Source organism: Chrysoperla carnea, chromosome X, assembly GCF_905475395.1.
Source record: "Chrysoperla carnea chromosome X, inChrCarn1.1, whole genome shotgun sequence".
NCBI lineage: Eukaryota > Metazoa > Arthropoda > Insecta > Neuroptera > Chrysopidae > Chrysoperla > Chrysoperla carnea.
In genome coordinates, this window is record NC_058342.1 from 37,459,586 (window position 1) to 37,580,473 (window position 120,888).

A 120,888-nucleotide genomic window follows, 5' to 3' on the forward strand; every position below is an offset into this window, starting at 1 on the left:
GTGATTGTGCAACACCCTAAAAATACACTAAGTACCGCCCCTGGATTATATGGATTTATGTAGACATACCAGGTACAAGCTATTACTACGAATCCATAATTAAGGCAATGGAAAATCTTAGAAAATTTTATTATAGATAGTTAAAAAATAATCATTTTACATTTGAGTGATTTTGAATTGTGAGTGCTCTGAGTGCCAATGCCAGTGTCAGTGCTTAGTGCTTAGTGCTGAGCGCCAGTGCCAGTGATGAGTTAGGTCTGGTCAGTGGTCAGTGGTCAGTAGTCAGTAGTCAATAGACGTGATCGTGGCCATGGTCGTAGTCTTACGTCTTAATCGTCATTGTGGTCTCATTAATATACAACACAATGCATTATTAAATACAGTCTACAATTATAAAAGATCAGTCAGTCTACACTTAAGAGTCTTGTTGAGTCTACTTAGTTGAGGACTTACAGACAACTACATTGAGTTGAGTACCATTATAATCAAACAATAGTACTAATACAGTACAGTACAGTACAGTACAGATAAGTCTTATCAGTTAAAGATCAGACTGAGTTAAGTTCAGTTTAATAAAATAAATAAATAAATAAATGCTTTTTTATTATTTTTAAAAATGATTCTATTTGATAATAAAATGATATAAGTATATTATATTAATTATATTTAATAATCTTGTTTAGATAATAATCATTTTAATATTATAATAATTAAATTAAATATTAAATTATAAATAATAAATAATAAATTTAAAAACATTTAAATATTTTTTATTTATTATCAAGATTTAGATTTGATTTTAAACAAATTCAAAACAATATTGTTCACACAAATTCAATCCAATTACATACATATTTACATACAAAGATACAGAAACAGATACAGTTGTGAGTAGATATTTTATATTTTTACATAAATCAATTTACAATATAGCTAGGCTATTGGTTAGAATTAGGAAGTAATCCGATTATAATTTACTTATCACTTATCACTTATACATCAAACAATTATTAAAATATATACTGAAAAGTTATCAAAACGTTCTATCAGTCCTATTTATCATATTGAACGTGCCTTTAAAGTACAGCGTGTGCCATGTGGTATGTAGGGTTTAGTGAATCACTACTCACTTATATCTTCACAAAATTCACATCCATTTTGCTGGTTTTGCATATGGGTAATTAAATAAAAAAACGATCACTTTGATCTTATAAAGAATGTTGGAAATAATTTTTGGGCAATTCGAAATAATTCTAGCCCGTAATTAAATTATATAAAAATATTACCAGCCGAATCGGAAATAAGAAAAAATTTGTTACATTATTCGCAATTTTTTGGCAAACACTATAATACGAATTATGTTCTATTACACATACTAAATAAAAATCACTTTTGCGAAATTTCAAACTACGTGGAACAAGACCTTGAAAGGGTGGCCTTGTCAACATATAATCCGTTATTTATGGGTCTCATAACCACAGACGAATTTTAGAATTATTTCAATTTTAATTACCTTTTATTCGAATATTTGAGCAACTCCGTATTTCGAATAAACAAATTTTGCGTGTTGTTTTCAGAAAAATTAGTTATCGTTTACAATCTTGAGCGCGAGAGTTTGTTCATGAAACTCAAGTCTACGACTTGGGTTGTGCAACCCCTTTAAAATAATCCCAAGAAATGACAGAGATAAAAATTTATTAAATTCAAAATTTCTTCGCTAATTACGAATACGAGGTCTAAAGTGGTTGCAATCCCATCAAAATCGTGTAACTTAAAGAGGTGGTTTAAATGGGATTACAACCACTTTTAGTTACCTTTTGACCTCGTGTTTATGATTAGCGACTCGGAAAACCTCCGAGAGACGATTCCCGAGTGGTTTTAATGGTGTTGCAACCATCTTCAGTTGCTGTTTGACTTCGGATTCATGAGTAATAGCCTCGAAAATCCCCGAGAGACTATTCTCGAGGTGAAATTTAGAATTTTTTTAATCACTGTTACTATTTGGAGTGCTTTAGGGTTGGCAAAACTACCCTACTTTTCTCATTGACAAAATTACCCTTCTTTTCTCAAGGTCTAAGGAACACGTACACTTTTCCACATTTTCCGGCTTATTAAGTGTACCATTCCGGAAAGGATAGAAAAGCTGCTGATTGTGAAGTGTTTGTGTTTACTTATCTTGTTTGTAGTATAACAGTGACGGTTGCTGATCAAAGTACATAATAAAACACGTAATAGTTGGATGTCTAAATTACACAACAATCTACTTTCTAGATCTAACTAGAGGTACTGTTGAGTTGGGCTTTGTAAACTTTGTACCTAAGTTGTTTACAATATTAGAATGGAGTGAAGTAAACATATAAATAATAAACAAATCAAAATAAAAATAAAAAATAGATAATAAATACCTATAACAACTTACTATGTATAACTAGCGATAGTTATGAATGATATGATAATTAAATAGGATGGATGGTATATAGGAACTGAATATAAATACTTATGCAAATTTAAATGCATCATCAAATAATTTATTTACAATTTAATATCTATCTATATATCTACTAGACGAAGAAATGAAGGGATCAATTTGGAAAAATTTGAGCAGTAAGGCGGATTAGAATGCGATTCATTAGAGCGTCAGGACAGAATTGGTTTTAGAGGTACCTTTTGCCAATGGCAAAAGGTTCCCCGTCGAATCCTGGAGTTTTCGGGAAAAATTTTATAATCGGTCCAAAGTCGTTAATTAAATCCATTGGATTTTTTATTTATTTCATTTCTGTTATCTTGTTTACCTCTGAGACCAATTCTGTCTCGATATTCGTGTTCAGCGATCTCAAAAACCCCTGGGTAACAAGTTTGAAATCATTTCCATTAATATTATCACTATCATCACTACATAGTATAAAACAAAGTCGCTTTTTCTGTCCCTATGTCCTTTTGTACGCTTAAATCTTTGAAACTACGCAACGGATTTTGATGCGGTTTTTTTTAATAGATAGAGTGATTCAAGAGGAAGGTTTTTATGTATAATACATCCATATTATAGTAGAGTAAGGGGTTGAAATAGGGGTTGAAAGGAATATGCTTCAAAAAATAAAAAAGTTGTGCATCGATTAAGCTCAAATATTGAAACGATATACAACCAACTTCAAAGATCTATTGTTTTTATCTACTTTTAACCTTCGGAGGGTAGAAAGGTGTAGCGAGAAAGTGGGAAGGAATTATCGAATATTTACAAATATACCTAAGTGGGGTATCAAATAAAAGAGCATGGCGTGTACATTACAAAACTGTTATCCCACGCAAGGAAATGTGGAGGGAGGGGTGTAAGTGGGGATGTTGCCCAGCAAAGCGGGTAGTTCACAGCTAGTTTCTTATAAATCAGACTAGGTCTCAAAATTTCCTGACACTCTAACAAATCGAATGCCGAAAACCGAATTCAAATCCGACTTACTGCTAAAATTTTTCCAACTTTGATCCATTTTTGGTGTTTTGTTTCTTCGTCTATACATAGACACATACATAGACTTAGATCATTAATTAATTAAAATTACAATTACAAGCACAAGATATTAAAACAACTATTAACACCACAAACAACTATCTATTCTATTTTATACCAAATTAATATGCAAGATATCATTGGCATTGCGAACTTATTGCAAGTCATGCACAATGCATGATCAAAGACTAGTCAGCTCATATCATTTCACCTCACATTATCAATATTATTGAACCAACATCGATATTTAAAATATTATTGAGTCAATATCGATCATGGTCGGATTGGTCAATATATTGATCGTCTCACCAATAATATCAATTGTTCCAAAAGAAATTTGCTCAGTTTTTAAGAAAAATTAATCACCAATTTGATCAGAAATTTTACGCCCAATAACTTTGAACTGAGCGTTCTCTCGAGCGTTGAGACTGGCGATAAATGAAGAAAAGACTGATTTTAACTGAAATTTGTTGTTGTTCTTTAGTACATATAATTCTGCAATAGCGTAAAAGAATCCGTCGTATAAGCCCATTGAAAACAAATCATACGTTTGTGCAAGTAAGAAGAGTTCTTACGGACGTTCTTATGTATAAAACAAAGAGGGATTGTATATGTGTATACATGAACCCAACCGGTCAGACTCACTTGAAATTTACACATACAATACCAATCACATCTAGTAACACATAAGCATAACACACAGTACACAACCCCTCTTTGTTTTATACATAAGAATGTCCATAAAAACTCTTCCTACTTCATATATTTTATATGGCTAATGAGATAGCTTACAATCGGTATATCTACATATTTATACATACATGATTTTTGACAATTTAATTACAACAATTTTTTCTTTTTATAAAAATGAGTACATTTTCCAACCTTAATTTAGCTATAACTTAAAACCTAGTCATTTTCATGACTCGTTGCAATGGGAACTTTTGTTCAGAATGATTTAAACTACCAATTCTCAAAATTTGAAAATGTTTGAACGAAATGCAGAATACATCTAATTATATACAATTAAATGCGAATATTCGTTTCTTCACTAGTACTTTTAACTGACTGGTACAAGTGCTGGCACATGTTTGATGTTTGTTATATAATCTAATGAGTATGTATGATGTAATAAGTATAGTCTAGGTGCGTAGTATTACACGTATACATTTAATATTATGTATATTTAATACTATGTTGCATGGCATGTATTTTGATGCTGATACTACAATTAAATTAAATTAATTGAATTAATCATTATCTACACTTACATATTAACATTAGCTACCTATAGTTACCTATATTACAATGACATATACATGCATATTTCAATAATAAATAAATCAATTATTAATTATGCATTTATTAATTTTACAAACAAACTATAAGAAAAAAATTTTAATCACTAAAATATAAATCATCGACTCGTGTTCAGATGCAATGTTCATTTTTTATTTTCAAGTTTTCTATGTTTCATAGGATTTCTATTAGAACTGTGCAAAATTAGACGAAAATTATGAGTAAAATTTTTCTGTGAATTTTACTGCTAAGAGTGAATAGAGTTCAATCAAACCAAAGTGGCACCGAGCAAGAGAGAGTGTATGATGTATATGTATGTGCACTCGTATCTATACTCTCTCTTGTTCAGTGCCACTTAGTTTTGATAGAACTCTATCTTTCTTTGCTTACATGCCGTCAAAAAACAATCGATTGTGTAAATACTTTTACGTATCGTCAGGAGTAGACTAGTTGTTGTACCTGGTATGTGGGACTCGAAAATCTCCATACCGACTAAAAACTTCCTCTGCAATGATTCCTCCCAAGTATCGGGGGGAACGATATGTACTAGTTCAACAGATCAACTTTAGATAGATAAAAATAATGAATGCACTACAGAGGAATGTAATTAAAGTATATTATTAATATTATTATTATTATTATAGTTTAGTTATTAAATTACATAATTATTGAATTCGTCATAATTATAAATATTTTCACAATTTTCCATAGGAAAGCTTAAATAAAAATAAAAATAAAAATAATGTATAATGTATAATGTAATTAACATAATAAATAAACAACACACAATTAAATAATATTATTATACTTACTTAGTATTAGTATTTGTGATGTTATGTAATCTTTTATTATTTTTATAACCTTTAATATTTGATTTGATTTATAATTATTATTAGTTAACTATGTATAAGTATTTTTTAATTATAAAAAAAATGTATTTTTTAAATAAATACATACCTGCAGTAAATCAAATCAGTAATCTAATATCTATCACTATCAGCATCAATTAGCTTACTAAATACTAAATACTCTAAATACTCTAAATACCAAATACCTATCAATACTCAGTACTCAGTAATTCAGTATGTAAATAATCAGATTCACTTACCTATTAGTGATGGGACGAATGTTCAATTTTCTACATTCGCGAATGCGAATGTTAACTTTCAAATGAAGCGTTCACGAATTCTAATGTGATCACTTAATTAATCCTTGTTTATTATTTCCTCAGCAAGTTTTTTTCTGTCCATACTTTATCTTCCTTATTCCTTAATCAAATTCAATGATCCTTTATCATGTTGGCTTCTTACGAAGAATATACTCACGGGCAAAAATTGTACCGCTTAGGAAAAAACAGTGCGAGTGCGAATGTTAAAAAATACACGAATATTCGTTCCATCACTAATCAAAACTACTCAGAACTTACTCAGATTCAGATTCCTGTTAGTTTAGTAACTACGTACCTAGTACCTACTTAGGTATTACCTAATTATTTTTCTATTTTTTATTAGCTATTTTATTGCCAACATCATTCATTTTATTGTTTAACTATTTAAAACAATTACACTACCACTCATAGTCAAAGGTGGATTTACGCTTTGGCTCGTGAGGCCTAGGCGCAATAAAGTTTTTCGTCGACTGTGAGATTTAATTGGGGCCTATGGTGGAATCGAACCTAAATCCGCCACTGCGGATATATTAAATAATTAGGGCTTAGGTAATATTGTTGTAAATTGATTCGCTCTATCACAATCACCTGAATCATCATATCAATAAAGATTTAATAAGTAATTTTCTTGTTTGTTTATTTACAGATCAGTAATCAAAGACAATAGACTGTACAGTTCCTACACGTCATTTATCAGTAATCAGTAATCAGTATCATTGATCTGCAGTGATTGGTCAGAGACAGAGTCAGTATCATATACAACATACAACTACAAATACAGCTGTATCAGCATCAGCATTAACATTAGCATCAGTATCAGCATCATGCATAAAGCGATTAGCATTTGGAAGACAAGTTTATTTAGAATTGTAAGTATCTATGCTACACCTATTTAAAATACATATTTATTACAAAATATGTATATATGTGTGAATGTGTTATGTGTACACGCTGACTGTGTTAGCCACTATAATAGGTAACCTAGTAAACCCAACATAACTCAACCAAATATTATAGTTCAAAAGATACCTATTATTTATCTCTAGCCAATTCTTTGGGGATCTTGGGGCGTCACATATTGTTGTATCAATATCTCATTTTTCACAAAGAGACTTTCGCTTTTTCTATTGCCTTGTCACAGAACTTGTCTCTATTTTCGGCTAGTTCAGTCGCTAATGATTCAAGATCAAATCTATTTTATCAGACAAATGAAAAAGGAGATAATTTATGTAACCACACGTCGTAGATGCCATTAGGAAGTGCTAAGAAGCACAGGTCGAGTCAGTCCTACCAGTATAAAACGGTAGTGACGTGTTTACATCCGTTGAGGCTGTGAGTCAATCGGTTTCTATGGAAATATGCGTTATAATATAGCGAAAGCCAGTTAAGAGACCAACCATTTATCATTATTTATATTATTTTATCATTTCTCCATGTGATGGTGTTACGAAAGTGAAATAATTTAAAAAAAAAAATAATAATAAAATAATTTTTCGAAATAATGCAATCCCTCAATTTTGAAGAATATATAAATTTAGGTAATTAAATGAGAGATATTAGTTAGTTATTTACAATAATACAATACAATACAATAAAATACAATAAATAATACAATTATTTATTGTATTTTAAACTAAATTAATTTATTATTCAATTTAAAGTGTTATGTTATGTTACAATGAACTTAACAATTCATATGATACACTTACTAACTTACTTACACTAATATTTTAGTTATTTATTCAAGTCATGTGATACTACTGATGCTAATACTAATATGATCGTGTTAATGCTAATAGACGAATCATTTTAGACGAAAAAAGTGCAAACTGAAGAATTTTTTTGTACCTCAACCTATGGGGCCAATTTTTTTTTTAAATGTTCAGGAAGATCAGAACATCTAACTTGTTGTCGAAAGTTTGGCTATTGTTATGGACCAAATAAGCTAATTATTAGAATCCATTTCTGAGGTGGTTTTTGAAAATTTTAAAACTTTGAAAATATTCAAGAAAATAAGTAAGAAACGAATACACTTGGTTTTCGGGGTCGCTGATCACGATTCCGAAGTAAGAATGTGAATATACTCCTCCCTTCTGAGATTATTCGTCCTCTTCCCTGGACCAACATAGCAATATTATGTAAATATTCAACAAAAGGAATCCAAAAATATATATTCGGGGGTTTTTGGGGCCGCTGATCACGATTCTGAAGTTGGAATTTCGATATACCTCCGAGTTTAGTTTTTTGGCCCATTTTATTGAGGTACAAAAAATTCTCTTTGAAATGCTAAAATGATTCGTCTATAACGCTAATGATTCTGATCATCATAACGCTAATATGCTATCAAACATTAACATGTGAGTAACGTTATGTTTGCACTTTGTACTTACTTACCTACGTAACGTATATGAGTCATAGTTAAAGTGATAGTAATCGTCACAGCATCTCACAGTCACAGTCACAGTCACAGTCACAGTCACAGTCAGAGTCACACACTTTGTTTCAATTAGATCAGTTTAAAACCATTCATTTATTCATTCATTCATTATATTAACAATATACCTAATATAATATAATTTAATATAATGTAAATATGACATATAAACAACACATTATATTTATCCATTTTGGTAAAATATTAGTACAGTTAAAGATGTTACAAATCAAGGAAAATGAAAGAAACCGTTCGCATGTTGCAAAATAGGTGTCTTTTACTGTACTAAAAGAATATATCGTCTTCAACTTCAAAAAAAATTCCCAAAAATTCATTTTGGATTTTAATAATTACAAGCTTAAAATGAACGAAGTAAAACGACATTGATTTTAACACAAATTCGTAACGCCTAAAAATATTGAATAGCACGAACAAAATTTTGATATTATTACGTGTTCATAATATCACTTAATTAGTCCATTTCCGGTTGTTTGTTTGTAAACACGACAACTCAAAAATGGAAAGAAATATCAAGCTGAAATTTTTATAGCTTTAGAAATAAAAATTGAAATTTTTATATGATCACGACGTAAAAAGTGAATTTGAGTTCGTAAATGACCAACATAGGTCAATTGGGTTTTGGGTCCGTAGGAAAAAAAAGTTTAAATGTAAAAAATATTAAACTTATACCGGATGAGAAAAGAATGATTGTAGGTATATCACTATACATTATCTATGTAATGTACATGTTACGTAGTTAGCTAATATTTAATGCTACTTAATATACCTACCTACCTACCTACCTACTATAGATACCTATATTATTATTATTTAACAATTATTAATTGTATTAGTTAAGTTCAGTTCAGCTTAGAAAAGTTAAACTTGGCAATAAAAAGTAAAAACAAACAATTGAATGAGTTTATTGTTGAAATACCATGTATAGAAAGTTTTGAACCTCAGTGCTTGTATTATTTTTTTTTATAAATTAGAAGAGTTTACACAAGACCTCTAATTGAAGCTAATTGCAAATTTTCAACTCTCTGTCTTTTATAAACAGTGCCCTCACGGATAAACAGTGATGTTTACGAAAAAATATTTCAAACAAAAGTTGTTTATTTTTTTATAAGGAAAATTTTTTATATTTAAACTTTTGTTCTATCTGTAACGGTTTACAAGATGAGTCCTACGGTCCAAGACCCAATTGATCTATATTGCTCATTTACAAACTTAGCCTCACTTTTTAAGTCCTCAGCACGTTATTAAAATTTCAGCTTGATTTCTTTTTAAGTTATCGTATTCACAGACAAACGGACAGACAGACAACCATAAAATAATGGACTAATTAGATGATTTTATGAACACCTATAACAAAATTTTACTGGTAGCATCAATATTTTTCAGCTCTTATTACAAACTTGGGACTAAACTTAATATACCTTGATATGTATTACATTTATACAGGGTATAATAACAAAATTGCATTCATATTAAATAAATATACGTACTTAATACTTATAAGAATGAATATGTATTTATTTATGTATGTAACTATTTATAATTAATTACAATAATTACATTTAAATTTCAATGGCATGGTCACTAGTTACCATTCACTAGTCACCAGTCTACAATATTCAACATTTACATTTATTTTTTAACTTTAACTTATAAACTGCACTCACTGTGCTGACGGGGACGGCTGAAAGGTAAAGGCTAAGCCACTAAAGGCTGAATGATCCTATGTAGAAATCCCACTCTGTATAGAAAGTGTTGAATGTCAGTGCTTGCACGATTATACCATGGAAATATGAAATACACCGGTATCAAGGTATATTAAGTCTAGTCAGAAGTTTGTAACGCTTAGAAATACTGATGCTACCAACAAAATTATGGTATAGTTGATCATAAAATCACCTAAAACATCCATTTCCGGCTATCCGTTTGTTCATCTGTAATCACGATAACTCAAAAACGAAAAGAGAGCGTAAATTAAAAAAAAGTGAGAAGAAAGATACTTTCATTACTTTGTGTGTAAGAGTGACTATCTTTCTTTACTTACATAACGTAAAAAAATAAATGATTGCGTAATCAACACTGTGCACTGTCTAAACATGGTATTTCAACAATTAACTCAGTCAATTGTTTTTTTTCATTTGTTTTTAAGAAATTAGAAAAGTTTAAAAAACCAACACAATTATGGCAGCCTTGTAAGTTGCAACCTGCAGCACCTGTACTATTAATGAATGGTAGTCCTTTCACTGGCTGGAAGTAAATTGCGCATTTTTTTAAAATTAACATTGGCGACGAAAGGACCTCCTTAATTATAAAATAATATTAAGTCAGTCACAGTCACAGTCACAGTCAGAGTAATACAGTAGTATAAGATTGTTGTTATTTTTGTTGATCATAATAAATTATAGAAATAGATATTTTTATTTAAATAAGGTTGACTCAAGGTAACTCTGATTCTACTTAACTTAACTTTACTTTAACTTTCCTAGATTTAAAATATCGTTATAAGCGCGCGTGGACTTTTAATTAGGATGATCAACTTAATCTAACTAATTAATAAACAATAATTTTAATATCAATACTTGATAGAGACGCTAGACTTGATAGCTACAACCACTGGCCACTGGCCACTGGCTAGAACACTAAAATTATCCTTTTCTGTTCTGAATAAAATTGAAAACTAAATTATAAAATGAACATCAAATCGAACTTTCATTTAAAATGGGTGAGAAATTATTAGTAGGTCTAGGTATTATATAACTTATGGTGGTGGTGATGGGTAACATAGTTTTATTCACGTTTTATTCAGAGCAACTTTATTAATTTTTAAATAATTAGACAACTTGTAAGACATTCATGTATTATGCTTGTGTTAACTACTTTAAAAATCTCTCCTTTGTTATAATCACAAAACTACGATTATAAATAGAATTGAAATTTCCCGCCATGACCATAGACATAAAAGGATCTTTATATGTCAATATTCATATACCCAGAGAATATATCGATAAAAGTCATACCATATGTAGTGTAATCTATCAATAAAAATAAAAACTAAAACTTATATGCATTTCTATGACTATAGACTAGTACAAGTAATAAAGTATAGACAATAGACTAGGAGTAAAGTATAGACTTTACAGTAGCATGACGATTAATAAATAATTTGATTTTATTTTGGAAATTTGATTTTTTTTAGATATTAGCATGTTTTGGAACACATACAACCAGTTTGATGGTGGGGCTGTGTCAAGGCTACAGTGCGATCTTGATTCCTCAACTAATGGTCGATTCAAATATGATTATTGACAGTGAATCAGGAAGTTGGATTGGTAAATAAATAGCTAACTAATTAAAACACTCATATACGTAGATAATAACTAATATTGTATTTATATATTTTATAGCATCGTTAGGAGTAATTTCAAATCCAATTGGAGCAATCGTTGCTGGATTTTTAAGTGAATGGTGTGGTCGAAAACGTACTGTTCAAATGTCATCGATACCATATTTTATGGGCTGGTTAATAATATCACAATCTATGGATAATTATTCATTGGGAATTGGGCGATTTATCACTGGACTGGGAGTCGGTAAGTTTATTTTTAAAATTAAAATTTTATCGCTTATTGATTGAAAACTAAAACCTGATGCGCAATACAAAGTACGCAACGACCGAGGACTAGACCTTGTCCAGATAGGTGCCTTTTTTCCTGTTTCACATCCTTGTTATATGCGTACGTGTAACAAATATTGTCCATACAAAGCATTTTAACAATTAACTCAGTCAATTGTTTATTTCCAATTGTTAATTTTGTTTTGTGTACCATAGGTATGATCACAACAACATTCACATATATCGCTGAAATCACACCAGCCAGTCAACGTGGAGTATTATCAGCATTTGGACCGGTAGTGACATCTTTTGGAGTGCTCTTAATCTATGTAATGGGATATTTTTTCCATTGGCAATTAGTGGCAGTCGTTTGTGTAGTTATATCAACATTTGTCATTGTTATTATGCAAATTATCCCAGAAAGTCCACCATGGTTGATTGGCAAAGAGCGTTTCATTGAAGCATTCAACGCTCTTAAATGGCTAAACATGAACAACATGACTGCAGCGGAAAAAGACTTTACAGCGTTGTTACTAAATTGTAAATTTGAGAATAATGTAAATAAACTTCATGTCTTAGAACAAATACGAAATGAAACTATTGATAAGAACGGTTCTGGCACGTATTGTCCAAATTGTGTGTTGGACGATTTAAAAATTTACCCAAATTTAGATCCACAATTATTTATACAAAATGAAAAGAATCAAAATCACGAGTCAGACAACACAAAACAAAAATGTATCAATAATAGTAAATCAGCAACAGTGACACCAGAACATATTCAATCCAAGATCGCTACAATTCTATCACCAAGAACTTATAAGCCATTTGTGATTCTGATAATGTTCTTCCTGTTTCAAGAGTTGAGTGGCATTTACATAATTCTATTCTATTCGGTGAACTTCCTGGACTCAGTTGGTATCAATTTGAACGATTACATCGGCACTATCATTGTAGGGTCATTAAGGTTCGTTGCAAGCATTATAGGTGCAATGCTTATACAGAAGTATGCACGAAAAACTTTAGCAACGATCTCTGGAGGTGGAATGTGCGTGTTTTTAATAATATGTGGCAGCTATTTAAAATATAACGAGTATATGAACAAAGATTGTGATGCAAATGCAACAGACTCAAACGCAAACTTAAGCTCAGTGTGTGAGACACTTTATAGTGAACACTTCATCTTCAAATGGATACCTTTGATATCAATTCTGAGCGCTGTCATGTTCAGTATGTTTGGCTTCTTACAATTACCATACGTCATGAACTCAGAACTGTTCCCGCTGCAAGTACGTGGCATCATGTCCGGTTTTGTACTCAGTATTGCAAACATATTTATATTCATCAGCATAAAAGTGTATCCAAATATGTTGGAGTATTTAAGTGTGTCATCCATTTTGTTTTTGTTTGGGTGTACCTCGTTGATGGGCGCAATCTATTGTTATTTATTTTTACCAGAAACTAACAATAAAAGTTTAAGTGAAATAGAGGCTAGTTTTACAGAATCTTCATCCTCATGTAATACTAATAATAGTAATCTAAGTAAAAAATCAACTATATCAAAATTAGTAAATAGTAACAATAGTAATAATGATAGTAGTTTTAATTCTGTTGATGAATCAGTATCAGTACCAATAGAAGCAGAAGAAGATGAGTCTAAGTCGTATGTGAACCAAAGTTACACACATGACGAAGATCAACATGTATGAAACTAACTGATCATTGATAATCAATGATCATGTTCTGATTATGGTTGTGAGCTATACTCAACGGAAATATAGTTTTGGCACTTCATTTATCTTAAATACAAAAACATGGATTATCATATATGTGGTGCCGCTAGTACTAGCACTTTTTTAGTGAGCGGTCAGTAAATGAATTGAGCAATCTGCACTCATTTATACTTACACTTATCTAAATACTAAATAGGTAAACCAGACCTATACTAATACTTACTGTACATTTGTTTTTTTTTTTGTTTTTTTTTTATCTCAGTGTAGTCAGTGTGGGACGGTCCTAACAATAAAGTATAAAAGGACTAGGCTAGTGTATATAAGACTATTGTTTTTATTACTATTACTATATTAGGCTAGACTAGTCTAGACTGGACCAGACTGGACTAGTTTAGACTAGACTAGGCTAGGCTATAACCTTACTAGACTAGTGTTTGATTGATTTTGATGTATACTCGATGCAGATCATTTCGTGCCTTATTCACATTTGTTCTTGTAAATGGTAACAGATAGGAAATCACTTTAAATTAGAAAGTTATTTGTTTTTTTATAAAATAATAAGTACGTTCTAGCACAATAGTCCTGATAAAAAAAGTCTGATTGAATTCCGATTCAAATATCCAATTCATTCCGATTGAATTATCCAATTCAATCCAAAAGAACCCATTCATGAATTGCAACCAATAGGAAATTTTCGATTAGTTCTATCTAAAGGATAATTAAAATTGACTTTAAACATGCTAAATAATTCGTATTTAAAAAAAAAAAGTTCCTTTTTCAACTATTTTATAAGGAACAACTTTCTTATTTAAAGGTCTTATCTGCAATTACAAGAACAAGTACACAATTACTATTTAGGTAACGTTGTATCATCAAATCAATTAAATTGAATTTAAAATTGTGATGTGATTGAATCAAATTGTTTTGTTTTTTAAGTTAATTGAAATTTAAGTCCATTCATTTAGATTTTACGTCTAGTTTTAGACCATTAAGTATATAGACTTAACATCGCCTATCTTTTCGTACAGTGACAGGTGTGCCAACATCTGACGTAATTGCTTGGGTCAGCTAGGAACGTTTATGAAAAATATACATTGAATATAGGGATATTTATCAAAATTGACATTGAATAATGATTTCACTGAACTTTTTCGCATTTTGGCTTAAAAAAATACTTATCACGTATCACTTTACATTTTTTCTTATTCTACAATGACAAATATGACAACAACACTTTGTTTTGACATTTCCACACCGTTGCCATGATGGATTTGACCCAAGTAATTACCTCAAATGTTGGCATAGGTACTTTAAATCGTTTGACGCTCAGTCCATGTACTAAATGGTCTAAGATGAATGGACAGTAGAACTGACAGTTGATGTTGATGTGAGAAGGGTGAAGGCTCCTAAATGAAATAAAAGAATCAATTTGATATCATTAAGTAATGCAGTATGTGATATTTGATACATAATTATAATTATATTAATTACGATGTAATGTAATCATTAATATATAATTCATTAAGTACCTCCCTAATTGTAAGCTATATTAGTTTAAAAGATTTATTTGAATTTAATTTTTAAGTGAAATAAGACCCTGTTTTTGGATATTCGGCCAAGTCTCAATGTGTACTAGGGCTTACAATTGGACTTTCAACCAGTAAGTTAATCGTCCTTCTACACTTGGCTAAGACTTGGCAACCAACGGTGACGCAGGCTTGCCATTTCATTCTCTTCGTCGACGTGGAAAAGTGTTAGTCTTATACTTTCACCATTGATTGATTATTTATTTTTGAAATTCTTTAGTTATATAATTGATACTCAGTGATCAAAATCAATGATTAAAAATAATAATCATAACATTCCATGACATGACATGACATGACATCATAATAAAAATGACCACAAAGTTTAAGCAAAATGTATTTTTGATTATAAGCCGGTATTTAAGTGTGCTTAATAACTAGCTATCTAAACTTGTATTAAGGTATGATTCTTATGAGACTGGCGCGTATTTGACTGTTTCTTCTGAAGCGTCAGTTTTGTTCGAATTGTATTATAAAGATGTAATTTCATGATCTCAGCAGCGTAAAAAATCAAATCGTAAAAAACTAAATATTGTTTAGTTTTGTACGATTTGACGCTATACTGAACGCTTTTTTCATCCAGATGGCAGCACGGCCTAAGTTGGCAACGTGAACTAATTTGAAGCTCAAACTCAGAGTGAAGCGTCATCATGAAAATACACCTTGTCGTTCAAACCAAAGTGGTACCGAACAAAAAAGAATACTAAAAGTTACACTCTCTCTTGTTCGGTGCCACTTTGATTTGAAGCACCTTTACTGAATAATGAATAATTTAGTTAGTTATTAAGTGAGTCTCAGTAGTGTTAAGTAATATAAGTAAGTGAGCAACAGAACAGTATTAAAATATGAATTAAATATGTATTGATTTTTGACAGTTACAGTATTGGTTGATTTTAATTGGAACACACTCCTGGACTCCGTTCCAGGTGGGTTACAACTTACAGTTGTCTTTAATCCAATAAATTTTGATATTCAATTCATGTAGATTTTTTTTTTATTCTCATTGTAATTGTGTCTTTACATCCAACATTTTTCGCTTGAAGCATTTTTATCGATAAAAGTTATTTATCGAGTCTCAAGCATATGTTATTCCCATTCAATTAAAATCAACAGCAACAGACTAACTGTATATGATTATAGATTATAGATGCAGATATACAAGCACCTATCTATATCTAATTGATTTGAATTAAATTTTATTTATTTACCATGTAATTAATTAATTAAATTAATAGTTAGGTAGTTAAGTATTATAATTATTTTATTTTGATCAATAATATTAATTATTGAATGGCTCTTTGATTGATTGATTGATTGATACTAATAAGTATCAATCTTATTTAATGTATTATATAAAACAATGAATTAAAATGTACATTGTTTTGAATTGAACAAAATTAATTAATTATATAATTAATTAATATAACTATGTAATTATTCTATTGCAATCAAATAAATGAATTTGTACCTGACTAGTGACTACTTTTTTATATCTTGTTCATATCCTATATCATATACTTTCAAAGGTTCATATACCTACCTACCTACCTACTTACCTATCTACCTATCACTAGATTTTAGTGCAAAAGTGTACATTTCAGTACACTCCCAAATTGTACGCTTCAAGTGTAACTGTGTAAATAGGGCAACCGGGGCAGTGCTCCAGGGCCTCTGATGCAAGGCCCTGGAGCACCCTGTATAATAATGAAGCACTCACTAGCTAGAACTGGTGATGGTGAACTGTACAGGAGGAACAGGTACAGGTGAAGGTAAATAAAGACTTCCAAAGGTAGATAGCATGCATAGCATGATTGTTTGTTGATTTTAAAGTAGATTTTATTAATAAAAATAATAAAGCATCATCATCATTTAGTGTTTGTTTGATGTTCTTTTATTACAATTACATCATGTATATATGTATGTACGTATACAAGGTGTTTTATTTGAAGTTGACATATGCTTGAAACTCAACAAATAAGTTTTATCAACAAAAATGTTTCAAATAAAAAATGTTGGGTATATAGATGCACATCTTACGCCGATATTCAACTTGACCTAGATTCAAGCTCAATGAAAAGCTCACTCTAATTCTATAACTGGTACTAGATAAATTAGTAATTTTCATAAATGAAACAAACAAAAAATAATTCATAAAAACCCAAACTTTTATTATACTCTCTTTCTAAATTCTTTCGTACTATAAATTTTTTTAAACGAAAATTTAAATCCTTTTTTAAGAAATTAAAAAAAAAATTGTATAACTCTTGTCACATCAAGGAGGGGGAGGTATCAAAAATACAACCATCTGTGAGGAAAAGAGGGAGTGTTAAAAATCGTAAAATTAATATGACGTAATTTATGGATTGCCCTTGAGATGTGTGCTTTTGAAACTAACATTTTTCGTTTGAAGCATTTTCCTCGATTAAACTAATTTTTCGAGTTTCACATCTATGCCAACTTAAAAACCAAACAGCCTGTATATTTTTGAATGTATCATAATAATAATTATAATTGTTATGTAATGTAAAATATTGTACAATTAATTTTGACATAAGTTTTTTATTTTACACTTTTGACATAAATTTAATTTACATTTTTGTATATGGTCAAATCAAAGTAAATTATTAGTAATAAACAAATTAATTAATAAAAAAATAATAAATAATAATAAATGAACTGTAACTGATATTGATTCTGATACTGATACTGACTGCTCATAGATAAGATAAGATTAGATTTGATCAATCTCATTTAATTTAAGTTATTAAATATATTAATTGTGTTGTTTAAACAATAAATAATAAATATGTAGATGTTGATGTGACAGCGACAGCGACAGTGACAGGTCGATCATCTTTACATTTTATGTTGTAAATATTATTGTATGATTTATTTATTTATCTAAATTTGTACATTTTATTTTAATTAATTATTATTAAACGTAATGTCATGCGCATTGGATGGATAATGATAATAATTCAGATCAGATCAGATCAGATCAGATGTTGTTTGTTTTTCATATTTGTTTTATAATTATTATTACACAATTTAAATTTAGATTCATTGATTTTGTTTTTTTAAATTTTAATTAAATTTTCATTGATTTTATTTTAATATTGATTTATTTAACTTTGGTCCATTTGATTTGAATCAATCAAAGAATGATGTCCTCCACTTTGATGTGAATCTTTTTGAATTGATTCAAATATTGGTTGTAATTCAATAGTTGCTTTTATTTGTCCTACAAATTCTGTTAAATATGGATTCTTTTCTGTAAACAAATTCAATTCAATTCAATTAATATCAAATCTTGAATAGTAATATTAATTATTATTAGTTACATGATTCATTTATTGATTGAATCAGTTGATTCAATCAAGTTAAAAGACCTATCAAATACAATTAAACTTGGCTAAGTGTAACCTGCATTAGTGAGAAACCTCCATAACTAAAACTCATGCTGAGGTCCCAACACTTTATATCTGAGATACTGTATAAGGAGAATTTCAAGGAGGGAGGTTTGATTAACTTACACAGTAACGATAAAAACTCTCAAAATCTTTTCGAATTGCGGATAAGAGCGCGGATCGGGGCACAGCTAGTAATAAATAAATATTGTATTGTAAAAATAAAAAATAAATTTACCTGCATCTGGTATTGCATATAAAGCAGCTACAGCTCTTAAAGCTGATCGTTTTAATTCATCTTGCTTTTCATATTCTTGTTTAACAGAATTAGCTTTCACTTTAAGAGTACAAGTAGCTCTTAATGGTTCCACTAGTCTTTCAAGTCCTTTTTAAACAAAAATAATTATTAATAAAAGTTAATAGATAAAAATGATTTAGTTTTGACTTACTTTGTAATACAGTATTTGGACATAAAGTTGCTAAACGTGCTACCATTAAATATGTCAACATTTTAATGTCGTAGTGATCTTTAAGACCACTTTCCACATGATTCAAGAACTCAAAGATGTCCAAGCGATCTAGACAGGTGTCTAACAAAGTGTACATGCATTCGAAGGCTGCTTTTCTTATATCTAGTCCATCATCAACTGTATGTTTGAATGGACCCATTTCAAGTTCACGAATCAGTTCTTTCTATAAAATTAATAAAACAGAACACATTATTTATTAATTATTAACCCGTCAGCACTTGTCTCTATCCAGTAAGTTATCCAATCTTCAAGAAATGTGTGTGATAAAACATACATAATGTGTTATTTTGTCATAATCGACAGCCGGGTGTAAAGTCTAAGTGTTCCTGCCGTGACAAGTAATATTGATATTGAAAGCTTACCTTGACTATGGTCTCTTGATATAATTGAGGTAATAAATATTCTAATAAATCGCGTACTAAAGATGGTTTATTGTGCGCAGCTGAATTGAACGCGACCAATGCAACTCTGCGTACATTCAGATCAGGATCTTGAAGTGTGGTCAAGAATTGTCTCATTGATTGCCTCAACAATGGATCAATTGTCTGCGGCTGATCGGATATTGTGAACTTGACAGCCGTGACGACTGTTGTACGCATCAATGGTGATTGTGACGATAAGGCATCTTGTAGTCGGGGTAATAAGTCTTGTGGATTGATTAAGGTTAATTTGCCTAAACATTCAGCAACAACGTTTCGTGTGCCTTCTTCGCTGCATTCACAGTGCTTGAACAGTTGTGCCCAGATCGCTGGTATGAAGTGCATCAACGATTGAACTCCACTGGGAGTTGCTGACATGCAGGTGATGACCTCTTTCAACGAATGTAATAATAAATATTGTCTTTTGGGTTTTGTTTCAATTTCCCCTAAAATAAATGGTATATACAAAGGTAAGTTTCCTACAGCCACACTTCCAAGTGCGTAGCTAGCAGCAGATTTAATTTCTTCAGATGGTGGTGAAAATGAATGCAATATCACTGGTTTTAAATTCGATACTGAACTTAGATCGCTGCAACAAATCAAATTTATTAAATTTTATCTACTGTTACGGTCCCTTTAAATAATTTTGAATAGATTTTATGTACTTACATGTGTCGACCGATTTCTCCAACAACAAATAATGCAAAAATATGATGAGCATCGGTGCGTGTCTCTTGCAAGTCCTTTAAGAACTGTTCGACGACAAGTAAGGCTTCTTGAGGATCAGATATCACAACAGCTGCCACACACTTGGCCAATGAATGGAAGGCTTGTTTATGCAACACTGGCACATTTACGTTGACGTTCACATTCTTGTTGCTTTGACTTGAGTTTGAGTTGTTGTTCGAACCACCTGTGTTGCTAACAGATGTCGCTTGTTGCACTAACAAAACAAGTAGATCGGTGCGTGACAGTTTTGGTAATCTAGCACGAACAAGCACTTGAAAGAACTCGAGCATTGCTTGAAGGGCAACGCCTTGCAACAAAGGTGACTTGACCAACGTGATGACTTCAGGCAGAATGAGATCGGTTTGATCGACCAACGTGAGCGGTTGTAATTCGGAGATAGATGTTAACAATGTGAGAGTTAGTTGAGCGATATGCAAATCGGATTCGTTGATCAGTGGTGGCATTTCAACAACCACTTTTTGTAATAATTCTGGTGATAAGGCAGAACTGTAGTTACGTATTAGAGTGTCCAATAGTGTTAATGATGCTAGTTTTAACGATCGTTGATTTTTACGGAGGAAAGATCCAAGTATAGGAACAGCATCATCCTACAAATAAAGATAAAGTTATAGATATTCAAATGATATTACAAATCACTTTTATTGGAAATTTTTCTTCAGAGAGTGTCTAGAAACCCTCAGAAACAATCACACAAAATATTTTTTACATTTAAACTTTTTTTCTATCTCGAATATTGCTAGAATACTAGAATATGCGGCGCCACAATGGTACCCTATAATTGTTGGTTTGTGATCACTCTGTATATTATGTACAGTCTGTATATATACAACATGGAATGCAAGGTGCTAAAATAACACAAAGAGAATTATAATGGATTCATATTTACCAAAATTGAACGTAAGTCTATCTTTAAGGGTGAAGCTGCCACTTTGTTGAGTGCTTTGACGGTGGTCAAACGTGTGATTTCATTCTTCAAACGATCCAAGAATATTGGTAAACAGATGCACAACTCACGTTGTAAATAATCACCCAAATTACACAATATTTGTCCCATACAAGCAATCGCACGTTCTTTCACTTCTTGATCGATGTCTTGAGCACGTAGTCGGATCAACGTGTGTTTGTAAATGTCGTCCGTGTAGATTGTAAAGTCGAATGCAATTGGTGTTTCCAGTGGACGTATTACTTTCACCAACTCACGTAGCACATTCAATGCCTCGGCTGTTATTTTATAAAAACTATCGCCTACAGCAGCTACAATTGGTGGCATCAATACCCCCATGTGTGGATGGAACACAGCTGGTGAATGTGTTGTTATCAAACAGTGTACAAAGTTTAATGTGTCTATTTTCATGTTGCTACTTGAATTCTTATCACTAAAATCAAATCAATTCACTTCATCTTAACCTCAATTCCATTCAAAATCATTTATGTAATACAGTCAAACCTGAGTAAGAGAGAACTGGCTAGAGACTAGTAATATTAAGTTGACTTACCCTAATGAATAAATGATTCCTGGTATTAAAGCTTCAATATGATTGGTTAAAGCTCCAGGTAGAACAGTAACAAGTTCTTTCAATAATGAGAAACAATCTTGTCTAGTTTTGATGCTCTTGTCACGCATCAACTTGTGCACAGCCTTCACAATGTCTGGTATTTGTTTCTGTAACATAGTGATTGGTGATTGGTTCATCTGTTGAACATGATCTGATGGAACTTGTGCTGTTCCTGTTACAGGTACTGCTACTGTGTCTCTGCTAGGCAATGATTTTGTTTGACGTAATAATGCGATGTACGCATGAAATATATCAGATTTAACATTTTCTTCACGTTCTGAAAAAAAAAAATCAATTGTATAAATATTATCAAAGATAATAAATGAGAACTCTAGGATATTTCGAAATAAATTTCAATTTTTATCCGTGCATCGGATCAAAAAGTGAAAGGACTTTTAGCCTTAGAATTTTATTTTCTACCTGATGATTTATATCAAGGACGTCCATTACTCTTGTAACACCCTGTTTGAGTATTGAGTTAGTCAGAGTTAGAGTTAGCCACCTACCTTTAAATCTTGATATTAAAGCTGGAGACACATATTTATAGAAGTGGACCATGAGTTCATGGCGTGTAATGATGATTGCTTCCAAACACTTAGCAGCAGATCTTCTCACCTTCCAGCTCATGTCATCATCATCACTGTACTCGTCGTTGTCATCGTCATTGTCACCATTATCGTCTTCAGTCTCCATCATGCCAGCACCCCCTGCATTAGTCATGATACAATCATCTTGACCGTCAACAGCAACACGTTTAATCACCAAATCGTCTTTGTCGTCCTCATCTGAATCGTAGTTGTAATTAGGATCATATGTCATGTAATTTAAACAAAGATCAGTTATCTGCAAATCAAATACAAACAAATTACAATGCTTTAAGACACATTTTCCGGAGAAAAAAACACATATGCCGTCGTCCGACTTTCAAAATTCAAGCGATTCACATCTACGATAATTGAGATCCCCAATATATGGACCTAGAGTAAAGGAATTGATTTTTCTTGGTCAATATGGGACGGTTTTTTAATTAGAACTCTTCGTCATGCTGAAAGATGCCCAGAATTCGAAAGGTTACATTAGGGCTTATATCAGTATCTTCTCAAATAGTCAGGCCATCCTTCGGGCCCTTGAGACGTCAAGATTCCAATTGGAGATAGTCTATGAATGTTTCGAGGAGCTGAATCGCCTGAATGAAGCAACGGACTCGCTGGTACAAGTACGAGCGGGATCGTCACAAACGCCGGTTTCCTCCGAGCCTGCCATTCCTGCCTGATGAGAAAGTTATTTAATTTTTTTGAACTTACAGTGGGTATGTATGGAGTCATCTCTTTTGGACAACGATGTACAAAGGCTTCAAAGGCTTGTAAACAGTATTCACGCAGTTCTTCATCATCTTCTTGGCTGTATGCAACAACAACCGGTACAATACGTACCATGTAGTCACCAAAACGATGTCCAGCATGACGACTAATAATTATGATAAACATAAATATTAATTATATTTTAATTAAATTATTTATAATTTATAATCTTACCATATTGCTGCCATACATTGAATATATGTACGATTTGTTGATTGAATCGCTGCTGAAGATGCTGTGTTTGAAGCAGATGACAACGACTCCAAAAGATAGTTGATGATCTTACTGTACATTTGAGGACTGCAAGATAGGACAAAGTAACCCAATGCAACAATGGTACGTTTACGTACCGCTTGTCTGGACGAACATAGTTGTGGCAACAAAGAATTTAATATTTGTTGTTGAAATGCAATAATCAATGATCCAAAACGTGATAAGAGATCAGCTAAAATATCAAGAGCTTCTAGTTGAACCGAAACATCTTCCTGTTTCTCGATGGCGGTACTCAAACGACCAGTGATTCGTCTACACACGTTCGCAACAAGATTATGATTGTTGGAAGGCAACTCACAAATCACCGTTTTCAATCCAATACTAGAAATATCACGCAATTGTTCCTTGTCTGACACCATATTCGTACACAAAGTATCAACGATTGTTTCCACTTGGAACTCCTTCACTTTATTGACGAGTGGACCCAAACATTTCACAGCTAAATTTTGTACTTCACCATTTTTGTCTTCTAATAATTTGAGAACCATTCGAACAACTTTACGTTCGGATTCATCATCAAGTTTGATTGAATCCTTTTGTAATTCATTCATTAAATCATTCGTAGCCATAAATCGGAAATCTTTATCTGTTGAACACATCTAAAACACAAACACAAACACAAATAAAACACAATTAATTAATTAATTAAATTTTAAATTGAATTACCTTCTCCAATAAATTGGAAATCTGGTATGAAACATTCGCCATGATTAAAGTTGTTGATAGTTTTGAGCTGTTGTTAAGGATTTATATTTGATCAAGTTGTTAATGACAAACAACACAAAACTCACTAAACAAATTAAATAAAATTATTAATTAATTAACAAATAATAATAATTAAGTATTTAAATAAATGATTGTAATGAATGTCAATGTATTTTGTATCAAATTTCAATATATTCAGTTTCAGAAGAATTCAGTTCACTGTTCAGCATCAGATCAGCATTCAATTCTTCAATTCAGAATTCAGTTGTTGATTTGATCAAACTACCATTCATTCTTCTTTCTTATTTAATCTTGTTTGAATCATTCAATATTCTGTAAAATAATTAAAATTAACAATTATATTAAAATAATAAACATATTAATTGATATGTAGTATTAAATTAATATTAAATATATTTAATTTGATAGCTATACCGGTAAAATAAAGTAATAAGCAACACTTACATTCACATTCATTGCATTGCATATCATTCATATCGTATTAGTATTATTTATTATTTGATTCACTGCTATGTTCACATCACTCATCAGTGATCACTGCTCACTACACTGTACAGTACCTGTGTCTGTGTCTCCTCATAGTACGGGCGTCAACAACAAATTGCATTGATCACTTCCTCTCGAGCGATAATTTTTTTGAAAATGCTTCAAAGAGTTGTATCATTAAGCCTGCGTAGTGATAGTCAGTTGCGATTCCTATCCAGGTAGAAAAAAATCATTTTCTCCTGATTGAGAATTTATCAAATTATATGCTAACTCAATATCTTGAAGAAAAAGAGTCAACTGAGAATATATATAGAAATTTCTTCTTCTCAATAGAAAATTTATCATATGTTATTGTAAAAACTAAAAATGTCAGCAGGCTGTATCTCGGTGGGAAGATTGTTGATGCCCTGAAAAATGTAACGCAGGAGCGATAGATGCTCCCGTCTAACTCCTCCGTTATAACTTGCAAAGCATCAACTGGCGATCTTTCCATCGAGATACAGCCAGATGACATATATATTTATCCATAGTTGCTTATAAGCTATCATTACTAAATTTTTAGTTCAGAGGAAATTATTGAAAGCTGACTCCTGGACTATCAGACCTGTACCACATACTTATCAAATACATACTTCTCACTCTCTATTTTTGACTTTATCTCTGCTCTGTATGTGTAAGCCGCGATCTCTTGTCTTCGTCTTCTATACTAAACTAAATAAGCTCTGTTCTGTCTAAAAGTCTACAAATAATATTCATTCGTATGAAACTAGCTACACTATGATTATCATGATTTATCTCGAATTGTATACATAGCTTTCTATTCTATTTTACTACTAATCTAAAGGTTTGTTTACACTATAAAAGAATCAGAAAACATAATAGCGTAAACACGTAAATTTAAACAAGTAGATACTTGAACGAAATCGTACTAGCTAAAAAAATAACACAAAAAATGAAAAGTTTGACCCAAAATCAGTAGGTTTCAAAAAAAATCCATTCAGATCGGAAAAACTTTGGGTGTATTATGAAAAAATCGAACTTTATGACGCCATTGACATCCAAAGAACTAAATTTTGTTCTATCACATCCAAATTTTAACCAATTTTAATAAACCAAGTATGAAACTAAACAAAATAAATCCTTATGTAAATCTTTATTATTAGATTCCGAAAGAACTAAAAGGAAGCAATTTATAGATAGCAAAAACGTTAGGAAAAACTACCAATTTACTGAGATACTAGAAACAGAAGTTTTGTACTTTTAATTAAAAATATTTAATTAAATAATAATTTAATAATTGAAGCAATTGTGGAATCTGAAGGAGCCTTTAGAGAATAATTTTTTGAAAAATGATCACGCTATCTTTATTATTTTACAATAATACAAAAAGTATTTTGAATATTGCTAAATTTAAAATACTTTTACTTGAATCTAATAGATGGCTGATCAGAAAAATTGCTGTTTACATTTTATTCGGTAGATGAGTTGTTGGTTGTGTACGTCAAATAAATAAAAGAATATGGTTATGTTTGATTTAACTAAATAAATTATTTGTAATGAAATTAATAATAATAAATAAAAATAATGGAATCAAATGAAGTAAACAGTATTAATAATAATAATAGTGGAGCTGCTGGTACTCAAATAAGTGAATCAAAAGTGGTGGACAATGAATTGAATGCAAAACATAATACAGAAATATGGAATTCAGTGAATTCAATTGCACCATTAGATGATCAATTTATCCAATCTTTACAACAGATTGAACAATACAATAAAAATGTACGTAATATTGTACTATTACTGTGACTATCGCAAGTCACCAAGTGGTGCTGGGACCGTCAACGTTCTTGATTATTGATTATTATATATAATTAATAATAAATTAATTAATTGTTTGTTTTTAGTTAATAATTGATAATAAATTAATAAGCAATGATACTAAAACATCAAAATCATTAATAAAAACTAGCACTAGTTCTAGCAAGACGACATCTGTCAATCAATTTATAAAGTTGCATGAACAACTTGGAGTTGACTGCGTTGAAAATGATTTTGAAGAGAATGAAATTGTGTTGAGACGATATTGTTTACACATGCAAACATATGCAGATAGATATTTTAAATTAAGTGAACAGGTAAGTCACATGTCACACCTGTCCTGTCATCCTTACATTAAATTTAGTTTAGCAAATCAAGCATTTGACCCTGGTCAATCTCGTTAGCATTTGGATTTTGTTTTTCTTGATCGCGATAATTACTACTATTCTCCTTTGCCACTTCATTGAAACAGTCCCAAAAAGTGTCATGAGCTTCAGGTTTGAGCAGGTGAGGAAGGTGGAGATAATCTGTTACTGCCAGAAGAAGATTTGTCATTAGAGGTTTTTTATATAATCTTTCATGATTTTCTGTCCGGCTTTTTCAGTTTCAAGAACTTCTAAATAGTCCGACTTGAACCACGAAGACAAGTGAAATAAAGTGGTACTATTGGGCCGAATATTCGATAGCCGGATATCTAGCGCTTCGGCCTTGTATCTGAATTATGATTTTCTTAAATATTGATTTGAATTATTTGTTTTGTTTTTAGATAACAAGAACAGTGAATGAATTAACATTGTTATTGAATCGATATGTGCGAGTAAGTGAATCAACGCACGTGTTGGACGTGCACTCACGTCAACTAGTCTCCATTCAACAGCAACTTAAACAAATCAATACGATATTAACAAAAGAATTAAATTATTATTTAACATCACGTTTAGTATTACAACGTATTAACTTTAACAACAATAATAACGCTGGTCAACAACAACATCAACATCAACATGGTTCATTTAGTTCAATTAACAATTTGGTTGGAACTCAACAGTTTTATCAAATATTAGATCAAATTGATGATGGTATTCAATATACGTCTAGTCATGTAAGTTACTTACTTTAGTCATGTAATTCTATCTACGACACGACTACATTATTTTAAGGTATTTCGGATGCTACGGGGAGGGAGGGATCAATACAATGTTTAAATAAAAATAACTTATCTTTTTTAATTAACATTTATTATGAAAATTTTAATTATGTTCCGGAAGAACTAACAAAAAATGGCAACAACTAACAAAGGTATTAGAATCCGAAATACCTTTCAAATATATAAATAAATAAATAATTATATAATAAAATTTAGTTTGAATTTTTTTAGCCATTACATAAACAATCAGAATTATATTGCAATCAATACAAGTATTCATTGTCTGTTGTTATAACATTAATAAAAACTTATATAACAAATGTATTGGAACAAGCAACAAACGAAGCGATAACAAGTAGTACAAATACAAATACAAGTACTAGTACAAGTACTGAACAACAACAACAACAATTAAAATTGAGTACAACAACAGATACAGAATTAGATCCAGCTATCTCATATTATTATGGTAAATTCCAAGCAGTTTCTTATAAAATTCAACCAATTATACAACAAATAGAAGCAAGATGTCACAAGAATAAAGAGTAAGTCGAGCGAATTTATCATTATCACTATCAAAAACAAGTTAAGGGGGTCATATACGAGCTAAATGTTTATCTATCTCTATTCTTTTTAAAAATCTTTTCAACCAATTATGTATTAAAGATATTTTCCACATCAAATAAAGTGAAAAAACTAAAACCCCGACGATCTTATTAGTATGAAAACAAGAAAATACATTCATCTGAAATTGTTATGATAAGTAAAATCGTCATTACAGTCAGGGGACCTCTTTTCTGTCCTGTAGAAAACTGTTTACTCTTAAAGGTCCCCCCACTGTAATGACGATTTTACAGACTCAACAAGTAGGATCATCAGAGATTCACATGTTATGAAGATGATAAGTGAATCGACAGTGTCCTGTTAAAAGTGGGAGCACTGTTCTCAACTGTGCTCTAGTATACGTTGACCCCCTTAATAAAGTAATAAATAATTGAAGTAATAAATGAATAAATTAATTAATTTTAGGTATGAACATTTATTAAATGAAATCCAACAAATCTACGTGGATAAACGTTACGAACTGATGAACGACAGCATTGGCAACTCAATCAAAACGTTGGCTTCCAAGAATCAATCGGATCGTTCTTTATTGTTTAGAACTGCTTGTTCTTTGTTCATGTTGTTGTGTCAAGATGAACATCAATTGTATTACGTGTTCTTTAGTACAGGAGCTACACCAAACAACACGTCTGCTTCCACTGCTAAACTACAACAATATCTAGCATCAATATGTGAACACTTGTACGACACTTTACGTCCATGCATTGTTCACATTGAACATATTGAAATATTATGTGAACTCTGTTCAATCTTAAAATATGATGTTTTATTTAACATTGAACACAATAATATAGGTGAGTCGTACTACCACTCCAGTCTATATGCACATATAAGTCTATGAATGTGCTTAAACACATATACAAGGACAAGTCATAGACTTATATGTTGTTAATTCACACAATTATATTAATAAATTATTAAACAATTATCGGCTAAGTGGCCGAGTTAGTAAAGGTACCATCGCCTTTACTTGTTCAGCTACTTAGACGTAACTTTGATCAGAACCATTTGCTAACTTGATATTTGACGTTACGTTACAGATAAAGATCGTGAAGCGTTGCAAGCTTTTAATACAGTTGTACAAGAATTACTACGTGACATACAAGAGCGTTTAGTGTTTAGATCACACATTTACTTTAGATGTGACATCTTACAATATCAACCTAGTGCTGGAGACCTGGCGTATCCGGAGAAGCTACAAATGATGATGAACATTGTAAGTCAACAGAACGAGTCATTACAGTCCGAATACAAACACAGAGACAGAGACAGACAGCAGAATACAAACACATCATCGACGTTACGTCGTACTGAGTCATCACAAAGTGTCGTCTCATCGGTCAATCAAAGTGCGAGTGTGAGTGTGAGCGCAGTGTCATCACATCAACCTAAACCCATCACGATCACTGACCTGCAAGGCATGTGGTATCCAACCATCAGACGATGTTTACAATGTTTGTCGAGATTGTATCGATGTGTGGACGTTCAAACATTCCAAGGATTGTCTCAAGAAGCCATCTCGTTCTGTGTTATTAGTATTAATAATGCTGGAACGTTAATAACACAGCGTAAAGTAAATCACTTTCTTTAATTTACTATACAGGGTGTTCCGTGACTCGATGGACATAGCTTAAGAGCGTATTCTTTGGAAAGTTTTAAGTCGAAAGTGTTTTATATACTTCTGTTCAAAAGTCAATAGTTAAGGAGTTATGTCTATCGAATCACGAGACACTCTGTATAATTGAATTGATTTTTTTAAATAATAACTGTTGATATACAATTGAATTGAATTTCGTTTTAGAGTCCTCTAGATGGTGATCTATTTCAAATAAAACATTTACTCATATTACGTGAACAAATAGCAGCATTCCAAGTGGATTTCACTGCCCGTGAAACTACACTAGACTTTACCAAAGTGAAAGAAGCAGCTGCTGACTTGATGCATCGTAAAAACTTGTTTAAAATGGATTCAAACAATGCCATTCTTAAGTTCTTGCTAGAAGGTACACCTCAAGTGAAAGAACATTTGCTGGACTCCAAAAAGGATGCAGACCTTCAATTGAAGAAGACATGTCAACATTTAATTATGCACGTTACCAATTTGTTAATTGATCCACTGCAACAATTAAATCAAAAAGTAATTGTTACAATTGTTATTCAAAAATTAACTTTAACTAATTCAATTTGTTTTATTTTATTTTAGATTCAGGATTATCGAAAAGTTTGTGGTCAAGAATTTAATTTACAAAAATTTCGTGCTGAAAAATGGACTGAACCAGAAAATTTAGCAAGTATTGTGAACAACGTGAAACGTATTATAAAAACACGTATTACACCCATACAGAATTCAATGACGCTGTACATTCACAACCGTGAAACTGAATCCATACTATTTCGTCCAATAAAGGTAATTATTTATATTTTAAATTGATCATGAGATCGTTTAAATGGTCGAGTGCTGACGGGGTAAATAAATAATTGAATAATGTGTTCTTTGTTTTAGAATAATATAATTGGTGCATTTGTTCAATTAGAACAATTATTATCAGAATGTTTATATGAATGGAATGAATTGTTAACAATCAGTTGTCCTACAGCTGATCAAGTTTCATTAATGTTGTCATCAGTCACTCTTTTAAACTCCCAACAACAACAGCAACAACAACAACAACATTCTATTAATATTGTTGATAACTCTACCAACACTACTAATGTTAACAATAAATAAACAATTTAATTATTAATAATATTGTAATTTATTTTATTAATTATTTTATATATATATATATTATATTGTTACAAATATATAAACTTTGGTGTTTGTTTATTTATTTACACTTGTTCTTGTCTTTAACCAAATAAAATAGGGTGTCCTAGAAGTAACGGACGCGCGCCCTTGTTGCATCAGATAGAAATAGAAAAGTCCACTTCCATTTTTGATCCGATGCACTGACACTCAATCTACACATTCATACATTTGCATACGTACGTATACGTACCACACAGACTTGCGTTTTACTCTGGGAGTTTCTTATTATCCCCCCCCCCCATGTCTTCTTGACACTTTAGAGCGCTTCTGATTGGTTGCCTATTTTAATTAATAGTTAATTATCCGTGCATCTGATCAAAAATGGAAGAAAACTTCGTCTTACAATTTAATTTTCTTCTTGATGCAACAAGGGCGTCTGTTACTCCTAGGCACCCTGTATATAAATTTATAAATAAAATGTTAAATAAAATATGTACAGCCATACATATCACACAGCCCTTAGGCTCCATCCACAAACCACGTGACCGTGTCAATAGGGGCAGGGGCGAAATTAGTTCAAAACCCAACATCGAACAAAACCCGTCAGGAGAGGGTGGCAATTTGACTTTATTATTTTCTTGATTAGAAAATTAGATTTCTTTGAGTTGAATTTGAACCAGCGACATATTGATTGCTATTGATTTTAGTTCTTAAGTCCACCGCTATAAGTTTATTTCAAATTCACTGTAAGTTAGTAACAACAATCTTTATGAAGTTGACACAATCACATATAGACTAGACATGACACCTATGTGTTCGTAAGTAGTTCGTAATCGTTGTTCGTTGTAGCGTAGTTTTGGCCATACATATTTATAAAATTAATAATATTAATAATAATATCACAGTTGACAGTAGTAAGTTAACAAACAGTAACAGATCTGTAGTGAGCGCAGTGACAGTGACATTTATCTATCTGATAATTAATAAATTAATTTAATAAAATATTATTTTTAATATTATGGTTGTTAACAATATTAATAAGTTCATGATCATGATCAGTATCATCTAACGCAGGTACTTGATCCTTGTATTCGTAAGTAGTCCATAAGTACATGTCCAATGTGTGTTCCGTGCATTGTGCAATGAATCGTATGAATGGTCTAATATCACCTTCGTTAGCCAATTCTAATGTTTCATAATATTTGTGTCTGCAATTAAATAATTTATTGGTGCTTTGATCTATTCCAGAATTGATTTGTTGTATTATTGTTATTGTAACCTACCTATGTTGTTTTGGTATGATGACTGGTGGGAAGCCTGCTTGCATCAAGATCATGTTCATAAGTAACCTACTTGTACGACCATTACCATCCACAAATGGATGAATATAAACCAATTTATAATGGGCTATAGCAGCATATCTAAATCAATCAATTTAATTCAAATACTAATTAATTAAATATATCATTTAATTTATATTATTTTACTATTGGGTGATTCCATGAAAAAGTGTACCATCAATAGAATAATAATAATAACAAAAAAGGATGTTACTGCAAGTGGATGTCTAACACCTAGACCAAGAGTCCTCTGTGCCCTCCTTGAGAACGACCTGTTACCCAAAGACGAGACGTCTTCGAGTTAGAGGCGCACATCGATCCTGGAATCACCCACAACCTACTCAGTTCCGTACTGACCTTATTGGATGTAATTCTAGTGCTGATTCTGAATTTAACCATTCAATAAACTGATTCATAAGTATTGTGAGTTGATCAGGTCCAGGAGGTATATGGTTGCCTACATACACTTGTGTCCGTCTGAAGCGTCCCCCTTCAACGATGTCCACTGCACCCATCACTCTTTTATGTAATTCTAGAATGTCTTCTAACGTGATTCGTCCAATACGATTCACCAGTGTTGAATTTAAATATTTCATTGCTAGATCCATTCCAATAATTTCATTGTGTTCGTCAATACTGTGCCCTGATATGGCCATTCTAGTTTCTAGTACAGATCGTGTTTCTGCTAATGTCATCGTATTACCTTCAATAGCAACCTAAACATAATTAGTATGTTAGTAGCAGTACCAAACTAACCATTAGGAGTCCATAACTAGAACACTAAAATCGAACACAACTTCAAGAAGACGCCAGCCTTGATCTGAGTTTCTGGCGTTCCAGCTTGTCTTTTCATTTGCTGACTTCGGAAGATGGTGATTTTTAGTGTTCCAGTCATACCGTACCGTATGAAATATATTTAAAACATAAGCTTCTTTCTTGGTGCGGCGCAGGGCTGAATTTGAGTCTGGTATAGTTGACAACATGTCACGTTTCTTGTCAATTTCAATTAAAGTTGTTCCATCGATGTCTTCGACAATGGTAGCTGTACGTTGTCGATTTTGTAATGCTTTTTGATGATCTGGTGCGTACGTTAATGCCTTTAGTTTCAAATAAAATTCATAAAAACATTACAGATTATAATCAACTTTCATTATGTGACAGGAAAGTGACAGGAAGACAACTTAAGAGATAGGAAGATGAGTTGAAGGACATAGCGGGCCCTTATTGGAGAAGGGTTGCCAGTGATATAACACAATGGAAAATGTTAGAGGAGACCTTTGCCAAAAGGCACACTGAATTTATAAATTTCCTCTAAAAGAGGAAAACAAACACTTCAAAGCAGACGGAAGTTCAAGATAGACGGCTTATTGATTGATTGATTGAATAATTAGTATAATTACCTTAAAATATAATTGATCTGCTAAAACAATATCATTAATACCTTCCATAAATTCACCATAATAATTAAGAATGTCCGGATGTTGGGGTGCTAATGCGACCGCATGTTTAAATAACTTGAGTGCTTTATCCATCTTGCCAATACGTTTCATTTCTAAAGCTATATTCAATGAGCTCAAAGCTTCAGCTTCTTCAAATTGATTTTGAACTTTTCCATGACCATTAGTATCATCAGATGTTTGTTTAAATGTTGCCGCTAATACAGCTGTAGCTGTAGGTGTAGGTGCAGCTGTAGCTGATTGTTTAATTTGTAATTGTTGATATTTAACATGATTGTAATAATTATAATTAAATGAATTTAATATTGTATTGATTGTTATCAATAAATATGATGAATTATAATAATAATTATTGTTAATTATTAAATAAATTAAATCATTAATAATAGTACCATTTAAATGTAATTGTAGTGATGGACTTGTATGTAAAATCACACTTATCGCGGTTATTATTAATATTATTATTATTAATATAATTAATGTAAATAATAATGTATATCGCATTCTAATTTATTAATTATAATTTAATTTAATTAGGAATCAACTTAATTCAATTTAATTCACTATAAATACATAACTTTTCATTATTTAGTTTTTATATGGGCTATGTTTTTTATCATTTTAATATTTATTGATATTTATAACCAAATCAAAATCATTATCAATGATGTGGATGCAAACTATTTGATTTTGATTTCAATCATCATCTGTTTTATGAATTCTACATCCTGATCCTACATTCCTACATCATATCAAAAACAAAATCAACATCATATGTTTTGTACAACAAGTCGAGCTGTCACTTTTAAGCATTGACATTACTGCTACATAGACTGAGTGTCAAACGATTTTAAGCATGCCAACATCTGAGATAATTTGAGATAGTTTTAATATATTGTAGATTCGTAAGACAAAATGTAAAGTGATATAAAGTCAAAAAGCGAAAAAGTTCAGTGGAATCACGATATTTTATGTAAAACATTTTGTGATATGAAAATTTGACGCTCAATGTATGTTTTTTTTTTATAAATATCCCTATATTCGATGTATATTTTTTGATAAATGTTAGGAATATTATACATAGAGAACGTGAGGGGTATGCTAGCCTGTAAATGGATGCGATATGATAAATGAGAGAGAAGACTGTCAGTGAGTTCCCCTGTGTCCTTGTCATAATCATTTGTACATATATACTTATTATATGCATTAGTAAGTACATATAAGTATAAGTATTAGATAAGGACACAGGGGAACTTACTGATAGTCTTCTCTCTCATTTATCATATCGCATCCACTTACAGGCTAGTGTTCTCTATCTTCACATCTCTATGGTTTTAGGTCACGTGATATACAAATTAAAAATTACGACTTTTAATTTTAATAAAATAAAATAATAACGCGCTTTTATGACTCAAAATCAGAATATTTAAGTATATTTTTTTCATTTTTCACTACAGAAAGTACTCTATTGGAGTAAAGTGAAGTGAACTTTGGAGTGATGTGATTAGTTAGTGTATATGAATATTGTTGTGTTGGTAGTAATAAAAGTATGAATGTTGTTACTATACTCAGATCAAATAGAATAAAATCAAATATTATCAATCACATTCATAAAATAAAATCATAGGACACAGCTACAGCTCATTATATTTATAAAATTTATTCATTATCAGAATTGTATAAAATATAATGAATTTATTTTGAGTTAGATTAGACTCTTAAATAAATAAACAATAAATAAAATAATATTAAAATTGATAAGTGAGTGAGTGAGTGAGTGATACATAAATAGTATATGCTTACATACATACATACACACTTACATACGTACATGGTAGACAGTGATGATATATAGTACGTTAGTTAACTTTATTTTATAAATGTGTTTAAAATAAATTGTATAAATAATTAATTAAATACAAGTGTTTTTTTAATACCAAAGTTGTGTGTTCTTTTAATTATAAATCAATTGTGAACTTTTAACTTGAACTAAACTTAAAATATTTAAATTTAATATCTACCTAAATAAAGATCATGATAATATGGATGATATGGAAGTTGAAGTTTGTTAAAAGTTAACAAACGTTACGTTACGTTACGTTACCTTACGTTTACCTTACGTTTTGATTAACATGTTTAATTAGTACTTAAATTAATTAAATATCTTTTAATAAAGTTCATTAATTATCATCATAATAATAGTATTTTATTGTATTACTTAAAATTTAAAATGGCATTTTTAAGTCAATCATCTGTTGTAAGTATTTTACAATATAAATGTGAATATCTACTTAAATACAGATCAAAATCGTTTATAATGATTCATCGGTTATAACGACCAATTTTTATGGTCTAATTAGCAATCAATATTTATTTTGCATCTTATAGGCCAAACTGATTCATAGCGTCTTGAGGTCTTAGATGTTGATGCCGGTTTGTTTGCCACGAAAGTTTAAAATGGTTAACAGTTGTTACCCAGTTGTTATTTTTCGTTTTGTAAGAAACAATATTGCAATTTTCTATCTGCAAATGAGACTGATATGCCCATTTTATAGAATAGCGAGTAATTATAGATAGATTAAATGTACTCTCTACTAAAATTAATTCTTCTTTGAGAAAAAATGATAAGCCGGTTGCATTAAAAAGTCAGGTTAGGCGTTTTGGTCTATTCGGTCTATAAATGATTGCAATGGAATATTAATTATTTTGTCACTAAGTGTTCATTTGCTAGTTATAGCACTAAAATCGCATCTTTCTTCATAAACTACAGCACCAAAAGGTTGGATTTTGGCGCTCCCTTTAACCTTTCAGCTTATCTTTTGACTGGTGGGCTAGTATTTTGCGGTTCGTTCGCGGTATATTATTAGTTAGCGATTTTGACTGTATTTGTAATTAAATTAAATGATAATTAGTGGATTCAATATGATTTATTATTGATTACAGATAAGATTATATAAAAGTGTTATTGATGAGACAATAGCATCAAGTCGTGAAGCATTCTTAGATGAAGGTGTCGACGAGCAAGTTTTAATTGAATTGAAAACGTTGTGGGAAAGCAAAGTGACGAGTAACAAGGCTGTCCAAATAACGCCACCAGAACAAAGCAGTGGAGCGAACGTAGATCAAATGCATCAAGGCAGTGGAGCCAACAGTTCAACTGGTGGACCATCTGCTGGAGCATCCACTTCAACAAATAGAAAAAGTCGTATGTTTTTAATAAACACAAAAGCTATAGTTACAGTACAACTACAGCTACAACTTATCTAATCATATAAAACAAAATGCCAATCACGATTACGATCAGGCTCTTTATCGACCACGATAAAGACCAGGTATTCTAATCATTCATGCGGCTGCGCCTCATTCAGGAAGCTGTTACACACTCACTTATCTTTCCTGAATGCCATAAAATAAATAATTATGGGAGTTAGCGTGAAAGTACTTTAGTTGACAGTTAATATGTCAAACATTGGACACATTTCCCATCATGCATCGCAGGATTAGAATACCTCCTTTTATATAACTTTACACTACACTACACTACATATATTAAACAATTATAATTTACGTATTTATTAATTCATTTTTATTTATTAATTAATTACAGAACCTATTAAAAGAAATACAGGAGAACAACAGCAACAACAACCGATTACACAATCAGTGGCACCCAACAATGTTTATCAACAAGCTACTTTACAGCAACAACATCAACAACAACAACAAGCTGGTACATCCCAACAAGTATGTATTTATGTTAATACTAGCTTCATACCCGAGGGCTTTAATAATAATAAAACAAAAGAAGGATACCGCAAGTGGGTGTCTCTTGAGGACGATCTGTCACCTGGGAAGGAGGCGCTGTTAAATTCGGAAGAAGTTAAAGGATTCTGTCGAGGTCAGGTGCTACACAGAAAGCCCACAGCTTCTCCGTCGGGATCTCTCCCAGGATAAATGAATCTAAGATTTCGAACCTGAACATTCTGTAGGGATAGGGAATCTCAAATAAACTTATATACAGGGTGTCTCGTAATTCGATGAGCATAGCTTAAGAGCGTGTTCTTTGGAAAATTTTAAGTCGAAAGTGTCTTATACTTTTGGTCAAAACCCAATAGTATAGGAGTTATGGCCACTATTGAATTTAATCAATAAAGTAAAAACATGATTGAGTAACCTAATTATTAAAAAAGAATAAAAAAAATTATGTACTTAATAAAAATACAAATAATTAATGATTGAATCTATTTATCATTTAGAATGTCACTACAAATGGAAGTAGCGTTCTTCTAGCTAGTGGTGGGGCTGCCAATAAAACTGTTGTTACAAATACTAATTCAAACAACACGACAAATACTCAACAAACTACACAGCAACAGCAACAGATGGCACCACAACAGCAGCAGCAACAACAACAACAAACATTACCACAACAAACAATGTTCTCGTCAATGTTGGATCCCACCAAAGTAGTACCAATACAAATCACGTTACCTCCACAGACTGGCATGCAAGAGACAACAGGTCGTGTACTCACTATTCAAGTGCCAGCTACAGCTTTAATAGGTAAGTCTTAAGTCTATACAGATAGATGATTTCAAGCAAATTCCTAGCTGTAAAAACTGTTTTTCTACGATCCGTAGTGATAGACGTGTTCAAAGGCGTCGACGCTCTCCCTAGTAACGAGTTTCGACGATATATTACATATTCTCTTAAAACTCCATGAGACGACGTGTATACTGCTCGCCCTGAGCACCAGGTACCTCGGGGCCATTTTCGTTGTGATATTCGATTTCAGTGGTTCCAAAATCCCCGTGTAACAAAATTAGATTCATTTCCATTGATATTTAGTTTCCAGTTCTTCATTTCTGCCTCATTACTTTTTTTCTCAAAGATTGTAGTGTTCATACTGTTCAAAAAATCGACATTTGATCCGTTTTTAGCTTAATTTCTTTATCTAATTAAATATGTTCAAAAACTTGAGAAAATTAAATATAAGGTTTGTTATTTTGCAGGTAATCAATTACAGCAAGTGTTAACTGGTCCAGTAATATCAGCAACGATGAGACTACCACAACAACAGGCGTCAAACTTGTTACAGCAACATGTGAATGCGGCTTTACAAGGACAAAATTCACCATTGTTAGCTAAAGCTATACCTCAAGTCGATGGCAGTTTAAGTATTGTAGATGATCCAGATCCAGAACTGAATATTGAATTCCCTGATATATTTGCATTAGCACGAGCTTTAAATATGTGCAACGATTTAAAACAAAAACAACGCAAACAACAAATTAAACGGAAACGAAAAATACTTTCAAAACAAATGAATGAGTTAAAGGAATCACAAGAAGAAGATGGCACCAACATCGACACTAGTTCACCAAATATAAATACAAACGTATTAGCACCACCATCACCAGCACCACTCATTCAATTAGACGGACAAAACTTTGAACATGGCTTGTTGGAGGACTCATCTGAAGATGAAGACGATGTATCTGATGATGTGTCTGAAGACGAGGAACTGGACGAAGACAAGGAAGACGAAGACGTAGATATTGACGGTGGTGGTATGGAGGAAGAACCATTGAACTCTGAAGATGATGTGTCTGAGGAAGACCCCACCGACTTGTTTGATACAGAGAATGTAGTTGTATGTCAATATGATAAGGTGAGTAATCAAATCAACTCGTGTGTTTTTTGCTAGAACTTTTTTTTTATTTGATGCATAGTTTTTTGTAATTTGTAAAAAGCTGATTACTACTCCCCAAAAAAGGGAGGTTAGCTATGCCCCTGCAAGGTCGACTAAGTTTTTACAATCTAATAAATAAAATTTCAAAGATGCATTAATTTTTTCCTTTTAGATGTCTAATATCATACATTTTTAATTATTTAGATAAACCGAAGTCGTAATAAATGGAAATTCTATTTAAAAGATGGCATCATGAATTTAGATGGCAAAGACTTCATATTTCAGAAGATCACTGGTGACGCAGAATGGTAATAGAGCATACATAGTGTGTTGTAGTGCGGTGCGGTGCGCAGGTTGATTGGTTGATTGGTTGGTTGCTAATACTTAACCATTTTTAATTCTAATTAATTTATGTGTGTGAAATTATATGATTTTATTTTGATTTTGAAGAATGGAGCTAGAATTAGAATTATAATTAAAATTAAATTGATTGATTCAAAACAGAATAGAATGAATCAAATCAGTGGATGATAAATGAATCAAATTTTGTTAAAATGATCGATTGATTGATGATTATTGTATTTTTATTAATAAAAAAAAAAAAATTAAAACATTGTAATATAATAATTTAATATAATGAATCAGTGACGATAAATGAAACAAACAAACAAACACATACATAAAAATTATATTAAATGAATGGATTGATTATTATTGATTGTATTGTTATTAATTAAAGAACATAAAATAATAAATATCTAATAAAACACAACACACTTTATGTATGTATTGATTGTATAACATTATTTATAATTATTATTATTACATAACATTTTTATAACAACATTACATTTTATTCATTAGTGTAGGTGTTGAGTGGATTTCCTATGCATTTACAGATCCTACCGAACAACGAGTGTATGTAGTTCGACGTATTTTGATCCGCTGAAGCTGAATTTTCAATTTGCTCATCGCTCAGAGTGGGAGAAAATTTGTTATAAACAAATTTATTGTTTATACGGCTATAGCTCCTAAACTGTTAACAATTTTAGTAAAAAATTGTATCCTACATGATAAAGCAAATATTTCTGTTTTGTATTCGTCTTGATACGACCAATACAACCGGAGATATGGTTAATTGGAAACAAAAATGATCTTGCATAACATCAGCGTGAAGCGCTTGGTTTGAAACGTCCGTAGATTGGTCAATAAATAATATTTTGGTACTTTAAGGTATTCATTTTAAAAATATGAGTCTACATTTTAATGTTATGTCCATAAAAATACGTTTTATGCAATAGCAACGAAATTGTTTTACAAAATTTTCAATAGTTAAGGAACTATGGCCGTGTAAACAATTAATTTCAAATTTATAAAATTCGGATTCAGCCAGTCAAAATACGTCGAAATCCACTCCTAATTCAATAGGACCTGTGAATCCATACGAAAACCACTCAGCACCTTCACTAACATTGTTCCATACATAACATATTATATAATATAATACAATACAATACAAATACAAATACAATACACTTTAATTTATAATATAAGGTGATTTATTGATTTAATTATTATTTATAAGATGATCAGAATAAGATCCACAGCAGCAAAGGACTGACTGACGATTTTAATAAAAATTAATCAATTGTTTTCTATTGAAACAGATTAAAAAAAATTAAAATGTAAATATTAAAAATTAAATAAAGAAATAATATTATTTTTATAAAATTACTTAGCTAGGGCTAGGGCCTGACACAGTGACTGTGGGTAACATGTTCAATGTTCACTAAGGACATCGAGTTTACCAAAGTTATGGAATCACCCATAATTAGTTTATCATCCAAAATTATGGGATACAAACAAAATCATTTATTGATTATAAATAAAGTAATTACTGTTAATTCCTTGATATATAATAGTGATGGGACGAATATTCTCGTATTTTTGTAACATTTTTTTGTAAACATTATGGTTTATCCGTGAAGGTGCAAGTTAAGAAAAAATTTTGGTGTCCATTTTTTCTAAAAACTATTAAAGATAGCCAGTTTTCAGGTGTCTTCAACTAGTGGTCTTGTGAAACATTCTCGAAAAACGATAAAACCATTCTAGAATTATTGGAAAACATTCTTGTATTGGTTTTATAAACTTTTTAAATTTGTTTATACAGGTCAGTTCAACAATTAACTCAGTCAATTGTTTGTTTTATTATAAAATACAAGACAACCTTCTCCCTGCAAGCTACCATTGATTATGATTTGTTATTCCAATAAATATTTACATAAATATTGTATTGTATTTGTTATTAAATTATTATTGTGATTATTATTGTAATTATGACTTATGATTGTCATTGTCATTGTCATTGTCATTGTCAACTAAATAAATAAACTAAATAAACATATTATTATTCTTTTTATTTAATATTACCTCCACCTACCTCCAATATTCTTTGTCAATATTCTATACTTACGTTCATTAAAAAATTCTTAAAAATAAGATGCTACAGTTTTAAATAAAGAAATTTGTTAGAAAAATTGGTCATCAAATTTTCTCGGTGAGTTTATTTACGTGCAAGCCAATTACTTAAGTAAGCAGGCAAATAATTTCTGACAACAAATTTCTATTTTCATATTTTCGGAGCGATTATCTGAAATTAGAAATTTCTGATTTTCGGAGTGAAAACTGAAATAAGAAATTTGTTACGAAATTTTTGTAATAAATACTCACCAAAAAATTTGTTGACTGATAACAAATTTCTAATTTCAGATTTTCGGGGTGTTCTTACCGCAGGTCATACTCACCAATTTCAGACCACTAACTTTCTGATAAGAAATTTCTAATTTTTGATTTTCGGGGTGAAATTTTTTATATTACCTATCAGGAACTACTCATAGACAAAAAGAAAATATTATGCACGTAGAGTCATCTATCGGTGAATATAACAAACCAATGCATGTTATATATAACATAGAGATTTCAGTGTCGGTAAAACAGTTGCGCCCAATTTAAACAAATATTAATATAACTACTTGCCAATAGATGGCAGTTAGAGTTACATTTTTAGAATAGATCAGGATAAGGTAATTAAAATAAATGTAAATATAACATATTATGATTATTAATTAGAATGGTTTATTTAAAAGATTACATTTATGTAATTAATATTAATTAATACGATATGAATTATTAAATTAAATATTTAATAATAATAATAAGATGTAGTGAGTGTAGCTGTAGCTGTAGCTGAGCTGTAGCTTAGGCACTTATAAAATTTATTAATTATAGATAGATAGATAGATAGATAGATGTAGGTTTATTGTGTAAAATAAGCTACTATCACATGTAATGTAATTATTAAACAAACGATCAATTAAAATAAAATAAATTAACAATAAATAAATAAATAAATAAATAAATAAAAGCTTAAAACAAATGATTTTATCAAATCATTATTATTATTATTATTATTATTCATGTAAAAATATTAAATTTAGTTCAAATTAAATATATTAATATAATTAATAAGATGGTAAAAAGTTGAGGATGCTGTTATCATTTAATTGTTGTTGTTGTTGTAAAAATATTATATAATTATTTAATTTGATTATATAATAATAATAATAATAATAAATTATATACAAATAAATAAATAAATAAATAAATAAATTAGTTGTTCCATACTTATAGGTAAAATAAATAAGTAAGTAAGTAGGTAGGTAGGTAGGTAATTATAAACAAAAATAAATCAATCAGTATTGATCAGTATTGATCAGTAGTTAATATTGAATCAAAATCACTTATGTTTGATGTTTTAATTAATAAAATAATAATAATTAATAATTTTTATTACACATCATAATGAGAGTAATGTTTTGTTTGTAATTACATTTGATTTATTGATGTACCTACTTAGTATACCAAGTACTGTTATCTGTTATCTGTTATCTGTTATCTGTTATCTGTCATCTGATAGTTTGCAGGTTATGTAAAGTAGGTATGTATAAAAACATTAGATAAATTAAATTATACATAGGTAGGTAATTAATTATAAATAATTAATTACTCTTACTCTGATTGTGTACAAACATTAACAGAGAATGTTGCAAATGATTCACCCTTTTTGCCAATAGCTTTCACTTGATATTGTCCGATATCACTAACTTCGCATGCATTTATTTGGAAGTTTACTTTGTTGCCATCAACATTAAATGTATATTTCGCACTGGACGTTGAAATAGGTTTGCCATCTTTCAACCAATCAATTTTCAATACCTCGTCAGTTGTTTCTGCTGTGAATTGTGCACTTTCACCCACAAACACTGTCGTTGATGTTGGGAATGTTTTATATACAGGAGCTTTTGGTTGTTCACCCGGTACAATAACATTTAATGTACACGAACTGAAACTTTCACCGGCATCATTGAATGCTTCGCATGTGTATGTGCCTGAATCCTCTGGGAATATTTCCGCTATTTGTAATTTATAAATGTTCGCTTCTGACGAATATTGGAAGTCTTTACTTGGTTTGATTTCTTTGTTGTTGTGGAGCCAGACGACATCGAATTGATCAGCACCAATGATTCGACATGACAAGGTAACTGGTTCACCATCGTTCACATGTCGTGAATCTAAATGACTCACAATTCTAGGTGCTTGGTTGTTTGATGGTCCTGTTTGTTTTTTAACAGTTTTACCCCCACTACTAGAGTTGGTCATAGCTAAATCAATTGAAATAAAAAATCAGTTAATAAATAACTTTACTTAACTTTACTAAACAACTAAAATTTAAGTAAGGGAAAGTGTTACAAAATGATCCCTCGTTCTTTTAACTTGAGCCCTCTAAACTTGAACTTTGTTAGGCGGATCATTTGAGCACACCTTCCCCTAATTGATCTGACTAAGTGAGGTCAGGTGAGTTGACTTACGTTTAACTGTTAATTTACATGTTGTTTCTACAGTTCCTATTGAGTTGGTTGCCTTACATACATAAAGACCTTCATCTTCTGGGAATACTTCATTTATTATTAATGAACATAAACCATTCTTATTTTTAATTTCCATGATATCAGATGAACTTAAAGCCTTCAAATTAATAATAAATAAATAAATAAATAAAAATGATTAAAATATATTAATATTATTGATTGATTGATTGATTGATTTTTACTTACTTTATCATTCTTAGACCAAGATATTTGTGGTTCTGGATCACCTTCAACGGTACATCGTAAAGTTAATGGTTCTCCATCATTTATTGTTAAGTCAGATAATGCTTTTGTGAACTTTGGTTTACACATAAGAGAATCATCTGGTGGTACTGTAAATGTAACAAACAAACAATTCATTAATTATAGTGTAACATAATCATAGAGGTAACATAAGATAGAGGCGTAATAGCATATGAAACGTATTAAGTCTATGGTTTTAACCTAACCTCTAAGTTATCTGTATGGAGGGTAAAGATAAGGAGGACTGTCTCTGTAAATAAAAAGTGTCCACGGAAAATAGAAAATAAGGATGGCGCTGCTGCAGCAAGAGTGTAAGTTTTAAAAGAAGTGCTCAAAGTAATTAGAGTAAAATAAAGATCTAAATTTCCATTCTAGCCACTTGATTTACTGCTATTTAGGGACACTTTTTGAGTCAAACTCCTGCACTCCATAATTACGTGTTAGTGTTACTGTTACTACTACTTACATATTAATTCTTTTGTTGCACTACGAGATCTGTTCGGACTGCCAGTTGAATCAAGTCTTGAGCCATACTTCTTCATGGAACGTGTTGAATCTGATGAATCAGATGTTGATAAACTTGATATTTTCTTATTTGACGATGAACTCTGTAACTGATTTAATTCAATTCAATTTAATTCAATTGGTAGGTAGGTAAGGTGTGTAGTTAATTGTATTTTATTCTGCTATTTGTCTGTCTGTCTGTTTATAACTGTAGGTAGGTAGGTAGATACTTACTCGATGTGAAGATGAATGATTATTAACTGTAGATGATTGATGATTGGTTGTTGAGGAATGTTGTTCACTTCTGCTGCTTGTTGAGTTGTTGACGTTGGTGGATCTTTTGATTGTAACTGTTTTTGGTATGTTCTTTAATGGTTGTTCAATATATTTACGATCACCAGAATGTAATATTTTGTGTGCCATTTGTTCGTGTTCTTTGGTGCCCCCACTACCTTCTACAATGACCACAGCTGATGTCTCATCAGTGCCATGTTTGTTGGTTGCAATACAAGAGTATTTGCCAGAGTCTTCTGGTTTACAGTCAACAATTTCCATTGTAATGACACCGTCTGATGAAGACATTGAATATTCGTATTTGCTAAGTTCGCGCCGATCTTTGTACCATTTAACTGTTGGGAACGGCTTGCCACTCAAACAACATAATAATTTACATGTGTCGCGTTCTTGCATTACACGAGGACGCAACAGGAATGTGAAACTAGGAGCTGATTCTTGTTCCTCTTGCCAGAATGTATATGGCAATGGTTCCCGTCGACGTATTTGTTCTTTCTCTGGTTTGTATTCTTGTACGACCTTCGGCAATGGTTGTACATTTAAGAATACAACTTCTTCACGGAATCCATAATGGTTCTCGGCTCGAATGATGTATTCGCCTCTATCTTCTAATTTGACTCGATTTATAATAAAGTAATAATCGTCACCCGCGTAACGTTTCATAAATTTAACACTTTGCCGTAATTCTTGGTTATTGTGGATCCAAGTGACTGTAGGCGTGGCCAGTGCAATCACGCGACAGTACAATTTAACACTTTGACCTTCATATGCAAATGCACTTTGAGGTTTAATGACAAAACGAGGTGCCGCTTGTCTACGATCAAATGATGTTTCGTGCATTTTATATTTCTCGATAAGTAGTTTCCTAAGTGATGAGTATTCAGATAAGCGACCAATAGGCAACACATAATTCTCCCAATGATCATATTTAGCACGAATCTTATCGCGGAAGTTGGTGTATCGTGATGCGGCTATTGGTTTCGTCTTATCTTTGTGGTCTCCAGTGAGCCATGCATGTAGCAAACATTCATGTGCTGTCATACGTTTTCTAAAAACACACATCAGAATAGAATTATAAAGAATCAAGATTCAAGATTCAAGATACATCAAGACTTATACTTATACTTACTCTTTGTTCTTGACAAGTAATCTACGAATGAAGTCCTTTGCTTCAGCTGATACATTTGCAAATGCTTCAGTATCGAAGTCCCAATCACAGGCTTTGACATTTTTGAGTGTTTCAATATCATTATCGCCAGCAAATGGTGATAAACCGCTCAGCCTATTGTTGTATATAGAAAGACTATAATAATTATGGAATCATTGGACAATTATTGTTCACACGTTAAACCAAAAAAACCAAAATAAAATATATTTAAGTTGTAATTCTATGAAAAGTTGTTTAGTCAAGTTTAGTCAAGTTTAGAATGATTCATGAATTAGTAAGTAGGATTTCGTAAGTAGGTAGGCAATGTTAATGTTAATGTTAAGTGACCCTAAATTAGGATCCAAAGTCTGAAATTAGGTGCTTTGTAACTTACACCACAACTCAATTCTCAAAGTTGCGTTGCTAGCTAGCAACGTAATGAAAATAATCATGAAATAATGAATGTTAAAGAAACACAATTAGGTGCTTACAAAGTGTTAGACGACCAGGATCGTAAAATTGCTTAGTTAATAAATGAAAGACTGGAATTTCACAAAATAACGGGTCCAAAAATTAGGTCTCTCTAAAACTACAACGAATGGTTAATCAGGTATAAACTAAGCGTGGTAATTAACTAAGGCAGTAGGCAGGTAAGTAGGCTAATTGTAAAAATGTAGCATTAAGAATGGCTTTAATGATCTTAGCTATAACTTACAAAACAAATGCAAGAACACCCAACGCCCACATATCTGTGTAAAAACCAACTGGTTCGCGTTCAACAATTTCTGGTGCTGCAAATTCAGCTGTGCCAGTTGAAATTTTAACAACTTCGTTTGGATCCAATTTAGTTGCTAATCCAAAATCAATTAACTTAATGTTGGTGTTGTTGCGTGTTTGGCACATAATATTTTCAGGTTTGATATCTGTAAATATAATAATAAGACATGTAGATAGAGTTCGTTCAAACCAAAGTGGCACCGAACAAGAGAGAGCACTTTGGCACTTTGGTTTTAACTTTTACTTTAATACTTTACCTAAATGTATAATATTTTTCTCATGCATGTGTTTGATTCCTTCACATATTTGTCTCATGTAATTAATGACTTCAGCTTCTGACATTGTGTAGCCTTCAGCAGTGATACGTTCAAAAAGTTCACCACCTGATAAGAACTCAAAGATAAGGACCATTTCGTCATCATCTTCGAATGCGTCATGTAAATTGATGAGTTTTTGATGATGTAATTGATTCATTATATCAATTTCTTTTCGAATTAATTCTTTTTCCATTGCATGTGATACTGGAATGAATTTAGCAGCAAATATGTTGCCAGTTTTGCGTTCACGACATCGATGAACGACCCCAAATGCTCCAGTTCCAATTTCTTCAAGTATGTCATAATCATCGTACACACTTCTATTTGAGATTTCGACTGGTTGAGGCACGTATTTGGAATATATGTCAAATACATATTGATCGTAGTCATGGATTGGTCCATCAGCTTTTCCGCGGATCTTTTTACCATTTTCATCAACTTCGTATTGTCGTTTCTTGCGTTCGATTTTCTTGCCAGTATCTTTGGTTGAAATTAATGTAGTTGTCTCAGAAGAATCTGAGCGTCCATATACATTCTCAGCATATATTCTAAACTCGTATTGGTGACCTGGGGCTAAACCAGACACTGCCATTGTTGTGAATCTAGTATTACCAACACGAATCCAACTGGACATTGGATGTTCACGTTTTTCAACAACATAATTCGTAATGTTGCTGCCACCATCCCACAATGGTGATTTCCAGCTGAGTGCTAACGAATCTGTGCCAATGTTATCAACAGCTGGGAATCGTGGAGGATCTGGACGATCGCTGATTTGAATTTTAATAATTGCTGAATCTTGACCAAGATTATTTTCGGCTGTCAATCGATATGGTCCACTGTCTAATTTGCTACCATCACGTATAGTTAGGATGGCGTGTCGTTCTTTCACTTCTACATGGTAATGACCTCCGGATTCAATCGTTTCACCTTCACGTACCCAAGTCATCTTTGGTTTTGGATGACCAGTGAATGGTATTTTAATTACAACATTCACACCTTTGTCGAAGAAGGCTGTGTCTCTAAATCTTGGTGGTACATTTAATTTAGGTGCGGCTGTAAAAATAGAATTCATCAATTTAGATCATCAAGTAGTTATAGTTAAAGGTATAATATAGCTTATAGCAGATCCGTGCGCAGGACCTTAAGTTATCCAAGGAAGGGGTTTGAACTTTTGTTTTAGATACTTACTCATAATATGTAGTTCAGCTCGAGTTGATTTAATTCCACCTTTGTTCACAGCCCTACAAACATACTCATCAGCGTCTTCACCATAGACATCGTTAATAATGAGATTATAAACATCTCCTTCCGCATAAATACGATACCGGGAACCGCTTGTAATTTCTCTAGCTCCTTTGTACCAAGTGATTGTTGGTTTTGGAATGCCAGTAATCGTACATTGGAATTGTGCATTGTGATTTTGAATACAATTTGCATCCTTTAATGGTTTCACTATTTCTGGTGGTTTAGCTGTCAATGGATCAACAATCTTCACAGATGTGGACGCTGTTGATGCTGGTGAAAGTCCTGCAGCATTTTGGGCAACTACTCTAAATTCATATTGACGGCCTTCAATAAGATTTGAGGCGTTTATTTGAGGTGCAATACATAAAGAAATATTATTGACTCGTTGCCATGCTTCTGTACCGACTTCACGTTTGTCGATCCAATATCCTTGAATTCGTGAACCACCATCTGATTCTGGTTTGTCCCATTGTAAATTAACGAAATCACCACCGACTTCTGTAACTTTTGGTACTCCAGGTGCTGATGGAGGATCGAATGGTGCTTTTGCTTTGATGGGATTAGCACCTTCAAGTGGTGGTCCCATTCCATTATCGTTGACAGCAGATACTCTGAATAAGTACTCTTGTCCTTCTGTCAGTCCTTGAATAACGCATGTCAATTCTCTGTTTTGACTCAATATGGTTATCCAGTGAGTTAAGCTTGTGTCTTTACGTTCGACCACATAGTGAGTGACACGTGATCCACCATCATATGCAGGTGGTTTCCATCTCAGTACACAACTGTGTTTAGTGATGTCTGATGTCTCTAATGGTCCAGTTGGTTTTCCTGGTAATCCAGTAATGTTTATTGTAAAGTTACCACTTGCACTTCCAGAATCGTTTTTCACTGTTAAATTGTAAGTTCCAGCATCTTCTTTGGTCAATTCTTTGATGAATATTATTAAATATTCATCAAATATCGTGTATTTAATATGTTGTGATTCGGAAATCTTATGTCCATCTTTTGTAAGACTAACTTCCATAGGTTGATCACCAGAATAGAATATTTTGATTTTGGTGTTGTCACCTTCTGGTAAGTTCAAATCACCAGGTATTCTATCAATTCTAGGTGGAGTTCCAATCTTCAAACGAGCAGTGCTATGTACGTTGCCCAATGAATTGAATGCTTCACATGTATAACTTCCTTCATCTGATTCCCGAAGTTCACTAATATGCAACCAGAATGTTCCTGCTCGTTGTTCAGCACGATATCGTCCTGAGCCCACAAGTATTTCTCGACCATTTTTAAGCCAACGTGCTGAAGGTTCTGGCTTACCAGTCGCTTCGCATTCGAACGAGAATGATTTACCGAATGGACAAATTTGATTTGTGAGTGGTCGTATCCATTCTGGTTTCGTACCTCCAAGTACTTCGCATATTTTAACTGGTGTTGTGCAAGAACTTGGCTCACTACGTCCCGCAGCGTTAACCGCAAATATACGGAATTCATAGTCACCGTTTTCAGCTAAGTTAAGTGCTGTGAAATTGGTATCTAATACATTATAATCATTACATTTGACCCACATAGCACCTCCCATTTCACGTTTTTCAATGATGTAGCCTGTAATTCTAGAGCCACCATCGTTTGCTGATGGTTCCCATGTAAGATCCACGTAGTTCTTTCCAATTTTAACAACTTTTGGTGAGCTTGGTGGTGATGGCACATTAAATTTGCCCTTTGGCTTGAATTTAGATGAGCTTGATGATGGTTTACTGAATCCAGCTGCATTCTTAGCTCGTACTCTAAACTCGTATTCATGTCCATTCACTAAGTTGTATACTTGATAAGTATTGTCTTTGATCAAGTAATCATTAGCTGTTCGCCAATTAACATCTTCAACAACATCACGTATTTCCAACTTATATCCTTGAATACGAGATCCACCATCACTTCTTGGTCGATCCCATATAAGTGTTGTGATTGTTGAATCCCAATCAGATACTCGTGGTGGACCTGGTGGATCTGGTACTGTGAATGGAAATTTGGCTGTGATTGGCTCCAAAGCTTCTAATGGTTCACTCACACCATATTGATTTTCAGCACGTACTCTAAAGTTGTATGTTTTATTGGGTTCAAGACCCATAACATCATAATGACAGTTTCGTACAAAACTGCTAACTTTACTCCAAATCTAAAAATGTGAATCATGTATTATTATTAATTATTACCGCACTAATTAGTATTTTTAGTTCTAAATAATAAAAATGAAGTAAAAACAAACACGCTTGATTTTGTAAACTGAAATGCTGAAAAATAAAATGTAATTTTATTATTGGTACTAAATATAATATGAATTATAGAGAAGGTTGACACAATTGAGGCTTCTAGACTAGAATACCCCCTTAATAATATTCCAATCGAGTTTAATTGATTTTGTCCAATCCAGTACCTGACCTGAGAAGTGTTCAGGGTTCAAGGTTCAGTGTTAAGACCTAAATGAACTTATAAATGTAAATCAACTTTACCCCGGTAGAATCGTATTTTTCAACAACATAGTTGGTTATTGGAGAACCGCCATCATCTTGAGGTGGTTTCCATGACAACGAACATGTATCTGGTGTAATATCACTGATGTCCAATGGACCAACTGGTGCAGATGGTCTGTCCACCACAGTGACTCTGCACGATGCTTGATCGGATCCAACACTGTTGTGTAAATATATGGTGTATGTTCCAAGATCAGATCGCTTAGCGGACTTGTTATAGAATTTGGAAGTGATATCTGTTGTTTCCATTTTAATACGATTATCATTGAATACTTCGTCGCCATTAACGGTCCATGTTGCTTTTGGACGTGGTATTGCATGGAAGGGTACTGTTATTGTGAACTCTTCGCCAGCAATTACAGTCATGTCTCGAATACTTAAGTCAGACGTGATTTGAGGAGCACATGGTGGTGCACGACATATTATTGTATCTGATGATGAACTGAATGGTCCTTGGCCAGCTGCATTTACAGCAGCTACCCGGAATTCGTATTCATGGTTCTCAATTAATGCAGGTACCCTAAAACAATCACAGAAAGATTATCAAACATTTCCGTTTTATTATTTTATCGTATCGTATCGTATCGTACTTGAATGTGAGGTCCGGGATATGTGCGTGACTTGCTTTTGTCCATTTATCCTCTGAAATTAATCGTTTTTCGATTACATAACCAGTAATTGGCGAACCACCATCGTGACGTGGTTTTTGCCATGTAATTGTAATACTATCTTCAGAGGAATCAATTCCACGTGGTGCTCCAGGTGCGCCTGGTGGATCTGAAAAAAAATAAGTAATAACAAATAAAACAAGTAATAACATACAATGCTTAGAATGAGAGATGTATTATTGTTCATACCAAATGGATGTCTAGCACGAATTGGCTCAGAAGTGGTTGCTGGTTCACCCACACCATATTTGTTTTCAGCCATCACTCTGAATTCATAATCTTTACCAATTGATAAGTTACGTACACGTATAAATGAATTCGTTACGTAGCTACTAACTTTGGTCCAAGTTTGTGTGCGAGCTTCGCGTCGTTCAATAATGTAATTGGTTACATCAGAGCCACCATTGTCTTTGGGTGGCGACCAGTATAATGTCAAAGCATCACCAGCGAATTCATCGGCACGTAAGTTCTCAGGTTTGCCAGGTTTGTCAAGTACACGTACATTCAATGTAGCAGTATCGAAACCGGATGGATTTTTCAATTGCAAACGATATTGACCAGTATCACTACGTTTTGAGTTTTTCACAACAATGCTAGCTGAGTCATCAGTCAATTGTTGGAAGATACGTGAATCGTTTTCTAAGATGAGATCGTTTGCAAACCAACTAGCACTTGGTTTAGGGAAGCCAACGTATGGTACATGGATACTGAAGTCTTCACCAGCACGCACTGTAATATCGCGTACTCCACTCAAATCCATATGCGGCTTGTTTGGTTTCTCTTCAATTAGTACGTTGCCACTGGAACGACTTGGTTCTGAAGGACCAACATCGTTCACTGCAATCACACGGAATTGGTATTCTTCGCCAGTCTTTAGATTTGGTACAACATGTTGTGTGGTGGGTATTGGTGTGCTGTTCACATCTGACCAATCTTTATCATTCTTGGCCTTCTTCTGAATAATGTAACCTTTGAGTTTGGCACCGCCATCACTTCGTGGTGGTCTCCATGACAAGGATACACTATCTTTCGTTACACGATCTGGACGTGGTGGTTCTGGAGCATCTGGACGTACTAGAATACAAAATAAAAATAAATATAAAATAACAGCTACTAAACTAATAAAGATACTACGCCTATGTTCGTATTCTTTAGTTTTAGTTCTACTTATTATTGATTTCGTTTACTTACATCTTTGAGTTTCAGCAGTAATTGGTTCTGTTGGTTTACTAGGAGCACCAGGTCCAGCCTCATTAACAGCAATTACTCGGAATTCGTAGCGTGAACCTTCATGTAAATCTTGAATACAATATTGGGTATTTGGTGTTGGATAATTATTGACCTTCAACCATTCACCGCCACGTTCACGTTTCTCAACATAATATCCAGTGACTGGTTTGCCGCCAGTTTGAGTAGGTGGCTTCCAACAAATGTTACAACTAGATGGACTGTATGACATTATTTCTGGGGTAGCTGGTGCACCCGGAGGATCAAATGGACTCTTAGCAATAACTGGTTTACCTTCTAGCGGTTCTGAAACACCATAAATATTTTCAGCCCGCACTCGGAATTGATACTTTTTGCCTTCGGTTAAATTCTTTGCTGTGAATGATGGTTTTGGACAGAAACCAGGTAATTGTCGCCAGTTATCTGTTCCAGGTTCCAACATTTCAACAATATAACCCATGATTTCACCACCGCCATCGTCTGTTGGTGGATTCCATGATAATGATATGCTATCTTGGTTAATTGATGAATAGGATAATGGACCTTTTGGTATTCCTGGTTTATCAACAACAATTACATTCAAATCGGCTGAATCAGTACCATATGCATTCTTAGCGGTGATTGTATATTTGCCAGAATCGTTACGAGTTGAAGCATCTACTAATAGTTTAGTGTGGTCTGATGTTGTGTCACTTGATACACGATTTGTTGGAACCAATTTATGACCATCCTTTTGCCATTCAATTGTTGGAATTGGAGCTCCACTTAGTGGAATGTTAATATTAATAGGTTCTCCAGCGCGTACTTTAATTGTACGCCCAACAAGTCCATCCAACCATAACTTTGGTTTTTCCTTCATTGGTTTAGCGGTGAACGTGTTCGAGGTATCACTTGGACTACCGGCACCTGCTGCATTCACAGCAGACACACGATATTCATATTGATGTCCATCTTGAACTCGTTCATCTGTGTACTCGTTGTTACGGACCGGATCTTTATTAATTTTGATCCATCGACCTGTAGCTTTATCACGTCGTTCAATATCATAGCCAATAATTGGTGATCCACCATTACTGATTGGTGGCGACCATCTAATCTTAATATGATCTTTGTCACTGTCAACTAACTCAGGTTTACCAGGCTTGCCAGGAACATCATATTGATTCTTAGCAACAACTGGTTTGTCAGTGTTCAATGGATCTGATCTTCCTTGTAAATTCTCGGCCATAACTCGGAATTCATATTTGGTTCCTTCCAACAATCTGGGTACAACGGCATGGTTATATTTTGGATTAACATATGCGACAGCTGGAACCCAACCACCTCCATGTGACAAATCCCGTTTTTCAATAACATAGCCAGTGATTTCACTACCACCGTTATCTTTGGGTGGTTTCCATGAAAGTGTAACACTTTGTGCAGTAATTTCTTCATATGTCAAAGGTCCATCTGGAGGTCCCGGTCGGTCAAGCACAGTCACCTTAAACGAACCTTCATCGATACCAGAACTATTTCGTAGCAATATGTGATATGTTCCACTATCGGAACGTTTTGCGTTCACTGTATGTACAATTGTATGATAGCCAATGGATGTGACTGTAGTTCGAGCATCTGTCGATAATGGTTGACTATTAACGGTCCAAATAACTTCTGGTGCTGGTTCACCAATAAAGTTAATGTCCACATGGAAGATAAGACCAGCTTTAATTTGAATATCATTAAGTGGTGATTTAATTTTGGGCGCAAGATATCTAGCTTTAGCTGTAACAACATCAGATGGTTGTGATGGTTCACTTTGTCCAGCTGAATTTGTTGCAATCACACGGAATTCATAATCTTGACCTTCTGTTAAATCAGGTACTGTCGCTGTTGTTTTCTTGGCTGGCACATGTACAGCATTCACCCAATATGGACTGCCTTTCTCTTTCTTTTGAATTATATATCCAGTGATTGGAGCGCCACCATCGTGCGCTGGTGGTTTCCATTCCAAGTCAACGTGATCTTTGTCCCAATCAGTAACAGCTGGCTTACCAGGTGCATCGGGCTCATCGAACTCATTCTTAGCAATAATACTCTTGGGTGCTTCCAATGGGTCAGATTCACCAATTGCGTTCACAGCTCTTACACGGAATAAATATTCTTTACGATGAATCAAGCGGGTTACTTGATACGAAGTTGATGCGCTCATTCCAGCATCAGACCAAGTACCGCGAGATAAGTCCATTTTTTCGATCACATAATGTAAAATGGGAGAGCCACCATCGTCTAATGGAAGTCGCCAAGCTAGCATACAACTGTCCTTGGTAATACTTCCAATATCCAATGGGGGTTGTGGTTTTGATGGACGATCCAATACAGTTACATTTGCAGAAGCCGAGCATACACCTAAGTTATTTTTCAAGGTCAATGTATAACGACCCGTATCAGCGCGAACTGAAAATGGTATATCTAAAATCACTTGATTTTGGAAATATTCCAAATTAACACGTGAACTTGGTTCCAATTTCTTTCCATTGACTTCCCAAATGATCTCTGGTTTAGGCGATGCTTCTACGGGTATAGTATAATTAATTCTGTTACCAACACGTACTGTGATGTCATGTAATATTGACTTATCAAATGTGGGTGCGCAGAATCTTGGTTTACATATAATTGGCTCAGTAGGATCACTAGGTTCACCTAATCCGCCTTTATTCACTGGTATCACTCTGAATTCATATTCTTGTCCTTCTTGTAAGTCGGGTACAGTTGCTGCAGTTTTACCCGCTGGCACTTCTAAAGCCTTTTCCCACGTGCCATGTTTTGGCCGTTTTTCAATAATATATCCTGTTATTGGAGATCCACCATCCTTCTTTGGTGGAGTCCATGCTAGATCGACGTGATCTTTATCCCAATCAGTAACTGTTGGTGTTCCTGGTTTATCAGGTTTACCAAATGGATCTTTAGCAGTTACTGGTGATATTGACGCTAATGGAGCTGATTCACCTTGTCTGTTGACTGCACGTACTCGGAAGTTATAATCATGACCTTCAATTAAATGATCGACTCGAATATTTGTTGAAGCACTTTCACCGACTGGTACCCATCGTAAGTTTTCTGTGTCCATTTTCTCAATCGTGTAATGTGTGATTTCAGAACCACCATCATCTCTAGGTGGACGCCAGTACAGAGTTAAAGAGCTCTTGGTAACGTTCTCAGGTTTAAGTGGACCTTCTGGTGGCGACGGTACATCTAATACAGTAACATTAACTGTTGCAACATCTTTACCATTGATATTTTTAGCAGTTAATGTATATTTTCCAGAATCGGAACGTAGAGCATTTATGACGCGTAGTCGAGTGTTGTATGGCTCATCAACAATCTTGACTCGTTCGTTAGCAAGAACATCGTCGTCTTTCAATGACCATGTCTTTGTTGGTGGTGGTTCACCAATAACTGGTACATTGAATTCAAATGTTTGGCCAGCACGAACTTTAATGTCAATTAGTTTATTTCTATCAATTTGTGGTGCTAAGTTCTTAGAACGTGCCAAATGTGGTTTTGTTGCTTCACTTGGTTTACCAGGTCCAGCTTTATTTACAGCACGTACACGGAACTCGTATGTGTTACCTTTAATAAGATCAGGAACTTTACCACGAGTACCATCACCTTCAGTTTCCGCACATTTTTCCCAATTTGGATTAAGTTTGTCTCGTTTTTCAATAACGTATCCAGTGATTGGTGATCCACCATCTTGTTCAGGTGGCGTCCATTTAAGTTCAACGAAATCTGCATCGTAATCAGTGATCTCGGGTGTACCTGGCTCACTAGGTTCATCAAACGGATTCTTAGCTTCAATAGCTTGAGTTGTTGTCAAAGGTTCAGATATTCCTTGTTTATTTTGAGCACGAACTCTGAATTTGTATTTATGTCCTGGCGTTAAGCCGTCGATTGGAAGTTCAGTTTGTGGTCCATCCGTTTCACCTGCTTTCACCCATCGACCAGTTGCTTCGTCCATACGTTCAACAATATATTTATCAACTGGATTACCGCCATCATCAGCTGGTGGTTTCCAACTTAATGTGGCTCCATTGGCATGTACATCAGATACTTTAAGTGGACCACTTGGTGGACTTGGCTTATCAAGTACAGTCACTTGAACATCTGCGGTGTCTTTTCCATTAATATTTTCAGCAGTTATCGTGTATTTACCGGATTCAGCACGAGTGGCCATTCGAATATTCAATTTAGTGTTGTAATCGGTATTTATAATTTTGGTACGATCAACCGATTTAAGTTCTTTAGTTTTGAATAACCATTTAGTGATTGGCACTGGTTCACCACTAACATTAATATCATAAGAGATATTTTGTCCGGCTTTAATTTTAATTTCAATAAGATTAGTACGATCAATTTTGGGTGCCAAGTTACGTGGCTTAGCAATAATCGTTGGTGTTTCATTACTAGGTTCACCAGGTCCAGCCTTATTGACCGCACGTACTCTGAATTCGTATGGTTGTCCTTCAATCAAATCTGGTACAGTTGCTTTAGTTTGACTAGCTGGTACCTCTAAAGCTTTTTCCCATTGACCATACTTGTCCTTCTTTTCAACAATGTATCCAGTAATTGGAGCACCACCATCATCTGTTGGTGGTTTCCATTCAAGATCAACATGGTCTTTATCCCAATCAGTTGCCTTCAAATCACCAGGTTTACCAGGTTCATCAAATGGATTTTTGGCAATAATTTCTTTATCAGCCACAAGTGGTTCAGATTCCCCTTCAGCATTTACTGCAGCTACTCGGAATTTATAAGCTTTGCCTGGTGTTAAACCTGTAATTTCTGCACTTGGTTCTGTTGACCTAGCACATGGAACCCAGCAACCGGTTTCTGGGTCCATTTTATCGATTTGATAATATTCGATTGGAGTACCACCATCATCGAGTGGTCGTTTCCATTTAAGTTTACAACCGTTTTTATGTACATCTGAGACTTGTAATGGTCCTTGAGGTTTATCAGGTTTATCAGTAACTGTTACATTAACAGTGACTGTATCCTTTCCAGATGAATTTGTCGCTGTTATTGTGTATTCTCCACTATCGTTACGTGTAACTGGACGTACAGTTAATTTAGTATTGTGTTCAGAATTGTTGATTTGTACAGCTTTAGATGGCCTTAATGACATGCCTCCAACAAACCACTCAATGGTAGGAGCTGGTTCACCAATAACATTCGCATCATACTTGAGTGTTGCACCAGCAGATAATGTAATATCATGAAGGTTTCGTCTATCGATACGTGGAGCCACTGGAACAAAAAACCAAAATTATAAACAAATCCACTTTACCTTAAAAAACCTTTGCATTCATTATAAAATATTATGTACTTACAGAAACGTGGTTTAGCAACAAATACTTTGCTGGCTTCAGATGGCTCTGATTGTCCAGCTTTGTTCACAGCAATAACACGGAATTGATATTCATTTCCTTCAATCAAACCATGAACGGCTCCAGTTGGTGTTGGAGTTGTCAATTCAATTGCTTTTTCCCACAATGGACTATATTTATCCTTCTTTTCAATAATGTAGCCTGTAATTGGTGAGCCACCATCGGAAACTGGTTCTTTCCAAACTAATTCACAATGACTGGCTGACCAATCGGATGGTTCTGGTGTACCAGGTGTTGCAGGTACAGTGAATGCATCCTTTGCAATAATTGAGCCAAATGTTTCCAATGGTTCTGATTCACCTTCTTTGTTGACAGCTTTCACACGGAACTTATATTCGTGACCTGGGATTAAATCATTCACTTCCATTTTGGTAGCTGGTCCAGATGTTTTACCAACTGGTATCCATGCACCAGTAGCTGGATCGAATTTCTCAACAACATATGCTTCAATGGGTTCACCACCATCATCTTTTGGTTTCTTCCATTTTAAGGTACAGCCTTCTTTGTGGATGTCTGATACTTCTAATGGACCTTCTGGTGGAGTTGGTTTAGCTAAAAAAAAGTTAATAAAGTAGGTAAGTAATGTAATTAATTAGTTCTAAAAGTTATGTAACAAACATAAGTAAGTATCTAATACATAATACATAATAATTAATACTTACAAACAACAGTTATTTCAACTTCCGCCGTATCAGTACCATATTGATTTTGTGCAGTTATCTTATAAATACCAGTATCTTTACGCTCTGGTTTATTATTGATAAATTTGGTATTGTATGGAACATTTTCAATACGCTTGTCTCGTGTTTCCAATATCGATTTGTTATCTTGATTCCAAGTAACAGTTGGAGCTGGTTCACCACTAACTTTAACATCAAGTAATATTGGTTCACCTTCATGAACCGTTATATTACGTAAGTTACGTCGATCAATCTTTGGTGCCACTACAAGAAACAATAATCAATTAGTTTTTAATTGAAGTAATACTAAACTCGTTCAAATCAATGAACTTTCACTTACATTTCTTTGGCTTAGCAATAATTCCTTTACTGGCTTCACTAGGTTCACCAGGACCAGCTGCATTTACAGCACGAACTCTGAATTGATACTTCTGACCCTCATCCAGATTTCCAGCTGTACCTTTGCAGTCGGGACCCGCTTCACCAGCTTTTACCCACTTATCCGAACCGTCTTCTTTCTTTTCAATAATGTAACCAGTGATTGGAGATCCACCATCCTTAATAGGTGGAGTCCATCTGAGGTCAACATGATCTTTATCCCAATCAGTTGCTTCAGGAGTACCAGGTGCGCCAGGTTCATCTAAACATTAAAATAATGATTGCATTAATTTAATATCAAATAAACATGCCACGTTCGTATTATTTTAATTATCTTACCGAATGGATTCTTCGCAACAATTGATTGTTCTGCTTCAAGAGGTTCTGATTCACCTTCTGCATTGACAGCAGAAACACGGAATTTATATTCCTGGCCAGGTACCAAATTTTCAACATCTAATTTGGGCTCTTTACTTTTACCAGCAGTGACCCAACGTCCAGTTTCAGTATCCATTTTTTCAACTAAATAATGATCAATTGGAGAACCACCATCATCCAGGGGCTCTTTCCAACGAAGACTACAGCCTTCTTTATGCACATCACTAATCTTCAATGGGCCTTCAGGTTTGGCAGGTTTGTCCAATATCAATATTTGAATACTAACTTCATCTTTACCAGAACCGTTTTCAGCTTTAATAGTTAATGTTCCACTTTGAGCTCGTGTTGCGCCACTAACAATGAATTTAGTTCGATAGTCTTCGACTTCAACTGTGTATTCATTGCCAGTTTCAATTCGAGCTTTATTTAAGAACCATGTTTTAGTTGGTGGTGGTTCACCACTTACTTTCACATCAAGCCTTATATGTTGGCCTGCTTTTAATGTTAGATCTTTTAAGGTGCTACGATCAATTTTAGGTGCCGCATAACGATCCTTCAACAACAACATGTCTGTTGGTTGAGATGGTTTGCTTTGTCCACCAATATTCACAGCACGAACACGGAATTGATATTTTTGACCTTCAATTAAATCAGCAATTTTGGCTTCACATTTATTGCCAGGTACTTCAACAGCCTTTTGCCACTTTGATCCATACTGATCTTTCTTTTCAATAATATATGCTGTTATTGGAGCACCACCATCATTCTTTGGTTTGTCCCATTTTAGATCAACATGGCTTCGATCCCAGTCTTTAAGTTGCACATTTTCTGGTGCATCAGGAGCATCATAAGGATTCTTAGCAGTTGTTGGTATTTCAGTCTCAAGTGGTTCAGATTCACCTTCATTATTGACAGCTTTCACACGGAATTGATAATCTTTACCTTCATTCAATCCGGTGACATCTGCTTCAGGTGTTTTTGTTGTGCAAACCGGTACCCAACGTCCAGTTTCTGTGTCCATACGTTCAACAACGTATCCAGTGACTGGTTCACCACCATCTTCTTCTGGAGGCTCCCATTTCAATTTACATCCTTCCGCTGTCACATCAGACACCTTTAATGGACCTTTAGGTTTGGATGGTTTACTCAAAACATTCAATTCAACATCAACTGTGTCCGTTCCTGAGTCGTTTTTCGCTGTCACAGTGTATGTAGCCGTATCGCTTCGTTTCACCTTTTGTAATATAAATGTTGTTTTGTGCTCTTCATTATCAATTTTGAGTCTGTCATGCGTTTTGAGTACACGATCCTTGATAGACCATGTTATTGTTGGAGCTGGTTCACCTTCAACATCTGCTTCAATACGCCACATTTGACCAGTTCGAAGAACTGTCTTCTTCAAATTCTTTCGATCAATTTTGGGAGCCACTGAAAGTTAAAAAATAATAACATTACTAAAAGACAGACCACAGGCAGATACCTGATGTACCTACTTGATGTAGGTATGCTTAGATTTGTTCTTTAATATTAATTTAATAGTTATTTTAAAAATAGATACTTACAAAATCTTGGCTTGGCAATTACAGATTTTGAAACATCACTAGGCTCACTAGGTCCAGCCTTATTTACAGCCACAATTCTGAACTCATACTCATGTCCAGGTGTCACATCTGTTACTTTGGCAACGGTTCTATCACCAGGTACAGTTGTCGTATCAACCCATTGACGACCAGACTTGTCACGCATTTGTACAATATATTTTTCAATTGGAGCACCTCCATCACTAGATGGTTTTGTCCATTCCAAATCCACAAAATCTTTATCCCAGTTGCGTAGTTCTGGACGACCTGGTTTACCAGGCTCGTCAAATGGATTTTTGGCAATTATTGGTTTTTCTGTTTCTAGTTCTTCAGATTCACCTTCTTTATTTACAGCTTTAACACGGAACTTGTATGATTTACCTTCTTGTAATCCAGAGATGTTAGCCTCTGGTTCGGAACTACGTCCGCATGGTAACCATTGTCCAGTATGTGGATCCAACTTTTCAATTTCATAATATTCAATTGGAGCACCTCCATCATCTTCTGGTTTTTGCCATTTAAGATGGCATCCATTCTTTTTAATATCTGATACTTCCAATGGACCCTTTGGTTTCGAAGGTTTACCAAGGACAGTGATATCCATTTCTGCAGTATCTTCACCAACCTCATTTTTAGCAATAATTGTATATTTGCCACTCTGTGCACGTTTCGCACGCAAGACAAATAATTTTGTATTGTAATCAATATTGTCGATACGACATTGATCATCCGATACAATTTCTTTGCCCTTGTATAGCCATGTTACAGTTGGTGCTGGTTCACCAATAATATTTATATCCAAAGAAATCGATAATCCAGCTTTAATTGACATGTCTTGTACATTTGTACGATCAATATACGGTTTCAAATAGCGTGCTTTGGCCGTGTGCCATTTAGTTTGTTCTGAAGGCTCTGATGGGCCAGCTTTATTCACAGCACGTACTCTAAATTGATATTGATTACCTTCTTCAAGTTTTGGTACGACACCAGTACAAATGTTCCCTTCAACTTCAGCAGCCTTCACAAAGTTGCCTGTAAATTTGTCCATGACTTCCAGAATATAGCCTGTGATTGGTGCCCCACCATCTCGAATTGGTGGGTCCCATTTCAACTTAACCATATTTTCATTCCAATCAATGATATCTGGTAAACCAGGTGGTGCTGGTGGGTCGTATGGATTCTTGGCTAATATTGAAGTATCTGTCTCTAATGGTTCAGATTCACCTTCTTCGTTCACAGCTTTTACTCTGAAGTTGTATTTATGACCAGGTTCTAAACCTGTAATTTCTTGTTCAGTTTTTTCGGCATCAACAAAGCCAGCAGGTACCCATTTACCCGTGGTTACGTCTTGTTTTTCAACAACGTAACTTGTTATTGGTAAGCCACCATCATCTTTTGGTTTCTTCCATTTTAGTTTACAACCTTCTTTATGGACATCCACAGCTTCCAATGGGCCTTCAGGTTTGCCAGGTTTGTCTAAGATGATCACTTCGACTGTAGCTTCATCCACTCCAGATGAGTTTTCAGCTTTGAGCGTGTATGTGCCAGTAAATGATCGTTCAGTATTTGATAAAATCATGCGTGTGTTGTATTCCTCATTTTCAATTTTAACATTTGCACTTGTTTCTAGAACTTTTCCAGCAAAACTCCATGTAGTTGTCGGTGCTGGTTCACCTTTAACATCCACATCGAATTTAACATTTTGTCCTGCTCTAACTTTAATAGTTTGTAGTTTTTCTCTGTTAATCGTTGGTTTTAAGTATCGTGCTTTAGCAATATGTGGATTTGTAGCATCAGATGGTTCCGATTCACCAGCTTTATTGACAGCTCTTACCCGGAATTGATATGTGCTACCTTCTTTAAGACCAGGAACAACTGCCTCGCAAGCAGGCGTATCAGTGGTAAGTATTTCACTCCAAGTTGACTGGAACTTCTCTTTCTTTTCAATGATGTATCCAGTTATTGGAGCACCACCATTTGATTGTGGTTTCTCCCATTTCAAATTGACACGATCCACATCCCAATCCACAATTTCTGGTGTTCCAGGTTTTGAAGCGACATCAAATGGATTCTTAGCTGTAATTGCTCCATCTGATTCTAAAGGCTCAGATTCACCTTCATCATTGATCGCTTTTACACGGAATTGATATTCATGACCTTCTTGAAGTCCTTTTACATCCATTTCAGGTTCAGTGGTGCGTCCAACAGGTACCCAACGACCAGTAGCTAGATCCAGTTTTTCAACAGCATAACCAGTAATTGGTTTGCCACCATCATCTTCTGGTTTTTCCCATTTAAGTTTCGCTCCATTTTTGGTAACGTCAGATACCTTTAATGGTCCTTTAGGTTTGGATGGTGATGATAGAACTGTAATTTCCACATCAGCTTCATCCTTTCCGTGCTTGTTCTCAGCAACAATTTTCCATACACCAGTATTTTTACGCAATGAATCCACAATGTTCAATTTAGTGTTATACTCAACATTAATGATCTCAATATTTGCTTCAGTAGTGATTTCCTTTTCTCCTTGGAACCATGTGACAATTGGAGCAGGTTCCCCTTTAATATCAATGTCGTATTTGATTGGTTTTCCAGCCCGGACTACGATTGGTTTCAAGTTTGTACGATCGATTCTTGGTTTTACTGAAAATTAAAAATAAAGAATATTATTTATCTGGTAATTACTTAATAATTAATTGGATAATTTTTAATTGATGGACTACTTACAAGCTTTGTGTTTAATAATTTGCATCTTTGATGAGTCAGATGGTTGTGAAGGTCCAGCTTTATTAACTGCAATAACACGGAATTGATATTCTGCTCTTTCTTTCAAATCTTCAACTTTAGCAGTAAGAGAATCGCCGGGAACTTCACAAGCTTTTTCCCATTCGGGCTTGTAACGATCTTTCTTTTCAATGATATATTTTTCAATTGGTGCACCTCCATCGTGTTCAGGAGCAGCCCATTTCAAATCAACACTCTTGTTATCGTAATCAACAATTTCTGGTGTTCCAGGTTTCAATGGTTCATCGTAAGGATTCTTGGCAATAATAGCACGTGATGTTTCCAATGGTTCAGAATCACCTTCATCGTTAACGGCTGTTACACGGAATTTGTATTCTGAGCCTGGATTTAATCCAGTTACATCTATTTCTGGCAATGGTTTGTCGCCAGGTACACGGCCAACGCGTACCCATTTACCAGTTGCTGTGTCCATTTTTTCAACTTCATATTCACGAATTGGAGAGCCACCATCATCTTCTGGTTTGCTCCAACTCAACTTACAGCCTTGAGCTGTGACCTTAGTGACTTCCAATGGTCCTTTGGGTGCACTAGGACGACCAAGTACTGTTAATTCAACAGTTTCTGAATCTTTACCATTGACGTTTTCAACAATCAATGTGTATCGACCAGTGTCTTGTCGCTTGGCATTGCTAATTGTGAAGTCTGTGTGATAATCAACATTCTCAATTTTGATGTTTTCAGTGTTGGCGAGTGTGATATTATCTTTCCAGATCCATGTCACTTCTGGAGCTGGTTCACCAATGATGTCAACAGCCCATTTATGACTTCGTCCAGCTTTAATAGTTATACTCTTGAAAGTTTCTCGTACAATACGTGGCTTCACTGAAATAAAATTAAATCAAATCAATAAAGTAATATGTACATGCATCACTGTGACTGTCACTGTATCACTATATCATCAGTTACTTACAGTTCTTGTGTTTACAAAGATGGTTATCAGTTGGCTCTGACGGCTCACTGGCACCAGCCTTGTTATGTGCACGTACACGAAATTGGTAGACTTTTTTCTCTTTCAAATCAAGAACTTTACATTCGCAATCGGCATTTTCAGTTTTAGCAACTTCTTCCCAATCAGGTGTGAATTTGTCTTTCATTTCAATGGTGTAATGTGTTATTGGACGTCCACCATCACTTTCTGGTTTTGCCCATGTCAAAGTAACACTTTGGTTGTCGTAATCAGCAATCACAGGTTTACCTGGTTTTCCTGGCTCATCTATAAAACAAAAATATGCATTAAGTAACATTCAAATATTAAAATGAATTAAGTATTTAGATTTTTACGCACCATATGGATTTTTAGCCAAGATTGCTTCATCAGTTTCAAGTGGTTCAGATTCGCCTTCTTTATTGACTGCTTTCACACGGAATTTGTATTTCTTCTTTGGTGTTAATCCTTTGAATGTAAAGTTATCTTCATCAGGTCCAACTTCTCCTGCTGGAATCCATCGACCTGTATCTAAATCTAATTTTTCTAGAACATAGCCAGTAATATCGGAGCCACCGTTATCCTTAGGTTTATCCCATTTCACTTTAACATGGTCAGCACGAACTTCTTCGATTTTCAATGGACCACCTGGAGCTGTTGGTTTATCAAGCACAACAACTTCAGCTACACGTTCACAAGTTCCAGAACTGTTTGTGAGAACTAGTTTATATTTTCCACTATCAGCACGCACAGTCCTTCGAATTGTAATAACAGTGTTACGTTCATATTTATCGAGTGTAATTCTTTGTTCCGTATCTTCAACAATTTTCGTATCGTTTTGAAGCCAGGTGACTTCTGGTTCTGGTTCACCGCCATATTTAATATCGTATTTGATGACTTGTCCCTTCTTAACAATGATATTAATAAGATCATCACCAATGATGAATGGCTTAACAAAGCGACATTTAGCAATAATTGGCTTAGTAACGTCACTAGGTTCACCAGGTCCAGCTTTGTTTACTGCACGAATTCGGAATTCATATTGATTACCTTCCTTTAGTCCATCACAAGTGGCTGCCAAAACATCAGCTGGAACTTCTTTTCCAACAACCCAATCTTTGGCAAATTTCTCTTTGAATTCAATAACATATCCAGTAATTGGAGCACCACCATCATTGGCTGGTTTCTCCCATTTTAAGTCAGCATGATCTTTGTCCCAGTCAACAAGTTCAACGCCAGTTGGCTTACCAGGCTCATCCCATGGATCTTTTGCTAAGACAGGTTTAGCAAATAATGCAGGTTCACTAGAACCTAACTTATTGACAGCACGTATTCTAAATTTGTATTCCTTTTTAGGTGTTAAATCTTGTACTTTGTATGATGTGGGTTGATCTGGAGTAACTTCACCAACGTTCTCCCATTGAGCTTTCAAACTAAGGTCTTGTCGTTCCACAACATATCGCAGTAATGGAGCACCTCCATCGTCTGTGGGAACCTTCCACTTAACCAGACATGATGTTTGGAAGATTTCAGTGACATCAACATCTCTGGGTGGTTGTGGCACATCTTGCATGTTGATGTTTATGTCTTTAACACCTTCACCTTGTGCGTTTCCAATACGTAATTGATAAGGCCCAGATAAGTTACGGGCTGGTTTTTTAATTTTATATGTGATTTTGTCTTCTCCAACAATGATTTCAACATCTTTAAGTGGTAATGGTTTGCCATCTTTAAGAAGTTTTGCTTCAATATTACTTTGTTTAGTACCATCAACTAAAAGAGATCAAAAAATTAAAATACCAAGTACTGAGTACTAAATCTTAAATAAAGTAAAGTATTTGGTACTTACTTTTAAATGGTACTTCAAATATTAATGGTTTACTAATTGGACCTTCAACTTCATCAGCAAAATCAATGATTGGTTGACTTTCACCCTTTTTAACAGTTAGTTTGCAGGATGATGTTAAATTACCAGATGTGCAGGTAATTTCACCGTCATCTTGCATCTCTAACTTATTGAATATCAATTGATGTTTGCCACCGCCAAGGTTCTTGATCTCAATGCGATCATTGGCTTCGATTGGTTTACCATTAAATGTCCAATCACAAGGTGCTGTTTGATCTTGTAATTCAACATCTAATACTAACTTTTCACGTTCAATGGCAACCGTATCTTTCAACTTTTTGTTAAATCTGTTAAGATCTGTTCAAATAAAATAAAAGAAGTCAAAACAAACAATTTTCTACTACTATTGAGTTAATTGTTGAAATACCCTGTACAGAAAGTGTTCAATATCTTTATTCCTTTTATAAATTAGAAGAAAGTTTTCAACCTCACTTTTGACGTTATAAGAATTTCAGCTCGATATCTCTTTTTGGTTTTGAGTTATTGTGCTGACAGACACACGGGCGGATACATGGACAGGCGAAAATGCACTAATTAAGTAATTTAATGAACACCTTTACCAAAATGTTGTTGGTAGCATCAATTTTCTTAACCGTTACAAACTTGGAACTAAACTTAGTATACCTTGATATATATTACACAGATATGTACAGGGTATTACAAATATAAGTTAGAGGTATAGTTATAGGTATTAATTACTTACAATTGATAACAATCTCTGCTTCAGTCTTATCAGCATTTGATACACAAGAATATTGTCCAGCATCGGTGACTTTAGCATCTTTAATAACAAGTTTACGTTTGCGACCATCCTTAACGATTTGTACACGCTTATCTGGTTTAATTTCCTCGTTGTTCTTAAACCATTGTACTTCACCGTTAGCATCGTCTAATTCACAATTTAATGTGACTGTTTCTTTTTCAACTAATTGTTGGGATTTGAGTACTTTAACAAACTTGTATGGATATTCTAAGAAATAAAGAAATATAAAAATAATCAATCAACAAACAATGTTTTATTTAGCACTAGTACAAGCGCCAAAGCAACTTTAGACTTGTGCTTGAAATTATTTGTACCTTTTGGCGCTTATACATCCTTAAAAACTTACCAATTATATTTACAGTTGTTGTTGTTTTGTCTGTTTGTCGTTCAAGTCGACATGAGTATTCACCAGAATCTTCTAGTTTTGAATTTTTGATCGTAAGTCGACATACACCACCAAGATCCTTACTCATTGAATATATATCACCCTCCTAATTAATAAATAATCAAAAATCAATATTATATATACTAGTCGCATCAATCATTGTTTTTTGATTCAAAATGATTCTTTTTGTATATTATTTAAAATCAGAAACATTTCAGAGGGGGGAAATAATCTGGAAGGGGAAAAGGTAATATGCCGATTGATATGTCGACACCCAGCCTAAATCGCCAATGATAGAAGTATGAAATTTCGAAAAGATATTGATTTTATACTGACGGTTTCATTTAAGAAAAGATTTTTCGAAGTTCATCTTCTAAAGAGGTGAAATATGTAAAAACCGTCATTGTTGAGTTCACTACTTAACCGATTTCTTACGTAACCCAATTAAGTATGACTTACCTCTAATTTTTGTTCATCTTTGTACCATGAAACAATAGCCATGTTTGAACTGACCACACATTCCATGTACGTTTCATGTAAAGTGTAGCCAGATACCTTCTTTGGCAATGGTTTCAAGAATGTGTATGTTGGATCTGGTTCTTCGACCGTCAAAAAGGCGGTACATGTTACACCACCAATCTCAATTGAATATTTACCGGTATCTTCCACTTTGGGATTATTTATGATTAATTGATAACAATCATTCTCACTTTTAAACTTGTATTTAGCTCCAGTGAAAAGTTCCTACAATTAAATCAGTCATATAAATATTAATTAATTAATTAATTAGATAGGTAGGGTAGTTAGATTCCAGATTCTAGGTTCTAGGTTCTAGGTGGTTGGTAATTATTAAGAACAGGGTCAACATTCAACATACAAATACATTATAACAGGTTCTTAAATTAATTAAAGGTACCTACACTTAGTGAAGTTTTACCGATTTAACTATTTAAACATAGATGCAAGAGCATATATAATAAGGACATGAAACCTCTTATGCCGAGCAATAAGCGCCTGTGGCTGAATTTACCTATCTAGCGTTGCGTACTTTGTACTGCGCATCATGGTGTTTTTCTCTCAAAAGAGAGAAAAAAGGACAGCCCGACGCGCAGTACAAAGTATGCAGTAGGTACAAAGTACGCAACGAGATAGGCGCCTTTTTTCCAGCTACCCTCTCCAGTCGAGTTTCACGTCTTTATATACATATGTTCTTGTATAGATGATTTTACCAATAAATGTATCGGAACATGATACAAATAATCAAGGTACCTAGGTATTTATTATGTTTTAATTAGTGAATCATTTATAATTAAAACAGGTAGTAACAGATATAGAAACGGAAACAGATAGTACTTGGAACGGATTACGAACATATTTCAATAAAATAAATATTAAAATGGTACACAATATTTTTATCATGATTTATTGTACTTAATTGAATTGATTGAATTAGCGACAGACATAGAAATTGTAAAAGAATGTGGGTTGTGGATAAATTAAATATTGGTTTACATCAACATAGATAGGTATCACTGTCAGTAAACACAGTGTGCAATCAGTGTGCAACATAATCTAACCTGATCCTTCCCTTCAACGAAACCACCACCTTTTTTAAGCTGTACTCCATCAAAATAAAACAAATTTATTTTTTTAAACATCTCATTCATTATGATTAATCCTTATTCAACAATTTTTTCTATACTTACATCTTTTCTGAACAGCCATTTTGGTTTACAATTTGGTTTCGAAAATCCAGCTTCAAATACCACTTTCTTATCTTTACCCTCCTTTGCAAATTTATCGACAAGTGGTTTTAAGAATGATTCTTGTTTCTGTATTAAACAAAAAAAGTTAGTTAAAATCATTGTTAAAATTATCATAAAATTAATTGCAAAAATCGGAATTAAAAAAAAGGACACCGCTCTCTGAACCTGCAAAAATTAAAAAAAAAGACAAAAAACAAAAGAAAAACAAAAAGTAAAAATTTGTTGGTGGTGTGTAAAAATTTGTGGGGGTGGGTATTGAGTGATTCTTAAGTGATTATAGCTAATGTTAAATTTACAAAAAAATGATTTAAGAGAAACTATAATCATTGTTGTGAAAATAACTTCATGCCAGATGCAAATCGTTACAGGATTATAGTTCAAATTATTGAAATTACCAAAAGATTTATTGAATAGAAAAAAAAGAAATGTAAACAGTGGCGTAGCGAGCTTAACTCGCGCCCCAAGCACAATACTTCAAGCTAGGCTTTAAATGATCGTCTAGAATCAGTTTAAAAGATACCTATTATTTATTTCTAACCAATTCTCCCGGGATTTTGCGACGTCTTCTTACACGTATTGTTGTATCAATATCCCATTTCTCACAAAAAGACTGCTTTTTCTATTATGTATAGAAATATTCTTGTGGCGCCCTTTGTGAGTAGCACCCGTAGCATGAGGCACCCCCTTGTCCCCCTCGCTACGCCACTGATTGTAAGTGACTGAACGAACCATTATCATTACAGTATCACAGTATCATATGCATGCAAAATTCAAATTCTGAATGCATTTGTTTTTAAGTTTGGAAAATGAGAGTTGATTTGAAAATAGATACCTAATTAAGTAAAATAAATGAACAAGTGTGTAAAAGAAGTGAATGTAAAGTGAAGTGAAGTGAAGTGAAGAAAGATAAAGTGATGTGATAGAAGACAAGAATTAAGAACAATTAAGTACAGAGCAGTACTAACAACTACTAACAGTACTTAGTAGTTTAAAGAAATAGAAATCAGTAAAGTGGTAAAAGTTGTAAATGTTGTAAAAGACTTTTAAATAAGCGACATTCAAAACTAGTATTGTAAATTGAAATCGTAATTATAATAATACTTGTAATTCTTCATTCAATAAGTAATAATCAATTTCAAGAATTTAATTTTAAAATAAAAAAGAACAAGAATAAAAGAATAAGAATAGCTGCTAGCTGGTAGTTGGTAGTAAGTGACCTCCTATTCACTCATTAGGTACCTGCTGCATCTACATACTTAAGGTACTTAATTAATTAACTTAATTATTCATTGAATTGAACTTAAATGAATATGATTTATTTACGTTAGTGTTAGGTAACGCTAAGAAACTTAGCTACTAGCTTAGGTACTTAAGTAAATAATATCGAATCGAATAATTAAATTAATTATAAGCTGAGCTGTATTAAGGTAGGTAAGAGAAATGAATAAATATATTAAGTAGATCGTGCTAATAGTGCAGAATCACACTACACAGAGACAGAACACTAACAGAAAAGATTAAGAAATTAAAATGGAAAGAGTTGAAGTTTAAGACAAGAATCATAAATCATAAATCATAAATCAATCATTCAGAGATCTGTATGCACTATGCAGTATGCACGAGCGAGATTCAATTATTATCTGTTATCAGTTACGTTATCATTATCATCTACATTGGTATTGGTCGAACCTCCTTTCTCTTTAAAGGTTGTAGCACAGGCCAATCTGGTATTAGTTCTGCTAACGAGGGACGTCTTTGCCCTGTGTTCTAAAAAATCAGATATTTACTGTAATAAAAGTGATAGTATAGGACATAGGTGATTGTATCCCTGTCAATATAACAAAAACAATAAATATCCATCTCAAGCTCAATGCTTTAAATTCCTGTTTTCAAAAGTATTTACAAAAATCAATCGTTTTCGAACAAAACCTTGGCTGGTGACTGTACAAAAGAATTCTCATAATATTAACAAAAAGAACTTCTCTCACCTTTTCTACTTTCTTCAATGCTGGTATGGGCTTCTCAGTTTCCTTTAATGCACCCCAATCTGGGTCTTCCTCTTTTTGACCCCATTTTTGGTACTTTCTCTTTTTCAACATAGCCCGGAAGTCCATACCACTAGAATCTATTAAGTAAAATGAATAATAATAAGTAAGTAATAAAGTATGGCTGATGTAAGTGTGATTGTGATACTAACCAGAAACGTAAAGTTGCATTTCAGCTGAATCTTCACCATGACAATTGGTAACAACGATTTTATATTTTCCTTCATCGTTAGGTTTGATTTTTCTCATACATAGAGTGATTAAATTTAATTCACCATCAGTTACAAACTTAAATCGTCCACCCTCAATGATTTCAGTCATACCCTTAAAGAATTTAAATGTGGGCGCGGGGTTACCTTCAACTTGTACTGTCAAATATCCAACTTGATCTACAAATAATACATAAAGTTATGTAATACTTGAATTTGAATAGAAAGAATGTGAGTTGCACATTGTAGTGTAGTCAGTACGCACCTTCAACTGCTGAATAACTTTCTTGGACATCAACAATACTTGGTGGTCCTTCAGGTCCACGTCCTTGTAACGGTGTTGAAGGTTTATTAATAAGTTCCTCAAGTTCAGCAACACTTGGTCGTCTGACATCAGTACTGGGCCTTCGTCGCTATAAATTTATTTAAAAGTAGCTTAGTTAGTTAATATTGCAATGTAAATTACATGAATGTGCTGAATGCAGACAGAATTACAATTGCAATGAATTAATACTTCATGTAATATGTAATACTTCAGTAAGAGAACAACAACAATAACAACAATAACATCAACAACAACAACAATAACAAGAAATATAGCAGCATAATACATCAATATCATACATTACATCAGACATTCAATCTAATCAACCAGTATCAGTCTTGTAATCAGTCTTGTATTGTATTGTTTTGTTCAGTTTAAGTTTAGTCTAAGTTTAAGTCCAGTTTAATTGAGTTAAGCTCTCATCATCAGACACGCACAACGCTTAATTTTGTATTTAATAATTTAAAAAAAAAAACATCATATCATATTGATTTTAAAATTAAAATTTAAAAGTGTTAATTCAATTTATAACCAATTTTTAATTCAAATCCAACAAATTATCAACAAAAATCAACAAAACCATCAATACCAATAATAACAGTAACAATAACTTAGTAGATAGTAGCTGCGCAATAATATTTTAGTGCCAATTGAGCGCAACGCAAAATATGCTGCCCTAAAATCACTTCTTCAAAAATGCCTTAGCCGAAAAAAAAACAACAAATTTTGTTTGTTGACGAAATTAGTAGCTAAATAAAATAAAAGTAAAGAAAATTGATCAATAAAAAACATCAACATTAACGGAGTTATTGAATTTGCTTTGCAATCAAGCGCCACGCCACACCATTATGTATTTGAAGGACGGTTTTATCTGAAATTTGTTTTGTACATAAATGTATGAGTGTATAAATAATAATCGTATGCCGTATTAGAGAAACGCACAGTGTGTTCAAGATTAAAAGAATCAACTTCGCCAGAAGTTGCTAATCATACCATAAATATTGTTACACGACAAAGTAAAACTGCCAGTCAGTAGGCATTCGTAAACCATATGCAAAATATCCTCGCAAATTGAAAATAAAAAAATGAAAGTCATAGGTTCAAGCTAGGTTTAAATTTGGGACAAAAAAATTTCGAACTTAAAGAATTCATTGGTAAAACGAAAGCAATAAAATCAATGAATTGATAAACATTTATGTACAAAACAACCAACCATGTAAAAAAAAATAAAATAAACATAAAAAAATATAAATAATAATAAATAAAAGATGAAATATAAAAAAAAATAAAAAAGTTGTTGAAAGCTTGATTTTGAGTCTACACTAGTCACTATCACCAATGCGTTAGTACTAGTGATAATGCTAGTGCTAGTGCTAATTCTAATGCTAATGCTAGCTAGTAGTAAGTAAAGGTAGTAAAATGAATAGATTTAGAGAGATCTGTTAATCACAATTAAATAAAAAGTACTACTCTAACAATAAGAGTAGAGACAGTAGAACATAAATAATTAGAATAAAAAATGTATATATATATAATGACAGATATGTATTTATATTTATAATAATATTGGTTATAGACTTGTATTTGAAGTTGAGATGGATTCAAAAATAACTTTCATTAGGTACCTAAAACTACATAAAGATCAGATCATCATTGGGCTAACGTGAATGTTAAGAAGAATATTATAATAAAAATGACTAATAAATACCTAAATAATATTTATGTAACCATCTCAATAAATCAAACACCGCATCATGTAAACTACAACTGCAACTGAACATTTAACATATATCAGCAGATCGGATTATTATCAGATTAATTACGAGGAAAAAGAAATCTTTTTGTATTATTTACCAATATTAAGGACTCGTACATACAGTAAATGTCAGGATCGTAACGAGGGTAGTGGGTACACAGCGCTTCTGGCACATATTTAGATTGTGCCTTAATTCAATGAACAAGTGGAACAAGTGGAAAACAAATTAACAATTATTTAATTACTATAGGTAATAGGTAATAGGTAATGGTTATTTATTAAACTATTATGAAAGTACTACAGACTGGACTGACTTGGATGCTCTTCCAATGTGAACGTGAAAATGTGAAAAGAATATGGACTAGGTATTACGATTTTATTAATATCTACATTCATACCTGATGGATCTATTATCACTATTTCTACGCCTTACATACTTAAATATACTTCTGCTGTATTATATAATTATATTTATTTATACAGGATGTTTCATAAATACTAAGACAAACTTTTACGGATGATTCAATAAATTGTATAACCATATAATTGGTATATTTATAAAACATCCTATATTAACTAAAAATATAGAAATATACAGGTGGATCATTTTAATCTATAATGGCTAAAAACTCGTTTTGTAGTTAACCAATCAAAAAATAACATAAACAAAAGTTGTAGAGTTTGATGGGAGAAATCACGTTCTCATATCAGATTGAATCTAGTTCTTCGGGTTGCTTTAATAGCCAGGAGATAGAATAACACTTTAAATTTCAAAATTGATCCTTATAAAAAAACTAACAATTTTACGTACAAAATATAGTTTTTGATTAGAGCCTGCATTGCCACTCCCTAGTTACGGCCCTGGTAAATGTACCCAACAGAACACGAAATCTAACCTGCTTTGTGAGATCGGCTAATTGTCCGGGCCGGGGCCCTTTACTCTATATACCAAAGAAAACAAAAACATAAATAAACATCGGTTGATAATAATTAAGTTTATAAATAAATTGAATGGACTTATTTGTGATGGGACATATAAAAATAAGTAGAGTAACACCTAACAAGGTAACAAGGTAACCGTAGCCGTAGTCGTGGTAAGTTTTAAATAAAAGTGGCTGTAAATAAATAAATAAATAAATTGAAATGCAAATTAAAATAAAGTGTATAAATATTAAAAGCAAATAAATAAATAGAATGAAGAAAATAAAAAATAAAATGTAGTTATGATGTAATAAGTAACGCAGGCGCACGCACGAGCATGAGCATCAGCATTTGGCATGTGAGCAGCATTAAGTATTATAATTGTAAGATAAGATAAGATAAGTATCTTGTATCTGTATCTTTATCACTATCAGATATCTGATATCTTATTCATTTATATGTGATGTTGAAATACCCAACCAAGTAAGTAAAGGTAAGTCTTTTATTGTATCTTTTTTAAATGTAATCAATCAATTGATAATATAAAAAAAACAAACAGTTCATCTTCACCTACTCAACCCCAAATTGTTCAATAGTCTGTTCAAGGTTCAACTATTAAATTTCAATTAAATGTTGTAAACCTACCATTTTATAATTTTTATGGATAACTAAACTATATGTAGGGAGGGCTTAGTTTTACTCATAGTTATTCCCTTAATAATTAAAATTACAACTAGGCGAGTTAACCACGTTTCTATCAATACCGCTTCTTGAGAAGTATCAGCCTAACCGACCGAACGAGTAAAACCGCAATCGCCTTTAATCGTTTGACTAGAAAATATCGTTTTATTCGTGTTTTTAGGAAAAACTGAATCAAACTGAAAAATGCGACTCTTACTACCATCTATTAGCGAGTAGTAATACTATTGTTTTTTTAAGATTGGGAGCAACTAACTGCTGTACCTACACTGAAACATTAAAGGTAGGTTTCAATAGATGGCATTGTTACAAGACTAGTATGCAGGGGGTTTTTGGGACGAACAATTGGTCTAACTAAGTTTCATTTTAAGAAAACGCGCCATTTATATAAGGAGGCAGTAGGCAGTAAGTACTTGAACGTATACACGCTTTTAGTTTCTGTATGTCAGAAATAAGTTGGTAGGTAGGTAGGTAGTTAATACCTAATATCAAGTGGTAGGTATTGCACATTCAATTGAAAAATAAAAGTGTCAGTTGGGTAGTTGGGTAGTTGAGTAGATAGATTGGTAGTTTGTTTGTTTATTTGATTTGATAGACACTCGTAGGCAGTAGTTGAAAAGAAAAGAATGCATTAAAAATAAAAAACCCAAATGCAAAAAGGTAAGCTTTGTGTATGGTATGTAGTACACAAGTCTCACCTTAGGATCAAGAACCTCACCAGGACGCAATTTTCCAACCTGCAGATGATAAAGTATAAAAAAAGATTAAATGCAAAATAAATCATTCATGACAGCAGACAGCAGCCCATATCAGAAAATCATATTTGATAATAAAAAAAAAGCATAAGTTGCAGGCCTGCCATCCGCATTTTGAAATTCAAATTTGAACATTCGATGTGTGCAGCCAAACAATATATCGAGCTGAGCTTTTTTTACTGTGAAATATCGGCCATGGCCATCATCAAGAATCAAGAATCAAGATCATCATCAAGAACATACATAAAACATTCTCGTTCATCGAATACTTTTAAAAATTGAACACTTCATTTAATATTGTAAGTACCTAATGAATTCGATCTAACTTCGACTAACACTGAAAACTGATTGATATTGACATTTATAAATACAATATTTAGTAAGTGTTCAATTTTTAAAAATTATGTTTATTTAAAGATGCACAAAACTGTAAAAAAATCATCAGAGATCATAAATAAACGATGCCCAACGTGCGATGCGTAGATGCGTAGAATTAGCGTAGTATTGAGCGAAGTTACCTTGCGCTCGTCTAGAACCTCACCAGGCCGCAACTTCCTATGTTCCTAAGTTGAAAATACCATTAAAGAAATTGTTTTTTTACAAGCTTAACTAAAATACTTGACCTGACCTGATCTCCAGTTCCAATTCCAAGAATAGAATTGAATAGATACTTTTAAAGTTAATAAAAAGAACAGATATGTTTGGGTTTAGTGTATTGAATCTACTTGTAAGGAATGTTTCTTTGTTAATTATAAAAATCTATCAAATTACAAGCAGGAATGGAGGTAGATCAAAGAGGTATCAAAAATAAATATGCATAATACTAATTAAAATTAAATTAGTTATTAGGTAGAGTAGGTTGAGAGGTAGGGTAAACTAGACAGACGCGGGTCCAGCCCTAAAAAAAGGTAATGGGCACGGCACAGCCACCCGAAAATCACCTAAATGCGAATCTGAGTATGAACTCGCTCATCATTACTATAGGCCAGACTACCCACGGCTTATATATACACGTAAAATAATGAGTTTAGGTATAAAAAAACATATATTTGCGCCTTTTTAGCTGATGGGCATGCCCATCGTACCTATATGGGTGGAGCCGCCACTGAAACTAGACTTTAAATAAAAAATATTTACTACTATAGGTACTATACAAGTATGTTTAAATCTAAATCGATGCTGAGGTCAGAGGAGGTCAAAGGTAGATGTTAAGTAGGTTCTAATCTAATCTAACTAGCTAATCTAATGTAACTACTTAAACTATAGATAACTAAACTAAACTATAAATTCTATCAAAACAAAATTTATAAAATTAAATGTACATACTTCATCACTTATTATTAAACTTGGTCGTCTGCCACTCTCTTCAGGTGGTATCAACGAACCACGACGGCTTGATGATCCAGATCCAGGTGCCAGAGATCCTTTACGTGAATCACCCACTGGAGTTTTTTCTCGACTCACTTCAATCTTTGGTGCCTCTGGAACGGGCGCCTTAATTTCTGGCAATTTCTGTAAAATTTTTGAATTATTTAATTCAATGAATTGTAAAAAAATTGTATTTTAATTAAATGATATTAAATAAATATCATAATAAATTGTATAATTAATAAAATATATTGATTTTAATAAACAAACATTAACATTCATTCATTGATTTATAAATAATTATAGTAGATAGTTACACATACATACAAAGAACTTTAATTAATTTATTAAAAATATAATTATAGGTATTATAATGCTTTTTTATAATTATGTACAAAACAGTATTAAGTAACATATTTGTAGATTGCTTCAAAAGTTTTTTCCTTTTTAATGTGATATATTTTTGTAGTAAATAAATAAAAAAGCATTATAATTTAACATGAAATAAGCTAAAAAGTAATAAAAATGAAATAGAAAATTTAATAATTAATAAAAGAAATAACAGTAAAATAAATACATATAGATAAAGAAATAGATAAATAGATATAAATAAAAATAGATTAGAATATAAATATAGATAGTAGATATATTAGATTTAGATAGATATTTATTTACAATATAAAGATTTAAGATAGAATGATGTTTATTAAATGATAGAAATTATTTACAAAAGAAATAGAATAGAAAATAGAAAAGATACACTGAAAAAAAAATTAAAAGAATCACAACCTTTATTGATGGAAAATAGTATTGTACTTAGTTGAAATATATAATCGTGTAAATAAAGCGAATCGATGAATTAAAGAAATCTGTTATGTCTAGTCTATATGTGATTGTGTCAACTACATGAACACTCAACCCCGTACGGTAGTTGTATCACATTCGTGGCTCTATTCGCCAACTTTGCTCTCGCAATGTGGTTGAGACAAACTCATATCGGTTGCTATTAAGAAATTTTTTGTCAGTGTAGCTAAATTACACAGATTCAGTAACGGTAACCATAGCTAAAGGTTTGTAGTGGTAGTAATAGTTCTTGGTGATGATGATTAGCAAGATGGTGACTAAAAAGTAGCTTTACAGAATACAGCAAAGAAAAACACTGTTGATAATACACAAATAGAAATAGAAATAGAAATAGAAATATGTTACACGAATACAGAATATAGAAAGTTTATAGAATCAAGAGAACACCAAAAAAGAGATTTTTTTTGAAGGAACGTTGAGTGGCTGACGGTTACCTTCTTATCAGCTTTTATTGATTCTTTACGTTCATAAGTTTGTAATTCAGCTTTCATTCCTTCAGATAATTGAATGTCAGTGCGTTCAAAAGTTTTTAATTGTGCTTTTGAACCATCTTCAATCTTTTCTAGTTTGTCTGTTTCAACCTTTTTTAATCCAACACCATCTTTATCATCTTTCTTCTCTTTAGGATCACGTTTGACTGGTTTTAATTGGAAACCACCAATAAATGTTTCTTGGACAACTTTTTTTGGTATTGGACGTTTTGATTTTGGTTCGGTCTTTTGCTCTTCAGTGGTAGTGGTTGGTTCAGTGGTTTTTGACTAATGAATGTAATTTATGAGATGTAATAATTTCAATTATAAAATAAGAACTTAAATTTAAACTTAATGTTAAAAATATAAAAAACAAAGATAAATAGATAAATAAAAGATAAGATAAGATATACTTAATTAACTTAGTAGTAGATAAATAATAGATAAAATAAATTTTTTATAAAATATATTTTAATAATTAAAAATACTTACATTATTTTCAACAATCTTGGAGCCAATCTTCTACATTTTAGATTACATTATGCAGATGTAGATGTAGTGATGAGTGGTAGGTACAACATTGGTATTGGTATTGGTATTGGTACAGAACCATGCGTTGAAATCATTCAATGAGTGAACATTGAATAAAAATGTAAAATAAACAAATAGAATATTAGTGTTAGTCACTTTATATAATAAATAATCATATATCTTCAATTCAATTCAATTCAACGTGGCACAATGGAGTTATTAATACCAAATTTCAGGAATAAAGTCAGAAAGATGTTTTATGGTGTAGTTAGATAACCACTCCATCACAAACAGGTTACTTGAGTTGCGTTAACCTCGCCCCCGCCTGTTTTGTAAGCCGCAATATACCTGCTCTTACGGATGCATGTAATTGTTATTGCTTTCGATCTACCGTGTCATTCAATTTATGTTTACTCTGTTTGTTAGTGCAATTAAGTAAGGAATTTTCTTATATTTAAGGCAAAGGTGTGTCAAATTTATCAAACTTAAAGCTTTTTGTTTATGTACCCCTTTGTGCCTGGTAAAATTTTTTGTAACAGGGCAAAGATAATTTTAATACCCAATAAAAAATCTACTTAAGTAATCGAATTGAACTGCATTGAATGGAAAAAAACATTTGGTACATGACACATATGAAAATATGTTTTTAAACACAAACAATATTTATTTAATTGAAAAAAATATGTAAAATGGAAAATGAAATATTTACAAAATCAAAGTCTAAGCTCTATAGTACTAGACTAGATAAATAGCAGTAGTTAAGTTATGTAAAATTAGTTGTGCGTCTATGTTCTAGACTAAATGAAGTATTTATAAAGAAAATATCATGTATCTACAGTGTATCGCATTTGAGATAAAGACACTCTCATATTTTTGTTATTTATAGGAATATCGATTTAAATTTTGCAGTCATAGCCATAATGGATCACATTTTTCACCCTGTGATGATTGTCCAAAATTTCAAATCAATATTTCTATAAATAACGAAAATATGAGGGTTTGATCATTTTAAATGTGACACACTGTATAATGTAGATATACTATACATAATAAAAATAAAAAAGTGTAGATAGCGTAGAGGTCTGGTAACTCTCTATCCACTATTCATAAAACTACATGCAATCAACGCAACGCAACGCAATGCAACGTCTGCGTCTATTAAAACTAAAGAGAGTAGAATAAATCAAATAAAAAGAATAAAAGATAGATTTGAGAAGATTGCAGGGGAAAGCAAATTTTTTGTACAATAGTAAAATAAGTTTAAGTATAAGTATTGATTTGGTTTGTGTTTGTGAATTGTTTGTGTGCTGGGGTTGGCTTGAGTATGGGTGGTTCAGTGATTAAGTGTTTAAATGAGATCAGGTATACCTTTGTTGGAGTTTTTAGTGCATTCGTGTTTATTTCAGGTGGTTTAAGGTCATTGGTATCAGGAGTTCTAAGTTCAGGAGTTTTAAGTTCGGCTTTTTTAGGTTCTGGTAGTTCGACTTTGCGTAGACCAGGTTTTTGGAAACCGCTCTCTTCTTTTTTAGGTTCTGGTTCTGGTTTTTTAAGCCAAGGTCTTTTTGCTGTTGTATCATCTTTTTTAGGTTCACTGACAGGTTCCTTAAGAGATGGTTTTCTCTCAGCATCTTGTTGCTTTTGTTCTGGCTCAATTTTTTTAAGAGAGGGTCGTTTCTCCAACTCCTCTTTTTTTGCTTCTTCTTGTGGTTTTTTAAGTGATGATAATTTTTCAGGCTCACTCTTTTTCTCATCTGCTTCGATCTTTTTAACAAATGTTGGCCTATCTGTGTCATTTTTCTTTTCGTCTGATTCAACCTTTTTAATTAAGGAATTTTTATCGGGCTGATCTTTTTTGACCTCCGGTTCCACCTTTTTAAGTGGTTTTATCGACTCCTTAGGTTCTTCAATCTCCACTTTCTTATTAATTGACGATCGTCTAGAATCTGTATCGTTGGTTTCAGTTTTTTTAAGTGTAGGTTTTTTAACCTCCAATTCCGGTTCTTTGGAAGGAACTGTTTTTTTCTTAAGGGATGGACGTTTTTGGGGTTCGGATTCAGCATCTTCAACTTGTTTAGACAGTTTACGAGTTTTCGTAATGATCTCTTCAGTTTCAGATTGAATGGAAGATTTACGACTGATTGAGTCAGGTGATTGAGCTCGAATGTCTTGTTTGATCTGTGAATGTTTTTAATGAGTGTTGTGTGTATTTGGAGTTAGTTAATTTAGACGGTTTAAAATTTGTTCCAGATATTGCAGCGAAAGAATAAGTTTGTTGTTGTAAACGATTGAAGCGAAGCATTTTAGATATTTAGTAAATAAAGGAAGAAGCGTTATTTGTATTGAAAGCTAGTTGATAGAAAACAGAATAGAAAGTGCACAGAATAGATAAATATACCTTCTCAGCTATCGAACTCTTTCGACTTGCTGATTGTTCCTCCGTCTAGTTTAAAACAAAAATATTGCGTAATTAGTTGAAATGTACGCAGATTTATTGTAATTGAATTTAGTACGGTTTTTTGAAAAAAGTCCAAAAAAAATCTCAGAAAAAATTGAAAACTACAGAAGACTACATAGGTTCAGTGACTGAACATCAAAATTCAAAAAACATTGTAGTCAAAGAGACAAAATGGAAATGTTTTGGGAGACTGAATACCTGTTCAACAGCAAGAGAAGCTTTACGATCTGCTGTTGCAACAATAGAAGTTTTACGACTTGCTGAAGATTCCTCCTTCTATGAAATAAATAACAGTTATGTTTAATACATATCGATTGAATGTTTGCTATTCGATGTCATTCAAAATACCTTTTCGACAGCGAAAGAACTTTTACGCGAGGGTGATAATTTATCCTCCGTCTATTGAAATATAAAAGACATATATTTTTAATCGAGTTTGGATTAAATTACTAAAATAGTCATTGTAATAAGTACCTTTTCGGCAGTAAGTGTTTTTTTAACGCTCGCTGCTTCTGTCTATTTGAGAAAAGAAATTTGCAAATCAGTATAAGAAATTTTTTTTGATTAAAAAACAAGATATATGCATTATACCTTTTCCGCAACAACAGATGTTTTACGGCTTGCAGATAAAGTTTGCTCCGTCTATTCAAATTGAACGACAAGTTATTAAAGAAATTGTTTGAATCGTTATCTAATAATAATATATCTACATTTTGTACCTTATTTATACCTTATATTTACCTATAACTGTAAAATATAGGTAATAAGGTAAGTAGATATAAATAGGTAGGTACTAAATACAAATGAAGTTGTACTTGCTAAGTACTAACTTAGCAAGTTAATAGATACGCACAGACGGACCTACTTTAAATTCAATTTATCACTTTTTGTGTGTGTGTATAAAATGATAAAGGCACAAAATGAATACCTTTTGGCCGGCAACAGAAGTTTTCCGACTGGCGACTTTTTCCTCCTTCTAACAAAAAATATTTTTCAGTTGAAATATACAAATTAGAAAAGAATTTACAAAGAAAATAAGGAAAGAAAAAAGAAAATAAATTGAAGTGAAAAGCAAAGTATATTAAAGCTTGGATTTGGAATATAGGGCGAGCAGAAGCAATTGAAAAATTAAGAAGAAGAAAGAATATAGCAATAAAAGCAAATAGGATAAGCAGAAGCGCATAAATAATTGATATACAATAAGATACCTTATTCTCAATAATGGATGTGCGCCGTGAAGAAACTGTTTCTTCCTGTACAAAAAAATTATATTTATAAATAATTTGAATAAATTGAAATTGAGTAGCTAAGTCAATAAAGATTCAGTGATTATGAGTGTAAAGTGTTAAGTGTAAAATGAGCAGTGCAGTGAGCAGTTTATTAAATCAATTGACTTAGATTTTAAATAAGATCATAATCAATTATAAGATTCTTCTTTTACTTAAGTAGTTTAAAAGTACCTACTAAGTAAGTGATGAGTTTTTATAGTGACTTAGTTGATGAGAATGAGATGGTTATCAGTTATTACCAAAGGGTTTATACAACTAGAGAACGTCAGGTCCAAAATTGATGAATGATGAATGAATTCATCATATCGCATCCACTTATAGGCAAGCAGATCCCTCGCGTTCTCTATCTATTTAAACTCTTTGCTTATTGTAGTATTATAGTATAAGTAGATACTGATGATATTTAATTCATTAAGAATTATAAGAAGATAAATAAATAAATAACAGTAAATAAGTGTAGATAAGTAGTATAAGAATAAAGATAAGAGTAAAGAATAGTAACATTAAAAATAGAGAATAGTATAGGTAGAATAAATATAAAGACACATAGCTGTGTAGATAAAGATATAGATATATAGGTGTAGCTGTAGCTGTAGTTTTAGATAAAGTAAGATAAGATAAGATAAGATAAATATGTATTAAGTTACATAAAATTATTTTGAATAAAATTGTTTATTTATCCTTAAGTTTAGAGTAGTTTATAGAATTATTAAGTCTGTATGTAATACAGTTGAAAACTGATAGCTGATAGACACAATTTAGTTGATAGTTATAATAGTTAAAGATGAAAGAAAAGAATAGAAGACATAGAAGATACAACATATAAAAGAGTACAGTATACTAAATTATAGTACAACAGGTAGAAACAGAGACACTTTAGTCATAAACTTTTTGAAAGAAGTGCATAAGATAAGAAACAGAGACAGAGGTAGACAGACAGTCTTCATTGAGAGACATGCTGATGGTTACCTTCTTATCAGCTTTTATTGATTCTTTACGTTCATACGTTTGTAATTCAGCTTTCATGCCTTCAGATAATTGAATGTCAGTGCGTTCAAAACCTTTTAATTGTGCTTTTGAACCATCTTCAATCTTTTCTAGTTTATCTGTTTCAACCTTTTTTAATCCAACACCATCTTTATCATCTTTTTTCTCTTTCGGTTCACGTTTGACTGGTTTTAATTGGAAACCACCAATAAATGTCTCTTGTAATTCTTTTTTTGGTATTGGACGTTTAGGTTTTGGTTCGGTCTTTTTCTCTTCAATGATAATGGTAGTAGATTCAGTGGTAGCCGCAGACTCATTGGCAGAAGACTAATACAATGGAATGTAATTGATAAATAATAGTAATAATAGTTTGTTTGTCAAAAAATAAAGAACATAGAAATAAAATTTGATATTGATTATTATACAGAATACAGGTACACCTTTGATTAATTGTATTGTTTACAAAACTTTAATTTATTATTAATGTTGACTAGACTTAGCCTACTTTTATTTAAGTAGAGATGAATTAGAACACATTCAGTCATATATCAGGTACTATAGATATAACTAACATATTATAAATAACATTGAACGTCAATGTCTCTGTCAGTGCCAATGTCTATGTCAATGTCAATGGACAAATGATAATCAAAAAGTACATGGTTTTGATTGATTAGTACATGTTAACATCGAGTCAATATCGAGTTTGCTTACCGTATTTTCAATGATTGATGTCCTCCTTGAACCTGGTCTGGAATCGTCACTCTATATTTACAAATAAGGTAATAAGTAGTGTGAACTTATGTACAATAAATTAGTATTAGTATAGGTAGGTAGGTTGAATTAAACAAAACAAAACAAACTTATATTGATTAGGTAAGTAAGTGGGTAGGTTGGTAGATAATGATAAAACACAAAATGTAAAATGTATATAGGTCTGGTATTTATTAATTAGTATGATTATATGTATTGGTATTATTAGTATTCTTGTATTTGTATGCAGATGTTTTACCTCAGATGTAGATGTTTTAATAACAGATGATCTTCTACTTTCGGTTTTAAGTTCTTCGACCTGTAAATCAATTAATATACAACAAATAAATCTAAGTACACTTCAATTACTAAGAATGTGTTTACAAATAACAAAACACATTTCTAGTAACTGTTTGTAAGTGTTTACAATTACTTTTTTCGATACAGCTGATTTTGTTTCCGTGTTATTAACCAAAGATGCTTTCCTTACTTCTGCTTTCTTTTCCTCCTCTTTCTTTGCTACTGCTTTCTTTTCTTCAACTTTCTTTTCCTCGTCTTTCTTTACTGCTTGTTTCTTTTCCTCAACTTTCTTTTCTTCTTCTTTCTTTACTGCTTGTTTCTTTTCTTCTACTTTCTTCTTCTCCTCTTCTTTCTTTTTCTCTTCTTCTTTCTTTTTCTCCTCTTCTTTCTTTTTCTCCTCTTCTTTCTTTTTCTCTTCTTCTTTCTTTTTCTCTACTTTCTTTTTCTCTTCTTCTTCTTCTTCTTTTTTCTTATCCTTTTTAATTTAAGATATGTATACTCACGTCACAATAATAAATATAATATAATACATTTTTATATTTTATATTATATTATATTATATTATATAATTTTATTATAATATTAAGTATATTATAAACTTTTTGATATATATATATAATAAAAGATATAAGTAGGTACCTATCTACTTACCTATAGTACCTACTTTACAGCTGATAGTTTTAGGGTCCTAGCTAGGTAGGTACTATAGTAAATAATACAGTAGTACCTACCTAATATCTATTATTAAAAATTGAATATAATAAAATAGATGTAAATAATATGAATTGTTTTAAATACCTCAGGTATTTCAGTAACTTGGACAACTTGTGACACAGCTTCACCTTTCTCGTTTTTGGCAACCAATTTGTATGCACCTTTATCAGTTTGTTGCACATCATTGATTTCTAATTTAACAGCGAATTCACCTTCTTTAACTTGTTCTATATGGACTTGATGGCGTGAGTCCTTTCGTATAGCTGTTGATTCTTTGAACCAAGTACAATCTGGTGCAAACTTACTGAGCACAGTACATTCAACAATAACTGTTTTCTTTTTAACAATTTTAATAACTTTTGGTTTTTCTTTAATAACGGGTATAACTAAAAGAAAGAAGAACTTACTTAATATTTTCTTTCTATATATTATATAATATTATATTATATTATATCATATGATATTATATTATATAATTTATAAAATAACTTACTTTCAATATTAAGTGTAAGATTTGCATTTAGTTCACCCAAACTATTCTTGATGTTACATTTATACAAGCCAGAATCTTCTGGATCAGGATCTTTAAGTTCTAATTTAATGTGATATTCGCTAGTCGATGTTTTATTCACTGTCATTACAATTTTAGAACTAGCTTTAATTTCTTTGCCTTCTCTAAACCAAACGATCTTTGGTTCAGGTGTAGCTTTCACTTTGCATTCCATAATAACTAGTTTACCGTTATCCTTTGATGTGATCTTTGGTTTTTCAACAAACTGTGGTCCATCTCCTTCTGGTTCTGGTTCTGCCTCAATATTCAAATTTAAGTTGGCATTACTTTCACCGTTGTCATTCTTGACATGACATTGATATGTGCCGCCATCAGGTCCAGCTGGATCTTTGATTTGTAATGTTAGTTCGTAAATATCTTTTTCAATTTCCACAGATTTGATCATAAATCGTGAAGATTCTTTAATAACAGTTGTTTTTTCTTTGTACCAAGTCACTACTGGTTTTGGATTTGCTTTGCATTTACATTTCATTGTAATCAAACTACCAGTTTCGTCGGAAATAATCTTTGGTTTTTCGATAAATGAGGGCGCTAATCCGCCATCATCACCACCTGTAAATTAGAGACAATTCAAATTATATCGATTCAATTCAATTGAAAGTAAATTACCAAATAACGGTAGGTAATAAAATTCTGTTATAAAATCCTGTAAATAAAAAATCTTTCTTATACATATTATGTAATATTAGTTAATTAGCTACTAATTAAGTATAAATATAAGTATATCTATACTAATTAGCTACGTATATGTATAATTTAATTTGTTTATAACTAATTATAAGTAATTATTTACAAAATAAGACAGAAGCGTGCTTTTATGAAGGGTTCCTAAAACAAACAAAAGTCTTTATTCTGCAGTTCATTGTATAGTAATTGATTGAGTTGATTGAATTCATATTCATGTTATGTATTACTATCATCCATCCAATCAATTGGCCAATGACCAATGACCCACAAATGATGTACCCAAAACATATTCCAATTAGGTATTAGGTTTAAGGTTTATTATGTGGCTATTAGCAATAAATTGCTTGCTAATTGATATCCTAATATTATCCTAATGGGATATGTTTTGGTGAGCATACCTTGGAAGTTTAGAGCAATATTTGCATTCGACTCTCCATAACTGTTGAATGCATTACAACGGTAGTTGCCGCCATCTTCTCGTGTTGGATTCGATATTTCTAACGTTAACACGTAAGTGTCTTTTCCGGTCGCCTTACGTGACATTCGAATACGTGATCCTTCTTCTATAACTTTGTTACCCTGATACCATGTGATTTCTGGTACAGGGTTTGCTTCGAGTATACATTCCATAATAAGTATATCACCATCTTGAGTGATAGTCGGTTTTTTCGGAAAACGGGGTGGTTTTCCGTCGGGAATTCTAATTTAAATAAGAAATTTTTTTAAAGAAAATTTCGTCTCATTTGTTTTGACGAATGATTTGCATGCTACTAACTTAGGTTTGCCACCACCCTCGAAATTTAAATTGATGGTAGCCGTACCCTCGCCGTGCTTATTTTTGGCCACTGCTCTATACTCCCCACTATCCGATGTTTGTACACTACTTATTTCCAAACGAGCCATATGGTACAACTTTTGATCTTCTTCCAACGATATTGTAAAACGACCTCCAGCATTAATTACTTCTTTACCGTGATACCTGTGATCATAAATAATTAATTAAAATATATACCTAGCTAGGTAGGTATAATTAATAATTAAAATATATATTGTAAATTATAAATTATGACATTTATAAGTTATACTAAGTTACAACTTACCAAGTTATTTCTGGTTTTGGATCGCCAACACATCGGCATTCAAATGTTATTTTGTTTCCATCCTCTGATTGTCGAATAACTGGTCGTTCAGTGAATGTTGGTTTGATTCCATCGTCAGGAACTGGAGCTTCATCGCCTATATTCAAAAACGATCCCTAAACCTGCTACTTTTTGCTAAATATAACCTAATACCTAGCTATGGTAATTGTGCTGATCACAATCAATAATTATTGATTGAATTGTGATCAAAATACTAGAATTTACTTGTGCAATTGGTTTTAGTAATTCAAAAAATATACAGGCATTCCTTTGTTAAATTTATTTAGGTATTGATTGATTTTGTACCTAACCTAGTAATGCAGGTACTTGTATACCTATAGATATCATATCTACCTATAAATATTTATATTAGATAGAGATACCTATAGATATTCATTTCAAAACTATCAAATTTCAATCATTCTCTTCAATTTAGCAGACATTCATTTTGATTTTAATCCTTTCATTTAAATTTAAAATTATTAATCTATTTTCAAATTATCACAACACCAAAGTTACTGAGTTTACCTCATAGTGGTATGAAGATAGAGAACACTAGCCTGTAAGTGGATGCAATATGTGAATCGAGAGAGAAGACTGCTACTTGAGTAAGTTCCTCTGTTCCTCTTGTCTAATGCATATAACATATAATAAGTATATATGTACATATGATTTAGACAAGGACACGAAGGAACTTACTGACAGTCTTCTCTCTCGCTTCGCATATCGCATCAACTTACAGGCAATCAGACTTCTGGTATTCTCTAACAGTTTACCTACTATATTTTTTTTTTTAAATCTATAATAGTTTAGTTTTTCAGTTGTCTGCTACATTCAAGATTGATAGGTACTTAGTACCTACTGATTACTGATTGTTGAGTACAATGGTACTACAGTGCTACTGTAACTGTTGTACTCATACTGATCCAACAACAAAATCATCATAGATCTATAAGTATAATTAATTAGGTATAATTGATTCGTTCGCGTTGGACGTTCGCCACACTTCCGCTACGATAAAAAATTGCAGGAAATTCAATTAATTGAGTGATTGATTGATTTATATATAAAAACCTAAAAAATAAGAGTCAAAAAAGGACGCTTCGTGTCTTATGGCATACAAAAGTCTAAATTTGGTTTTGGTTATTTGTGCGACTTAAAAAATTTAGTGTCCTATGTACAATAATTTTATGTAATAAAAAAAAAAAAAATTAAATTGGGTTATGTTAAAAAAAAAATAAAAAAAACAATAAAATAGTTGTAGTGAGATAATTTTGAATGTTCTTGTACGTTCAAAAATATCCCATATTATTTAGATTTAGCTATTAAGTCATGATCATGTAGTTGTAGTATGCAGATTCGATTTTATACTGTTTTCCATGATCAGTACGAAGAGTTTTTATGGACATTCTTATTTATAAGACAAGGAAAGACCCTTGATAGACAATTCATAGATTATGTGTAAGCAATCATTACATTTATTATTTGCCAAGCAGTAAGCTACCGATAACGAACTTATTCAGATTCTAGTCAGTCAGTACACACATTGAATTTAAAATAATAAATTTTATGATTACTTGTTCATCATCTATTAATTATCTGAAGAGTCTTTCCTTGTCTTATAAATATCAATGCCCATAAAAGCTCTTCTTACTACATATTTGATCATGGAAAACAGTATAAAATCCAACCTGTATAGTGTAGACGTGTGTAGAGTATTTTGAGTCATATGGTAGGTTATGTAATTGTATGTTGGTGTGTCAGTGTGTAGCTGTATATGTTTAAGTTACATCATTAGGTATATGTACAAATATAAATAAAAAGTAAAAAATAAATTTTAAATAAAAGCAGATACCACCTATACCTACAATGATATCAATCGTATATAATGATCTCTATGGATCTATTATCTAATCACGGCTTTTGTACAAAGGCTACTGTTTTGTAACAGATACAGTTTACAGTTATTGTCACTGTTACTGACTGTTACTATTGTAGTAGTGTCATGTAAGTAGGTAAAAAATAGTAATTTTGTGGCTGATTGTTGCTAATATTCATATGCCATTTATATATTGACTAAACTAAAATTATAAAAAATAGCATCAAATTTACGGCAAAATTTAGCGTAGCGGGCATGCACTGTTGTTGGCGAATTTATTAATAACTCACGCATCAAATCAAACAAACACATTTATTTATTTGACTAAAACAAAAATAAAACTTAAGTATTTATAGCTTATAGGTACAAATAGTACTTATCTAACTAATATTGTGTAAGCTGTTTTAGTTTAAGTTGTTCTTTGTTTAAGTAAGTTAATGTATCACTTATAACTTATCTTACTTATAAGTGATAAATGCATTGTAGGTAATTTATGATTTATAAAGTTAACAAAGTTACATTTTATTAATTACAAATGAATTAATTAATTAAATTAATTAATCTGGTAAGGTAAATGAATCAATATTAAATCAATTAAGTGAAATAACTTACTTCACTTCATTTAACTACATTTAACATACTTTATAGCAAAGAGTATAAGATAGAAGAAAAGGCTCCCATTATTGGCAATAGTAAAAAAGAGTATACGAGTTTTAAAGCCTCCTGTAGTTGCGTCCAATCGAAAACGCTCTTAACCTTCATAATTTTATTAAAGTGTAGCGTAGTTTTGATCTAAGGACCTCTCGGTTATGAGCCCAGCAAGCTTCCATTACTCTGTGTAATAATATCGTAATAACACGTCACAAATTACCAGATGGCCCTCGTGCCCGTATACGCGACTTCTTCTTTTATCTTATATTCTTTGCTGTATAGCAAGTATATAAAAGATGTAGACTTGAACTGACTGATAATTTAATAACAAAAGAACAGAACATAAACAAAAACAGAAACAGAAGCATTAAATAGAATAAGGCATGTTCTTCTCTTGTTTGTTTGAAAATTAAATGTAATTGTAATGTTTGTTATGTACCTGTAATCGTAATGAACTTAATAAGATTGAATATAGAGCCAAGTTTAACATAAGTAGGTTTTACATATACTGAAAAAAAATTCTTAATACCAACCGATATGAGGTTGTCTTAACTTCATTGCGAGATCAAATATGGCGAATGGGGCCACAAATGTGATACACCTACTGCACGGGGTTGAGTGGTGAGGTTGACACAAACGCATAAGTTGTTTGTATGAAAGAAATATACTGTCTAACAAATTTCAAATATTGTTGTTTTGAAATGCAACTCATTTCAAAGTCAAAGTCCTCTATAAGTAGCTCCTGAGTTGGTCTAAGGTCCAACTGTTCGTAGGTCGTAGAATAGTGATTGTTTACATGATACTAATTGCCAGTATTTAGTACCTATACCTACTAACTAGTAGATAGCAATATTGAAGTCGTTGTAATGTGTAATGGAGGTCTGGTAACCATAAATATGTATTGTAGGTAGATAAATAGGTGTTCAAAACAAATCAAGAAAAGAACATTGTTTACAAACTGAATTAAAATCATTAAAATAAGCTTTTTCAAAGATAAAAGGATGAAAGCCAGATATTTGAACTTACTGTCAAAATTTAAGCTAATTGTTGCGTTGCTTTCTCCCAACTCATTCTTCGCGGTCACTTTATATTTGCCAGCATCCTCAACAGTGACATTTTTAATTTCAAGTGTCGCAAAGTATGAGTGTCCATCTTTATCAATCAATAGCTGAAAATAAAATATAGTTGGATCAAGTAACGTGTGTCAATGTTGTCACATGTCACATGTTACATAGGTCATCGATTCAAACACTACACATAATGCTAATAAGTACCTTATGACGGGGTGATTCTTTAACCTGGCTTGCATTATGCCACCAGGTTACTGTTGGTTTAGGATCAGCTTGTATGCGACATTCGAACAGCAAACGCTTTCCGTCCTCTTCTTGCCTAATAGCCGGCTTCTTCGAAAATGTTGGTGCAATACCATCAATTTGTCTATAAGTGGTATATAAATGATCAGTATAGATTATAGGCTATGACCATGATTATGACTATAAGTCTATGGCTATGGTTATGATCTGATACAATAAATAAATACTTACTTTTCTCTAGGCTCGTCCATAGCTGTTCGGGAACAAAACAAAAGAAACGGTTATTAATTAGGTACATTTATTTTATTAAAATAATAATTATAATTCAATAAATAATTCTTGAATAAGGGGTCTCTGGAGGGACTCGGGGAACCTGTCTTAGTAGTATAGAACGCTAAGGGTGATTTAATACTAGTTATTCAGTACTAGTTAGGTTTAAAAAAATAGGATAAAAAAAAAATAAAATCTGAATTATTCAAGATTTTATCTTTTTATTTTTTGATATTAGTGATAAAAAAAAACTAAAACTTACGACTGAAATTCAAATTAATTGAGGCTGCAACTTCGCCCATCTTATTTTTCGCCTTAACTTTGTAAAGGCCAGCATCCGTTTCAATGACATCGTCGAGCTCTAACACAACTGTGTACTTGTTTGTATCGATTGATTGTAATTTGAAAACAGTCCTATGATCCTCAGTTAAAAGTTCATCACTACGAAACCATTGTATATCTGGTTTTGGAGATGCCAACAATTGGCATTCAAATATAAGACGATTTCCATCGTCTTCTTGTCGAAGTGCGGGCTTCTGCGTGAAGCTGGGAGCAAAATCGTCCGCTACTCCCATACTTCTTTGTTGTTTCTACGAATTCAGCATCAACTTAATTGGGTCTGTAAATATTCAAAACAAAAATCAAACTTGTAAATAAATCAATTGATAGTTCAATTATATTCTTGAAATGTAATGGATATGAGCTTATCTAAACTATGAGTGGATCTAGTCGGTGCCAGTTGTTGTCTACGAAAAGTAAAGACGCCAAATTTTTAAATAAATATAAGAATGAATGATAGTTTCTAGATACAGATACAAACACAAGACACAGACACACGTCACACCAATTCACTAATAATAATTATATCATTGTGAGATTAGGACATCAACAAAATGTTTATGTCACAATCTATAGTAAATAGTAAAGCTTAGTTGAATCGATCATTTCAAAAACTTCATATTTTTTAACTGAAAATGGTTCCTTAAAGGTAGGTGAGGGTTCCTTAAAGGTATTCTGAGTATATAAACCACGTAAGTCTCATTATTAGTAAGGAACCATTCTTAGTTTTTAAAAAATGTTGGAAAAAAATATGATGATCATCCATTTCAAAGAAAGTTAGAGAGTTTTTTTAAAGTTATAGTATAGATAAAACTAAACAGTAACACTGGCTTTCTACTCATCCATACTATCTGTAAATAATATCTATCAGTAATAAGTAATGAAAAAATAAAGGTAAAGGTTAAATTACGGTCCGTTTTAATCAAGGTATGTGATTTTCGTACGATAAGTTGCATACAAAAATTACTTTACAAAGAAAGGGAGTGTAATAGTACTTGGTTTTTTAAGGGTTAGTTTTTATAATAATATAAGTAGCCAAATAGTTTTTTTTTTGGTAGTAAATTTGCATTTAAATCACTCCTTCTACTACGTTTTATTGAATGAATTTGATTTTGAGGAATGTATTTTTTCTTAATTGATTATAATAAGAGTAGGATAATTATCTCGTCAATTAGGCCTCAGATCCAAATTTGATAAAGAACATTTTCTTCTCTTTTTTCTCAACTTATTCAGGAAACGAAAGTTCTACACGCAATAATAGAACACCCTGTATATAATTTAACTTATCATTAAATGTAATTTTAATAATTAATTAATTCTAAATATATTAATGGGTATACAGGTAACAGGTAGCTATCTTAACCTATATTAATAAGTAGGTAAGGGAGTTTTTGATATAGCTACAATATTACAGATTATAGATTACAATTAATAAAATTACAAATGACTACAGATTTACAAAATTGAATCAATGAAATAATCAAGAAATTTTATATGAATCAGTGTTATTATTGTAGTTCTAGTAAGTGAATTCTATAAATAACACCCGCACCAAATACCTACGACCTATATATTTTAAGACAAACGCCAACAGAAATATTATTATAGTTATACAAATACAAATACAGTTATAGTGCAATACAGTAGTCGAGTCAACTAAGTAACTAACTGAAGTTGAAGTAAGTAAGTATTAAGTAAAGAAGTAAGTAAGGTGGATTGTGGGCGTATCGTGGAACGTGGGGGCTAACGTTTGCCAAATATTGTTTTAACTTTTATATGTTAATGTGTGTTTGTGTATGAATTATTGACCAATCCAATGAAATTCTAACACTGGATTTCACTAAAATATTTATTTAAAAAAATATGTAAGATAAGACACAAGACATACTTATATAGATACATATAGATATACATACTTGTGTTATGATTGTGACTGTTAACTGTTGACTTGACTGTAGCAACAGAATAACAATAACAGTTTACGAATTACGGACGATTCACGTAATAAAATTGTTAAGTCAGTCTTAAATACTAAATTTAGAACACTGAGTTATATATTCACTGAGTCATCAACTAAACCTATATTATTAATATTATATTATATTTATTATTATTGTAATTCACTTAAAATTTGATTGAATGTATCAGAACTTACTTGTACAAGTTGTACTTGTATAAGAAGTACAACTGGCTATCATCTACAATTACATTTCTATCATCAACTATTATTTTATCATATTTATGTTTATTAAAATTAATTAATTCTAAGTCTAACTTAATATTTATTTATTTCAAATACAGTTAAATTATCAAGTAACCATCAAACACTCATATTCAATCCAAAATTTTAATTAACCCTTTAACCAACAGACAGACTTATTTAGACGGACGCAACCATGATTTTGTGCGCTTACAATTTTCATTAACTGTTTTATGCACACTATATCTTTCTATTTTCGTTTCTGTGTGAGAAAAGAAGTGGGTGTAAGTAGAGTCGGGAGAAAAGGGGTTAGTCAAGACCTAACCTATAACTGGGGTTGGAACTGGATAAAGCTAATCTTATCAGTGCAATGTTGTATCAATCATGATATGACTGCTGATTATATTATATTTGCTGTCAGCAAACTTTAAAACTAATAACTAAATAGCCTTCATCAGTAACCAGACAGTCACAATCACTATCAGTAATTAATATTGAATAATTATAATAAGTGTTCCATTTTTTGAACGCAAGGGCAACAACCTTCAGAACCTAATAACTCATCTATAGTCGACAAACTCAACCCAGCCAACTCGTAATTATATCCACTATATTACAATAGTGGTCATAAGATTGAATTTGTAATAAATATTAAATTACCTATTATTAGATAGGTATCTCTGCGTTACAAAATCTGCACAAGTTGATATTCCATATTTATTAAATCAATAAAAGTTCTAAACTTTTATTGATAAGTATATATCAACTAATATATTTTAAATAAATTACCAAATATATTTAAGAGAAAAAAGTATGGCACCTTTTTTTACATTTGCTCAGTGCAGATTTTGTGACGCTGAGGTACATAGTTCAATATAATCAATAGATGTATAGTTCATCATAAATACAGATACATTATATTATTGTTTATATATTTTAATGTTATTATTATCATACTTATATCATATTATAAGCAATAATTTGTAGGTTACGAACAAAACGGTAAGAAATTTATCGCATTTACTACAATTCTAGTATGGTATATAAATAAATGCATATAGTATCTGTGTTAGCATTATAGTACTATAAGTATTGTGGGTATCGCCAACCAGTATGGGCTATTGATGTCTATATCTCATTGACTCGTTATATTGCTAACGCTTCTATTCCCTTAATATTGCATTCAGTATGGCATTACCTAAGAATATACTATATAATTATAGTCAGCAATCTGACGGCTCCAACGATTTTTATGAAAATTAGTATGCAGGGGGTTTTTGGGGAGAAAAATCTATCTAGCTAAGTTTCATTTTTAGAACATGTCATTTTATCCGTGTTTTCAGAAAAAAACTGAAACAGTGACTGCAAAATATGACTCATCTTGACATCTATGGGTGACGAAATAAAGTACGTAACCGGGACATTGGTGTTTGTGTGGAGACATTTAATATGATTCTTATATAAGTGATAAAATTTCTGCCTTTTTAATTAAAAAAATATCGAGTAAAGCTCGGTAATACAGGTACTACTTATTAATGTACTTATCACCTATACTTATGTTATTAAGTTGATTGAAATTATTTATTTGTAAATAAGTAACAGTTATATTATTTAAGTAAGTTTAGTTTATACTTGATTATTAAATACTTTATCTATTACTTAGGTATTTAACTTAATTATATTATATTATATTATACCAAGTATTATTATAATATTTACTAATCATATTTATTCAATCAAAATGCATCTTATATTCTGCAAAGAAACAGAAAAATACAGTTTATTTGCCTCAAAAATAAGGGAAAACAAAACTTGATTTGAGACAAGGAATACTGTATTACTTCTAGTAAGTAATACGTAGTAAAACTAGTATTTCTATCTGTTTTTTGAAAGTCTCCAATATTAGTAATACCTACCGATTCTGTAAAAAAATTACCAAAATGGCAATAGACCCAAAATATTTTCAATTGCCAAATTGAAACTTAAAAATAAGTTGTTAGTAGTAGTAGCTATTTAGATAGATGGATGATACATATTTAAATATTTATATTTCTATTCTATTCTATTAATAGCTAGGTACATAATCTTCGATGTTCAACACAACATTGACTACTGGCTGCTGACTGCTCACTACTTGTTAGTGTCTCAACTCTCAACCCAACTTATTCAATTCAATAATAAAAATTTATAAAAGTCTTAAAAAAATGTTGAATTATTGGCGCAACACTTAAATTCAGCCGCCTACACAAAGTGTACGGTATAGTTAAAAAAAATAAGTTAATTTTGATTTGAAAACTAAAAATAAAGCAAGCACATTCTGGTATTTGTTATTTTTAATAAATTTTATATAATGTTATAATAGAAGGATTGAATTTAAATTTAGTCCAAATGAAAATTGATCAATTATCATGTAATATCACATACATTCCAGAATCAAAATTTTGGTTCGATGCCATAATAATTCTTGCTCAAATTTCAACAACACATACATACACACATATAGATACATCACATACTTATTACAGTATGCTAGTGTATCTACAATCTACTGCAAACATCACAAACATATCACACATATACGATATGATAGGTAGGTAGGTAGGTAGGTATATACTTTTATAAAAATAAATTTTAAAAACTATAGAATTTTTAAAATTCAGCCAATTGCAATGATTTTATATTTTATATTGTAGGTACAACATGTATCAGTAGGGTTACCTATTTGTGTTATGTTGAATAGACAGTGTAAAACTGACTGTTACAGTCTACAGACTACGTTACAATACATTCTGAACAACAAATCACAAGATTGCGCTGTTTATTTTTAACTATCTACTATTAATTTAAACAGGCTCAAACAGGAACGACTGGACCTAACAACTGGACTCGATTACTATTACTACTTTAATTGATTATTATTTATTATTATACAAATATCAAAATTCAATTAAATTAATAATAATTAATATAACTTTTAATCACATCAGATATCAGAACAATATTAGAATGAGTTGACATGACGTGACGTGACGCGACGCGTCGTGATCAAATTTTTGTGAATCACTTATAGTTGTAGATTATTGGATCATTTCCAAAATAGGTATCAATCACTACCCAACTTAACTACTTTTTATAAGGTTTTTTTTTTTAATCTTTACACTACTATTGATATAATTGTCACTGATCAACTGATAATATGACGAGATTGGGTGACTGGGTTGTTTTAAATATTGTATTTGTATCTAATTGAATTTATATTAGATTTTAAATCACTATTAAAAACTAAATACTAATTAATTAATTAGTAGTGATGATTTATTAATATAAATAAATTATTAATTATATTAAACAATAAACTGTACACAAGAATTATACCTTTAATACAAGGTATGTATAAAAACTGCATTGAATTTAATAAATATATGTAATAAATATAATATACTTATCTATAACAAGTTATAGATAAGTATTATAAAGTTATAAATCATTATCTATAACTAGATCTAGATCACTTGGTAACGGTATTTTAGGATTTAAAAATATTAAAATAATTAATAATAATTTATAATTATGAAAATGTATTAATAAACAAGTATTGATTTGATTGTTGAATAGTAAATTTAATATAAAACAATTAATTATAACACAATAATACAAATTTGTGAATTCAACAATGTAATTTAATACCTATTTATTAATTTTTAATAAATGATTAATTTTAATGAAATATTTAAATGATATTTAATTGTAATTATAATTAATTTATTGAACTTACTATTTGAATTTTTATTGTAAATCAATGAATCAATCAACCAACTTGATTTTGAGCTGATTGAATTGATGTTGTTTAATTTGTTTAATTATTTGATTTAATTGAACTTGATTTTATTTTAATTAATTTGTTGTTTTTTTAATTTAATAAAAAAAACTAAATAATTATTTAAAACACCCTGCACTTTACTGTAGACTGTAGACTGTAGACTGTAGTAATGAACCTGCACTGACTGTAACCTGAACTTTAAATAAAAAAAGGCACTTTTTTAATTATATTTATTTTGATTTGACAACTGACTGCTATGCTATGTATATTTGACTTACTTTACTTTAATTATAATTTTTTAACAACAATTAACAAATACAAAATTAATTCAATTATTGAAAGAGCAGCCGTACTTGCGAATGCTTGATCGTTCGAGTCGCGCGCGTTGTGCTTGGCCCAAGCACTAATGTTTAATCGTTCAACATAACACTTTAATTTAGATGTTGTGTGAGATCTGTGCTTTTACAATTCACTCCCACTCCACTCTCACTGCCTCTCAGTGATCTCTCTCATTCTATTCTGTAAGTCTAAGTAGTGTACTCACTCTAATTTACACTTACACTTACATTACTCAGTTCAATAGGTGCTAGTAATACTCAGTCATGTTATTGTAATTGTAATTGTAACGTGTTGAACGTATGAACGGCGTAACATATAACGTATAACGTATAACGTATAACGTTCAACATACATATACAATATTAAAATAAATGTATGCATATAAATATCTATAAGTATACATTATATTATGAATCCCACCCGCACTTATTTCATTTCAAGTACACACACATACAACGCTGTAATTTCTGGCAATATTTAATTAATAATTACATACCTACAAATAAAAACTTAGATGAACACTATCAGCTTTAGCTATTTGAATTAGATATCAATACCAGGCAGGTGTTAGGTGCTAGGTGTTAGCTAGGTGTGCTAACTGCTATCTAACTCTTTATGTTTATCACCTTTAATTAAAAAACTTACCTACTTTCGAAATTTAATCTTTTGATACAAATAAAAATCATAGCTAACATCTTAAACAGCTTAATCAACCAAGAAATGTATTTATTTAACAACTATCAATTAATACTTCAGACTACTAGGTTCAGTATCTTGTACTCAATGTAAATGCACCTCCATTTTAAGGAAAACCGTTTTGGGTTATATCTTCAAAATCGTGCACTTTAGACTAAAAATGTTAATTATCTTTATTGTAGATAATTAAATTTCCTGGCTTCTTTGTACAATAAATTTCTTTGTGCCATCGTTTATGACTTATACGACCATGACGATTGATTATTTGACTGATATCTCTTCTAATATTTGTTTAAACAAGAAAATGATATTAACTTAACTTTTACTTTAAACTTTTCTTTCTAAAATTGTCTAAAATATAACGCGTAAATTTTACAGTTGAAAAATAGTTATATTTTAAAATTCGGAGTATATTTTATGAGGTAAACTATCGTTGAATTGTTATTTACGCTGGTAATCTGCTTAAAGTTAAAATTTTAGATGACTAATATTCTAAATGTTCTGTTAAATACTATAAATATAATTTTTGTAGCTAATTAATTGTAAGAAACAATTAATTGTATTTTAAAGATTCTTAGAAATAAAATAAAATGAAAATGAGTACATAAATAGTTTAGTAGGTAGGTAGGTAGATAGATAGGTATTACATACTCATAGTCATACATAACATGTAGTGTGTTTTACAGGTACACAAATACAATGGATGTATTCATAAGATTGTGATTTAATTTGAGTAAATCATTTGATTTGAGTGATATAATCACAGGCACAGGTTGGTTACATGTGCCTTAGTAACTACACTACAAAGGTAGCTGATATATTACAGATACATTACTCATTGGTAGATACCAATACTAATATCTACTGATTTATCTACCTAAAATATTATATCTATAACTATATCTACCTACATAAAATTTATTTTTTAATGATGATTCGTAATGATTGTAATGTACTGTAATATTAAAACTAAGACTAAGTCAAGGATTTCAATTGACATCTATTCACATCAATAAGTGCATTGTTGAATTGTTCACTTGTTTTTAGTACTATTATTGTCTAATTAAAATTTTTTATTGGCTATCATGCATCTAAATACATCTACATACCTACCATCCTACCTACCTACCTACCTACATGCATTGTTTATATTTTTTAATTGAAAATAGAATGCTTATGATAACATTACATTCAATAATAAACTAATTAATTATTTGTACTTGTAATTGTAAATAAGTTATTAATTAATAATATAATTAATTGTAGATACATACCTATAATGTTTTGTTTTGCTTATTTCAATTGAACACTTTTTTAAATACTAATTTATTAATTAATATAAAAGCAGAGAGACATAATTGCTAAAGCTTTGTATAATGAGTCATTTGTGTATGATTAAGTAATTTCAGAACTATGATACTATCATATCTTTGTATATTATAAATGTAGCCTTTACTACATTTTTACTCAGATTTGCTTCTTTTTTTTTTTTTTTTGCTGGATTAAATGATTGATTAGGCATATGTTTAATTTTTTTAAGATCATTTTTTTGATTTATTCTTCTGTCTATATTTTTTTAAATATTCAATGTGACTTGTAGTCGATTTGCTATAAAAAAAAAACATAATTCCAAAAAAATGAAAAATATACAACAAGATAAAAATTATTTAATTTCCTTGTTCTTACTTTAAATTCTCTCTTATTTTGTTTAATTTCTTCGGATATTTGAAATATATCAAGGTATAATAGTTTAGTCTCATTATACCTTTTATATATATATGAAATTTATCAAGGTATACTAAGTTTAGTCCCATTATACCATGTATATATGAAATATATCAAGGTAACTATACTTGTTAGTTATATTATAATGAGTTAAAGTTAACTATTTATTAGGTAGGTAGTATTAAATTTAAATAAAATAGATGCCAGCTACAACCACTGCAATGCACTCCAATCCATCCATTAGTATTAAGTATTCTATTAACTTATTGTTTGTTAAATCAATGCTAACAGGTCAAACATTCACATATTTATTTGTATTTGTATTTATTTGTAGGTACTATCAATCAATTTCAAGATCATTTATAGGTATGTGAAAAGAAACATGCCAATCAAATATGTTTGTCGTGCACTTATCTACACTGAAAAAAAAAAGTTAAAATAATGACAACCTCATCTCAAAGTTGAATATTTTGGTTACTTCGACACTAAAATCAATAGTAATCGATATACCGATGGTTCAAAACAAACTCGAAGAAATCTATTTTTTTTAAATATACCTAATAAAGCTGCTCATGTGGTTGTGATAATCACATCAGTATTTCCCTATAATATTTATAAGTGGTAGAAGCACTAAAAATAGATTGTTTAAAACTAGGTTGAATTTCAAGACAACAATATTTGAAATTTGTTAGATAGTATATTACTTTCATACAAACAACTTATGTGCTTGTGTCAACTTCACCATTCAACCCCGTTCAGTAGTTGTATCACATTTGTGGCCTTATTCGCCATATTTGCTCTCGCGATGAGTTATTAAGAATTTTTTTTCAGTGTACCTATTCTAACTATAACTATTAAACTATTCAGGTACTTTTTTACATATATTTATTTATTTTATTTGACATTCACATTAGCTACAATTACAAAATAAAGGGGTTTAGGATGGGATTAGAGGGTAGATTGATCAAAGTATAGGTTTTAATGAATTGGAGCTACGTTTCCACGGTACAACGTCTGTCGGGTCCGCTAGTAATATTATAAAATATAATATGCGTTTATAAATAAATTTTTTTTAAAGATATGGTAATGGTACTTACTGTGCTGTCAAATGAAATGTTATATAAAAATTAAAAAAATGTGACCCATTTTTATAAATTTATTTATTTTGATAATTTTATAGGTATTCTTTAAATTGTATTCTATATATTTACCTTCGTATGTATGTGTATGTTACGTGTTTATGTGTGCTGTGTCCTAAATAAATAGTTAAATGTAGGTGTTTACATTCGAGTAAATAAGGCTAGATTTTACCGACCACCTGCAAAAATGCACTCAGAACTTCGATTTGCTGCATCTTTAAAAAAAAAATATCCTTATGATATAGATATTGGAAATTAAGCCCATTTTTCATTTTTGTGGACTGGGACTGGGGATGTTACTTAATTTCCATGCATATTACTATATTGAATCCAATTGTATTGGTTTGAATTCATTGGACTTGGTAGATAATAAAATTCACGAGTAACATATATAGGTACATAGTGTCTTTTTTAATTTGACATATGCTTGAAACTCGATAAATAAATATTATCGAGAAAAACGCTTCAACCGGAAAATGTTAGTTTCAAAGGTACATCTTATACCGGTATCGAATTATATCTAAGTTTTCAGTTTCAATTAAAACCCCTCACTATAATTCATAACTGACAAACATTAGACTATGATCCGTTTTAATCGAATAGATGTTTAAGGTATGTGATTTGCACTATAGATTGCGTACAAAACTTAATTTACAAAGAAATGGAGTGTAATAAAACTTGGTTTTTATGGGTTAATTTTTAAATAATATAAGTAGCCAAATAGTGTTTTTTTTTTGTAGTAATTTTGCATTTAGGTCACTCCTTCCACTATGATAAGACAGATTTGTTTAAGTAGTGTTTTATTGGATGAATTTGATTTTGATGAATGTATTTCTTCTTAATTGATTATAATAAGAGTAGGATATTTATCTCGTAAATTAGGCTTCAGATTCAAATTTGGTAAAGTACATTTTCTTCTCTTTTTTCTCAGCTTATTCAGGAAGCGAAAGTTGTACAGTCAATATCAGAACATCCTGTATAAAATAATATATGATATAAAACAGCCAACAGTTTTATTAATATAATATTATGATGTTATTCTGTTCTAATTTTTAAAAATTTTATTTTAAAATAAGTGTAAGTAGGTAAAATAAGTATAGTATGGTATAGTATAGTATAGTATAGTTTAGTTTAGTTTAACTGTTGACTGTTGACTGTTGTTTGTTAACTATCAACTGTTATGTTTAGTTTTTAGTTTTAGTTCAAATGAATTCTATTTTTAATATGCTTTATTTATTATTAGATTAGATATAAATACATAAATAACATTCATATACAATATTAATACTTATTAATATTACTAATACTTATTCTCATAGATATATCTATTTATTAATAAGTATTTATTTTTAATTTTTATCAAATACTTTTGGTAAATATACCTATTACATATTATATGAATTGTATTATAATTTAAAACGTTACATACCAATAGGTACTTATTATTATTTATAATTAATATATAACATATAAGTAATAAGTAAATATGAATCTACTTAACTTATTGTAGTGTATTTTTAGAATAAGTTCCTTATCGTGCGTTATAATTTTTTTGCTGGTTGGAAAAATGTGCAAGAATTTAAAACGACCCCAAAATCCGTCGATTTGTTACCTAAAGAAGACTAAAACTTTCTTAATCGATTCAGCTTGTCATGAATTTTGAGAATATTTTGAAAATAATTTACAATCTAACAATTTATATTTTTTGTTCAAAATTTTTCTTTTAGATGATCTTCTTCTGAACTTCAGAAGAAGTTCAATATAATAAAGATAATTTAAAGTAAGTACATGGAAATTAAATGTTATGTCATAACAAATATCTTGAAGGTAATGTGCGCACATATTGGGTTGACTACTAAATCAGAACTATGTCTTTTTTAAACTAATATTACAATTAATTCATAAAGTATAAAGTTAAAATATCTTTTATATTTTATTTTTTAAACAATAAAACAAATATTTGACTTAAATAAATACTTTAAATTTTTAGAATTACCAACGCACAGATATGCAAACAGTATCGTGAGAGAAAAAAAAAACCATTTAGTATTAGGGAAGGAGGTGCAAATCAATAATTTTATAAATTTAACAGCATTTTGGGGTAAACTTAGCCAACAAAATGAATGGTAATTGGAGGTTCAGATTGACGAGAAGGGCCTGATACCTGATAGTGATCTGAATCTGAACATCAGATATTTTAATATGTAGATACATATAGGTAGACTAAGTAGTAAGTACTGTGTGATATTGATGTGATGATGTAAGTTTTTTTAAAGATTAACTAACTGATACTAACACAGCTACAGATAGAATACTGAACTGATACACATGATAGATAAATATTTTGAATGGTAGACAATAAATTAGACACGCTTGGTCTAACACAAATAACAAACTGTTATCTTTATCTTATATTAGTTATATAACTGTCCACTGTCCACTGTGTTCAGTGATCAGTGTTAATGCAATGTCCACTAAAAATTATTTCAAAAATAAAATTCATATATCAATGTATAAACAACATATTTTATCTATTTTTAAAAATTTTATTAAAAAATATATACAAATACTTTGGTAAATATAAAACCACACAAGTACCTACCTATACTATATACTATTTACTGTATACTAAGACTAAGACTAAGAGCTATATAGAAAACTACCCACCTTATATAGTTAAGGATTCAACTAAAATTTTTCAATTTAACCTCTATGAATTCTCAAAAGATGCGAAATTGAAGATGGGGTCGTTTTAAATTGTAGCATTTTTTTTCGTGTTTCAAGTATATGTCAATTTAAAAAAGCCTCCTGTATTATGTTGTTCGATGCATGCTGTTACAACAGTACACTGTACACTGTACATGAACACAACAAAATGATCAAAACAAATGTACTGGTACTGGGTACTGGGTATTGGGTATTGAGTACTGATATGACGTATCTATTCACTGATCACATACAAATCCAATTGACTATAATAATAGTAAGGGCAGTCAAAATCTAACCTCAAGTTCCAGCGAGCACAAGAAGCTCCATGGTCCAAATCGAAGGGCAGGTCCGTGGGTCCCAGCTCAGCAGTCAACACACCTAAATCACGTAACTCTTATGGATATGAACACCTTTTGAAGTTCTCTAATTTGTTTATTTTGTTTGCAAATCTTACAATTTGGGCCCTTTCGGGTAAACAGTGATGTTTATGAAAAAATGTTTCAAACAAAAGTTGTTAATTTTTTTATGAGGTACATTTTTTGTATTTAAACTTTTGTTCTATCTCTAACGGTTTACAATTTGGGTTCTATGGACTCAAGATTCAATTGACCTATGTTGTTCATTTACGAACTAGACCTCACTTTTTACGTCCTATAAAAGTTTCATATGAAAAGAAAGAAACATAACATAATCAGATTCAGATTCTGAATATTATATTGTTGTGTGCTGAGTATTACTACACCATACAGTACACACTGATCAGTTGATCAGTATAATACTGACTTCTGACTGCTGATACACTGATATGTTGATTATACGTTAAACGTTATTATTATAAATATTATTTATTTTTAGAACAGCAAAGAAAAGTGTAGATGTTTAAAAGTGTAATATTATCCGAAGTAAATGCATCGTCAAACCATATAAGTCAGAGTGCTGTTGCTGCTTACTTTATTTAATAATACGCATGCGTACATCTACAATACACAATACAATAGTACAAATAATGTGTTTGTGTTGTGCTTAGTTAGTGTACAACTTACTGTTCGTATAACGAATACGAACTTATACGAATGTTAAAAACGAATACGAAGTCGTTTGATCAGATTCAGATTCATATCGCTTACGTTTACATTACTAATACTGATACATAATACATAATACATCTACATATACTAATATACTACTATTATTAATAATTAAACTATACACTAATGTTCAAGTTATTACATATTATGATTATGATTATTAAATTTATAAATAAAAATCAAAATAAAATAAGCTTTTATTGCTGTTCATTCTTTACAATATTTGTTAATAATTAATTAATACTTTTATCCTGTTTCTTTAAGGATGTACAAGCACGGTAGTGGGAGTACAAATTTAATAAATATATTATTTAAATTTAGATCTAAAAGTAAGAAAACAATTTTTCGATATTTGGAGTAATTTTCAAAATATCGAAATTTTTTTAACATTATTCATCTTTCGATATTTCGAAAAGCAAGATAGATATTGAAAAACTTTATTCTTAATTTTCGTCTATATTCATGAATTTATAAAAAAATTTACCATCAAAGTTCGACATCCCTTATATCCCAAGTCGTTTTTTTGAGATTTCTCCGTAAGACCAATGTATTTTATATCGATTTTCAATTATTTTTTGCTTAAAAATTTGCATAATTAGCCTAAGCTGAAATTTTAAGCACATATTCTTTGAGTAAAAGTCTATCGATAAAAAAATTTGGAGCCTTGGGCCTCATTGAAAGATTTTTATAATGCTCAATTCTTTCCAATACTAATTTCTAGTATGCTTGTTATAGTTCCAAAAGTTTCAAGACAAATCTAGATATGTCTTGAAACTCGTATTATCTTAAACACTAAAATCATTCTGATGAGCCGCCTTTTCGTTCTTCCAGTTTCTCTTTTGTCTGGCGGATTTTCATTTTGGTCGTTCGTAAAATCATAATTATTGGTAATAGTTGTTACCAACATATTTATAAAATTAAAGATTATTATTTATATAGATTCGTAGGAACGGTCGCTTTGAAGAAGTAGAAATAGTGGAATACAGAACAAACACAAAATAATACAAATAAATATGTACACGATAAAATAAAAACTTACAGATATATCTACTAGTGATGGGACGAATATTCGCTTATTTTTTAACAATCAAAACTACGCGAATGTTTTTGACAAAAAGTTAATATTTTGTATCCATAAATTGAAAAAAATCAAAAGTTATTAAATTAATATTAAGAGAACATGTTTTAAAAATAGTTTCATTTGAAATATCTTTACAGAGTCGCTGATTCACTTCTTAATGATGTATTCAGTATTAGTAAAACATCTATAAAAAACTGTTACATTCGAATCATGTTCGCTTGATACACTTAAAAGAGAAAAAAAATTGGAGAAATATTATAAAAGGATTAATTTTAAGTGAATACATTAGAATTTGTGAGTGCTTCATTTGAAAGTTAACATTCGCATTCGTGCCATCACTATTACAGATATATCTACAGAAATACAGATTACAGATACATCTACAGACAGTGAGTAGTGATAGTGATAGTGAGTAGTGAGTAGTGAGTGGTGATGGTCTACTGGTGCTGCTCATTGCTCATATGATAAGTTCATAAAATATTCTGGCATGTTTTCACTTTATTAATGTTTATATGTAGTTATCAAATTTTATTTTATTTGCTCATCTTACTAAAAATAAAATATAATATATAATATTTTATTTTATGTTGGTAATTATAGTACTGGATCTGTATCTGTATCTGTATTAAAAATATTCCCGATAAAATTTTTCACTGACAAAAAATACCCACGATAAAATATCAATGAATAAAATTTCTCTTGATAAGATATATCTTCAATATTGTATTCCCAAAACAAAATATCTTCAAAACTAAAATATCTTAGTCGTATAATACTTTGACTACTCAATCAGAAGTATGTCTTTTTTAAACTAATATTACAATTAATTTTTAAAGTATAAAGTTAAAGTAGCTTTAATATTTAATTCTTTAAACAATAAAACAAGTATTTGACTTCTTAAATTAATACTTTAAATTTTTTAAATTACCAATGCACAGATATGCAAACAGTATCGTGAGAACAAAAATGAAAAAACTTTAACATATTATTATTAATCATGATGCATGATTCCATGGTTCCATGGTTCCATGGTTCCATAGTTCCATCCATACGATAAGTAATAAATGTTGCTCTAATGATTCTAATAGCATAAATAAATAAATAAACAAATAAATAGGTAAGGTATACACATATATCTATCATATGTACTAATTAGATTTAAAATGAGTAATACTTAAATAACCTAGACATTACATTACTTAGGTGTATTATATCTATCTACCTACAGCTTCAGCTACAGCTACAGCTACAGCAACGGTATTAGTCAAGGTTACATTTATACATTTATACAATTATAAATTTACAATTAAATAATAAAAGTAGCAGTACTGAACACTGAATCTTACACTAAGTGAACACTAAAGTCTTAAGACAGGCACAGGTGTTCTGGCAACATACCTGATAGGCAGTGGCGTATATTACCCTGAATCTGATATATGAAATCAATCTGAAATACACTTAGTAGGTTCCTTTAAGTATCACACCTTTGGAAAAAATCCTTATACTCACATCAGCTTGTAGATATTATAATTATTTCAGTGTAGATACGGTGTAATCTAGTGGTTTTATCTCAGCACTCAACAGAGACTCAATTATCAGTATCTATAGTACATCCCTACGTACATAGTAGGCAGGTATGTATAAACAAATATCTACCTGTTCAATTCTGATATGATGAAGCCTGTCTTTTTAGGTATGTATTTCAGCATTTACCTACCTATAAGACAGGTAGATTTAGATATACCTATTATTTACAATGTTCCGCTGCCATTTTGAATTACAATCAACCAATAATATTCAAGTATTTATTAGCCAGCCAAAATGATATTACCAGACACATTGCATTACATTAATACCATACATTACAGATTTAGAAAACAATTTACTACCACCTATTTTACGAACAAACAAAGCACAAAAAATTATCAAAGTTCGAAAAATTTGAGCAATAAGTCGGAATTTAACGCAGTTTTCGACATTCGATTCGCTAGAGCGTCAAGAAATTTTGTGACCTAATTTGATTTATAAGAAATTAAAAATTAGAAATTTTCTGATATTAGGGAATTAATTATACCAGATATTATTGAAATAATTATAGAAATAATAAAATGAAACTAAAGTAAACATAATTTCAATATTTACATATTTTGATATGATTAGTCTTTCTAACGGGAATACAAGTGAATATATCAGAATTAATTTTGTGAGTATTGGATTAATAAATTTATAATGTTTTAATAAAACGAGAATAAAGGTTTCATTTAAAAAAAATTGATTTTCAATTGATTACCATTACCATGCGTCAAACTTGTTATCATGTATTTAAACTTGTTTGTTTTTTTTCACTCCTTTTTACAATTTGACGCTCAAAGCCAGCGTTAAACGTCATCATGAAGTTACTGTAACTGTTTAATAATAACTCGTATTAAAATAATAATTGATTCTTTATTGAATAATATTCTTGTTACAACATAAAAATAAATATATTAATCACATTCTACATTCGGCGCGTATATATGTATTGAAGGAATAATTTCGTCTTGATTTAAATCACAATTGGCTGCATTCTATGCACCTGACAGTTACATCTTTTAAATTTGCCGCTGCACATAGTTCTATTTTTTTCAGCTAGGTGAAACCCTAATTTGTCGCTCAAAGTCAGTGTCAAGTCTCATCATAAAAGTACATCTTTAGGCAATGCAAAGTAATTAATGAGAATGCACAGTCCTATGATTTGAACCATTTAAACATTCAGTACGTACATACAGTTGTCTATCTTATCAATCGGAACGGTAGTACTAACTCTAAACAAAAGATGGCAGTACCATATATATAGAGGTGGTTCTATAAGTGACTGCCTGTCACTTGAGTAAGGTAAAATTGATGTTGAAATTGAATGACTATCACTATCAACTTCAAATATGACAAGCACAAGATTAACTGACTTACTTTTTATTTAAATAAAATAATATAAACAAGTATTAATAAAAAGTTTTAAGTGAACAGTGAGCAGTGAAAGCACAACAGTGTCAAAAATATGAATATGAAGTAACGTAATAAATATTTGAGTGTTATCAATAACATTGTATACCTATGATTGATTGTGAATCTATTTAAACTTATACAAAATAAAATAAATATACTTACATTCCAAATTAATTAGCCATCTTATTATTATAATTAATATACCAAATTAATTAATTAAAATGGCACTACAAAAGTCATTACGTGTATTAGAAAAGAATAATGCACCAAACCCATTCAGTGTAATCTTACTGGATCGTAAACAAACATCGAAATTATTATTTGAATCGGGTGTTGTAGCAGTTTTATGTAAGTACCGAGCTAGGCACTTCATACATTTTAATTTAACGTTCCAAACTTCACTTAAACTGTCAAAATTAGTATTTAGTAGATTTCATTTACTGTAGAGTGGCCATAAACCGAGATAATCGGTAGTTACCACGAAATATTATCTACCGAGAATTACATGAAAATCAGAGAAATCTAACTTGTAGCCTAAAAGCTTCTAAACAATGATTTTTATCCAAATCCGTGAATGTTTTCTGATTTGTTTTTATTTTATAGCGACTTCTGAATACGATCAAGTTAAGAAGAATTATACAAAAGTTGTTGACGCATATGCTTGTCTGGGTGTCTTACAGATCAATTCTGGTGATAACTGTAATCAGTATTTAGTGGTAGTGATTGGATGTGTGTCTGTGGGCAAGATTGGCGACACTGAAATCTTTAAAATAACACAAACACAATTAGTGGCCTTGCAATATGAAAGTACTCAAGAGGAACGCATATCAGAGGTACTGCATGCTGAAAATACAGTGAATAAGGCTGAAAAAATGGGCCGACCTTTTTATTCACTGTACTATTACTAAATAGTTTTATTTGATTAGATTCTTTTGTTTGATTAGATACGCAAGTTTCTAAATTCGGGTACATTCTATTTTGGATACGGTGGAAATCCTTCATGTCCAATCAGTCATGTAGATGTGACTTTATGTGCTCAACGTCGATACAAGACGAACGTTAGCGACCACCGTTTTTTTTGGAATCGTATGCTACATGTGTTATTCATACGGTTTGGCATCAACACCGATCAATGGCTGATCAAATCGATGTGCGGATCGATTGAAATACGTACTGTGTACGTGGGACATCGTCAAGCACGTGCAGCTTTGTTTTCACGTCTAAGTTGTGAGCGTGCTGGCACCAGGTTTAATGTGCGTGGCACCAACGACGATGGACACGTTGCTAACTTTGTGGAAACTGAACAGGCTATTTATTTAGATGAGAGTGTCACTTCGTTCGTGCAAACACGTGGCAGTATACCTTTGTTTTGGGAACAAACTGGCGTTCAAGTTGGCGCTCACAAAATAAAACTATCACGTGGTTATGAAGCGTCTAAAGTGGCCTATGACAAACATCTGACATTGTTACGACAACGTTATGGATTCTTAGCTATTATTAACTTACTTAGTAATACAGCTGGCAACGCTAAGAACGATGGAGAAGCTGCCTTAAGTGCTGAATTCCAGGTAAATAAACATCTGGTTGTTATCAAAATTAATATAACTACAACTAGCTGTTTGTGACAGAGTTCAATTGAGTTGAATTTGAATGATTTGATTTGATTTAGAGACATCATGAAGAGTCTGCGCACACAAACATTCCACATATATTATTTGATTATCATGCAGAATGTCGCAACAACATCAACAATCTTGATAAGTTAAAAGCAAAAGTCAACCGATATCCAGAACTGTCAACATTCTTTACTATGCATAAAGGAGCTAATGTTGTAAGGTAATACCATACACTGAAAAACAAAATTTAAATAATCACCAGCTCATCCCGAAGTTGGCCGTTTCATATTAAAATCAATTTAATTAATTACTTGTTTATTTTATTTACAGTGAACAATTAGGTACAATTAGAACGAATTGTTTGGATTGTTTGGATCGTACAAACTGTGTTCAAATGTACTTAGGTTTATCTGTAAGTCTGTTTTTAATATCAATCGATAATAACACACAAACACATACACATATTTACAGGGTGTCCTCTTAACTATTATTTTTGGGAACATAAAACTGCCCATAATTCCTTAACTATTGGGTTTTGGACAAAAGTATATAAGACACTTTTGAATTAAAATTGTCCAAGAAATACGCTCTTAAAGTTTGAGTATCAAATGACGGGACACCCTGTATATATATATTTTTTAAGCTTGATTGAACTAAACCCAAATGTGTGTGTGTTTGTTTTGATGTTGAATCAAATAAATAAACAGTGAATTGATTTGTTTGTTGAGCAGGTTCTTGAGCAACAAGTGTTGCTTGTATTAAATTCATCAACTGATAAACTAGATGCGATGGTGGAACGTTTTAATGAGATCTTCAAACAGATGTGGTCTGTTAATGGTAATGAAATTAGTAAAATATATGCAGGCACTGGAGCTATACAAGGCAGTTCAAAGCTTATTGATGGAGCACGCTCAGCGGCTAGAACCATTCAAAACAATCTCTTGGACAATGCCAAACAAGAGGCCATCGATGTTTTATTGTTTGGTTCTACACTTAATTGTGAATTGGCTGATAGATCAAGAACATTGTTACCATCATACATGTTACATGGTTAGTATTTAAGTTTGTTTTTAAAAAGGAAAGGTGTCGTGGTACACCCGGTTGGAACTATGTTCCTATATTATAAATGAAGCTCCTACTTTTTTACAGAGTACAGAATACTGTGATGTATATATATTAATTTGTTGTTCTTTTTAATTTTAAAGCACCTACTCCTGTATTACGTGAAATGTGTAAACGATATAGAGAGTATACAAGACCACAACGATTACGGGTTGGTTGCGGCACCTACAACGTCAACGGTGGCAAACAATTTAAAAGTCTAGTTTTTAAAGACATCTCACTAGCTGACTGGTTACTGCAACCATTTGGGGCCGATGAAGAAGGTATGCTAATGCTATGTTCACACTAATCATACAGATAATACCATAGAGCTAGCTTTATAAACATAGGAAACACAATAAGTCAATTATTTATTGATTTTAATCGAATTCAATTGAATTAGGTCATCCATTGGCGGCTGAGTCTGATCTAAATGATATATACGCTTTAGGATTCGAAGAAATTGTTGATTTATCAGCAGGAAATATTGTTTCAGCTAGGTAATACAAATATTGATTAATATGTTGATGATAGAACTTGATTTACTTTATTTATTGATATGATTTTAGTTCAGAAAATGCCCGTCAATGGGGTGAAGAAATAGAAAAAGTATTATCAAACATTGGTAAATATGTTCTGATATCATCCCAACAATTAGTTGGCGTCTGTTTATTTTTGTACGCTAAAGAACAATTGATTCCACACATCAAAGATTTGGCTATTGATTGTGTCAAAACTGGTTTAGGTGGTGCAACAGGTACGTACATCTTATCTTATGTAATAAATCTTTGTCCTGATCCTTGGTCCACCTGATATATATCTTTCGTGTGAGAATATATGATAAAATCTGAAATCAATATAAAAATCAATTGATAACTTAGCCTCAACTTAACGAATATTTGCTTGTTCCCTTCCGATTCGTTATATCGAGGTTGCACTGTAATCTATTCTATTCTGTTCAGGTAATAAAGGTGCGGTTGCAATTAGATTTGTATTGCATGGCACGTCGATGTGCTTTGTGTGTGCACATTTTGCTGCTGGACAATCACAAGTGAATGAACGTAACGCAGACTTTGCTGAAATCACACGTAAAGTTGCATTTCCAATGAATCGAACGTTAAACTCACATGATATAATATTCTTTTGTGGAGACTTCAATTATCGCATTGACATCGAACGAAACCAGCTCAAAGAGATGATTAAAAATGAACAATTTGAAGAGATCTTAAAAGAAGATCAATTAAAAGTACGCTCGCTAACCTACTAATCATAATAATCATAATAATCATTATAATTTTTGTTTTTATTTGATTTTAGAAACAATATGCTTTAGGCCATGTCTTTCGTAATTACATTGAAGGACCAATCAATTTCGCACCCACCTACAAATACGATTTGTTTTCTGATGATTACGATACATCTGAAAAAGCACGAGCACCAGCTTGGACTGATCGTGTCTTGTGGCGAAGACGTGTTGATCCAGGTAACTTAGACTTACGTTACAAGTAGTACATACTATTTATTATTTAGTTAGTTTATTTTTAACTGAGTCAATTGTTTGTTTTATAGATTCAGATGGAAGTTCAAGTTCAGTAGTTGGGGAATGTGTATACTACGGTCGTACAGAGCTTAAACAAAGCGATCATCGACCTGTGTTTGCAGTCATTGATATTGACATCAATGTGATCGACGCAGAACAACGTTTACAAGTCTATTATCAAGTGTTACAATATTTAGGACCGCCAGATGGAACCATTTGTATTAAATGTCCAGATGTGGAGGAATACGATGCAAGCTTTGTTAACAACATACTGACGGAACTGTCAAACATTGGGCAAGTGATCATGGTACGATTTGATGGGGATACCATGTGGGCAACATTCTACGATCCACAATGTTGTTTGTCTGCTGTTAAACGTCAAATTATACAAGTCAATGGTTACGATTTACATATTTCATTACGATCACCGAATTGGGTGCAAGAAGCTGAAAAGGAGATTGCGTTATGTACAAATAATACTGTTTCAATGAGATTAAATGGTACGTATGTTGTGACATCACTACTAAAGATTACTGAACGATTGACGTGAGTGCTGACGGGTTAAAAGTGTTGAATTATTATTTTACAGAAGGATCACCAGTGTTGGTCGCAACACCCAAGTCTAGTCCAATGCCAAGTCCACATAGACCGCCACCATTAAGGCCACCAAAGCCATCACCAACTTCAAACTGTTCACCATCGAAATCAGCATCCGATAGTACACCAACAACACAATACAACGAACAACAACAACAACAACAACAATTTATTTCAAATGAAAGAGAGATGTCAATAGATAGGCCTGAACCAAATTTTACACCTCCATCATTACCACCACCTAATTTTAAAGCACCTGTAAATACTAACACACATACACAATCACAATCAATGGTAAGTAACAATGGTGGAGGTGGAGGTGCACCTCCTCCTATACCAGCTAGAACAACAAAACCACCACCATTACCAGCACGTACTCAACAAGCACCTCCACCACCACTAGGACCAGCACCTTCATTAACACCTACATCTTCACCTTCAACACCAACAGGAACAGGAACACTTACACCAACATCTAATAATAAATAATGTATAAAAACACTTCATTAAACTTAATTAACGACTACATAATTATAATAAATAAATGAATTAATTGATTGTTATTAGATTTTTAATTTAATTGATTGTTAGTAGCTTTTATTAATTATCAATAAATGTCAACTTAGTGCTTGCTGTATTAGCATCTACAGCTATAACTACAGCTAAAGTTCAAGCTATATTGATAAGATATTGATAAGTATTTCAATTTTAAATCAGTATCTATTCTTATCTAGATCAATTCAATCATGATATCAGTCAACCAGCCTAGCTATTTATGATACTTAGACACGAGAGAGAAAACTGTCAGTGAGTTCCTCTGTGTCCTTGTCTAATCTATATGTCATTGCCTACAACGAACTTGTAAAAATTACGGCCACATATTGGAGAATATGCAAATGTATATAACCTCTTTAAATAACAAAATAGCAGACACAAAATCTTTATACATCATATGATTATGACATATGACTATGATAAAGACACATGGGAACTCACTGACAGTTTTCTTTCTCATTCATCATATCGCATTCACTTACAGGCCAGCAAATCCCTTGCGTTCTCTATATATGTAAACTCTTTGTTAGCCACACAAAGGAATTGCTCGTTGCTCGCTGCTGATACTCCTAACATGATTTAACTTCACCTTTAAATGCTTCTACTCTGCTCTTGGTTTGTTACTTATTAGTTATTACGTAAAATGGCGTCTCTAGTACACACTGTATTCATTAATATAGAATTTGATTCGTGTATGTCCGTATTTATTTCGTACAATACACTTCGGTGCAAAAGGAACACTACTCACGCTATAATTTCTGCCATTTCGTTAACAAATTTTGTAAATTCTCCCATAAAATGAGTACTCATCAGCTGAGCATTCAGTTAATTTATCATAATCTACAGACTTATAGGTTATAGACCTTACAATTAATAAATCAATAACATTTCTCTTCCAAGGATAATGATAGAAGTTAAAATAGGAAGGGATAGTAGGACCATTCAAGTGATATTTAAACGAACAAAACTAAAACTAAAAGACTAAGTCACTAAATGCATGAATAATTAATAAAATAACGATTAAGTATTTACATTTAACTAATGTTTTTGTATCAAATAAATTGTACAGCTTTAATAATAATAAACTACTAGTACTAGTATGGTATTATAAATAGTTGGTACAGGTCTGGTACATGAATTATAAATTGTTATAATTGATCTTATATTGATTTAAAATATCTAAATAAATGTGTCTATCATTTATTAATTAATTATCATTATCATTGATAAATAATAATATTTAAATTAAAATAAATATATAGAGGTATCTTAGTTAGGTTATAGTTGAATGATATTATTATTATTATTATTATTAATTATCAAATTGAACTGTTCTGTTTTATTATTTTGTTAGTTCAATCAATACAAGTTCAATATCAGCATTTATTATTTTATTAGCACAATTCTTATTTTATTTTATGTAATTATTTATTTATTTATATGTTAAATACTGTTCCACTGAAATATAGAGAGATTGAAACGCTCACTGCCGATAGCATCCAACGAGCTATAAGCGAGGACGGTGCAGCATGATTCAAGCGGATATACGTTTTTCTTTCTTACTCTTCTGCTCATGCTCATCTGTCACATATCATATAACTCAGTCATTTTCCTTCTCTGTCTCCTTCTCAATAAAATTTCATAAGCAGTATTTAAATAAAATAAATAAAATAATAAATGTATTATATTATATTATATATTATTTAATTAAATAAAATGTGATGTTATTTATTATTATAGATTTATAATATATTTAAAATAGAATAGATTAAAATGATGTATATATTATATATATAGTTAAAAACAAATATATAATTACAATCTACCTACTTACCTTACTTTACCTTACCTTACCTTACCTACCTACCTACCTATCTATCTATATATTATATACTTGATTCTTTTTTAAACAGCTTTATACTTTAAGTTGTATCTGTTCCTAATACTACTATTATATATTATATTATATTATATTAGTTGTATAAATCACAATGTTAGTTCAATTCAATACAATTTAATTATATATAAATAAAGTATTCTATATTACTATCAAGTCAACAACTTTAACATATTTATTTTTACACCCTGTACCTACTGTTCTACTAAGATGTCAGCGCCACTAGTAACAAAAAATGTAAACCATACTTAATGTGCTGTACCCACTGAAATATAGACAGACTAGAACGCTCTCTAGCCTGCTGGCAGCGAGGAGAAAGACGGGTATACATATCTTTCTCGTACAATCTGGTTTGAAAGTGACTATTAAGTTGTATGATTGTACAGATATGTGACAGATGAGATGAAAATGCGCATGAGCAGAAGAGTTAGAAGGGAATAAGTATACACGCCCGAATCATGGGTAGTGAGCGTTCCAGTCTTTCAAAATTTCAGTAGCTGTGCTGTGTTATATTGGCTCCTCGACTCTTTTATAATTGTGATAGTTTTCCTACTTTTTATACCCTGTATACATGTAATATATATCAAGGTATATTAAGTTTACTCCCAAGTTTGTAACGTCTAAAAATATTGGAAGGATAAGGATGGAGGTATAAATAAGATATAGATGAACATTACAACATCAATTATAAATCATATATATTTTTATTAATTATAATTATTAAATATATAAATATATAAAAACAAACATAAACATATTAATTAATATTAAGTAAGTAAGTAATTAAGTAAGTACATTAAAATAATTATAATATAATAATATGTATCTATATAATATAACATTTAATATTATATTATATTATATTATATTTATTAAATTTTTGTAATTATAATTTAAACTGTTCAATAAGCTGACTAATTATTTATATAATGCAATGTTTGTGTGATTATTGTAAATCAATTTAATTATATTTAAATAAATCAATATATTATTGTTTTTAAGTCATATTAAAGTGGTTCGGCTGTCACGTGACTAGTCAACTAGTCAGCTATGAATTTGTATGACGTAAATGTAAAAAAATGCTCTAAAAATATTGAAAAAGTGTCAAAAACCAAAGTTTTTTATGTTTTCTTTTTGAAAAGTGCGATAAGGTAATATTTTTTTTGCATAAACAAAATCTGTGATAAATTTTCTTCATGATGAAAACTTTTTTGAAGTTCATTCCTTGATTAATTTTTGTACAACATAATTGTGAGTTCTTCAGAAATAATTCAAAATGTTCTCTCAAACAGTCGAACCACTTAGTGTAGATATTATATTACTACAATGTTCATCATGATAGGTAGGTAGGTAGGCAGGTAAGTAGGTAGGTAGGTAGGTAGGTATGTGATAAAACATTAAACGTAGTAGGTTTACCCTGGTGGAATAAGAATTTGGCCGAATAAGAAGAAAGAATAAGAAAGAGACTGAAAAAGTCTTAGGAACTCGGATTTTTGAATTCCGAGTAACCCAGACTTAAATTACTTTGAATCGACCCGTCCTTTCTCGTTTTTTTGACAGGCCCACCGGGAATTCTTCCAAACTCCAAGCCCCCTCCCCCTGTATAAAAGGACACACAATATTGATTGAATTAATAGTTGAGTGTAACTGAACGGAATTAATAAGTCGAGCTCAAACAAGTTACTTAAATACAGTACTTACAATCAAACTCACAAACTGTGCAGCTTGCAGGTTATAACTACCTAAAACTTACATTATAGAGTAGAATTATAAGCTGATGAAGTGATAGTACAGTGGAACCTCGACAACTCGAACCTTGAACTTTTTCGCTAAACCTTTAAATAAGCGATATCTCGAATTATTTAGACTTTCTAACTCGAATAAAA

At 31.7% G+C, this 120,888-nt stretch overlaps 7 protein-coding genes across 13 annotated transcripts; 4 read left to right on the top strand and 3 right to left on the bottom strand.

The window, feature by feature from the left end:
• The first annotated feature begins 6,621 nt into the window (after positions 1 to 6,621).
• Positions 6,622 to 14,341, top strand: LOC123302246 (facilitated trehalose transporter Tret1-like). 2 transcript variants are annotated; one of them, XM_044885101.1, is made up of 5 exons: positions 6,622 to 6,838; positions 11,618 to 11,750; positions 11,826 to 12,011; positions 12,251 to 13,088; positions 13,182 to 14,341. In XM_044885101.1, the coding sequence occupies exons 1-5, from the start codon at positions 6,794 to 6,796 to the stop codon at positions 13,741 to 13,743; spliced, it is 1,764 nt and encodes a 587-aa protein (XP_044741036.1). In that variant the 5' UTR covers positions 6,622 to 6,793; the 3' UTR covers positions 13,744 to 14,341. The 2 variants fall into 2 exon arrangements, with proteins under 2 accessions (XP_044741036.1, XP_044741035.1); XM_044885100.1 differs by having other exon boundaries at positions 12,251 to 14,341.
• A 4,116-nt stretch (positions 14,342 to 18,457) lies between these two features.
• On the bottom strand, positions 18,458 to 24,458 carry LOC123302128 (cullin-associated NEDD8-dissociated protein 1). 2 transcript variants are annotated; one of them, XM_044884924.1, is made up of 12 exons: positions 24,316 to 24,458; positions 23,551 to 24,248; positions 23,320 to 23,482; positions 22,789 to 22,858; positions 22,522 to 22,725; positions 21,956 to 22,292; positions 21,346 to 21,835; positions 20,379 to 21,046; positions 19,653 to 20,298; positions 19,210 to 19,453; positions 18,999 to 19,145; positions 18,458 to 18,624 (listed from the first exon to the last, which is right to left on the bottom strand). In XM_044884924.1, exons 1-12 carry the CDS (start codon positions 24,355 to 24,357, stop codon positions 18,479 to 18,481), a joined length of 3,855 nt encoding a protein of 1,284 aa, XP_044740859.1. In that variant the 5' UTR covers positions 24,358 to 24,458; the 3' UTR covers positions 18,458 to 18,478. The 2 variants fall into 2 exon arrangements, with proteins under 2 accessions (XP_044740859.1, XP_044740858.1); XM_044884923.1 differs by having other exon boundaries at positions 22,522 to 22,858.
• A 1,987-nt stretch (positions 24,459 to 26,445) lies between these two features.
• On the top strand, positions 26,446 to 31,181 carry LOC123303090 (conserved oligomeric Golgi complex subunit 3). The gene is made up of 9 exons (XM_044886189.1): positions 26,446 to 26,643; positions 26,769 to 26,999; positions 27,449 to 27,784; positions 28,061 to 28,374; positions 28,859 to 29,247; positions 29,494 to 30,026; positions 30,255 to 30,590; positions 30,657 to 30,860; positions 30,957 to 31,181. The coding sequence occupies exons 1-9, from the start codon at positions 26,446 to 26,448 to the stop codon at positions 31,179 to 31,181; spliced, it is 2,766 nt and encodes a 921-aa protein (XP_044742124.1).
• An 85-nt stretch (positions 31,182 to 31,266) lies between these two features.
• Positions 31,267 to 36,133, bottom strand: LOC123303091 (protein adenylyltransferase Fic). The gene is made up of 6 exons (XM_044886191.1): positions 36,120 to 36,133; positions 33,943 to 34,435; positions 33,445 to 33,639; positions 32,900 to 33,258; positions 32,486 to 32,623; positions 31,267 to 32,410 (listed from the first exon to the last, which is right to left on the bottom strand). The coding sequence occupies exons 1-6, from the start codon at positions 36,131 to 36,133 to the stop codon at positions 32,191 to 32,193; spliced, it is 1,419 nt and encodes a 472-aa protein (XP_044742126.1). The 3' UTR covers positions 31,267 to 32,190.
• Positions 36,094 to 40,250, top strand: LOC123302152 (transcription initiation factor IIA subunit 1). Of its 2 annotated transcripts, none has more exons than XM_044884963.1 (6): positions 36,094 to 36,256; positions 36,943 to 37,204; positions 37,607 to 37,743; positions 38,256 to 38,562; positions 39,012 to 39,670; positions 39,896 to 40,250. In XM_044884963.1, exons 1-6 carry the CDS (start codon positions 36,230 to 36,232, stop codon positions 40,001 to 40,003), a joined length of 1,500 nt encoding a protein of 499 aa, XP_044740898.1. In that variant the 5' UTR covers positions 36,094 to 36,229; the 3' UTR covers positions 40,004 to 40,250. The 2 variants fall into 2 exon arrangements, with proteins under 2 accessions (XP_044740898.1, XP_044740899.1); XM_044884964.1 differs by having other exon boundaries at positions 36,095 to 36,256; positions 36,943 to 37,201.
• A 3,141-nt stretch (positions 40,251 to 43,391) lies between these two features.
• On the bottom strand, positions 43,392 to 100,361 carry LOC123302143 (twitchin). 4 transcript variants are annotated; one of them, XM_044884948.1, is made up of 56 exons: positions 100,213 to 100,361; positions 99,890 to 100,130; positions 93,838 to 94,194; positions 93,537 to 93,558; positions 93,267 to 93,429; positions 93,019 to 93,160; positions 89,424 to 89,559; positions 89,099 to 89,302; positions 88,722 to 89,023; positions 87,559 to 88,188; positions 87,150 to 87,451; positions 86,485 to 86,826; positions 86,311 to 86,370; positions 86,013 to 86,063; positions 85,281 to 85,625; positions 84,231 to 84,275; positions 83,951 to 83,998; positions 83,614 to 83,664; positions 83,497 to 83,538; positions 83,371 to 83,421; positions 83,221 to 83,298; positions 82,963 to 83,007; positions 81,936 to 82,742; positions 80,529 to 80,558; positions 80,001 to 80,324; positions 78,661 to 78,846; positions 75,856 to 75,900; positions 73,144 to 73,291; positions 72,822 to 73,058; positions 72,613 to 72,749; positions 70,565 to 70,690; positions 69,318 to 69,602; positions 68,820 to 68,964; positions 68,414 to 68,680; positions 67,654 to 68,007; positions 66,165 to 67,577; positions 65,790 to 66,092; positions 64,802 to 65,701; positions 62,057 to 64,717; positions 60,456 to 61,922; positions 60,079 to 60,378; positions 59,721 to 60,002; positions 59,002 to 59,610; positions 53,597 to 58,918; positions 52,595 to 53,479; positions 52,328 to 52,514; positions 51,717 to 52,257; positions 49,153 to 51,382; positions 47,902 to 49,017; positions 47,583 to 47,790; positions 46,850 to 47,002; positions 45,661 to 46,768; positions 45,389 to 45,536; positions 44,866 to 45,011; positions 44,620 to 44,776; positions 43,392 to 44,412 (listed from the first exon to the last, which is right to left on the bottom strand). In XM_044884948.1, exons 3-56 carry the CDS (start codon positions 94,148 to 94,150, stop codon positions 43,760 to 43,762), a joined length of 27,252 nt encoding a protein of 9,083 aa, XP_044740883.1. In that variant the 5' UTR covers positions 94,151 to 94,194; positions 99,890 to 100,130; positions 100,213 to 100,361; the 3' UTR covers positions 43,392 to 43,759. The 4 variants fall into 4 exon arrangements, with proteins under 4 accessions (XP_044740883.1, XP_044740884.1, XP_044740882.1 ...); XM_044884949.1 differs by lacking the exon at positions 75,856 to 75,900 and adding an exon at positions 77,278 to 77,316; XM_044884947.1 differs by lacking the exon at positions 75,856 to 75,900 and adding an exon at positions 77,853 to 77,897.
• An 11,547-nt stretch (positions 100,362 to 111,908) lies between these two features.
• On the top strand, positions 111,909 to 117,476 carry LOC123302134 (synaptojanin-1). Its single transcript, XM_044884936.1, has 13 exons — positions 111,909 to 112,044; positions 112,300 to 112,529; positions 112,641 to 113,264; positions 113,366 to 113,532; positions 113,643 to 113,724; positions 114,044 to 114,362; positions 114,518 to 114,697; positions 114,817 to 114,913; positions 114,983 to 115,170; positions 115,376 to 115,659; positions 115,731 to 115,896; positions 115,983 to 116,453; positions 116,543 to 117,476. The coding sequence occupies exons 1-13, from the start codon at positions 111,918 to 111,920 to the stop codon at positions 117,037 to 117,039; spliced, it is 3,432 nt and encodes a 1,143-aa protein (XP_044740871.1). The 5' UTR covers positions 111,909 to 111,917; the 3' UTR covers positions 117,040 to 117,476.
• Positions 117,477 to 120,888: the final 3,412 nt, after the last annotated feature.

What these genes read in the sequence shown, in the direction of transcription:
- LOC123302246 (XM_044885100.1), top strand. Translation starts at nt 6,794, where the DNA reads ATGCATAAAGCGATTAGCATTTGGAAGACAAGTTTATTTAGAATT. An exon ending in AGACAAGTTTATTTAGAATT is followed by an intron (nt 6,839 to 11,617) that starts GTAAGTATCTAT and finishes GATTTTTTTTAG; the next exon opens with ATATTAGCATGTTTTGGAAC. An exon ending in TATCACTGGACTGGGAGTCG is followed by an intron (nt 12,012 to 12,250) that starts GTAAGTTTATTT and finishes TGTGTACCATAG; the next exon opens with GTATGATCACAACAACATTC.
- LOC123302128 (XM_044884923.1), bottom strand. Translation starts at nt 24,357, where the DNA reads ATGGCGAATGTTTCATACCAGATTTCCAATTTATTGGAGAAG. An exon ending in GGAATCATTTATTCATTAGG is followed by an intron (nt 21,836 to 21,955) that starts GTAAGTCAACTT and finishes ATTTGATTTTAG; the next exon opens with TGATAAGAATTCAAGTAGCA. An exon ending in ATCAAGAGACCATAGTCAAG is followed by an intron (nt 19,454 to 19,652) that starts GTAAGCTTTCAA and finishes TTAATTTTATAG; the next exon opens with AAAGAACTGATTCGTGAACT.
- LOC123303090 (XM_044886189.1), top strand. Translation starts at nt 26,446, where the DNA reads ATGGAATCAAATGAAGTAAACAGTATTAATAATAATAATAGTGGAGCT. An exon ending in AGATGTCACAAGAATAAAGA is followed by an intron (nt 28,375 to 28,858) that starts GTAAGTCGAGCG and finishes AATTAATTTTAG; the next exon opens with GTATGAACATTTATTAAATG. An exon ending in TGCAACAATTAAATCAAAAA is followed by an intron (nt 30,591 to 30,656) that starts GTAATTGTTACA and finishes ATTTTATTTTAG; the next exon opens with ATTCAGGATTATCGAAAAGT.
- LOC123303091 (XM_044886191.1), bottom strand. An exon ending in CTAGAATTACATCCAATAAG is followed by an intron (nt 32,624 to 32,899) that starts GTCAGTACGGAA and finishes TGATTGATTTAG; the next exon opens with ATATGCTGCTATAGCCCATT. An exon ending in ATCATACCAAAACAACATAG is followed by an intron (nt 32,411 to 32,485) that starts GTAGGTTACAAT and finishes ATTTAATTGCAG; the next exon opens with ACACAAATATTATGAAACAT.
- LOC123302152 (XM_044884963.1), top strand. Translation starts at nt 36,230, where the DNA reads ATGGCATTTTTAAGTCAATCATCTGTT. An exon ending in TTTTAAGTCAATCATCTGTT is followed by an intron (nt 36,257 to 36,942) that starts GTAAGTATTTTA and finishes TATTGATTACAG; the next exon opens with ATAAGATTATATAAAAGTGT. An exon ending in AAGCTGGTACATCCCAACAA is followed by an intron (nt 37,744 to 38,255) that starts GTATGTATTTAT and finishes TTTATCATTTAG; the next exon opens with AATGTCACTACAAATGGAAG.
- LOC123302143 (XM_044884948.1), bottom strand. Translation starts at nt 94,150, where the DNA reads ATGGGAGTAGCGGACGATTTTGCTCCCAGCTTCACGCAGAAGCCCGCA. An exon ending in ATTTGAAGTACCATTTAAAA is followed by an intron (nt 67,578 to 67,653) that starts GTAAGTACCAAA and finishes GATCTCTTTTAG; the next exon opens with TTGATGGTACTAAACAAAGT. An exon ending in TACTGCTGAAACTCAAAGAT is followed by an intron (nt 53,480 to 53,596) that starts GTAAGTAAACGA and finishes TTTGTATTCTAG; the next exon opens with TACGTCCAGATGCTCCAGAA.
- LOC123302134 (XM_044884936.1), top strand. Translation starts at nt 111,918, where the DNA reads ATGGCACTACAAAAGTCATTACGTGTATTAGAAAAGAATAATGCACCA. An exon ending in AAAGGAGCTAATGTTGTAAG is followed by an intron (nt 113,533 to 113,642) that starts GTAATACCATAC and finishes TTTTATTTACAG; the next exon opens with TGAACAATTAGGTACAATTA. An exon ending in AAATGTACTTAGGTTTATCT is followed by an intron (nt 113,725 to 114,043) that starts GTAAGTCTGTTT and finishes TTTGTTGAGCAG; the next exon opens with GTTCTTGAGCAACAAGTGTT.